The sequence below is a fragment of the Dipteris shenzhenensis genome, chromosome 1 (genome assembly GCF_047967505.1).
Source record: "Dipteris shenzhenensis isolate YYH24624 ecotype China chromosome 1, Dip_SZ_1.0, whole genome shotgun sequence".
Classification (NCBI taxonomy): Eukaryota; Viridiplantae; Streptophyta; class Polypodiopsida; order Gleicheniales; family Dipteridaceae; genus Dipteris; species Dipteris shenzhenensis.
The window spans coordinates 30828053-30972231 of NC_141596.1; the positions used below are offsets into that span (position 1 = coordinate 30828053).

General features: G+C 43.2%; 2 protein-coding genes across 2 annotated transcripts; both read left to right on the forward strand.

Annotated features, from left to right (window-relative positions):
* The first annotated feature begins 13524 nt into the window (after nt 1-13524).
* Nucleotides 13525-98083, forward strand: LOC147905688 (uncharacterized). The gene is made up of 7 exons (XM_087381229.1): nt 13525-13650; nt 35585-35710; nt 45565-45794; nt 46000-46193; nt 46771-46872; nt 48134-48185; nt 97608-98083. The coding sequence occupies exons 2-7, from the start codon at nt 35622-35624 to the stop codon at nt 97721-97723; spliced, it is 783 nt and encodes a 260-aa protein (XP_087237355.1). The 5' UTR covers nt 13525-13650; nt 35585-35621; the 3' UTR covers nt 97724-98083.
* A 42904-nt stretch (nt 98084-140987) lies between these two features.
* On the forward strand, nt 140988-142216 carry LOC147905689 (uncharacterized). The gene is made up of 3 exons (XM_087374449.1): nt 140988-141365; nt 141478-141822; nt 141954-142216. The coding sequence occupies exons 2-3, from the start codon at nt 141697-141699 to the stop codon at nt 142152-142154; spliced, it is 327 nt and encodes a 108-aa protein (XP_087230575.1). The 5' UTR covers nt 140988-141365; nt 141478-141696; the 3' UTR covers nt 142155-142216.
* The last annotated feature ends 1963 nt before the right edge of the window (nt 142217-144179 follow it).

Consider the following 144179-nt stretch of genomic DNA (forward strand, 5'->3'; position numbering starts at 1 on the left):
GGTGTAGGATTGTATTAAAGTAGCCACCCAAGGATGTGGACTACATGATGTGAAGATGTGGAGCAAGGACCACCACTAGCAGAGATGCGGATTTAACAATCCCATAAGTGTTGACTATTCTAAAGGCTCTCTCTATATAAGAAGCCTATCATGTATTGTTGATATACACATACACTCAATATTCTCTTTATAAGTCCAAGCTAATCTATCTTAGAACCTAATTGACTTGAGTAGCATGTCTTGAGCACTCTCTTCATCATGTTTCCACATAGGTTCCATCCAACATAGAGTGCCCCATAGATCTTCTTGTGGCATGCATGTTTTCTTATGGTATCAAAGCATAGGTTAATCCAAGTTTAGGTGCCTTTAAGAGTGTTTTTTATGGTTTTTGTATAGAAAAGAAAACCTTTGGCATGCTCATCATATCCAGTAAGTATTCTTTGATTGAGAAAATTTGAGAGATTTAAGTTGATAAATTTTTTAGATAGGTTTTTAGTTCTCAAGTTTATAAAAAAGTCTCTCCAAAAGTTTCTAAGAGGGACAAGACCTTAATCTACAACAACTGCAAAAGGTAACAACAAGCCATCGACATGCACATGAAGGTGATAAAGCAACTACTACAAACTTCAATGTTCAAGTCTACATGTTCAAGTCTACACTACAATAGAACGATGCAAACATGAACTCAGAGTAAGCAGATTTTGTATTCAATGTAAGGAGTATCGACATATATCGAAAAATAGACAAAAAGAGGCAACACATCTATGAGCAAGTAAAGAAGCAAGCCAACCCACAAAGAGAGGGACAAACAAAGAAAAGGCACTGCCACATAGTGAAGCAAAGGATTTGCTGACTTCAGCTAGCAAGTTGACTTCGACATCCAATAGACTCTCAAAGAAACTCCTATGCTCACATGTACTTGCGAACAAACAAGCAGCAAAAGAAAGCAACATGCAAAAAGGCAACCATGACAAACAAAAAGGCTATAGCATGCAAGCATCACAACAAAGCTTTGGCACACAACAACAAGCAAACTCAACATAAGGTAGCAGACACTACTTCAACAATGTACAACAATCATAGGTTGGAATCTCACAAGCACAAGGCAGAAACAAAACCACCAGTCAAAGCTTCACATAGATTCAACGTGCTTGACTAGAAGATGCTCATTAAAGCAACAATGAGAGCCAGCCACAAGCATTCAACCAAGCAATAATTATTGTTGATATGCTGACCTCAGTTGTCGTGTAATGTCGTCACTCCTACATGCAATATGTGAGTTCTACATGCAACTCCTACATCCAACTTCTATATGCAAGTTCTACATGTAGAGAGAGAATTTCTTAAAATTCCTACATGCAGAGAGAGAAGCTCTCCAACTTATATAAATACCCTATAATGGAATGAAGGCCACACTCTTTGAGGCATTGTGATGAGTTCTACTTTGGTATTCCAAGCAATTGTCTCCAAGTGTTCATGCTTCCTTGCACTCCATGTCCAAAATCCCTCTCCTCCAACCTTACAACCCATCCTCTCCCTCTCCTCCTCCCCCCTCCTCCTCCTCCTTCTCCCTCCTCATCCTCCCTTCTCCTCCTCCCTCCTCCTCCTCCTCCTCCCTTCTCCTCCCTCCTCCTCCTCCCTCCTCTTCCCTTCTCCTCTCTTTCCTTCCCCCCATGCTCTTACACCTTCTTTCTCTCCGACTCCTATGCTCCCCTTAAACCCTTAGTCCCTCAACCCTTGACCTCCATGATCTACAAGGGAGATGAGTTCTCCACCATGTACTTTACCTCGAACCTTGGATCCTCCTTCCAACCCTTAAACCCCTTCTGAACCTTGGAACCTCTTCTAAACTCTAGAACCTCTCTCTAAACCTTGGAGCCTCCTTCTAATCACGTGGTAAGAGGTTGGAGGTGATGAAGCCGACCGAAGAGGAGCAGCTACTACAGCAAGTGCTCAAAGGAAGGCAAATGCAATCTAGCAACGATAGGTTTGGGATGGAGCTGAAGAGGCAGGAGGAGTTACTGCAAGGCTCTAATACCAGTTGATGCTATGAGTGGAGAGTGAGAGAGAGTAGGAGACGAGAGTCAATAATGTGTGGGTGTGAAGAATGGATAATGGGCACACCACAACCCATGAGTTTTATTCATGTGTGGGTGGAACCAATTCAACGAACTGGTTTCACATGTTACATAGGGCCTTTACACCCCAACACCCCCCCTCTGCCCCCCACCCACCCCTCCCCCTCCAACCCCCCCCCCCCCCCCTCGTTCCACCCCTCTACCCCCCCCCCCCCCCCCAACCCCCCCACCACCCCCCTTTTCCCCACCTCCACCCACCCCCTCCCCTCCCCTCCCCCCCCTTCCCCCCCCCCCCTCCATCTCCACACACACACCCCTCCACCCCCACCCCCCAACCCCCCCCTCCACCCCCTTTCCCACCCTCCCTTCCCCCCCCCCCCTCGCCCCCCCTTCACCCCCCGCTCCCTCTCCACCCCGCCCTGCCCTGCTGACCCCCACCCCCTCCCCCTCCTTAACCCCCTACTCTTAGTGGCCCTAAGGCCCCTGCTCTGCAAGGGCCACCCAACAGCGCCAGTCGCCAATAAACGACAGAGGCACACCTAAGGCAACACCATCCGCTAGCAGCGGCGCATCGATGAACCTTGCCCTTTGGGCAGTGGTGATGCCCACGTAGTGCTCGCCTACCTGCCATCTCCTCCTCCTCTGCACCCCTTCCTCCACTCCACACCTACTCCACATACACCGCCCCTACTCCGCCTCCACTCCCCTCAACCCCCCTCCTCACACCCCCTAGCCTCACCCCCCCCTCTCCCACCCAGCGGCAGCAGAACCCCCCTCTCTACCTCCCAGTCGCCGCCGGCCGCCACTCCCCCTCTTTTTTTAAAAAATAAAAATAAAGGCTAACCCTAACACTAACCCAAGATCTAACCAAGGTTAGTTAGGGTTGGCTTAAATACATTTAGGGTGAGGTTAAGGTTAGGATATTTAACTGACAGCTAGCTATGTTAACTACCCTAAGATTTAAGTAACTAACGATTAGATTACCCCAGTCAGGTTAGGTTAGTTGACTTGTGGTTAATTTTAAGTTAATACTAATTGCAGTTCAGTTAGTAGACTAACTGTAGTTAGTTCAACTAACTACGATTAGTTAGCCACAATCAGTTAGGTTAGAGTAACAGAACTAATTGTGGTTGCCCACAATCACTTAGGTTAGAGTAACTGAATTGAGTGTCAGTTACTCTCCCTCGGTTAGACTTAAACTTAAAGCCCATTCACATCAAACCTTTGACGAAGAGAACCCCCCCCGCCCCCCTCAAACATTAAAAGGCCCAATCTTGATCATTTAGATGATCTGCTTTGACTAACATAGTGACTTCTTCCTTTTTGCTTTCACTTATTGTAACTACATTCTCTTTTCTCTTATCCATATTCAATAGCTCATCACGTTGCTTGGTATAGCAAAACCTTTCAATGTGCCCATCTTTACCATAGTAATGGCACTTCCTATATTTTCAAGCATCACGTCTTGTCGGTCACTGCATATACTCTTGGATCATAGACAAATACATGTTACACTTTTCCTCACCGAGTAACATCCTAACACAATCAAGAAAGTTCATCTCCTCATCAAAATGCGATATACATACTACTTCTCCATAATGATCGATAGGTAAACTTTTGAGAAGGATTGCCTTTTTATCTTCATCTTTGATCTTTGCTCCAAGCTCATTTAGTTGCCTTAGCAAGGCTTGCATCCTATTTAGAAACACTCGGAGTGCCTCGTCTTCTTGCATTTGTAAGTCAAATAGATCTTGCTTAAGATTAGCCTTGGAGTGTTTCATTCACACTCTAAACAACGTCTCTAGCATCTACCAATTCTCTGATGCTGTGACCATGTCAAGATGGTAAAAAAACTTCGGTCCTAGAACTCGTCCCATTTAGCTAATAGCCTTGTCATTCTTTGTCTCCCACGCATTCTTCTCTGCTTCTGATGCATTACCCTTCAGTTTCTTTTCAATGTTGGCTACAATTTCCCATATCCCCTTTTGCATGAATAAAGTTGCCAAGACACAAAATTTTTGCCATGGAATATCACAAGAACTCCTCCGTTCTTATCCTTCTTTGTTGTATCCATCTCTAAGACCTAAAGGGATTTAGTAGAACACAAAAACACACTTCAGCAAAGCATGTCCAATGATGTCTTTTCCTTCCTCAGACCTCTACTTCTTGATTTTTTAAGATTCTCAGAAACAACTATGATCCGGTTGTTAGCATAGCTAGACCTCCTCGACATATGATAGTATTCTTCAAGAACTTCTTAGCAACCTCACACACACCACAACTCTTAGGACCTGAACGCTACTTTGATACCATATGTTGGTTATTGCATGCTATCTAGTCTAAATTAGAAACACAAGCTACCACAGTGCAAGATAGATCTCCACATAAAAGGACAAGTGCTTCTCATAAAATGATAGACACAAACCAAAGAGACGACTTCTATTCATCAACCAAAAGACTCCTACAAACTGACTAAAATATCAAGACCCTATTGCTCACCCCTACCAGGTTTGTTGTAGCTTACAAGATCATGTAAAGAGCCACAAAGGCTTACAAGATACCCTATAAGAAGGGCAACACAGCCACAAAGGCTCAACTCAAACAACACACACACCCTAGGATGGTGACCTATGCTCACACCTAAGAGTTGTAGAAGATCGCCACATTCACTGTGGAAGCCCAAAAATTGCAAATGAAGAAGCTACAAAGCTCCAAGGAAATACTACTAGTGTAGATAAGCCTTGTTCAACACAATAGTTCTAGTGGCTCCCTTGGACATAGAGACACTAGTCAATCAAGTTGATTATGGGGTCACTAAGCTCGAGTCCACAAATATACCTCAAGATGGGGGGGCAATGACCACAAATAACTCAGATGTACCCACCAGTGATCCAAAGCAACCCAAGTCCAATAAGGGGAAGGAAGTCTAAATAATAGAGGATGAGGAAGAAGACAGAGATCAATAGCCACCTCATAAGTCCCAAGGTATGTGTCCTCCTCAACCAGCTTAGAGAGAGCCACTGCTTCCTCCCTCAAGCTTTTTTGTTTGTCATTCGGAGCAGTGTGTCTCCAAGATTTCTTGGAGCTATTTTGGCCACCAATGGGTCTCCTTGTAGCTCACCTCTATTGGTCTTCGAGTTTGCTAGTTGTTGGCCACCCAAGTTTGTGTGCAGCTTCTCCCTTAGTTTGAGTCGATGCCCACCGTTCAAGCATTGAAGTTCATTGTTGAAGGTACTCTTCATCTATATGAGTTCTTCTAAGCTCTTATTGTCTGTGTCCACTCATGAGCTCCTTTTCCAAGAGCTTCTCTCACTGGGTGCTGTTAATGCCTCCATGGCTTGCATTACTCATCTCTATAGTAGTTTGTTATAGCTCTCGCTCGATGGGGCACAGGTGGAGTCTATAACTCCTCAATGAACTCAAGGCTTCTCCTCCATTTGGGTTCATGTAGCTTGTCATGTTGCTACTCAACCAGCTCTTCTTCTCACGACTTCAGTTATTCACACAACTTCTAAGTAGCTGTGTAGGGTTCTATGCGGGTTCATGGCTCCTTTATTGCCTTCAAGCTTCATATCTGACTGCTACCTCTGAGCTCTTATCCCTAGCTCTCTTGGAGGTCTTCAAGATCTCACCTTGTGCATGAGCCTTCTTGAGCTCACCCAAGCTTCATAGCTCCTCTTGCTAGCTCTCTTTGAGCTCTTTAGAGTTCTTGTTCAAGCTCTTTACTGCAACTCACCCTTTAGAATCTTTTTAGGATCTTTTTTTGATGCAACCCATCACAAGCTCTATTTCAAGCTTTTCTTCCATGACCTCTCTCCACAAAAGACTCCTTATTTACTACAGGTCATGGCCTTCTCCTTTGAAGCTTTCCTCTCAAGCTTCTTGTTGTACCTCCTTTTCTATAGCCTTGAATTGTAGGTATCTTGGTGATTTCCTTCCAAAAACACCTTCTCAAGGCATACATAGTCCTTGAGACTTGAAATGACTAGAGAGACACTCTCACTTAATGGGACACACCCTCAACAACATGAAATGACACTTAGCAAGCCTTGCAATAAAACACCACAAGCCTTCTACACTCACAACTTCAAAACTCAAACTGACATAAGCCTTCACTTGAGAGACACACTCTCAAAGTAGTTCAAACACTAGGCATGCCTTGCATACAACCTTACACAACAACCCTCACACTAGATTTCAAAAAGTGAACCAATGGGAAAGGAGGAAACACATTACCATACACACAGTCAAATCCCCATGTAGTGTGGTTTCACCAACTTTGAGAATCTAATAGTTACTGACACATAGAGATAACTCTCACATACTAGGAAAGAACTTAAACTACTCTGATATGATGTGAAAGAGCACACAACTCTAAATTGGGACACATAATCCAACACTCTAAGCACATGGCAAAGAGAGGATGAGAGAGGTCATACACATATTTGGATATACAAAATTTGCACTCTCATATTGCCAAAAAGATGAATAGCATACAATATCTATTGAACCCTAAGTGGGTTGCCCTAAGTCCATAGGTACTATTCACACAGGGACTTAGGATCTCTTTTAGAGTCCTCTATGCTCCTATCCATATACCCATACATACAACATATCAACATGTGTAACACCATATGTACATGGATGATGACCAGCCGAATGACCCATATACTTCAGCAAAAATATCATGAGATAAGCATAAAAAATGGACTCATAAGTAACAACTTTACGTGAATGAATTCTTAACTTGTATTCTTGCACTTACTTTTGAATGAATATATTTATTATTTTGATTGTATGTGAGTGAATGCTTAACAATTTGCATCCTTACACATACTTTTGAATGAAAATATTTATCTTTTAAATTATGTGAATGAATCCTTAAAATTTGCATTCTTACACTTAATTTGAATGAATCAATTTATTCCTTCAATGTACGTGAATGAATGCTTACAATTACTTTTGAACGAATATGTTTATTCTTTCAATTCAATTGTGGAATTTGAATTAATGCTCTTAACAATATATTTTTTGTGACCGTGGTTCTAAATTAATTATTTTTTATGCAAGCTCTTGCTTATCATTCTTGAGATTATAAAGGATTTTAGCTTCTATTGTTTTGTAGCAACATTAAAAAAACATGGTGTGTAGTAAGATTTGGTCATATATGACTGAGATATAAGAAGCTTGGGCATTATTCTATCTGCAAATATTATGGACACAAATTTATTGGTGATGCTACTTGCATAAAGTAATATTTCTCAGCATTTAGCGCAAATATTAAGTTGTCTTGTCCATGCTCCCCAGCCAGCATGGCAATTTATTACAAGTCATATTCACAAAAAGAAAAAAGTGTGGAAATTTCCAGTTTATTAAGGGCTAATGGTTGTAGTAATGCAAGCAATAAGGTGAATAAAGATATAGAGTCAATAGACCCTCTTGGTGTGAGGTGCAAATAATCACATGCTAAGAATCAAGAAATACAATAAGGATTTTAGCTTCTATTGTTTTGTAGCAACATTAAAAAAACATGGTGTGTAGTAAGATTTGGTCATATATGACTGAGATATAAGAAGTTTGGGCATTATTCTATTTGCAAATATTATGGACACAAATTTATTGGTGGTGCTACTTGCATAAAGTAATATTTCTCAGCATTTAGCGTAAATGTTAAGTTGTCTTGTCCATGCTCTCCAGCCAGCATGGCAATTTATTACGAGTCATATTCACAAAAAGAAAAAGTGTGGAAAATTCTAGCTTATTAAGGGCTACTGGTTGTAGTAATGCAAGCAATAAGGTGGATGAAGATATAGAGTCAATAGACCCTCTTGGTGTGAGGTGCAAATAATCATATGCTAATAATCAAGAAATACCAATAAGTGAGCCAGTGATTTTGAATGATACACGCCATGATATCCTCATTAATATGAGGGAAAAACTTGGGCAATCATCCATGGAGGATGGTTTTCAAAAAACAAAGTGCATTAAGAGAACTTGAGATGGACTAAAGCATTTCTAAATAATGGCATACATTTCAATGTCATGAGAGATGAAAATGGACTGAAGCATTTCTGAATAATGGCATACCTTTAAATGTCATGAGAGATGAAAATGGATTGAAGCATTTGTGAATAATGGCATATCTTTCAATGTTATGAGAGATGAAATGTTCCATAATGCTTTATAGTCTTGCACTAGACTAGGTTTTGTCTTGTTGAATTATAATAAAATGCACACGGTCCATCTTGACAAGGTAAAATGGACCATTACTAAATGTCTAAAGGAAAAAGTTCTTGATTTCATTTCCACATATGGTAATACACTTGCTTTTGATGGGTGGACCAACAAGCAAGCAAGACCCTTGATAAATATTATGTGCATTAGTCCCAAGGGAATAATATTTTTAGATAGTATCAATACCTCTAAAAGAAAATAACGCTACTTAGATTCTTAAAGTACCTGTGAGAGCAATTGCTAAGATTGGTGGTGGCAAGAATATTACTACATTAGTAACAAACAATGTTACTACATTATAATAGACAATGAAATCACAAATGAGGTGATCATGGCGAAGTATCCCTTTTTGACATGGGTGCCATGTGGTGCTCATACTCTCAACTTGTTGTTGAAAGATATCAAACAATTGTGATTTGTTTAACTAGTGCTGTAAGTGGCCAATACTCTTGTTAATTTTATGAAGAGTCACCAATATCTACATGCTATATTTAAGGAACACTTAGTGACGTAGCTATGGTAGTCTTATCAAGCCACATTGGCCACATCTTTTCTTATCCTCGCTAGATTTTTGGAAGTTCATCAGCTATACAACCAAGACAATTGCTAACAAATGATGGGAGAATCGGCTTGGAAAAAATAAAGGATATACAACTATTGATAATAAATGTGCACATCTTGTATAATTTGGTTTACTTTGGAGAAATGTGGAAAGAATCAATGAAGATGTGGAGCCATTATGCTTGTGCTATGGAGGATTGATTAAGATACCTTAGTTCAGGGTAAAGTGTATTGGGAAATCCTAGTAGGAATACGATGGGTAAAAGAAACTATGCACTTTGCACCTAATGAGAATCATGCCATTGTGCAATTAGCTGAAAAAGTGACACCCCTTTACATGTAGGTGCATTTGCCTTGATCCACAATATCATATGCGTGCCTAGTTGTTGTAACATCTAGAGGTCACAAGCAACTTTTGAGAGGTTTGTAAAAACTTGCTACCAAGATACTAGGATAAACTACTAGCAATGAGTAAAGTACATGAATTTTGAAGGTTCTTTTAAAGACTTTGGCATCTTGATGCTATTAAAATAATACTACTACACCAGCTTGGTGGAAGGAATATTGTGGAGAGATGTTAGTGTTATAGAATATTGCAATGCGTGTGTTCTCAGTTGCTGCATCATCCGATGCATGCTAGTGAAATTAGAGTGCATACAAATTTATTTGTTCAAAGACAAGCGACAATTGGACCCATCAAGGGATGTTCCCTTAGTTTATTCTTTTGGAAATCTAAGGCTCTTGAAAGGGTTCAATATTGTGGGTACTAGGGTGGCAAGTTAGGCAATAATCTTAAGATGGAAAGGATTTTTATTATTACATGTTTGCAACTATGGTGGCTTTGTATGTATATGCAACTCATATTGTAGGTTTCCAATGCTACTCTAGAGACTTTAGTTTTTGTAGAATGAAGAAGATACAGGGGGTTTTGATCGACTCCTAAAGAAATTGGGTCTATATGGTATATGGATCAAGTACATCTCTCAGTTTCTTTTTTGTGATCAAAATGTTTTTTTAATTATGTCTTAAAAGACTTGAGTAGACTACTAAAGCTTTGATTACATTTGGTTCAACCATTGCTCTCTTTTTCCATCTTTAATTGTGCTCAATGTTAGAGTTATGTCTTCTTTCACTGCAAATTATATGTGATCTTTGAGAGAATGCAAAAAAAGACACATTCTCAATGCTCTTAGATTTATTTGAAATTATATAAGAGAAATTAGGGATAAACATCATGTTCTCTTTCCATATATCATATTCAAAATGATGTTCTTATAATTACGTGCAACCAAGACATGTCTAAACCACAAAAGTGAACATGTTCACAAAATTGCATTACATTCAACACATGTCTAGAGCATAAAGTGAATATGTTTACAAATATACATGACATACTCTCAAGGAGCAAAAGAAATAGGTTTTGTGCCTTCAAATCCTTGATTGATTGATCTTATATCCTAAATATCTACACTAATCAATTGGGTAAAATTGAACAAGACAAATGCCTTGTCCATGTCTATATCCCCAAACATGTTTCTATATCTTGTGATCTAGCCTCCAAAAGCTTGGTTGTGAGCTCTTACTATCAGGGTATCCTCAACTTGGGATGTGCTTCAAGCTTGCGAGACCTATACGGTGACACCTTGCTAATAAAGAGGAATGGTGGTAGTGGCTAGCACAACCAAGTCATTGTGTGCTTTTGTAGTGTTGTATGACTTTGTGCTCCATCATTCAACGCTCATCAAAGGCCTTCAATGCCGATCAATGGGACAGGGAGAGAAGAAGAGGGATGAAGCGGCGACATGGGAGGACTAAAATGGAAATAGGAGAAGAGGATGTGGGAGTGGCAACATGAGTAGAGGGAAAATAGGAAGGAGAAGGAGGAGGGAGAAAGGGAAGGGTATGAACATCAATAAGAGGTGAGTGTGGAGAAAAAAGGAGGAGGAGGAGGCATGATGGTATTGACAATAAGAGGAGAGAGTCATGGAAAATATGGGGATATATTAGAGCATGGTGGCTATACAAGAATGAGCATGTCGCATCAAAGGAATAGCCCCTCCTTTTATAACAAAGAAGAGGGGGCTCTCTCCCATAAATGCATCCTCCCACTTGCATGGTGTGGAGAGGGCATCTTCCATGTGGGTGGAAGGCTGTGCACCCTCAATTGCAATCAACAAATTGAGGGATGAATTTTTTACATACTACAAGCCCCATATCTCTAGTGCAAAATGCACTTGATTTTTCTCTCTTATTTAAATACTCACACGGGTGGGTTGGCACAAATGACTCTTGCCACCTCAACCTACTTTTTCTTTATGAAAATATTATCCCTTGGACTATTCCACATGGGTCTAGCCCACATAGATGAGAAAGTCTAAGATGCCCTGCCACCTCTACCAATTAAATACAATATGTCCCCTTGACCTTGGCCATATATCACTTGATGTTTCATGGGACCGCCTAGGTGGAGGGGTGGCACATGGAGATTCTATGCCATCTCACCATACTATTTTATTTAGCTATGTAGGAGCACACATGCATCACTACGAATAGCAAGCACACATGCATCAGCTGCGTGACAAAAATGTTGGATCTTGCTCAACTAAATACTGAAGGATTAAATTAATGGGGTACTTCTAATTCTTGTAACAATTGTGACATGATTGAATGGGTGGCCAACCATTGGCCCACTAATACTATGTTTCACCTGAGCACTTGGGAGAAACTCTGGAAATGGAACAATGGTCAACGATTTGGGAAGACAAAAGCAAAAAATATGCTCCTTTTGGTCTATGATGGTCTTGAGGATAGGATGAACATGATTTGGAACTCTAGGACTAGCCTAGATGGATGGAAAAAAAGACTCTGCATGTGTGCGGGAAGCAAAGCCTCCCCCTAAAGTCTAAATCACCCAATGGACTAACATTTAGCAATGGCATTTGTTGAGAGGAAAAAGTAGCAAAGGTGTTGACATTTTCTCATCTGTTCCATGTGTGGGAGAATGCAAGAGACCAATTTTCACTGATTTTGGCAATGCCCAAGTGTCATGAAGCTATGGTTCAACATAACTAAATGGATGAGGAAGCAAGTTTTGGAATTAGGATTACATGGGGACATTGTGTGCCAGGAGACATCAATGACATCTCTTCAACAACTACCACACCATGGCTAGCCATAAGAGTTGTCATCTCTCATGTCTGGTAGGTGAGAAACTCATGAGTGTATGGGAAACTAGATGCCCAAAGATACTTAGCACCTAGGTTATAGTTGAGCTAGCATGCAAATGGTTTCAATCTCTAATAATGATAGGAAATAAGGAGTGGCAATAGAATGCCAGATACCTTGGGAATTGCTTGCCAACATGAGCAATATAACTACTTCCAAGCCTTTGACAAAGCTGCACCTTTCTTTTGATCAAAAAATCATTTCCTCACTTTAATATAGATTTTTGTTATTGGGGGAAAAATTAAGGAAGACTCAAGAGGATGCAATGGTGGTGCCCTAGAAGGCCGTGCCTAATGGCAGTATGCCATAAGTAGGAAATCTATTAGAAATAACACTCGCTGTTCCTTATATTTTTTAGGGGAAAACGTTTTCCCCTTCTATTTCCCATGACAATGTGACATTATACCGTTTTTGCACTTAGTCATTCTCCATCATGTAGGCATCTTCATCGCGCACATATAGAGCTCTACCCGCATGCTGTGGAGTTTTAGGATGATCAATGCCGAATTAAAGATCCTAGAAAGGGATATGTAGTGGTTACCACTGGCACTTATGATAAGGGTCTTTATAAGTTCTTGCATGACAACATCATCCATTGCATGTGGAGGAACAAAATCAGCATGTGGCTGAATACAGACGTTTTCACACACTCAAGCATTCTCCAACACGAAGACAACCATGAATATTTTAGGAAAGGGGATGTGGGTGCAAAAGGAGGGAGTGTGGGAAAGGTCTTAAGGAAAGTGTCGTGGGAAGCTTGCAGGCAATCGATGGCACAACTGAGAACTTGTCAAGCTAGCCACGGCACTTTCTTGTCCATCAAGGTTAGTCGTGAGCAAATAGTCCTTTTTGATATTGATAGGGAGCCATTCTGCCAGTGTAAGAAAAGTGACAAAAAATCCTTTTCTCACGATCTAGCCGGTCATACTTGCTAGTGGCGAGGGCACCTGGGTCTTGAGGAGGGGGGGGGGGGGATTGCAAAAGGAGGGAGTGTGGGAAAGAGAGCACCAAGGTCTTGAGGTGCTAAGGGCAAGTTCAGACTGTGCGGACACACTAGCCGTATAATGACATGGTGCAGTCTATTCGATTTTGGAATTTGTTCGGGCGGAAGGAGGCGTGGTCACCCGTGGTCCCCCCTCGCCCAAGCATCGATCGTTGCAGCTGTGGCAGAACGAAATTAGAGGTGTGAACCAGCCAATGATGTGTGAGAGAGCAAGAGTCAAATGTGTGCACCCCCTCCGAACATCGGGCCAAAGGGGGAGAGGGGGTGGCAAGAGCGAGAGAGGATGACATGAGCGTTTGAGATGGTCCCAATGAAAGTAGGGATGGTTCCAATGCGACTTCAATATATATTATGATGATAGAAAAATAGAAATATATGCATTTCCATGACAATATAAAATAAGAAAGGAGAGGAAGGCAGAGGGGCGACAATGTCTCATCAAATGGTCTTCATTTAGTCTTGCCCTTCTTCATTCTCTTGTAACCAATTTCTCTCCGTTTTGTTGCTCTCCACTTTCGCCTCTGCCTCTCCGCATCTCCTTCGCCTCAGGTTTTCTTCTTTCCTATCCCTCGCATTTTGTTTCTCCATTTGTTGCTGCCTTGCACCTTCAATCAACAATGCTATTACAGACAATCGGTCTTTACCCTTCCACGATTACATTACCCAAGCTTAATGACAATGCATGTAGGGTCTTGTATCGGCAGATCAGATCGGAGTTCCGCCACCATCGCCTTCGAGCTGTATTCTTCAGGAGAGCGTGCTTCCTGTAGAATTATTAGTCGTAGGCTGTATTTTTCAGGACAGCTTGCTTCCTAGCGACCGAAAATTGGAGAATGAATTGCCTCTCCTTGCCTTGGAAGGCGAAGCTATCTCTCTGTTGCTTAACTTTGCCTCGTTAGGCGCTCGTACATTTGGGTGTTAATGGAGTGTTTCCTCTGGAACGTGACAATCAGCAAGTTTGAAGAGCGAATGTAGATTGTCCTTGAGAGAAGATCCTCTTTGCCCTCTCACTGTCCTTTGTATATTTGACCAAATACATGGTCTCCGTGTGAGGGCTTTTACTGAGAGTCTAGACCTTGTCTACGATTTGCGCGACCGAAATGTTCAAGACCGCCGTTCTGGCTCTTATGCTGGGAGTTTATGGGTATCTACGTACGCGTCATGAGATGATGCCTACTTGGATTGCTATGATCTGGATCAACGTATCGTATTCAGTTTGCCTACGAAACTTGGATTTACATGATATATAAGGAATGAGTCCGGAGTTTGGAGCTTTGCGGGATCACGTATTGATGCAGGATTCATCCTGTATTCAAGAGTTTACTATGGGGCTTCATTATTTACGACCGCTGGATCAGAAACCAAGGATCTAGAGCAGGAACCTACAAGTCCCAAGCACCTGAATGTCTACCTCAGGCACTGGCACGATTGGGGGTCTCATGAACCTTCTGTCAATTACTAGCAGTGGCACATTATCATGTACCCATGACACGAGGATCAGGGGCCCAGTAGCTGTGGCAGAATCTGAAGCCTTGTTTTCATGGAATGCCCTTAACATGTTTGCCACGACGTTAGAAGTGGTCATAGAGGTTGTTGTGAAAGATTAGGGGATATGTTACAGCCCAACGATATGTAGGTGACTTATATTTGCCACGACTTTAGACTTGGTCATAGAGGTTCTGAAAGATTAGGGGATATTGAATTGACTTCAGCCAAACGATTGATGAGGGACCTGGAGGAAGTTCATTTGAGTCCAGCGTTTTGAGCCTGTTAGGAGATCGTTAGAATCAGGTTACCTTGCATAATTGCACAGCACTGTGTGGAAGCTATGATACTACATAGGAAGGAGAGGTGTGTTGTCATGAAAGGATTTGCCGTATGATGAACTTCTTTTGTGGCTTGTTTATGCAAAGGCAAATCTCACAGAATCAATTATATTTTGTGTTTTTGCCATTGAAAGTGCCATGCTGGAATGTGGAACAAAATACAAAGCCGCTTTTGCTCTTTCATTTAGTCATGGTGTGTATTATATACTGCTTTTTGCTCTGTGTATGACTTGAGAGGTTTTAAATTTTTTTTGGACTCGAGAGGTTATGATGTCATGTTTTAGTTGTCCATTTTTTAGGATAACAATAGGTCAAGATGTGTTATAGATAGGTAGTGGGTTTGATGTGTTATTTTGAGTTCTCTAAAGATGCCATTGTGGTGGAGCCAAATAGCAACTTGCTGAACAGCTGCATTTAAAACTGCCATATAGCTAATGGCTGGAGACAGGTGATCGTGTCACAAATTTTCCAAACTTGGCTCACATGGTCTGGCATGGTGTGAAGGAAGAGAGAGAAAGAATGAAAGTCTTAGATCTAATCGAAAAGTGGGTGTTTAGATCATGGCAATATACACAATGAAGACATTTGGTGGGAACCAGATGTGTAGAGAGAGAGAGAAAGAGAGAGAGAGAGAGAGAGAGAGAGAGAGAAAAGATGTATTAACGTCTGCAGGAGGCCTCGCGGGCCTATGAGACAAAGTGCAAAACCAAAAGGTAACTCATACAAGCCACTAGGGGCTGAAGCAAAGGGCGCACTAAGGCCTTTATTGAGTGCTATAGTGCTAAGCTAGTGAGCAGAATAGTAGAGTAGCAAAATATCTCAGAAGAGTATCAGGTGCTTAGAGCTAATGCCCAGGTTCCATGTATCCAGGAAACCTGGTGGCTCTTTGATGAGATGTGAGGAGCTCTCGTATATCTGTCTGTCGATCTATTTGTGGAGGGCATGGTCTCCTTGATCTCTAGATCCGGTGGGCTACGTCAAGGGTGGCGTCTCGTCTCTGGTGGTCACCTTTGAGGAGGGACTGAAATAGGCCGAACTACGATCTCGTGTGCTCTGGTCCCTCTTTGTGTCTCACCTGGAGTGCGTGCCTCTCATCTAGCAGCATCGTGGTGGGGACTCCTACTACTAGTCCATGATGCTCTCATCTCATTAAGCTCCTCTCCCTCTCCCTCAACCTCATCGGCAGCTGACTCAGATGCATAGAAATCCGTAACAAGTGTCTATGCTTCGTCAATCTCGGTGGCCTGTGGCATCAATCCTTGCTGTTCTCGGGTCTGTCGCATCAGTATATCTCTCTGTTGTCGCATTTCAATCAGATAGAGCCCAACACAAACTTGATCAGGAAAATGCATTAGCTGCGTAAGTGGACCAAAGCCATGGGTAGACACATAGAAAGTGCTCCTTTGTCTCGATCTCCTCCATCGGGCATAGTGTGCAGATCCTCTGCTCTCTGGGTATGCAGCTCCTCTGCCTCGATCCGTAGCACAGAGAGAGAGAGAGAGAGAGAGAGAGAGAGAGAGAGAGAGATTAACGTCCTCGGAAGACCTTGCGGGTCTATGGGACAAAATACACAAACCAAAAACTACAGCATGAGTTAGAGACTGAGAGTCTGTGGGGGAGTACAACAACTCAGCCCCAGATTATTAGAATAGCATAACATAACTACATTCAGGTATTATGTAAGAGTGATCTGAATAACATGAGTTTAAGACTGAGAGTCCTTGGGTTTAGGTTTGAAATCTCTTATCAGTGCTTGCCCATCTCGGTAGACCGCCCATTTACCTTCCTTCCTTGCTTCTTTCACTTTGATGAGTTCAAAAACTGATATATAACCCGGAGACTATCAACTATCAAGGGTGACGTATCGGCTTTGACAGTCCCCTCTGAGAAGAGTTGAGATAGCCCAGACCTTCATTGTGCGTGCTCTCATCAGCCTTTGTATCGTATGTAGTCTCCGTGTCTTTGGCAGCTCCGCGTTGTCTCTTCCTGGTGACGCACTCTGCCCTCATGTCAGCTAGCTCCTCCTCTACTCCGCTATATCCTGGGGCTGACCCAAATGCGTTGAATTCTGTGACATGTCGTGCTTGGCACAGTTCCTCCTGTTGTTCGATCTAATCTAGGTAGGGTATCTTTGTGTTGCCGCATTTCAATCAGATAGAGGCCAACATAGACCTGGTCATGGAGCCGAGAGAGTGATCCAAAACCATGCCCCTCTTCAAAGAGACAATGGTATCGTCTGCGGATTTGATAAAAGATTGGGCACGTGCATAGGAAATGCTCCTTTGTCTCCATCTCCTTTAGTGTGAGTAATTTGCAGATCCATTGCTTCCTAGGTGTGTGCCTGCAGCTCTCCCTGCCTCGATCCTCAACTAATGTGACGAAACTGGCATTTGGCCACTACCCTTTGATACTCTTAGAAAGTGGTTTGAATCTCGGTTGGGAACTCCTTGTTCCCCGAGTTGGAATAGATCCAACCATACAATACTGTTGATCTCATTTTGTGGGAGCAAGGGGGCTGGGCATCCAAGCTGTACTTGGGGGGGGGAGAGAGAGAGAGAGAGAGAGAGAGAGAGAGAGAGATTCTATTAACGTCCATGGAAGACCAACAGGTCTATGGGACAGCACAAAACCAACTAATACATCAGTTTAGGGAGGGCACATGGCAGCTCCCATAGAGTGCAAAAACATCTCTATTTATTTAGAGTAGCTACATCTAATAAAGCATAAAAACATATAATCGGCCATACATCAATTTGAGACTGAGTCTTTTGGTTTGGATTTGAATTCTTTGATAATTGCCATGCCTTCACAGTATACTGCCCATTTTCCATCCTTCCTTGCAGCTTTAACCTTCGCTAATTCAGTCGCTTTATTCTTCAGTTAAGCTCGTGTGAGCTCCTCAGCTATCCATACCTTAGTTCCTTTCAGCTTATGTGATTGGCGAAGAACCTTGGTTTGTAGTTTACATGACTTGAAAGTGATGACGGCATGTCCCTTGGAGTGTTTGATATTAGTTGCTACCTCATCGTCATCATCTCCATCATCATCCTTCCATTCAATGTTGGGCATGGCTGCTTTGACCTGTGCTAAAGTTTCACTAAAAGAGTCCTCATCCTTGTACCAGTTTTCAGGAAGTCGTCCTATCCGAATCTTCAGTGAGTTTTCACATTTGGCTTCATGCTCCTTAATCTCTTCTTGAATGTTAGTTTTACTTGCCTTTGCCTTTGTCTCAGCTTCCACACTTACCTCCTTCTTGACTATTTGTACTTCAGAGTGAATGGAGTCTTTAAATGGAGATTAGTTGAGGAGTGGGTTTGGCTTCACATTTGGCTTCAGGCTCCTTAATCTCTTCTTGAATGTCAGTTTTACTTGCCTTTGCCTTTGTCTCAACTTCCACACTTACCTCCTTCTTGACTGTTTGTACTTCAAAGTGAATGAAGTCTTTAACTGTGGAGATTAGTTGAGGAGTGGGTAGGGAAGCCTTACATGCCTTCATAAATAAATACATGATTGCCTTGCTTGCCAGGTCCTTCAAAAACTGAAGTTTAGTTGTCACGGCTGCCAATTGCATCTTTAAGTCATGAATCTCTTGCTGTAAGTAAAAGATATGTCATGGTGACCAATGATAGGCCAATTTAAACCTCCTTTATAGTATGTATGTGCCTACGGGAAAGGCATCTTAGCTACAATTGTGGAGTACTGTACTCGATTGGTCGAAGTCGGTGGTGTAGAGAGGGGGGAGGATTTTGATTTCGAGGAGAGGCTAGACCTCTCCATGCTGGTCATATGTGCAGGACCCCAAGCTAACGAACGCTCGAACTGGGCCAGGGGTCTTAGCCCAATTCGAGGTTAGTTCGCTGCTAGGCTAGGCAGGAATTGAGAAGTTAGACAAGGGCAGGGAAGTAGGTAGGCGGAGAGGCTATGAAGGTTGAAAGCAGGTGAAAGCTAAGAGGAGTGGAGAGGTTAGGTGGCAAGCCGTGTGAGGGCTGAGCGGAGGGGAGAGGCTAGGCGGCTAGGTTGGGCAGAGAGAGAGAGAGAGAGAGAGAGAGAGAGAGAGAGAGAGAGAGAGAGAGAGAGATGTACTAACGTTGTAAGAGGCCTCGCGGGCCTATGAGACAAAGTACAAGCCAAAAAGTAACTCATACAAGCCATAGAGGGCTGAAGCAAAGGGTTCACTAAGACCCTTGCTGAAAGCTAAAGTGCTAAAATGCTAAACTAGTGAATCAAGTGTCCAAATACTAGAGTAGCAAAAGCAAAATAACAGAGATAGGTGCTCAGAGCTAGCACTCCTAGTACATGCTCAGGTTCTGTATATCCAGGTAACCTAGTGGCTCTCTGATGAGATGAGAGAGAGAAAGAAAGAAAGATATATTAACGTCCAGGGAGGCCTCGCGGGCCTATGGGACAAAGTACACAGAAAACCGAACTCATATAAGCCTCAGTGGGCTGAAGCAAAGGGCATGCTAGGACCCTTGTTGAGTATTAATCTATGCTAACAAAGTCATAATCATAGTATATAAATAGTCAACTGCAATTGCATGCATAGTGGGCTAGATCAATCTATCCAGTATCAGAAACAAACTGAAAAACAAGTCAGTCTCGGGGTTGGTGTAGGCCATCTTCTCCCGGTCGTATTGATGCCCTCTAGGCCCTGGTATGTGCCATGTAGCTTTAATTATTGGCACTTAGGTCACCTACTCCTTTTAGTGTCTTATGACACCTAGTACTAGTGGTACCACTAGGACACTAGGTCCTAGGGTTCTCTTTCATTTTCATTCTAGTTGATTTGACGGCTTCCACTTCTTGCTCCACTCTTTTGCATCCTTTTGCTTCCGTGAGCCTATAGTGGTATCAGAGCACTTCCTACTTGTAGATTCTTTTGCAGGCTGAAGGTGTCTCGTGTCCGTCATCTATTGGTAGGATTCATTTACAGACTCAGCTGTGCATTTAGCCATTGTTTGGCTTCGATTTTGGGAGCAGACATTGCAGTAGATCTGCAATTTTTGGTGACATTTGGGGCTTTTGCATTTGGGCTACGATTTTGCAGGTAGATTGCAGATTTGCAGACAATTTGGGGTTTTTCCTGAATTTGCCCTATTTTTGGCTCAGCTTTGCTCTACAAATTGGGGCTTTTGGGTCTATTGCAAGCAGATTGCAGGATACTTTCAAATTTGCAGTGAATTTGGCAAGAAATTGCAGGCCATTTGATCACATTTGCAAATTACAGCTTAATTTGGGGCTTTTCCAGATTTGGACAGCAAGTCCTATTTTTTTGCAGTTGCAAGCCTTGAGGCTATCTTTTGGGTCACTTTGTTAGTGCATTTTTGACTTGTCCTATTTGCAATGGCTGGCAACAATCATGATTTATTTGGCGTTCTTCGTGAAGATGATAAGTTGGATGGCACCAACTATCCGATGTGGTCTTATCTCATGAATATATTCTTGTTGCAAGACATTTTTGGAACATTGTTTCTGGGATTGATCTGAGGCCAGCCAATACTGCAGTGGCTGCCCCTAATGCTGGTGCCTTTGCAGAGGGGACTCCTCTTGATGCTTTATCCTCTAGCACCCTGTTGCTGCTCCTCCAACTCAGGAACAAACAAGATGGGATGCCAGAGATGCAAATGCACATTCCTGTATTGCTTTATCATGCAAGAGAATCATTATTCCACACATCCGGTCATGCAGGACAGCAAAGGATGCTTGGGATAAATTGGCTTCTCTTTATCAGATTCGCAATGAGTCACGTGTTGCATATTTAAGAAGGCAATTGCAGGAAGTCAGCATGAATGAAGGTGACTCTATGGATGCATACTTGACCAAGGTCAAGGACCTCATGGAACAACTTGCCATTTATTGATGAGGTGGTGACAAATTCTCAGCTTGTCAGTACCACATTGAATGGGCTGCTAGATACATATCAAGGGTTTGCTACAACCCTTCGAGTAGTGGCCATGGGTAATCCAAACCACTACTCTGATCAGCTAGTCACTTTGCTTTTGCAGGAAGAGCAAAGTCGTGCTAATAGGCAAGCTACTATTCCTGATCATGCATTTACTTCATCAGCAGAAAGGAAAAGGCAAGGCTTCCAAGCCTATGGGTAAGCCTAAATATGCGCCTAACAGTGGCATTTCCTCCAATGTATCTCAAAATACAGCAGATAAGTCAAAGAAGAAAAGATGCAACTATTGTCGCAAGCCAAGGCATGAAATTTCAGAATGTAGGAAGTGCATTGCTTCGGAGAAGAAAGCAGGATTGACAGTAAATGCCTCACATGCAATTGAATCCCATGAGCCAGCAGATGCCTCACATGCACATTGATACGCTCACTTTTCTATTTTCACTGTTCCGTCGAATTACGGGCAATACGTAGTCACAGGCGTTGGCATCATAAGTTTTCCTCCCAGCCTCTCTTGTAGATTGCATGCACACAAAAGATACGTAACTTTTATTTCCTTCATGCCTATCCACAAGCCCACAATTCCCTAGATAGTTCCCCCTTGCCACATGTCATCATTTTAGACCTTTAGCTTGGTACACCATTTACCCCTCTCTTGGGGCACAATTAAAACATTTGCCCCTTGGCATTATCACACATTTAGGTGCACCTAGGCCTTAGCACTCAGAACCACCTAGTCGATGCCAATACACCCTCACCTAGGACCTTGGCAGTTACTTCCCTTGACCATTTTATTTACGCACATAAACTATTACAAAAGTCGGTCATCTAAGAGAAAATGCCCACCGATCTTTCCGAGGTCATGCTATCTCGGCTAGAGCATAACATTCCTTCTCTCTTCAAGCATCAACGTCCTCGATGATGAAATTTGGGAACACTCTCCGTAACTGGTATACGGATTCCCAGGTAGCTTTCGATAGAGGTAGACCATGCCATGCAACCAACACCGTGGGTATCTTCCGATTGCACACTTGCATTGTTCCTCGGTCCAGGATTCTTGTTGGCTTGCGTCTTGCATTATCCTCTATCTCCTGAAACAAAACCACACCTTCGATTAGTAAGTCACCGGTATGCAAAAATTTTTTCAAACGAGAAACATGAAACACTGGGTGCACCTTACACCCCGGTGGTAATTCTAATTTATAGGCTACCTTGCCTATTCTTTTTAGAATTAACCATGGCCCACAATATCGAGGTGATAACTTAGTACACTCTCCTGCAGTCAAAGACTTAGAGTGCGAAGGAACTCTAAGAAAAACCTTTTCTCCTTCCTTAAATTCTCTAGCGGATCGGTTTTCATCCGCATACGCCTTAGCTCTATCCATTGCTTGGTGGATGTTAGCTCTCGCAAGTGCTAGCATCTCCCGCATTTGAACCACAAAGTTCGCGGCACTAGGCACTTTCTGAGGTATTCCAACTATAGTTGGATTCGCAGGCCTATAACCATAGTTCATCTCAAACGGACTGAACCCTGTAGAGGAATGTTTTCTATCATTGTAGGCAAACTCTAACAATGGCAACCACTTGTCCCATGTATGTTGCCTCAATGACATATATGCTCTAAGCATATTCTCTAAAATTTGGTTGATTCTTTCTATCTGACCATCCGTACGGATGATCCCCACTACTCATTCCCAACTCAGTCCTTAGTGTCTCAAATACCGCGGTCCAATAATGACCGGTAAATTTGACATCTCTGTCTGACACTATGGATCCGGGTAATCCATGTAGACGAAATATATGTCTAATAAACAAATCCGCCACTTGCGGGGCACTAACAGACTCTCTAGTTGGAATGAAGTGAGCCATCTTGGTAAGACGATCAACCTACAAGGATAGAATCATATCCACCTTGTGTTGTAGGCAGCCCTACAATAAAGTCCATGGAAATGCTCTCCTACTTAGTCGTATCTACAAGGGCTGTAAGAGTCCGGGTGGCTTCACCCGCTCTGCCTTACTTACCTGACATGAAAAACAACGTGTCACATATTGATGAATATGCTTTTTCATCTTTGGCCAAAAGAAATCTCGCTTCACGAGATCATATGTCTTCATGACTCCTGGATGTCCCGCACATGGGCTATCATGGCACTGTTGAATGACTTTCTGCATGAGATCATTCTGACTAGGTACTACTACCTTGCCATTTCTTTTCAGCACACCATCCCTTATGGCATATCTTGCATAAGTTTGGCCTTTTCTGGATGCCAGGTCATCCTTTTCCTCGGGTTTCAATACATGAGCCTTAGGCCAAAGGCTCTGGACTAACTCGTCCATCTTTTGAGTTTCTCTTATCTCGGCCATTAGAGCACTCTCTAACACCGTGAAACTCATGTTATGCATAATGCGTGACAACGCATCATCAACTTTATTATCCTTCCCTCTTCGGTACCGAATCGTCAAATTAAACTCCTGCATGAGTTCTGCCCACCTAGCTTGGCGGCCTCTCAAGTCAGTTTGTTTACAAAAATGTTTCAGAGTATCACGATCAACATCCACATAAAACTCTGATCCATACAAATAATGTCGCCATGTTTTCAAAGCATGGACAACAGCATACAACTCTAATTCATGAGTTGGCCAATTTCTTTGAGAGGGAGAAAGCTTCTTGCTTTCAAAGGCTACTGGCCTTCCCTCTTGGAGGAGAACTGCTCCTACCGTAATGCCACTTGCATCGGTTTCTAGGAACAACGGTTTCTGGGATCAACTATTTTTAACACCGGTCCTGTGACCACAGCTTGTTTTATGGTGTTAAAACTTTCTTGTTGATTTTGTCCCCATATAAAAGGTACTTTCTCTGAGGTCAGATCAGTCAATGGCGATACTATTTCGGAATATCCTTTGATATGCCTTCGATAAAATTGGACAAATCCCAAGAATGATCGCAAAGCGGTCAGACTTTGAGGGATTGGCCAAGTCAGTATCGTAGCCACTTTCTTTGGATCCATTTCCACCCCCTCTGGAGTAATTATGAATCCTAAATATTCAAGTCTAACCATACACAGTATAGTTTTCTTCTTATTTACATAAAGACTGGCTTTCCTCAAAGTAGTGAACACTATTCTCAAGTGTTCACGATGCTCAGTAATACTTTTACTGAATACAAGAATATTGTCAATAAAATGTACTACAAACTTTCTGATATACGGACGTAGTAAATCGTTCATAAGCATGACGAATCTAGCTGGAGCATTGGTAAGTCCAAAGGGCATTACCAAAAACTCATAATGACCAAGCCTACTTCTAAAAGCGGTTTTATGCACATCCTCGACTCTAATACGGATCTGATGGTAGCCACACTTAAGATCTATCTTACTGAAAATTACGGCCCTATGTAATGCATCTAGCAAATCATCGATCTGAGCCATCGGATACCTGTGCTTAATAGTGATATTATTCAATGCTCTGTAATCTATACAGAGACGGAAAGTATTATCTTTCTTCTTCTTTAATATCACTGGCGAAGCAAAAGGTGAAAAACTGGGTTGAATCTGCCCCAGCTTGAGGTATTCTTCCAGTTGTCTTTGCACCTCAGCTTCTTCTGTAAAGATTAATCTATAGGGAGGTCTATTTACACGTTCTGTCCCCGGGATCAGCTCAATTTTATGTTGAACATTCCGCTCTGGAGGTAACCCATAAGGTAACTCATCCCTAAAACAATCAGAGAACTTCTCCGATATCTCTTTAGCTAACTCGGCCATTTTTCCATCTTGGGTAGCCTCAGTGCTAGCCGATGCATCATCAATCGACTCTATCGATGCTATACACAGACACAGAAACTCTTTTGGAGTCTTTTGAATTTCCATGGCTGAAATCAATGGTCCTCGAGGTAAATCCTTTTCACCTCGCAAAACATATTCTACCCCGTTTATCTTGAACTGGTAAATATGCTTTTTCCAATCAATGGCTGGATTTTTTTAAAAATGCCAAGCCATGCCTAGGGCTATATCTGCGTGAGCTAGCCTGGTCAATTCAAAGTCCAGCTTCTCAACATAGTCATGAATTCGAAGTTCCAATTGGGTAACCCTCTGGTCCCATACTTCAGTTGAACTTCCGTCTGCCATCCTGACTGTATAAGCATAATCAGACGGACTAGTTTTTAACTTGAGCCTCTTAATAAGCTTCGAGTTAATTACATTGTGTGTTGACGCTGAGTCAAACAACACAATCACATCATGATTGGCTCTTCCCCCGCTTCGCCACAGTGCCCCGGGATGCCTTCGCTCGGTACTAGTCCCACTTCCTTCCACGCTTTTCCTTTCGGGGTGGTGTGCCGTAAGTGAGGCGGTGGGGCCCCACCCCACCAAGCCGAAAACGACTTGCCCTTTCATTTTAATCAACTCGGGCTCATCGAAAACCGTATATCCCGTTGCTGCGGGCTTTGAAAGGATGTTATCAGGTGCACCGCTTACTAACTTAGTAACAGACACACTTAACAATACAGGTACTAACCTTTGAGAAGGTCCCGCCAATTGCGTCTGCATATGTTCCGCATTGGGACTCTCCTACATTCCCGTGTTGCATTCAGATATTATCATATTGGCCGTGCGACGATCGTTGTTTAGTGGACAATCTTTCCATTGATGTCACTGAAGGCAGCCGAAGCACAATCCCTCTTTTCTAGCTTTTTCTTTTTGCTGAGGGGTGAACGAGGACTTTGACCAAGCCCGGGCTGCCATTGGAGTTACTTTTCTTTTCACTCCAACGGTGGTACTTGTCTTTGCTGGTCCCTCAACCGGCTTCACCTGCTTGGTTTGGCCACTTGGCTGCGAGACACTTGTCTTTGAAGTCCATTTCCTCTGAAATCCCCCTTTTCTCGGGTATTCATGCTGAGTCCCTGCCTGCACAAACCCACTATGTCTGCCTCCTGGCATCCTCGTAGTTCAGGGCTACTGCAATGGATTCATCTAATGTAGTCACTTATTCAGCCCGAACTTCCATTTTAATCTTGTCGTTCAGTCCATAGATATAGTCTTTCAAGTGAACCGACATAGGGAGAGGGTCTGTTATCTTCATAACACATTCCCTGAACTTGTCAGTGTACTCTGCCACCGACAAATTCCTTTGGCGAAGGTTTCTTTAAGCATCCCAAGCTCGGGACTCTTCGTCAGGTGGAAGAAAGTGTTTCTTAAATTCAGCTTTAAACCCTTCCCAGGTGGTAGGGGCAACTTGATCTTTCTGTTGCTTAATCCACCATCTATCCGCTGCCTCAATAAACAGGTGAGTGGTCTCGTGGATTTTCTTTAGATCAGATCTGATTTCACAAATGGCGAAGGCTTCTTCCCACTTGTGTAACCAAACCTCGATCACATCAGAACTGCGCTCGGTCATCCGGCCAGCGTACTTTTCCGGTCTATAGTTGGCAATATTAGGTACCTTGACCTTTGCACGTTCTGATGAGTGTATATTGGGATCTGGCTCTGCTGGAGCTTTGCTCTTTTCATTTCTAGATGGTCTAGCCGACAAGGCTTGTACCATCTCTCTAATTTCATTTTGATTAGCGTTCACTTGAAGCTGCTGGTTCATGATCTGCTGTAAAGCATCTTCTAATACATAAATCCTACCTACCAGAGTAGGTGTTGTATGATGGGACACTTGTTGTGTAGATCGTGCTCTAGATTCACCAGGATTTGCCCTGGAATCTTGTCCCTCTTCCTCCATTCTTTAAAAAGGGAAAATAGATTTTTTTTTTTCACTTCTAATTTCCCTCTGTTGTACAGGAATAATTCGATTGCAAACTGGAAACTAAAATTTTATACAGAAGGAAAAAATGATGCTCCCTGGAAGCTCCACGAATCCCAGATGTCCAAATTTCCTTCTTCTGCCAAAGTCTTTGCGAAAGTGAAGATCTTCATCATCATTGATGCTGACCATGACCCAAGGTCGTTTTACTCCGATTGCCTCAACTGCTTGGATAGCTGCATTTATACCTTCCCTTATTGCGCGCACTACTGACGGATCCGGAGCACAATTGATGCAATCAACGCCAACAAGCGTGTAAATCAAGGATAGGTTGCGAACGTCAGCCACCTCCTCAAAACTTGCTCCGTAGATAAGCTTTACCCACGTTCTTGCTACCAAGGAATCCTTGGGAGAAAACTTGGATAGAAGGCAGATGAGGTGGTGAAAGCTTCGCAGCGGGTGGGAATGGTGGATGGATAATTTGCTGAAATGGAATAAGTAAACGAGCGTGAGAGGCTGTCATCACCAAGAGCCCGTTAATGCTGGTTGCCGCCCATCGTCAGCCTACCCCGCTGATTTCCCAGGTCTCTTAGACGTAGTCCCTCGCAATGGAATCAGCCTGCTCTTCTATCACCTGCCTACGGGAACCTTGCCCTGCGACAGCTGTACCCGCTCTTGTAGCGAATCCATCAACGGCTCAGCCGCTCCATCAATGGAAGCCCGCACGAATAAAGCCATCTAAAACACACGTCGTTCGCCTCACACCCCCAATACGTCCTGCGCCTTCTTGATACGTAACTCATATGAGTCCCCTTGTCCAGCCTGAGGCTCTGATACCAAATGATACGCTCACTTTTCTATCCTCACTGTTCCGTCGAATTACGGGCAATACGTAGTCACAGGCGTTGGCATCTTAAGTTTTCCTCCCAGCCTCTCTTGTAGATTGCATGCACACAAAAGATACGTAACTTTTATTTCCTTCATGCCTATCCACAAGCCCACAATTCCCTAGATAGTTCCCCCCTGCCACATGTCATCATTTTAGACCTTTAGCTTAGTACACCATTTACCCCTCTCTTGGGGCACAATTAAAACATTTGCCCCTTGGCATTATTACACATTTAGGTGCACCTAGGCCTGGGCACTCAGAACCACCTAGTCGATGCCAATACACCCTCACCTAGGACCTTGGCAGTTACTTCCCTTGACCATTTTATCTACGCACATAAACTATTACAAAAGTCGGTCATCTAAGAGAAAATGCCCACCGATCTTTCCGAGGTCATGCTATCTCGGCTAGAGCATAACACACATGCTCTCGAGGATGATTGGGCATGGGCTGTCCATTGCTCTTTTGATCCCTCCAAAGTTGATGCATTCTTTTCTACTAATGATGCTCAGTCTTGGTATTTTGATAGTGGTGCTTCCAAGCACGTAATCTCTTGCAGACAGTTGTTTCATTCCTTGGCTAATGCTCCTCGAGGGGGGACTGTCACATGTGCTAATAATGCTTCCTATGCTGTAAAAGGAATGCTTGGTATATGATCTTCATGATGACGATGCCATAGTTCTCATTGGCACTTTGCAAAAGGGGCTTTATCACCTTGATCATCACTCAACTGCATTTTCTATTGAAGCATTTGCTATTTCAGGTTCACAGCTTGCTGAAACTCATCTTTGGCATGAGAGAATGGGTCATCTCAATTATAGAGCTCTTGCCAAGTTACATTCACAAGGCATGTCAAATGATGTACCTCAAACTCACACAGTTTCCAAACATGTGTGTGAGGGTAGATGCATCGGTTTCTTTTTCAAAAGGATTGTTCAAAATTCTCACAAAGGAAATTGCAGCTAGTGTACAGTGATGTCTGTGGCCCAATGAGGACAAATGCCATTGGAGGGTACAAATGTTTCATGACTCTAATTGATGACTTCACAAGATATTGCTGGGTATATGCTTTAAAAGCCAAATCTGAAGTGTTCTCATGCTTTCAGAGGTGGCTGAATATGGTTTAGAATGAATCATGATGCAAGCTTGTCACCCTCAACACAGATAGGGAGGGAGAGTATATGTCAAAGGAGTTTGATGCTTTTTTGGCTTCACGGGGCATTGTTCACTCATGCACTACTCCTTAACTCCTTAGCATAATCCTGTTCGTGAAAGAAAGAACAGGTCCACTGTGGAGATGGCCAGATGCATGCTTAAGGCCAAGTCATTGCTTAATAAATTTAGGCTTGATGCAGTGATGTGTGCCAACTATGTGGTGAATAGATCACCTACAAGGGCATTGAGGACTGTTATACGTTATGAAGCATGGAAAGGCAGGAAGCCTTCACTTTCACACATGAGAGTTTTTGGGTCTTTTGCATATGTCGATGTACCATCTCAGCTGAGACATAAGCTTGATGATAAGCCAATCTGAGACATAAGCTTGATGATAAGGCAATCAAATGCATAATTATTGGTTACAGCCAGGAGAGTAGAGGGTATTGGTTGTACCAACCAAATACTGGGAAGATTATTGTCAGTAGAGATGTAATCTTTGCTGAACATTCAGTTGACTTTGACCAGCAGTATGAGCCTCCTGCAGGCCCTCCAACAAGCAATGATCAGCCAGCACCCCATGTTGATTTGCAGGTTCCTGTTCCAGCACAAAATGATCCCAATATTCATGATGCAGTGATTGAAGAAAGAGCTGTCAGTAGACAGCAAAGGCAAGTTCGCCTCATTTTGCCTCCTTCCTTCAGTTGTTTGCACCCAACTAGAGCCTCTCCACAGCCTGCCTTCATTGTCGCCTCCATTTGGGAGTTTTTGGAGCTTTAGGTGCCCTTGACAGCCTGTTAGCTGGCTGGTGGGCACATTAAACAAGGCGTTTTTCACACGTGTGGACCCTCGAAGTCATTTCAGAGCCTTTCATCGCCGACTTTAGGGTTTTATGTGCTGTTGTTGCATAGCTGACCACTTGTGAGCATCTTTTGCAGTACTTCGAGGTCTTTGAGGCAGCTCCGAGCTATTTCCAGTGCTCCAGCATACATATACCAGCCGACTTTGACCTGTCTTTGCACTTCGGAGCTGTCCAGCTGAGCTGCCTTACATCTTTCGGTCCTGCTGCAGCATTTTGAGCAGTCTGAACGCCGACAAGTTTTTGGTTCAGTTCTGCCTTTTGGAGCATCTTCTTGCTGTGTTTTGATTAGGGTTCGTATTTGGAGCACCACCAGCCACCTATAACTGCCCTTTTGCACACCTAGAGTCTACTGAAGCAGGTTGGAGACCTAGAACAGCCATCTCAGCTTGCTGCAGATGCCTACAAGAACACCTGATTATCTCAGTTTGCATACATGGAGCCTTGTCCTCGTGGTGAAGACCAATCAGCACAAGTCACAGCTTGGGATGGGAAGAATGACAAGGCACTAGAGCTTATTGGTTTGAGATTGGTTGACAATCTACTTCATCATCTTGACCTCAATAGTTCAGCCAAGGCGACACGGGACACGCTCAAGAATCTTTTCACCACATCTACTGGACCCGAGGAGCAAGCTTTATCTACTATATTGGATGATCTATTCCTCTTAGAGGTGGTATATGATGTTTAGTGCTACTAGTCCTTTTTGTGTTGAGTCAATAAAGGTTCTCAGCCTTGAGTTGTCCCTCTAAAATGAATGTATTTGGAGTCAGTAAGGGTACTGTGCCCTGGGTTGTTCCCTAAAAATGATTGTATTGTTTTTTCCTTTGGTGTGATTGTATCGACCATCGAGTTTAGAGTAAGGGGGGGTGACGAGTGATGGTCTACACTTGCCGGTCGCAAGTTGACTGAGAAGTCACTATCACATGGGAGGTGTTGGATAGTTGGATTGCTCTTTGGCATCGGGACATCATATAGTGAGCTCGCATAGGTGTGCCAAACCCCTGGATCTGTGATGGCTTCCCCTCGGATAAGAGCCCCCATCCAATGGTAGAGTCTCCTCCTTGAAAGGATTGTATCACCTCCTCCATCTTGTCTGTGAGGAAAGCGTGCCTCTTATGATGTGTCAGTCGTGCAATCCGCTGCTCTCATGTGTCATAAGATGGCCCAAGACTGCTCACGCGTAAGGTAAGATCTCATTTGTCTGCACTGGTCATCATACCAGGATTCCGAGGCATCGTCCCCACTGAGGCATGTGCTGCAAATCGTGTCATGGGAAAATATCTAGCCGCAACGTCCTGTACGATTGAGACAAAGATATCTGAGGCATGGGTGAGGTTTGCAAGGTTTGCATCACCTCCAAGTAGATCTAGAAGCTCACGTGCTTCATGACTCACGTAGATTGGGTCAAGGGCATGGTCAAGGTGGACTTGGACACGGGTGTGGGTGTGGGTGGGGCTCTCCCTGTGGATGGCATGGTAGCTGAGATGCTAAAAGCTAGGTATGAGTTATCAGTCCGGAGCGGGGGAGGAGGCACAATGAAATCATATATTCGTGGTACAAAGGTCAAGATGCCCATTCGATAATCCAGTATATTGGTACCCCCACCATGTGGGAAGCACGTGAGCCCGCCAGATAATGGCCATCTCTAGAGACCGTTGTATATAATCAAGTTGTGGACAGCTCCCAGCTCAAGTGGATGCTGCCCATATTTTGTCATATGTGGTGCATCTGCCGAGTGTCTCACTATCCCAAGCTTTGCTGGGTCTAGCTACGGTATTGTGAGAGAGTCGTTCTCAAGATCCAACAAGCCCACTTGTCTATCTCCTGTTCGTGTATTGAAGTCACCAAGAAGGAGGATATCTCCATGTTTGGAGAACTCCATGATGTTATCATATATCGTCTCATAGGGGCTTTATCCTTTTGTGGTGACCTCATTTGCATAGGATGATATATTTGTGTGGAAGTAGCACATTGCAAGGAAGATTGGACGTGCCTCTAGTAAGTAGAATCATACCCACACATAGAAGTTCAAAGAGTCTAGCCTTGGCCCTCCAGAGACCAGAGTCATCTGGAATCTGGATTCTGATACATAGTGTCAATGATCAAACATCATGATCAAAGGTAGCAGGTAGTAGAAACTTGGAAGTAGGTACTACACCGAAACATCAAAGGCAAAACATCATAGAAGAAAAGGCTGCCACAGCCCGGAAATAAAGCTGAAAATTGAAATGCATCACGATTCACAACCGATGAGGCTCAAGCCTCAAGCTCCAGCGTGCATCCTCATCCTCATTCTCTTGCTCATCCTCATCCTCATCCTTATTTGCATTAGTGCCATCCTCCTCCTCCTTGAGACCATCCTTGAGGCCAACCACAGCCAAAGTCGGCGAACAGTGTACAGAGTCCAGATTAGCAACGTATGGATTAGAATAATGCTAAAAATGTGTTTTTCAAGGTTTTGGCCAGGCACAAAATCGATCCCCCCTCCCAAACAAAACACCCCCCCCACACACACACACAACAAAAAACCAAACCACACCCAAAAAACACACCTCACAAAACAAAACCCCGCACCCCCCCCCCCCCCCCCAAAAAAAAAAAAAAAAGAAGTACGGAAGGCCATATAGACGGAAAAAACATCCGTATGCGTATGGATGCAACTATGTACCCACATATGTTGTGCATGCTCCTCTCTCCGTACTATGGATATGAATGGCCTTAGGTGTGATCTGCAGCTTCTTGGAACTAGACTATGCGTTTGGTTACCCCAATCACACGTATGAAATTCCTCTTTCCATACCGGTATGGAAAGGGGCAAACATACTCGACTTTTTGTTGGTTAAAAAGTTGGGGTCCTAGACCTTTCAAAAATCATATTTTTGCAAAAAGCACTTGTCTTTCATGACTTTAAAGTTAATCCTAGTTTGAAGTTGAAATTTCTGTAAAACTCTGACAATTAAATTTATACATTCTTGCTTTTTGTTTTGTAAATTTAGGGTCACGTATGATTGAGCTGAACCATACTCCAATCATACTTCTGTACCGGTATGTGTTTTCCGTATGGAAATGTATCAGAAAAGCTATGGCTACAGAAGCTGAGAGACTGCCGAGGACTGCTAGAGACACTGAAGGGGCTGCTGCAGGCCCTGCAAGGGCAGCACATAGGGCAGCCAACAAGGGCAGCAGGCCCTGCAAGGGCAGCACATAAGGCAGCCAACAAGGGCTGCCAGGGCTCATTTATAGGCCTGCAGCAGGTTGGTCATACAGTCTGGGTCAGTCGGCCGTACAGACCAGGGTCTGGTCGGCTAGGGCAGGGATCTGGTCGGCGAGTTGCAGATCTGTGGGCGTCTGGCCCTATAAAGGCTCTCATTGGGGAGTCATAGTTTGGCTGCAGAGCTGGTGGAAAATATCTGATCATGTACCTCTAGCTCAAAAGTCCTAGCTTCTAGTACCATGTCAGAACACGCAGTGGAAAATTGAATCAAATTGCGCAAAAGATCACACTTGGAAATGTAGATCCTAATGGAGAACATACATGTAACATGAACCTCCATGCTGGAATAGACAGCAAGATATGGCAATCCACAAAAGACTGTCCAAGAGAGGACTCATGGCAACCGACAAAAAACTGTCCAAGAGAGGACTCAAAATGTATCTCACATAGTGCACTCACAAACCACACTACGCGGACAGCTGGGTGCTGCCCACTACTGCTGGAACTGAGGCTGCAAAGATTTTGCCCTAATCTGCTGCTTTCTCCCTCTGCTGCATGCCTCCTATGAGGTCTTTGGTGGCTATGGGAGAAGCCCAAAACTTAGTATGCCAGTTCCCTTTCTGCCTCTGTGTGTTCTGCTCACTGAATATGAGCCCTACACACAAGCTAAGGTCTACTGCTGCTACTGGTGCCTTTGTCTCATCCTGCTGGAACCTCTGTCTGCGCCTTCTATAATGCCCTGGTGCACTTCAGAAGTCTGGAACTGATGGCGGACTGCTGCACCCTTTCTTCTGCCTTCTCCTGGTCATGCTTGTGCCTGGGGATGCACTCTTGAAGTGCCTAAAACAGTCTGCAATGTTGTTCTGCAAACAGACTGGTCGACAGCCAATCAGACAGCCCACAGACTGGGCCGATGCAGTCTGTCCCTTCCTGGTCAGCAGGCCAGTCTGCAGGCCTATTTAAGGCCCTGTCTGCACGCGCTTCTCTGGGATTCTGCCCCAGCCCTGGTGCAGTCTTCAGACCCTGCGCTGTACTTACTGCAGCACCTGTCCAGTCCTGCAGTACTGCCGACTAGCTCAGCATCAGTCTGCTCCAGCCACTGTACTGCCGTGCTGTCTCTGCTGTTGTGCTGGATTCGCTGTTTGCTAAGCCTTTGTTCTCTCCCTTCATTCCCATGGTCAGCCCCCAGATCCATGGCAGTTCCCTGTGGACTGTTCAGCCTGCTGTAGAGGGTCAAACAAACCTGAGAAGGATTCTCTATGCTGCCCACATGGCAGCTTGTGTGCTGCCGATATGGCAGCCTCTTCATCCCTCCATCTTCCTCTTCCATGGGACAGGTGTCACTCCTCCATGCTCCCCTCATTTGGGGGCTTACAAACGGGGAGTTGCATACCCCCTCTCAACGAGTTGTTATGAGTCGCAGCCCACTCCTTGAAGTATGCACAACTCTGTTCTGGAAGAGAGCTGAGGAACACATCGAAGGCATCTTCTAAGTCTGGTCCAAACACCCGTAGCTCAAACATCAACTGATGGTGTGGTCCATGTCATCTGGAAACTGCTCCGTATCATCCACATCCACCCCAGTCATTGTTGGTAACTCATACATGATGTCGCCCTCCAGATGGTAGCGTCCGTCTGACAAATTTCTTCGTAAACTCTTCTTATCTCTAGATCAATGCTCCCTATGAGCAATCCTTGGGTTCGGATCCTGAGTCTGGTCCAAACACCCGTAGATCAAACATCACCATATGTCCTCTGATGGCGTGGTTTATGTCGTCCGGAAACTGCTCCGTATCATCCACACTCTACCCGAGTCATACTTGGTATTGGTAACTCATGCATGATGTCGCCCTCCGGATGGTAGTGATTGTTTGATAAATTTCTTTGTTGAAATCTACGTCCAGAAACTCTTCTTATCTCCGGATCAGTGCTTCCTATGAGCAATCATTGGATCGGAACCTGAGTCTTCCAAGGTCTCATCCATACTCTCCTTGTGCTCTCCCGTCTCCTACAAGAAGGCTTTGATAGAGTGTGCTTTGTAAATCTCCAGCATTGTGCAACTGAAACTGTTTGCGAAGGCTTCTTTTACAACCACCTTTGTCAGCTTTGTATCCTTCAAGAAGTCCACATCACCCATTTTTCAAACAGTAGACCCCAAACCATAAATGATAGACCATTATTCGGTTGTTTATTTCATAGGTATAGGGGCCTTTTGTAGGTCATCCTAGTGTTTAATTTAGAGAGGATATTTATATTGTTTGAATAAATAAATACATTTGGAGGACGAACAATATAAATGCTTTCCTTTATTCATTGGTCTTATATGCTTTCCTTGGCATTCACTATCATTTCCCATGTAGAGGTATGCAACAAACTAGAGTAACAGAAATTGATGTAAGCTTGGTGTATGACAACAACCATGTATGTTGTAATCTAAAGTCAACAAACTTGGCATGATTAAAAAAGAGTTGAACTCACCAACGCAAGCTTATTCTTGAGAATGTTCAAGTAGATCTCGAGTTTCATCATGTAAAGGATAGTAATTTGGATTGGAAATAGAGGCTTGTTAGGTACGAATGCTATTAAATAAGTTTTGGCTCAAAGTGAAGGGTGTCAAATCCAGTAGAGAAAATGATAGTGGAAAAAATGTGAACATATTCAAAAGCTAAATGTGAACATATTCAAAAGCTATCTTAAAATGTTGAATGAAAAAGTTGATTGAAGAACACAAGCTCATGAATTTAGTGCATCCCTAGAGGTTGCTTGTGCTGGATGCAGCAGTCCATAGCCACATCTTTAATAGATTGCATGTCTTGTTTGAGTCTCTTATATTTTATCAATATAATTCTTTGGTCATTCAACGAAACGCTTATATTTTAGCCTTTTTGGTGTGCAGATCCGAAGCCTACAAGAGAATTTTACGAGTTACACCTATGCCCTTTATTGAAGGTGTTGGTGATGAAATAATCATTGCAGCCCTTTTTGCTGCACCGGTTGTCATATTTTGTCACTCATCTCTTCGGTCAGTACAAACAAAACTTTTGCTTGGTTTCTTGATTTAGTAATTGTCTCGAAAATGAACATCTTTAAGCTTAAGCTGTAAGAAATTCGTAATGGGATATCACGTGGTTAGAGAGTCTAAAGACAACTATGACCTTTTGTCTTTATGTTATTGTTTCCGTCACTGAAAGCCTGCTTTGCTGCTGAAGACACTCAAGAAAACGTGACTCTCTCCCCAATCGACACTGAATACAATTACTAGATGGTGGCCAATCTGGAAATTACAGCAGAAGTAAAGAGGCAAGCTAACCCAACAGAAATCTCATCCACTGATGTGGGATAAACAACTCAAAGGTGAGCAACAAACTTCAAGCTCAAAGGCTTGGAATACTACAGTCTCTAGTGAGGGCATTGGGTTGCCCTTCAATCCTCCTATGTTGCTTTAGATGGATCCAGTGTGGACACTGGAATGAGTAAGGATGGCAAATGGACCTCCTTAGATAGGGTAGAAAGTGGTCAACCAGTATTATGTTCAATTTTAGTTTAACACACTTCGCCATGGAATTCAGAGTAAGCTCCCAGATCTGACAGGAATCCCGAAAATCAAAGATGTCTAGAGGGAGATACGGAATCGTTTTAGTTTAAAAAGGGGGTAAGGTGTGGTGTACATGGGAAAGAGGGGAAGAGTAGAGGAGATCAGGATTTCCATGTATGAAGAGCATGAAGAGAAAAGGGAGGACGTTGGCTATTCGATGTGTGGTTTTGGATGGATACTCTGTATATATGGTTTTCTTGAAATGGAATACAAATTTGAATGTTGATTGGCCCTCTCTCCTGCACCCCTGCTCGCATCTTGGTTCACTTGGTTGAAAAAAATCCTGGAGATGCCGGGTAGCAGACTGGTCACATAGAAAAGGGGCGACCTGTGAATGCCATAAATTATCTTGGTGGAGAAGTGACACACGCAAAACACGTGGCTTGCGAGGAAGTGACGTGATAGATGATAGCCATGGATTATGAAGGCATCGAGTTTGTAAAGGCAAGAAGATGATCGCCAATTGAGTGATGTGGGATGGTAATTACCAATTGATAGTGGGCTGAGGTACAAGGCTGTGGAAAGGTAAGAGGCACTGGTGATCAGAAGAAATGAAGATACAGTTGAACGTGTGAGGCGCAGAGATGGCCGATCATAATTGAGATCAAATTGTAGGCAAGGATGATAGAAAGTTAGCATTTGAAAAGCATATAAAGATAGAGGCCTCTTGCTGATGATAGGAGATGCAGACAATGCTAGAGACCAAAACAAACTGATAGGCGATGAGTGTGACCTGCACGACGAGCAGAAGACGCTGTAGGCAATGAATTTAGCTGAGTAGCAGCTTGGAATTGTGACAAAAGTCAGATAAGAATAGGTGATGGGAGGCGATATCTGCCAGTCGTACTGCAGCAAGTACAATGGCTGCCAGGTGGGCAGCAGGACCAGCAACAGGAGTAAATGCTGAATGGCTTGTGGTCTTAACACCCTCCCTCAATTTAAGCACGAGGGGAATGGATCCACGCCATTGCACCAAGCATGACATGTGTCAGCCATGCCCCGTACGGGGTAAGTCTCTGTGTCTACCGCTGCCAGATGCCACTGGGTGGGCTGGTCTCTCTGTTCATAGCGCAACCTGCTGCTGCAAATTATGCGCAAGCCTGCCCAGGGGTGGTCTGTTCCTTGTACACTATTTTTGCCAACTATCAACGCATGGTTTTGTGCCTTGTCGTCAGTCACTGCATCGTTTTGTGCCATGTGTATGGCGTGGGAGATGACACAGAATCCAGACCCTCTGCTCTGCACCACATGGAGGCGCACCATCGACCCTTTACCTATGCACGGGTTAGTATAGCCACTACGCTCTGATCTTATGTATGGCCACCAAATCGGGTGGTGCCAGGGGCAGGGCTTATAGGCCTGCAAAGAAGAGACAGACTGTTCAGCATAGACAAGCCTGTGGTTGAAAGAAGGGTGCACCTGGTGAGGTCGGCCAGATCTGGGGTCTGGTGGGCTGATGGGCACCTATATAAGGGGCCCCACTTGGGGTTCCATGCATTCCAGGAGTTCCTACCTGCAGGTCACATTTCAGGGTGAGGAGCAAAAGGATCAAGGGATCTACACCAGAAGTTCTTGCAGGGCAGGAGTCCTAGATATCGACAGCAAACCTTGGTACAGACCTACACACTTTTGGAGAGCATAAGGTAGGGCAAAGGAAGGAGTTTTGTCTGCAGAAAACATGTGAGGAGATTTTGCAGGAGCGCCCAACCTAGAGCAGCCACTGAAGTATGATGAGCAAACAGTCCCTGAATTTGGTGACTTACCTCAGCGGATGTTTGTTGACGGTGTTGGTACAGATTTTTGAGAATTTTGTACGTGGATTTACACATCTATATGTAAGACTGTGTGGCTGTACAACTGTTGTACTTTCTCTCTAGAAGCACACGGGTTGAGGTGGCATTCAAAGCTTTCATTGTGAGATCTCAAGACTTTCTTTATTCCACTGTGTAAGGGTTGACTGTAGTAAGCAATCCTTTTTGCTGCTGCTACCGATCAGGTAAGCTTTCTCTTATACAGCCCTTCTACTAGCCCCCTCTGGTGTCCCTTTGCTTCAGCGTATGTGCCCTCACCAAGGGTCTATTGCTGGCCTTTGCTGGTGGCCAGGGTGGCCCTTAGAGGCTGCCCTAAAATAACACCAAAGAGGATTTCTGTCTGCTGTCCATGCGCCTGCCATATTACTGCCCACCTGGCAGCCTCAGCCGATTCCCTTGCTGATGTAGAGCGCACCTAAAAACCACAATTTCCCATGTATTTCAATCTCGGATCTCTCATCCAACTATCCATGAAACACCCCCCCTAAAAAACACGATCCTTCCCACCAAGGATCGCCCACAGATCTCCCACGACCGAGAAGAAGTTCTATTGCGACATACTTGGACATTTTCTAACTTGCAAAAAGAAGAAGGTTGACAAAGTGAAGGAGGAGGACCAATCAGGCACGGCATCTACCAATGTGATAAGATAGGAACTTTTTCTTAGTTGCAACTCCATGTCCCATTGAGAGAGAGTTTGTAGACATAGTACCAAACACTGAATGTGATCCATAAATGGATTTCAATTGACCAAAGAGGCAGAGATGTTGATTCAATCCAAAATCCTTCTTGGGAGAAGCGATCAACAGCTCAATGATTGTCTTACGCATTTGTGCTCTTTTGAAAATGCGAAATTGTTCAAGTCCATCACCATTTTATTAGAATGTCAATTTTCCCCAAATTTTAGTTGGTATTTACATTTGTATTTGCATCAATTATGGGTCAATGAACTCAAACAAAAAAATGATTACAAGGCATAACATTTCCAAGGTACCTAACTTAGAAGGCCTGAAATTGCATTGATGAAGTTCTTGATGAAGAAGTTAAATTATATTTTTAGGTTATATTTAAGCATTGCAAATCTATCTCAACCATCCTAAGTTATTGCTGTGATACTACTTGAAGCAACTCGAAAGGTTGTAGTTCAAACTTTACCATATTGGCACGGCCTTGCAGGATCTACCCTATGACTAACATGGGATCTCGACTCCAATCTGACCAGAATCAAGTGCAGGCAATCTCAATCCTCCTGTCCACCTCTAACACACGGGCTACAGCTCGACTCATCCATAGGCCCGTATCTAACTGAGGTGTCCTTACCACCCAAGCCTGTCCCGAAGACCTTCGATACGCAATCCTATGATCCACCATGTAGATGGCCAGAGTCTCGGCCTCAGGTCCAAGTCCAACCATTAGTTGAGGAGCGCTCAACTGTACTGCCACAATAGCACTGTCCCTCCTCTATATAGAAGGAAACCTCGCTATAAGTAGCATAATGCCATGAATAGCAAGCGAGCACTATATATAAAGGAACCTCTCTATATATAGCAATATCGGCTAAAAATAGCCACTTGGCCCTTTGCTTTCCCTTGACCTATGTTACCCTGCTTCCTAACCCTAGTGTACACTATGCACATGACATACTCCCCTTCCTCTAGAACTCACTCTTGAGTTTCAAGAAAGTCCAAGAACTCTCTTTGAAGGTTAGTGAATGCCACCAACTAAACTTTGACTCTCAGATTGAGGTTAGCAACCTTTCCATGATTCTTGAATCAATTCCATTCCGCAATCTTTGATATCAAGGTTATGGAAAGCAACAACATAACTCTCAATTGAAACAAGGTTACTTGGCGATGAGTCCTGTCTCGAAACTCGGGGAAATCAAGTAACTTTTGAATCCACGGAGGTAGTTCCTTTCGCATGTCCGCACTTGGACATGTTAAAAAGTCTTTGTACCGAGGAGATAATGATTCTGTCAACCCCATCTGTTGAATCTCTTGGTATTCACGGGAAAATATCCATCAAGCTGAATACCCTTGAATTCAAAATCTTGGGTTGAAATTGTATGTAAGGGCTAATTCACCAAGCTGAATACCCTTTTAATCCATTTGAAATTCCATGACCTTTCCAAGTATCTTGCTACAAAGGAGGCGTTCTCTACAGATAATGAAAGGTGTGCCCTATCTTGAACACCATTAGAGAATAGTCAACAAAACTTGGAATACCTTAAGTTCTTGATTTGTTATGAAAGAATCTTTATGTAGCTATTGTCACAGGTAGTAGCTGATGAGCGAAATCTTGACAAAATTTTTTGTCCCATGACTCATCCTCCTGTTGCTCATACTTGAGGATAATCAATAAAATTTCCGTTGACTATATCGGATCAATGGTACAGTTGGACATCCTTGTAGTCGACTATCATAGGAATACCATCCTATGTCATCCATTCCATCCAAGATCTCTCAAGATAGGATCCACTATTGGCTATCCTATATGAAATTTGTGCACAATAAAACCGCTCCTAGCATAGGACCATCCCATACTTAGGATTCATAAACTTGGAAGACCATGTCCCATCAAGGAACTGATTGACCCGCATCATAATAGATGTGGTAACCCCTGGAGATTGTGTTTGAACTTTGGAGCTCCTTGCTTGGACCTATTATAGAGGTATGGTTGTACATGGCTTTCTTAGGGAAAATAAAATAGCAACTCCTTGTCTCTATTCACCTGTTCTCCAATTCAATACTCATTGCTTGTCCATCACCCTATTGACCCTTGGGTACGGATTCATGTTGGTTAATATTACCACATTAGAGAACCTTATATGTAACATATCTTAGTGTCCCATACCACTAAGATACACTGCATGCAAAATGGTTTGACCATCAATCGAGGAGTGCTAAATCGAATTGCCACAATAGCACTGGCCCGCCTCTATATAGAAGGAAACCTCGCTATAAATAGCATGACGCTATGAATAGCCCCCTCCATGTAAAGCGAGTACTATATATAAAACAACCTCTATATATAGCAATCTCGGCTAAAAATAGCCACTTGGTCCTTCCCTTGACCAACTCTAGGTATACGATGCACATGACACATAGCTATGGTCTGGATCGTCCTTAGGTACGATAGAATAAAGTGTAAAGCAATCAAGGTTATCCCTCCCAAAGGGGAGAGCTAGCGGACTCACCTCCCAACCACAGACTTTGTATGGCGAGTGACCTCCCAGCTTGATGTCTAAATAACAAGAGACAATAAGATCTTGTCTCATACCATAAATGCTTATCATAGGTGTTGTGAAACAATCTCACAGGGAAAAGCTCCAATAGTTCTTCGTGCATCAAGACAACGGGGGGCAGTGAAGCTCTTCATGTTCCTTGCTCTGGGTGAAGTCCATGTCTTGATGTAGAAGGGAGCTACATGTTACCCAATGCAAGGGCAGCAATTGAGGCGTCCACTATACATGTAGGGTAAGGTGTCTAGACTCCTAGGACACTGTCCTAACTAGGATAGGGTGTTGACTGTCTTGAGTAAGCAGTCTTGTTAGGGTTGTTTGGACATTGTCTATGGTAGCTTAGGTCTCAACCTGGGGCTAGTTCACCTTGGTTAGATTCTGACTTATGCCCAATGGAATATAATATTCAATAATATTCACTCTTACATTATTATCTTTCTCTTATCATTCCTCCTTCTGTTTCCTCTCCTTGAGCCAATGTTGTCCTTTCGCACAATTTAGGTCATTTGGCTTATCCTTTAGTAGTGATGATTTTGCCTTCGAAGACTACTTGATCTGTCTTTCTTTATCAGGGCTTTTACATTTAGGTTGTGACATCTCTTTTTATGTGTGAGAGCATGTTTTTATACTATGGTCTACACCCACTGTTGGGCGCTGATGACGTCAGTGGGGATGTCACAGTAGCTAGTCCCTGCTATGCGTGATGGAGTTTATGGTTTTCAATCTTATGAGTGACTATCGTGAGATTGAAACTGCACTTTGCTGTGTTTTTAGAGGATGAGTTTGGGAATGTTCCTGGATTCATCTCGGTATATGTGACATCTCATTGTGCAACTAAGAATGCTGAGTTGGAACAATCAGTGATCTTCTGGGTTTGGAAGAATGTGTTTGCTTCAGGACTTAGTATAGGACATGTTTACATGAATTGTTTATGCAATTATTTTGTTATCTGCACTACTCAAAGGCTTGCCAAGAGCTTGCTTTTTGTGTTTGAACACGCCTTTTGGGTCTTGTTTGTATGCCTTTTGTGAAATGAGATAGCTCATAGAATATATACGACTTCATAGGTATGCACACCCTAGGCAAGAGTATGGACACATATCTCTAACAATTTAAGCTTTAGGATAGCATAGTTGTACTCCACCTTGACTTTGTGAAATCGGGGTGTAATCTTACGGAGTGCCTTTTAAAGTGAATGTGGACCATGCACATTTACGTACTTGGAAAATATTTGGTTTTGTGTGTGGGTTGTCAGCAGCTCCTGACCCCATCGTCCCTGGCCCACCTATGCTGTCCACCCCCTTTCCTTACCACTTTGCAAGCACACAACCCACATCTTTGACTGGGTGTAACATGACAGTTCTCGACGATTTGCTGCAGATGTAAAGAAATCCTTACCAGTAGTATCATCTGAACTCGTAAAGAATTTATTGATGTCTGTTGCAATGGCATAAAATTATTTTGCGAATGCTTCAGCTATTGTGCATGGCAAGGTGCATGACCAAAATTAAGATGAATCAGTAGTGTTGTGTTAGATCCCTTGTAGGAACTTTTTGTGCTCACAACATGATAACTTGATAGGAGTCATTTACAACCAAGCTCAGCAGATAGAAAATAGGAGCCTCTGTTCTGGAATCCCTTGGATACATGCACCACCATCCATATGCCTGGCGGTCACTTATTAATTAGGAATGTTAGTCCAGTTAGGACACTAACGTCACTTAGGACCTAGGACATGCTGCTGTCCTAGCTGAGTACTAACCACCATGTAGGCCACTCGTGCCTACCATTAGGCCACAACTAATGACCATTGTCTTACTCGTGCCTTCTTGACCTAAGCAACCCCCCCCCCCCCCCCCTTTTCCTTCTGGGGTAATATACATGTTGAATGCTTTGTACTATTATAGGCAAACTCTAAATTGGAAGATACTCTTTCCAATATGTTTGTGATTTACTAACATAAGCACACAAGATATCTTCCAGGGTTTGAGTGACCCGTTCTATCTGACCATCTGTTTATGGATAATCATACATACTGATATTCAACTTAGTTTTCATCTTGAAAGACAACCTTCCAAAGTCAAACTTACTGTCCTAGTCACTAATAATACGGTAGGTAAACCATATAACCTGAAAACTCCTTCAACAAAAAATCTTGCTAACTCAGGGTTTTCTCATTTTTTTTGTTGGAATGATATGGGCCATTTTGGTCAATTGATCACCTATTACCCCACACAGAATCATGACTTCTATTTGTTCTTGATAAATCAATAATAAAGTCCATAGAGATGCTTTTCCATTTGCCAGATGGATTCTCGAATGGCTGTAGCAAACTCCTAAGGATGAGCCATAGCAGAGTCGACAATTTTTCAGGAAGTGTCTTCCACCAGGAAGGAAATGTGGCCTTTCTATCCAGCTAGAAATCAAAGAGCCCCTTTCCACTGAAGTCTCCCTGGCCATAGAGCAATCCTGCTCAGAACCAGATCCTTACGATTGTTAGATAAAAAGAATTCAAAGCTGCCCCTAAGACTGAAGGTCTTTTTTGAACGAAAGACTTGCTTTGGACAGATCAGCATCAGACAGGTGAGCACTTTTGAAGATGGCAGAGACCCTAATTGAATCGAGATTCATGAATGCTCCCTTACGAGAGAAGATTACCTGAGCTTTGATAGCCTCAAAGGAAGAGCTGAGAGATATCCATAGATTACTCCCTTTGGTAAAGCAGGGTTCAGGATTGCAAAAAGCAGAAAGTGTTGTATAGTTCTTGCACTTAGAGGCTTTGACAGTCCTGACAGTACTGATATTTCTTACTAATGCATTATGCCTGTGCTCAGATACTGTCTGGATTAAGGACTGCTTTAATGATCCATGGAGCAAAGAGTTTGTAAGCTCCTTCACTTTTAGGTTTTCTACAGAAGGAACACTTAACCTGAGCAAACTTCCTCCTACTGGGGTGGCCCTCCTAAAGGAAAAATCTGCAAATCTTAATGAACTTGTTCAAGCTGATGGGGGAGGGGCACCAATATGATAAGTAGGAAATAGATATAGGATAGATGTAATGATTAAGCATCAATGTCCTCCTTGCAAGGTTGGCCTATAAACCGCTCCATTTGTTTAGCTTATCATTGATTCTATCAAGGAACCAGTCCCATCTATCCTTCCTAGGCATTTCAAACCCCATGGGACTACCCAGCAACCACTAATGCAAGTCAGAACAAAGTATTTTAAAAAACAAATTGTATAGTCCAATCTCATTGAAAGTTTGCAACTATGGCAAACAAATTCTGACCAAATCAAGAACTGAGTCTCGGAAAATACCCACACATAAACATGCAAAACTGTCTGCTAATGAATCAACTGAGTACATGCGTTTATTTCACAGGCCTTTGAAAATAATATTAAAATCAGTCTAGACATACCTGGCACAATTAATTCAAGAAGCTTTGAAGTACCCACAATAGTAAGCCACTGCTTAGCCTGTAAAATAATGCAATGACTGATGGAGTAGTTGTCACATGATCACACAAGTGTGACAACTTGATTTGTGGCTTTTTCCACCACAAAAACAGCGCATCACCCGCCAGCCCAATTGAGCCGCCACCCCAAAAGTCCAATGACTAATGACCATTGTCTTACTCCAATCTTAGAAGTCAACCCCCCCACCCCCCCAACAACAACAACAGCAACATGAGCTCACACAATAATTGAAAGGCAAAGTGCTATGCTTCACTCCGTCAACAAGCAACCTACAACCAGTCCATTCACTTCACGCAACTCATCGTCATAGTACGCCACCCTTCAGACCAGGTGATATTGATATAAACAGATCATCACCCGTCAGCCCAATGGAATTGCTACTAAAGCCTAATGAATAATGACCATTGTCTTACGCCTATATTATTAACAACCGCCCCCCCCCCCCCCCCCCCCCTCTTTTCCCTTCCAAAATCATATCACCATCAATGTAACATGTTCCAACAAATAAGTTGTTCTATTTCAAATAGCTTGATAGAATCGAGAGATCTCCTTAAATAGGTGGTCACAAGCAAGTGATTGATTTTTCAGTATAGTATGCATTCAGAATTGTATGTTCACGGTTTTGGACTTGTCTTGGAATATTTTTAAATGTCAACTTGCAGGCTCTGTTGGAAGTGGAGTTTTAGGAATAAATACAATGGCATTAATCTTACTTCAGATCCTGTTGTAAATAAGAAGTGTTTCTGGTACAGATCACATTCTTTCTATTTTTTCAAACAAGGAGTTTCTATTGTCCAAAATTGGGTCAGTGGGATTTGGAATTCCATGTGGGGCAGAGGGACGGCCTCTTCAGTTGCAGTCTCTGAAGGGGGACGCGAATATCTTGCAAGCATGGTTTCACCCCCCGAGAATGATTGCTGCTCAGTTTGTCATGACGCTTTCACTCTGCCATGTCAGGCAAATTGTGCCCACTGGTTTTGTGGTAAGTCTTTCACGTCCCAATTTAAGTATGATTGATGGCTTGGGGTTATTGTTTTTTATGTTTACTGCTTGTTCCACTTTCTCAGTAGAGCAATCTTTGTGTTTCTCAATGTTTAGACACTACCAGTCCCTTGAATTGTGCAAATCAGTTTCTTTGATGTCTTTGTTATTTTCTGGGTAAGCAAGTGTAAGATTTCCTGTATCAGGGGACTGCATATTACGTGTTTGGCAACACACCTCAGCCCTCCAGCCTTGCAAATGTCCAATCTGCCGACGTCCCATCAACCTTCTGATTCCTTCAAATTTTGCACGAAGTGAAGATCCGGAAGCAGAAAGAGTACTAAGTGAAATCTCAAACTATAATCGTTTACATGGAGGGGGCTCTGTGGGCATACTGCAGGTATGGTTTTTGAGCTTCTATCATGGATTTCTTTTTCTGCAAGTATTATGCTATGCTATGCTGTGTTCAGTGATTCTATGTTTTCAGAGTTCAAATACTGGCAATTGACGATAACTTGAGTTTTTATATATAATTTCAAGGGAAAAAAAATCATTCTTGTTACTTGTATAATCCTTTATTACTCTTCAGAACGTCTTTATCCATCTTGTTTAGAACAACAATGCTTGATCCTTATGTTCCATTTCACAATGTTAGTGGTGATCCTATTGAAAGAAACCATCCATGGGACCTGAATTTGAGCGCAAGCTGGGTGTGTGGCAGACTAAATAAGGGGATATCACAATCCCCATTAGTTACTTATCTCCTGCCTTGGCCTGGGGAGTTGGGCTTTGTCCTCAGCCATTATGTGGGTGTGTTTTTTGTGAGCTGGAGAACCAGATTTACTAGCAGAAATTCTTCGGTTTAAGTCGTGTAGTGTGTATGATGTATCAATCAATGCTAATGTAGAAAAGGCACAAAAGTTCGTTTGTAATCATAGAAACTGTCTTTTTAAAAAATTGTTTTTGTAATTTTGCAGCGTGCTCGGGACACGCCTTTATTGTTGCGGCGCATGGTACAGGACTTGATGGATCCACAACGAGCTCTTCCACTTGTGCATAGAACAAGGATTGTAGTATATGTAAGCAACAACTCTATGTAGCTAATAATTGTAGAATGTTGGTTTATTATCATTTGTATATTTGAGAAATATGGTAGTGCACACCAATGCAATCTTCCCCCTCCACCTTTACTATCCAAAATCTCCTTTTGCACACACAGATAGATGATGATGATGATTACCTGAATGGTATGTATTTAAATTGCAGACCCATATACCCATGACAATCTGGTGGTTACTTGCATTCATGGGATCCCTTGCCTGATGAATGGGTATGATAGTGTTTATAGTCTAGGAAGTTAGAAAGCCCTTGTAGAATGCTTCATTGGAAAGATTGGCTAGGATTGGAGCAAGTATCCCCCACCCGTGGGTTAGGAGTTCTGCTTGGAGGCCCTCCTGATTGTCGGCTTTGCCGTTCTGTACCTTCTTGATGGCTTCTTTAGATGAGTGTGGTGGAAGTGGTGTGGCTAGGGATGTCGTCTAGGGTGGGCACAGACTGGTTTGGATCATCAAAGAGTGTGTCTATCTAAGCTTTTTAAAGACAAGTCCTTGATAGGACATGGTGACCTCCTTTTCAGCAGCTTCATCCAAAATTCTTTGGAATTACTGTTCAGAATATTAAAGAGCCTCGTTCCTGGCAGGAAAGAGACTGTCCTTTCTTTTGACGGATTAAATGTCGATACTCTTTTCCAGTGTGTTCCTGATCAGGGGTGTCCTGTTTTGTCTCATTGGGCTAGTGATTTTTAAGTGCTTTGCACTCATCATCACCAGATCATGAATGGTAGACCCCTTTGGTGTCATGCATGTATAACCACTTTGTGCTGCTCAATTGAAGAGCAACATTGAGTACTGTAGAGGCTGAACTGAGTAATTGCTTCTGATGGAGGATGTCCCTCTTGTTCCCTAAGATTCCCAATGCCTTTTTTTTGAGTTTTCACTATCTACGCAGATCTTTTCCATCCAAAGTAAAATTTCACCTTCTTTGTCATTAGTGCTGTTTGGATGCATCAATAATTGTTAGTCTTCATACACTTTCTAGCTATATTACTTATCATCGTCATCGTCTCATCATCATTACTGGTGCCTGAGGTGTGTAGCAGAGAAAGAGCGAGAGAGAAAGAGAGGTGGGGAGGCAATTAGGAATTCTAGTTTTCACAGACATTCTATACTTTGCTTTGCTAGTATCATTATGTATTGTAGGTTGATTTTCAAAAGATTTGGTGAAAAACATTTTTTGTTTATGTACATCTCTGAATTATTGTATGTGTGCTATGGTTGACAGTTGGTGTTAATGGCATTTTACGTATTCAGTCCTCTGGATATTCTTCCTGAAGGTAAAGCTTTGGAGCTTTTCTCATGGTATAAATGGTGAGCAGAGATAAGTGTTTGTGTCAGCTATACTAGAATCTTTAGTTGGAATAATGTCTGAGTTTCAGATTGGCTTCAGTAGCTAAATTGTCTTACAACCCACCTGCGCCTCCCTCTTGCTTTTCTCCCTAAAAACAAAACAATCCTGTTATTTAAAGACTCTCCTACTGTTTATTCTTTTCATCTCTCTCTCTCTCTCTCCCCCCCCAAAAAAAAAAAAAAAAAAAAATCCCACTGCTCCTCTCCACCCTGCCTGCCCCCAAGACACACATATATAGATGTGTGTGTGTGTGTACGCTCGCGCACATACACACACACACACAGACATATGTATGCATATGTTCATATGCATCTCTCTCTCTATATATATGTGTGTGTGTGTGTGTAGAGAGAGAGAGAGAGAGAGAGAGAGAGAGAGAGAGAGAGTTCACATACACACACACACACAGACATATGTATACATATGTTCATATGCATCTCTCTCTCTCTATATATATGTGTGTGTGTGTGTGTGTGTGTGTATAGAGAGAGAGAGAGAGAGAGAGAGAGAGAGAGTTTATTAAAGTCTTTGGAAGACCAATGGGTCCATGAGACTGTGAAAAACCTGATATAATGAGCTGTGGTAGTGGAGCTAGTAAACGAGCATCCACACCAATGCAGAATGCAAAAAATGCAAAATGGCAGTACTAAGTCCTAAGTACTAAGTACAACATAGTCATGTCGATAGTCGACTATATATCAATCTCAGCATCATCATCATCATCATCATCATCATCAGCATGACATCAGGATGGATGAGGCAGTGGAGGCATGAGGTTGGCAATAGAGTGCTGTCGGCCCCTCAAAGGTGCAGTCGTGGTACATCTCCTGGTCGTAGGTCTGCGTCTAACCAGGGCCATTGTGACCCTCGTCGGTCGGGCTCTAACTCTAAACAAGGAGGGGATGTCCCTAAGTATGATCTGTGTGTCAACCCTTTGTTTGAGCTGTCGGGTCACATGCTCCAGGTCACGGTCATGTCGAGGTCTCGTCTCGTGGGGGTCTATGTGATTTGGCTGAAAGAACTTCGTGATGGCGCTCTGAGAGGTATTAGTCGAGGAAGAAGTCAGCTCCAGTCTCCGTGCTCGTAGTATCCTCTTGCGGTGTCTAAGCACGTCATGAATGAAACCTGCCAAACACCGTTGGTTTGGGTATGACATGTCCAATCATAATGGTCCTGTAGTTCTCCGGGTTCATAGGATCCCCTGCCTTGTGAAAGGGTGAGATATTGTTAATGGTCTAGGTGCGTGGAAACCCCAAATAAACAGCTTCATTAAATAGCTTTGCTAAAATCGGGGCTAGGAGGTTAATCCCATATGCAATGAACTCAGTGCATAGTCCCTCATGATCCTTCGCTCGGCCATTCTGAAGTTTCATTACAGCATCCTTTACCCCCTCCCTAGTGAAGAGGGTGCAAGATGTGGGACGTGGCATATGTGAGAGGTTAGGGACTGGCTGATTTGGGATGCCATAGATTGTGCGTGCATAATCAAACTACACATGAGTGTCAGTGAGTGGTGAGGGGGACCGTCCCTCTAGAAATCTCCGCCAAAAGTCCTTAGAGTTGAACAGAATGTTTAGTAGCTCCTCCTCGTTCCGGCGAACAAAGTCAAGTTTCTTCTTGCGTACTATTCAAAGGTACTCGCGTAGCATCTATGGTTTGCTCGGAAGATTGTTTTTGGTTTCGAATATGAGCTGGCAGCGTAAAGCCTTACACTCATCATCATACCAGCTGTTACAGGGTATGGTCCCAGGGGGTGGTGGACGGGTGGTGTGGGGGAAAGCGTGAAGAGTAGCCTCGTGTAGTGAGCGGGTGACTAGGGCAACACAATCCTCTAATAGGGGTATAAAGTCACTGTATGCGAGAAGTATGTACAGACGGCCAGAGTAAGTAGGCGAGTGATCGCGATCAAAGTGTATATCATGGTAGGCGGAGTAAGAACCCAACGGGGTGGAAATTGCTGTGCGACGGGGAGTAGAAATGCTAAAGAAAAGATAGGTATGATCAGCCCCTGGAGGGAGAGGTGCTACGGTAAAGTCAGTGATGCGAGATGCGAAGGCAGGGGATCCCATGATGTAGTCCACAACACTGGAGCCTCCCCCAGGTGGAAAGCATGTGAAACCAAAAACCCGTAGCATACCTGCCTCCTTAAGGTTAATGTCTGGCAGTAGAGTGGAATCATCCTTGAAGTCGAGGAGTGGTGCCTGACGAGCACCTGTCCTCGCGTTGAAGTCTCCAACTAGGAGGACTTCTCCACGGAGAGAGAGAGAGAGAGAGAGAGAGAGAGAGAGAGAGAGAGAGAGAGAGAGTTTATTAAAGTCTTCGGAAGACTGATGGGTCTATGAGACTGTGAAAATGATCCAGCGTGGCACAGCTTAGGAGGTTGGTTCGGAACTTCCTGTGGTCCGGGGGGGATGTTCTCAGAGATACCAGAGCGAGGGTTGCCTGGCAGACAGTCATTCTTCCGCAGGCTGAGGGTGGCCTGGGGGTCATCGATCCAGAGCTTCAGAGTCAGGTCCTGCTGGGCAAGCTAGTTATCCGCGGTTTGACCCCGGGGGGCAAACGTGGAAGATGTTACTTCAGCAGGGGGTCGGTTCTTGTGTCCCGCGCCGAGGTGGAGAGTGGCTACCGTCCCTCAGGTGGATCTTCACTTCCACCCCGCTCACTCAGCCCCGCTCCCCACTCGTTCGTAGCCTCCTCATGGTTTGGAGGCGGCTCCGCCTCAGTCTCATACAGTCCCCTCCTAGCTGTCAGGAGGAGATCGATCGCCAGCCGCTTATCTGGAACGATCAGGTCAGAGATGCCGAGGGCCTTCAGCTGGGGGAGAGATCACACATCAGGTGGGACGGCTGGATGCGGGGGCCAGCTCGGTCCCTTCGAGTTTGGAGGGACACGTACAGACATTTGGAGACCGTTGATCTTGCAGACACAGCTGGAGGTGCCTGTGGAGCTCAGGCGAGACGCACGGAGATAGACGGAGCGATTCCAGCTGATTGGTTGGTTCCACCCGAGTTTCAGATCCTCATGCTTGGTGATGACCGTTGGCTGGGATAGTTCACCCCCCGTGGCATCCCACTGGTGGTTACAGGTCGGATGGACGACTCCTCTGTTTCCTTCTTCGCGGTTATGGGGGATGGCCGACTCAGGAGAGAGGATGTGCTCATCGACCCCCTACTCCCATGGCAGAGGGTTCGGGTCGTAGGCCTCGTGGGGAAGGTTTGGCGGACCGATCCTAGCATAGAGCAGGATCAGCTGCAGCTTTGGCGACTCTGGCTCTGGGAGGGGCGGGCCTTGTCAGAGCTTGATTGGGACCCAGGAGAGTGGAGATGGCCAGAGATTGTGACAGGTCAGGGGCCGACTTCTTTCTTTGCCTACAACACGACTTTAGGCAGGCGAGTTCTCGGGAGGATGCAGAGCCGCCCTCCCACCCATCGGCCCAGTTGGTATGCACAGGGTATTTCCAGGTTATTTTTGCAGGCCTTCTGGAAGGCCTTGTGGGAGAGCTGGCGGCCGCGGAAGATCTCCTACTTCCTGTGGCTTCTTGCCCACGAAGGTCTTCCAGTGGGGAGCTGGTTGCGGCAGATAGGTCAGGACGGACGTTGTCAGATTTGTCATGAGGACGAGGAGTCACCAAAACACTGCCTATGGAGTTGCACTCGCGCCCAGGAAGTGTGGAGGTGGACCTTCGGGATCCTTACTCGCGCAGCACCGGAGCTAGGTTTGATCACTGGGGGCGCGTTCTGCTGGTGCAGCACCGCACCTGGTTTTCATCACTTATTCGAGACATGTCAGCAGGACCCCACATTCCTTATCACACTGGGGACGTGGGGGCCGCTCGAGAGCATCCCGCCGCACCTGGCAGAGGCTGGCACAGGAGCTCAGGAGAGGCAGCCAGTTTGGGAGATTATTAGCAGCATCGCAGGATGGCACATTTGGACCTCGCGCTGCGCGCAGATCCTCGGTGGCACCTCCTTATCGACTGCCCATATCATGACTGACATCTGGAGTGAGATTATACACACCCTTAGAGGCCAGTGGGACCAGATACAGGGAGACTCCCGGGCCGGCCAGGAGAAGCGGAGACGTTTCCTCCGGGTTTGGGACACACAGGGCCTCTTCTTCGAGCACACTTCACAGGGCCTTTAGTGGCGCTACTCACCACCTCTTTGGCTATTCATTCACACTCGCCTGATCCCTCCGTGAGAGAGAGCTTTACTTTTTGTTACCTTTTGGGCTGCGTCCAATTTGTGAACGCAGCCCGTCAGCTGCAATGCTGACCTCTTGTATCTTGTTTTCGAAGTAATATAATTAGCAGTGTTTTTTCTGCAAAAAAAATGAGACTGTGAAAATCCTGATACAACAAGCTGTGGTAGTGGAGCTACTAAACGAGCGTCCATACCAATGCAAAATGCAAAAATGCAGAATGGCAGTACTAAGTCCTAAGTACAATATAGTCATGTCGATGGTTGACTATATATCAGTCTTAGCATCGTCATCAATATCATCATCATCATTAGCATCAGCAAGATATCGGGATGGATGAGTCAGTGGAGTCATGAAGTCGGCAATAGAGTGCTGTCGGCTACTCAGAGGTGCGGTCCTTGCATGTCTCTTGGTCGTAGCTCTGCGTCTGACCAGGGCTACTGTGACCCCCATCGGTCGGGCTCCGACTCTAAAGAAGGAGGGGATGACCCCAAGTGTGATCTGTGTGTCGACCCTCTGTCTGAGCTGTCGGGTCACAGGCTCCGGGTCACGGTCATGTCGAGGCCTCGTCTCGTGGGGGTCCATGTGATCTAGCTGAAAGAACTCCGTGATAGAGCTCTGAGACCGAGGAAGAAGTCTACTCCTGTCTCCGTGCTCGAAGTATCCTCTCACGGTGTCTAAGTGTCTCATGAATGAAACCTGCCAAACACCATTGGTCTGGGTAGGAGAGGAAACAGGCCAAAATCCCATAACTATCTCTGAAGAGGCAGTGGAAACGCCGTCGGGTCTCATAGTACACAGGACACCTGAAGATGAAATGCTCCTCTGTCTCAACCTCTTGCATGTCACACAGTATGCATATGCGCCTCTCCTTGGGTAGTCGCTCTGCTCTGGCGCTCTCGATGCGAAGTCTGTGTGAAGAGACCCGGAATTGCCCAAGAGAAATCCTCAGCGAGGGGGGTAGGTGAATCTGTGTGTATCCTGGTGGGTCAATGAAACCCTCCGTTGGGATATGTAAGAAGTGATCTCTGTAGAAGCTAAGCTTCATTGGGAGTTCACTCGGCTCCAACCAGGTCCGAAATGTGTTAGCTGTAGTAGATTCTCACGGATAACTTGGTTGACCTCGTGTGAGAAGAGGGGAGAAAACGGAGCATCGATGCTGTACTAGAAGGGAGGTAGTCTATCCATGTGGAGCCCTAATCACTCAAACCATCTCTCTGTACGTGCATACCAGCACCTGTGGTCTCCTCTTGCTGCAAGTGCCATAGAAGAGGATAGAGCTATCTATGGTAGTTTGCTACGCCCCGAGGTATAATCCCCATATTCCCTAACTCAGTACAGATATGTGATGACCTGAAATGCAGCATCTAGCTGTAAAGGGGGTGACCCAAACTCAGCTTGAATGATATGGTGAGGGACGGATGACTTACCACGAATCTTGGACATGATGCCGTGCCTTGTGGATGGGTGAGATAGTGTTAATGGTCCAAGTGTGTGGAAATCCCAAACAAACAGCTTCATTAAAAAGCTTTGCTAAGATCTGGGCTAGGAGGTTAATCCCATATGCAATGAACTTAGTGCATAGCCCCTCATGATCCTTTGCTCCAATGAAGTTTCATTATGGCATCCTTCACCCCTTCTCTAGTGAAGAGGGTGCAGGATGTGGGATGAGGCATGTGTGAGAGGTTAGGGAGTGCCTGATTTCGGATGTCATAAAGTGTGCGTGCATAATCAAACCAGATCTGAGTGTTAGTGAGTGGCCGAGGGGACTGTCCTTCTAGAAATCTCCGCTAGAAGTCTTTAGAGTTGTTACTAAACAAAATGTTCAGTAGCTTGTCCTCGTTTCGATGAACGAAGTCTAGTTTCTTCCTACGTACTAGTCTACAGTATTCACATAGCGTATCTAGTGCGCTCGGAAGACTGTTTTTGGTTTCGAACGTGAGTTGACGGCGTAAAGCCTTATACTCATCATTGTACCAACTATTATAGGATATGGTTCTAGGGGGTGGTGGGCGGGTGGTGTGGGGGAAAGCGTGAATGGCAGCCTCGTGTAGTGAGGGGGTGACAAGGGCAGCACGATCCTCTAAAAGGGGTATGAAGTCAATATAAGCGAGAAGTATGTGATGGGATATCTCAAGGTGTATGCCCCAGGCACACCTTGGTTTCTATGTGTGTGTGCTAGAGGCACAGTTAGGTGCCCATAAGCACTGTTAGGTGGTGGTAGAAGCCACATAGGATGATTGAGAGAATCTAGGAGCAGATTGAGGAGATGATTGTGGAGCTCAGAGGTCATCAGTGATGTCAGTGATCATGTAAGAGGTACCTACTTAAGGACCTTACCTTTCTTCATTCCATAAGCAAGAATTCTCAGTTTGTGTTCACTCCATGCTCTCCTTTCAGTTTACCAACATGGTATGAGAGCACTTTGATCCTCCTTGAGCCCACTTGTGCCACATCATCTTCTTCTTCTCCATCTTCTTCATCTTCATCTTCACCATTTCTTCTCTTTGTTCCCAAAATCTTGCTAAAGCTTGTTCTCCCTCAGATCTCCGACATTCTCCAAGCCCTTCCTGCTGGACATACCCCTCGTTTGGGCAAACCTCCACCTGCAAGCAATTGAAAAAAAAAAACGTCTCTGCTGGCTGCCATTCTCCAAACAGCGCATTTTTTCGTCATTCTTCTGTTGCAAAATACTCCCTGCTTGCTGCGCCATTGCTCGAGCCCTCTTAGGAGTAGATGGGCGACCTCAAGACGAACATTTTGAGTCATTTTTCAGCTCATTTGGTTCAGTAACGAAGGAGAAATCGTCAAACCTCAGGTTCAGCCTGCAGCAACTCCCCCGGGCAAAACAGCGCGCCATTTCGCCCAACCTCTGTGCTGGATCTTCTCTAGTATATGAGCTTTCTTTTGCTTCAGAAAGCCCTCTTTTCTTTGCTTTGAAGAGTGAGATACAAGCTCTCCAAGTTCAGGCCTCTGTTTTGGACAGTTTTGACAAGGTTGTGAGTGTGATGCTACATTAGATGCTACTTTAGCATTTCTGAGGTTTTAAAGTTTTGAAAAGCATCAGTACAAGTGTGGCTACAACTTTCTTTGAAGTTGCTATACTGGATTTGCATGGAAAGCTTTCATTTAGCCACCTCTGTGAAGCATGTAAGTGAAAGCATCATTGATTTGTAGTATGAAATTTGGTCACAAGTCTTTGCTACATTAAATGCTTATACTTTGAAGCTTTTCAGTTGTTTTTCTAGCCTTGTAAGAGAGAAGACACTGCCCAATTCTTGGGTTAGACCCTCTCATGGCTACCATCTTGAATATGGATAAGTTCAATGGTAAGGGCTTTAACACATGGCAGATGAAGGTTAAATTTGCATTGATGAGGGAAAACCTCTGGGGGCTTGTCAAATCGGCTTTAACTTCTTCTTCAACAGCCTCCAATGCTGGAGAATCCTCAGCTCCGACACGCCCGGCAAGAGATCCTGCTAGAGAGGAGAAAGCCTATGGCATCATTGCTCTTGCCTTAGGAGATGACTATATTCATCACATCTCTTATTTGGAGTCTCCTTCAGAAGCTTGGCAGAAGCTTGATATTATTTTTGGTGCTAGCTCTCACATCTCAAAATTGTCACTTAAGATTGCTTTCTTTGAATTGAAGATGGATAGTGGCACTCCTTTGGCTACCCATGTCAATTACATGCGGAGTCTCATGACTCAACTTGCTTCTATCAACTCTCCTATCACTACAGATGATGCAATGGTAGTGTTGCTTAAGAGTATGCCTGAAGATTATGATCATATTGTTACCAATTTGAAAAATCTCCCTAATCCTAATCTTGAAGGTCTTATCTCTGCTCTTCAAGAAGAAGAAAGGCACATGGAACTCTGGAAAGGCAATGACACAGCCTATGCCATAAAAATCCAGAAGGGCAAGTTTTCACCTTGCAATCATTGTGGGAAGACTAATCACCTCTCAAAAGACTGCTTCAAGATTAATCCATGCAAACACTGTGGCAAAAACAATCATCATGAAAAGTTTTGTAGAGCCAAAAAGGAAGCAACTTCAAAGTCAGAAAATGCCAATCTACTTTCAGTTGATGTGCCTCCATAAGATGAGGCATCCTATGAAGATTATGCTTTTTGAATCATCTCCATGTATGCTCCAGATCTCTCTTTTTTGTTGAGTCAAGGTACTCAGCCTGGATAGTCCTCCAAAATGAATGAAATAAACTATTGTGTGTTTTGTAAACACCTCTGGTCACCATATGATGTAGGCCATGTGTATGTGTTTTTGCTCCATGGTACCTCCTGCAGACATTGTGTGCATGTACATGCGGGGGAGATAACCATTGGAAGGTCCTTTGTATCCCTTTTTGTTTACTTCACTCCCTTGGGAATCCCTTGCTAGCATGAGAACCTAGCCATAGATTTATCCTTGACCACCATGAGATGGCATGAGAAACTATGAGACTAGATGTATCCTTGACATAGCCTGAGGCATTCCCTTGAGGGGGGGTATGATGGGATATCTCAAGGTGTATGCCCCAGGCACACCTTGGTTTCTATGTGTGTGTGCTAGAGGCACAGTTAGGTGCCCATAAGCACTGTTAGGTGGTGGTAGAAGCCACATAGGATGATTGAGAGAATCTAGGAGCAAATTGAGGAGATGATTGTAGAGCTCAGAGCTCATCAGTGATGTCAGTGATCATGTAAGAGGTGCCTACTTAAGGACCTCACCTTTCTTCATTCCATAAGCAAGAATTCTCAGTTTGTGTTTACTCCATGCTTTCCTTTCAGTTTACCAACAGTATGTACAGATGGCCAAAGTAAGAAGGTGAGTGATTCCGATCAAAGCATATATCATGATATGTGGAGAGAGAGAGAGATGCATATATACATGTATCCATATGCACATGTGTGTGTGCGTGCGCGCACGCGTGTGTGTATCATCGCTGCTAGACACGAGAAAGAAAGGAAGAAAGATAAATTTATGTCTTTGGGAGGCCTTGCGGGCTTATGAGACAAAGTACAATCAAGAAGGTAACTCATACAAGCCAGTGTGGGCTGAAGCAAAGGGCTTGCTAAGGCCCTTGCCAATCAAAGCTAGTGCTCTAAATACATATCTAGTGGTCCGTGGTAGCTCTTTGATGAGATGCGAAGATTTCTCGTATCTGTGTTTGTCGAGTCGTATCTTGTTGCGGTGAGGGGCGTGGTCTTTGTGATCCAGGAGTGACACCTCGGCTCGATGGTCTCCTCTGAGTAGACCAAGGATGGGCTGGACTTATATCGTGTATGCTTCGCTCAACCTCTGCACCGTGTGTGGTCTCTGTGTCTTTGGTTCCATTGCTTCTCGTTGTCTCTTTCCGTTGATCCATGCTGCCCTCATGTCGGCTATATGCTCCTCCTCTACTCCACACTATCTCGAGGTTGACTCAAATGCATAGAAGCCCCTCTTGAAAAAGAAAAGGTATAATAAAACTGGACATTGGTGGAAAACTTGTGCTCTCTCCCCTACCCCCCCCCCCCAAAAAAAAAAAAAGAGAGGAAAAGAAGCCCATGTCTTATAGACCTGGATTAGGTCCAACCGTATGATACGGTTGATCTCATCTCGTGGAATCAAGAGGGAGGGGGCATCCAAACTGTATTGAGAGGGGGGAGTCAGTCCATCTAAATACCTTGATTGGCAACCGGTAACCCCTCTAATGCCAACCTCGGTAGTCTCCAGCCATGCAAAGCTCAAACCCTGTGGTATGTCACCGTTTGAAGATAGCATCAATTTGGTGTCTGATGAGGGACTGGGGGCTTTTTTCGAAGCATCTGGGATCCCCTAATCACATGTAGTCTCTGAAATGTACTCCAATCAGTTGCCGACCCCCCTAGAAGAGGTTTGCATACATTGTCGTCCGCTTGACTAGTGTATCAAATAGCCATCCAGGAGTGAACAAGGGGTGAACAAGAGTTGAATAAGGGGTGACAGAGGGGTGAACAAGGGATGAACAAGGGTCTTGGAAGTGTGCCTGGAAGCACTGTGGCTATTGTCGGATCTAGAGCTCCCTAACCTTGTGTAAGCCGTGCCCTGGTTGCATGAATCATCATGAACACTTGGTTCGTGAAGATTGCTCCTAGATAAGTTTAGGATTGATTGCATGATCTCCACTGGTTCTCTCCCCCTTCCGTGCATTCTACTCCCTAGATAAGTGAAGCTCTTTCCCCGTTCCATGCATTCTACTCCCTTTCTCTAACATGGCCCCACCCTTTTTCTACATTGGTATCAGAGCCATGATCTTAGCTCTTGCCCTACTCTTTTCATCCCCACTCACTGGCCATAGTCGCCCTCTTTGCATCACGACAAAGTTGGCGTAGGAACTTTGCCGACGCATAACTACAACGCATTCAGCAATTGGCGCCTAACTACAACACTACAAAGCACTAAGGCAATGACCAAGACACAGATTAGAGCTTCGTTGGTCGACTTTCATTAAAACTTACGAGCTCGACATTGGATCAGACTACTTGCTTGCCGTCACCTTCATTACAGGCGTTGCCGTCGCTTGGTTCTCATCCGACTACTCAAATAGAATATCACCATCTTAAGTCAATTTGGCATGTTCCTCTTGTAGTCGTCATCAATTAGCATGCCGGTCGACCATTTGCGATTGCATAGCCGACCTGCTTGGCTTGTTACTACTCTGCGATGTATTTGCCGGCCAAATGCAACAGCTCCAAACTAGCTATTGCTCCACACAGCCGCCCCTACCCGACGACCAATGCCAATGCCACTATCTATGCCAACGGCATATGTTTGCTTGATGACGAACTTCCTCTGCAACTAGTCCCAAAGGGGGGAAGGTGCCTGATGACAAACAAAATCTGCAACCCGTTGTTACCTGATGGCCAACACGGATTGAAGAAGCAATGAGGAGTTGATATTCCTCCTGCGAACTGCCTGTAGTAGGCCGTTGTTGTGTCGTCGACGCCCAAGCCGCTTGGCCGCTCTACCCACGCCGCTGTCGTGTTGCCTTGCCTTTGGAAACTTGAGAATTAGGTTGTGTTAATTCTTAGTTTAGTTCAATTGCGAGTTAGTGGATTGGGTTAGATTTAGTTAGTTACATTTTGTTAGGCTACTTGGGTTAAGATGACTATTGTTTGGTTAAGTCAAGGTTTGGGTTAGGTTAAACTAACTAGAATGACTCAAGGGTCTAACTATCTTAGCCATCTTAGGTTAGTCTCTAGACTGTCCTCGGTGACCTAGGAACCCTCCTCTCCTCTCTTAAAAAAAAAGGGCCTTCGCAGCCATATTTTGTGAGCCTTTGTCAACTCTTACAAGGCTGTTCTCAAGCTTATTTGAGCTCCGTTTCAAAGCGCCTCCATCGACCTTTCTCTCAAACTTCGCCATCAATGTTTCCAGTGTATGTGCACACAACAACATGTGCTTATTACTCCCTATCTATTTCATTGAGTGTGCTTCCTTTCTTTGCACTGTAATTGTACTTGCTCGTGGGGCAGTTGTGTTTGCTAGAGTGGGACTTTCTTGCAAGAAGCTATTCACATTTAGACTTCTATTTTCTTGTGACAATCACCATGGCATCAAGTGTGTACCTCGTGTTGAGGAGTCATTACCTAATAGTAACGAGGTTGCTCAACATGTGCATGTGCCTTCCACAGTGGGAGTACCCACTTGGTGGTACATATGTTTTTCCTCGACCTATATCTCCTACCACCCGGTCTGCATCTCCCACATCTTTGAATTTGCATGCATAGTTCCTTGATGAATTCTCCTCCATGCTTCATGGTACATTTCTGCAGTGGGGGCAACAAATTGGGCAATAGCTAAACCAAGTTGCCACATACATGAACAAAGGCAAGCAGCCTATACCCCAACGTGGGGATCAGTAGGACAGCCAGGATGCGTTCTCTACACCACGTGGAGGTTTTATTGTAGTCGCTTTACGCACTGCAAGATTTCGGCCCCATTAGGCCATTTCAATTTGAGCAGTCTACTTCCCAATGCAGGGATTCTTATCTTGGCGTTGACTCTTGAGTACCTCTTGTTAGACATGAGACCATCCTACAGTTTGCAGCTCTCTACACCTTTGCAAATGGATCCATCTATTTTGGTCCGACCCACTGGTGTGCATTCGATGAGTGCTCCTATGAGCACTATTAGTCCCTATTAGTCCTTTTACCACACTAGCCAACATACTTGGAGTCGTTTTGGGTTCACATGGCAGTCCACAACCGTGGGAGAGAGGTCAATCCTCCTCTCAGCCTTTGGCCTGCAGTCCTTGCATCAAGATGCATTTGGTGATGAGTACTTATAGCCACACATAGCTCGTGTATTAGACGGGTAGCTATGAACAACAGCCTGGGATTGATGGTATGCTGTCCGAGGCATTGCACTCTTACCATGTTTGTATCTTTGGCCCTCCGTGAGGCGATGCTGTTCCATCATTATGTGGATCTTATGCGTGACAATGCTCGTATATTTGCGGGTGGCCAAAGTAGAAATTATGTAGTGAAAGATGTGAAGGATAAGCTCACAATGCACAAGTGTAAAGGCGACAAATGCACTCCCAATGAGCTGGAGGAATGGCTCACGAAGCTGGAGGATTACCTCTGGTTCTGTCACGGGGGCGTGAAATTCTAAGTACTTTAATGTACTACAAGACCGTGACAACTTTGGTTTTAAAAGTCCAAGCGTGGGCTTAATAATGTGTAATTAAACGCGGCATGGTGCCTAGCACATAAGCGTAATTAATCCCTAGGCCCAAAGGCATTCCAAGGAATTAAAAGAGTGGTTGTTGGGAAATGATGATGTGACATTTTTAATGGGCCCCCTAGAGGGCCATGTACCTTCAGTGGCCCCCCTAGAGTTCCAGGTGGCTCTAGTGCCTTCTACATGCTCCTTTGCCATTCTTGGACCTTCCTGGGCCTTCTAAACTTTACATGTGTGGTTTTCTCTCTCATCTTCTCCCTTTGTTGAGATTTTGGACTGGTTTTTCAGCCTCCTTCAGCTGAATTCCGTTTTTCTTCATAACTCCTCACCCGTTTGGATTTTCGACACCCGTTTGGATTTTCGACCTCTGCCTCCCCTTCGTAGTGATATGCTTTTCCCTCCGTGCGTTTGGTAGAACGGGCAGAGCTGAGCACTTCTTTTGCTGGTTGAATTTGCAAAAGTGGCTTTTTCTGGACCTTTTTTCTTCTACCGCCTCCTGGGCCTCTCCTCTTGCAAAGCTACAGCTTTCTGTTGAATTTCGAGTGGTCCGACGCGCTGGTTGATTGGTTTTTCTCAGTTTTGGAGGACTTTTTGGCGATGAAACTTCTTCAAAACCTTCTCAATGCATTCCTCTCTGAAGCACGCTTCTTTTGAGCCCAAGAACTCCCACTTCTTCGCGACAGAAGTGCTTCTTTTCGCATTTTTCAGTGGAATTCTTGCTGGTCGGCTCTTGTAAATGCTCTTTCTTCATGCCTTAGCACTCCTCTTTGGCTGAGAATGCAATTGGGCATTGGCTACTTTGTCCTCTTGGCGTTTGAGGACTTGGTTCGAGTCTTCAGGGCTTGGTGAGTTGTGATTTTGCTACTGCAATTTCTTTTTGCCATAAGCTATTGGTTGGCCTCGTGTGCCGCCTCTTTCTTGGCTCACAGGTGCCCAGGCAGTGCTACATGAGTCATTCTTTGGTTGGGTACTTTGCTGATTTTATTTGGAGCTTTGAAAAGCTTTGTGAATGCCATCTGGAAACCACTCAAAGAGAGTCAGCTGGGGTGCAGTGTGATTGCATCTGGACAGCCAATGGAATTGCACATGGAAAAGAGAATGCCTTTGGGTTGAGCCTATGGGTTAAGTGCACTTATGTGATGGTGTTCTATGCTTGAAAGCCTTGCGAAGGCTTAGTGAATTGGGACTGCGTGCTCAGTTGCAGGGAAGGTCTCCGAGATGCAACTTGTAATCATTTCACTGTGAAATATAAAGAAATACCGAAAGGGGCGCCACGGTGTTTGGGGCCAATCGGGTGCACTTGTCTATGTCTGTTGAGCAGGGGTATTCTAGCCTCCATTCCTTTTTCAGTGGTTTTGTTTGTGAACAAATGGGTAAATGCCAAATGGTGATCATGCAATGGTTAATGGTTGTGATATATGCTTTGTGAGTTGTAAATAAGTGCTGAAGTGATTAAAGGTTTAGTTCCACTGCGCTCTGAGTGATTAGAGGCCGGTTTCATTGGTTCCATTGTCGGGATACCACACTCTTTCTCAAGAGGTGGGCCTCGGTAGTTTGGTGGAAGGATATCTTTGCTGCACTTTTTGACAGGTGAATATTACAACCATAAACATGGTGAGTACCCATGAGCAAGAGAGCTCCACAACTCCTCAAAGGAGAAGGCAGGAAAGCCTTAATGATCTAGCTAGTGTACAGCTGCAGGGAGCACAACAAATGCCTTTTGAGCAGGCCACACATGAAGCTACAACTGAGCTCAACGGTGATACTAGTTCTAGTAGTGAGTCAGATGATGCTACTATGTTGAATGCACAGCTTGCAAGCGCAGTGACTGCTTTGACTCAGCTCGCTCAAAATTTGGCTCAGATTGTGCAAACAAATGCCAAGAAGAAGAAGAAATCAAGAAAGCACAAGCACGGAAAGAGTGAGTACACACATGCATCAGCTTCTCATGGCGGACTGCACACTCATGCATCAGTTTCCCATGAGGGACAGCCATCAAAAATGACTCAGAAAGTGACTTCCAAGAGAGAGGAATCGCCCAAAAGAGCACTTGAGAAAGAGGTACAAAAAGTACATCCAGTGCAACAGTATGAGCAGCCAGCACAAGGCCTTGGTTTGAGTATTTCTACTCCTCAAAATAATAATGTGCAGTCCATAAATGTGGCTCAACCACCTCAGCCATATTTGAGGCAGCAACCTGAATATTTTGGTACAGATTCTATCTTTGATGCTATGTTGATTTCACCGCCAATTGGGCATAGAAAACAAGCCTTGTATGACAATGTGGGAATGCAGCCAGGCATGCAAGCCACAGCATATGCTCCCATGCCTAATGTTCAGCCAAGCATGGCTCTCCCTAGTGAAGGGAATGCTGCAAATATACAGCCATCTTTGGGACGGCCAATATCAAATGTATATAAAGAATTTAAGGATGGTGGTTCTCATGTCAAGTTTGATACATATAATGGAGTACAGGACAGGTACAAAGCCCTCACATTCCTTCAACAGTTTGATGCTGCATTTCTTGGGGGTTTGTTTACAGAAGCATCCGAGATGAGGAAGGTTGCCACATTTTTGAAAGGCAATGCACTTAAGTGGTACACCAACCTTATGCTTCATGGAGATGCACCTACTACTTGGCTGGAATTTAAGCAAGTGTTCTCTTCTACTTGGCTTACTCCAACTTTTGAAGTTGAAGTACTTTCACACTGGCATGACTTGTCATACAAACTTTGCAAGAATCTTGATGATTACACCCAGAGGTTTTGGGATGTTTTGCTGCCATTGATCTCTTACAGGCATGTTTCTTTGAAAGAGCAAATAGAGAGGTACTGTTGTGGATTGCCTAATGAGCTACGTGATTATTGTTTCAAAACCAAGGTGGGTTCTATGACTCAATTAATTGAGAATGCAAGGACAGGATATGCATGGATGCAGGAGAAGAATTTGGGCTTTATGGACAGCAAGAAAGAAGACAACAAACGGGCTGCCAAACACCAGGATAAGGACATCAAATCTGAAAATAAAAATTATGGCAAACGACCGTTTCAAAAGGGAAGAAAAGCCCAATTCAAAGCTGGTCAAAGGCGTGGACAGCCTAATAAACAGCCCCGTACCAAGTTATCTGATGAAGAGAAAATGTCACTCATGGAGCAAAACAAATGTTTTATGTGCAAAGGAGAGGGACACCGCTCTTATGATTGCCCATTCAAGAAAAGAGACAGGTTAGATGATGATAAGAATGGTGATAAACAGGCTGATCGGAAGGGCAAAAAGCCTAAACCTTCTGCAGGACATCTTCTAGATGTGATTGGGAGTTTGCCACATGCACATGATGAAGAGGAAATGAAAAAGACTGAGATGTGCAGAGCATGGGGAAAAATCAGAAATCAGAATTGTTTGTTTTTCTTTGATTCTGGGGCAAAGGCAAATTTCATAACTCTTGATATGGCAGGAAGGGTTGGCATCGAGCCTGAGGAAATGGGGCCATCCGGCATGTGTGATATGGCCAACCCTGAACTCAACACACCTGTCACTCCTATCATTGGCAAGTTGAGGATGCATATCCAGGGATATCAGGATGCAAAGGACTTCTACATTATGCCTTTGCCAGAGTGTGATGCTTTGCTTGGGATGCCTTGGATGTACAGGGTGGGGGCTGATGTGCAGATGAGAAACAAGAAGATTTCTTTAACTCATAGAGGCAAAAATCATGTACTTGATGTAAAGTTGAAAGGGGAGTCCATCCCTGTAGTTTCATCTTCTTGTATTTCCAATGTAATAAAGCGTCATATTTCAGCATACTTGATTTTTGTCAAAGAGGACAGCCAACCAGTTCAGGAAGGCTCTACTCTTTGTGCTTTAGATAGAGAAAGGGCTGCTTTTATTTCAGATTTTCAGGATTGTTTCTCAGATGCAGTTCCTCAAGAATTACCTCCCAAGAGGCCCGAGGATCATCAAATTGATATAATTCCAAGAAGCTCACCACCTACTATACCTCCCTATCGTGTCAGTAAGGCACAACAGGAAGAGATAATGACACAAGTGAAGGAACTCTTGGAAAAGGAATTAATACAGCCAAGTAATTCTCCTTACTGTTCCCCTGTGTTGCTTGTGCAAAAGAAGGATGGCAGTTGGAGAATGTGTATTGATTATAGGGCTTTGAATAAAGTCACAATTAAGAACCGTTTTCCAATTCCACGCATTGATGATATATTGGATCGGTTGGAACGTTTCTCAATGTTCAGTCGTATTGACCTTAAACATGGATACCATCAGATAAGGATACGGCTTGAAGATGTCTACAAGACTGCCTTCCGCACTTCATTTGGCTTATATGAGTTCCTTGTGATGCCTTTTGGTTTGACTAATGCACCTGCCACTTTCAATAGAATGATGGACAGAATTTTTAGAGCACATAGAAAGTTTGTGGGCACTTTCTTTGATGACATCATTGTGTTATAAAAAAATGAGCAGGAGCACAGGAAACACCTCACTATTGTGTTTCAAGAGTTGAAAAGAGACAAGCTATTAATAAACACAAAAAAAAGTGAGTTCTTTATGCATAAGATTCATTTTCTCAGTCATATAGTGTCAAAGGATGGAGTCAAGATGGATCCTGCAAAAGTTGAGGCCATAAGGAGTTGGCCAATTTTGAAAAATCTGCATGAAGTCAGAAGCTTTCTTGGGTTGTGTTCATACTATCGGAGGTTTATAAAGTACTTTGCAGAAATTGCTTCTCCCTTGCATGCTTTACAAAAGAAAGCTGTACCGTTTCGGTGGGGACCAAAGGAAAATGCAGCTTTTGAAGAGTTGAAGCAAAAATTGTGTTCTGAACCCGTTATTATCTTGCCAGATCTTGCAAAACCCTTCGCTGTAACTTGTGATGCATGTGGGAACAGCATAGGAGGCACTTTGATGCAGGATGGCAGAGTGGTTGCATATGAGAGTAGAGTTCTCAAAGATGTTGAATTGTACTTGCAGACATACGAGAAGGAAATGTTAGCAGTGATACATGCTTTGACCACATGGAAACATTACCTTCTTGGAGCTGATTTTTATGTGCAAACTGATCATCAGTCACTTAGATATTTTCTCACGCAGAGAAAATTATCTGAAAAGCACATGAGATGGGCTAACTTCCTCTCAATGTTTCATTTTCAAATTGTACATGTGCCGGGTAACAAAAATGTCGTGGCTGATGCACTTTCCAGGAAACCACAGCCTAAAGCAGTCTCCAAGAAACCCAGTGTTTCAACAGTAAGCATTGCTTACAACAATGTGTTAGATGTGATGAAAGATCAGTATGTTAATGATGCTGATTTTTCAACTATTTATGAACAGCTTTCTGATGGTCAAAGGCATGATCACTATATGTTGAAAGCGAGTTTCATTTTGATGCATGGACGACTCTGTGTCACTGATCAGATGCGACAGAAAGTCATAATGGAAAGTCATGCTCCTCCATATGCTGGACATAGGGAAATTACAGAAACAATTACAGCAGTGGAGCAATACTTTTATTGGCCATCTTTGAGGAAAGATGTGGAAGAATATGTGAGAACATGCATGGTTTGTCAGAACGTAAAGTTTGACAGGCAGAAGGCACCTGGGTTGTTACACCCTTTGCCAATTCCGGATAGACCATGGCAAAGCATAGCTATGGATTTTGTGTTTGATCTTCCACGTACTCCTACTGGACATGATGGATTGTGGACAATAATTTGCAGGTCTAGCAAACAAGCCCACTTTGTGCCAGTAAGAAAGAAAATTACAGCAGATCAAATGGCCAAATTGTTTTTGCAGCATGTCTTCAAGGATCATGGGATGCCTGAATCCATAATCAGTGATAGAGATCCAAGGATGACCAGCCTCTTTTGGAGAGGACTGTTTGAAAATATGGGCACTACGCTGAATTTTTCGTCATCTTTTCACCCTCAGTCTGATGGACAATCGGAGCAGGAAAACTCTATCATTTTGGATATGTTTAAATGCTATTTCTCAGACCACAAAAGCAAATGGGAGCATTATTTGCCTTTGCTGGAATATGCTTACAATAATACGGTGCACACATCCACAGGTAAAGCACCTTTTGAAATAGTGGAAGGTGCCAGGAAGATACCTCCCATTTTGCATACAAAAGAGAAAATCTTCGAAGCTGATCGTTTTGTGGAAAGCCTTGAAGAGGCTTACAAGAAGATCAAATATGCCTTGCAAAGAAGTCAAGACAAGCAGAAAAGAGCAGCAGATAAGCACCGTAGGGAATTGGTATTCACAGAAGGTGATTGGGTTTTGCTGCGTTTTCAGAAGGCAAGGCTGAAAAATAAGAAAGGCAAGGAAAGGTTGTACACAAAGCTGAACATGCATTACTATGGTCCTTTCCAGGTTTCTGAAAAGATAAACGAGGTAGCTTACAGGCTGAAGTTGCCTCCGCATTGGAGGATACATAATGCCTTTCATGTGAGCTTATTAAAGCAATATCATGGAGATATTCCCGAGGATGTACCTCATGAGGTGCAGCCTGAAGTGGAAGAGCAGGATGAACTTCTGGTCCCAGAGCAGATTCTGGCACACAGAGATAGAAAGCTCAAGGGTAAAGTTATCCGTCGCTACTTGGTAAAATTTCAAAATTACCCATCACTTGATGCGAAATGGATGGAGGAAGGTGAACTGGCAGATTGACCTGGGATATTGCAGATTTACCTTGATGCTTTCCAATTAGATCCGAGTGCGGTCCAGGCTCCTATAGGTAGTTCAGCAGAGCGAGCGTCTGGAGCATTACCTGATGTTCGAGAGGGGGGTAGCACCTCCACTCCCTCAGTACAGACGGGCTCACTGTGATTTCATGAGGTCGCTTGATGACACTGTATGTTTCATCCGAGATACTGAGCTGACAGTATTTCTGCTATGAGACTTCATGATATTGATGCATCTTGACTATTGACCGCCGAGGATCACATAGATTTTAAGCAGTATATATGGATGGATGCATGCCTCTCCTAGCCATATTTTTAGTGTCTCTGTATACTATAGCTGCGGCTTTCTTGTATTCTCTTTTATGCTATATTTCATGCTTGCTCCTGTGTTTTGGGGCAGCAAACTGTGGTTTGCTGTTTTAAGAGAGGGGTATGTCACGGGGGTGTGAAATTCTAAGTACTTTAATGTACTACAAGACCGTGACAACTTTGGTTTTAAAAGTCCAAGCGTGGGCTTATCAATGTGTGTAATTAAACGCGGCATGGTGCCTAGCACATAAGCGTAATTAATCCCTAGGCCCAAAGGCATTCCAAGGAATTAAAAGAGTGGTTGTTGGGAAATGATGATGTGGCATTTTTAATGGGCCCCCTAGAGGGCCATGTACCTTCAGTGGCCCCCCTAGAGTTCCAGGTGGCTCTAGTGCCTTGTACATGCTACTTTGCCATTCCTGGACCTTCCTGGGCCTTCTAAACTTCACATGTGTGGTTTTCTCTCTCATCTTCTCCCTTTGTTGAGATTTTGGACTGGTTTTTCAGCCTCCTTCAGCTGAATTCCGTTTTTCTTCATAACTCCTCACCCGTTTGGATTCCTCGAGTCCCGTTTGGATTCCCGTTTGGCATGATGGCTTCCCCTCTGCCTCCCCTTCGTAGTGATATGCTTTTCCCTCCGTGCGTTTGGTAGAACGGGCAGAGCTGAGCACTTCTTTTGCTGGTTGAATTTGCAAAAGTGGCTTTTTCTAGACCTTTTTTCTTCTACCGCCTCCTGGGCCTCTTCTCTTGCAAAGCTACATCTTTCTGTTGAATTTTGAGTGGTCCGACGCGCTGGTTGACTGGTTTTTCTCAGTTTTGGAGGACTTTTCGGCGATGAAACTTCTCCAAAACCTTCTCAATGCATTCCTCTCTGAAGCACGCTTCTTTTGTGCCCAAGAACTCCCACTTCTTCGCGACAGAAGTGCTTCTTTTCGCATTTTTCAGTGGAATTCTTGCTGGTCGGCTCTTGTAAATGCTCTTTCTTCATGCCTTTGCACTCCTCTTTGGCTGAGAATGCAATTGGGCATTGGCTACTATGTCCTCTTGGCGATTGAGGACTTGGTTCGAGTCTTCAGGGCTTGGTGAGTTGTGATTTTGCTACTGCAATTTCTTTTTGCCATAAGCTATTGGTTGGCCTCGTGTGCCGCCTCTTTCTTGGCTCACAGGTGCCCAGGCAGTGCTACATGAGTCATTCTTTGGTTGGGTACTTTGCTGATTTTATTTTGGAGCTTTGAAAAGCTTTGTGAATGCCATCTGGAAACCACTCAAAGAGAGTCAGCTGGGGTGCAGTGTGATTGCATCTGGACAGCCAATGGAATTTCACTCGGAAAAGAGAATGCCTTTGGGTTGAGCCTATGGGTTAAGTGCACTTATGTGATGGTGTTCTATGCTTGAAAGCCTTGCGAAGGCTTAGTTCCGAAAGGGGCGCCACGGTGTTTGGGGCCAATCGGGTGCACCTGTCTATGTCTGTTGAGCAGGGGCATTCTAGCCTCCATCCTTTTTTCAGTGGTTTTGTTTGTTAACAAATGGGTAAATGCCAAATGGTGATCATGCAATGGTTAATGGTTGTGATATATGCTTTGTGAGCTGTAAATAAGTGTTGAAGTGATTAAAGGTTTAGTTCCACTACCCTCTGAGTGATTAGAGGCCGGTTTCAGGTTCTACCCAAAACAGGATGAGGAGTGCATTATATTTGGCGGGATGCATTTACAGGATTATGCTCACACTTGGGAGAAGTACACGAGGGACTCTCCAGTAAGGCCAATCACGTGGGCAGGGTTTAAAAAGTTGATGACCACTACATTTGTATCCTTGCTAGTACTAGAGCAGTACTTATAAAACTTTTATGCATTATCTTAGAGGGGCACGGTGTAGGAATATTTGCAGTGATTTTGGAGACTTTCCCTTTTTGCGCATGATATATGTGAAAAGGGAAAGTTGCTAGGTTTCATGGCTTGCATCCCTCCTTGGCCTCTGATATGAGAGCTCATGATCATCAAACCATTGAGCGACTTGCCAAGCTCATGGAGGTATTCGAGCCTAAGTATGCAAACATGAATACTACGGGCAGCACACATGGGACTGCATATGAGGCTGAAAAGAAACCCAGGATGCTTGAATGGCATGGACGGAAGGCTTGTTAGAAACATGATGTGAGGGGGGGAGAGAGATAGGCTAGGGAGTGAGTGAAGTCGGCAGATATAGGTGGCTGTAGATGCTCCAAATACAAACCCAAATCAAAACACAGCAAGAATATGCTCCGAAATGCAGAACTGAACCAGAAATTGAGCTCTTGTGGTCGTAGTAACTGCTTGAAGTGCTGCAGCAGATCCGAAATCTGCAAAGCGGCTCACTAGGGCACCCCAAAGTGCAAAGGCTGGTCACCAATGTGCAGGGCGGCTCCCTAGAACAGCTCCGAAATGTGTAGGAGGACACTAGCAGCTGTAGTAGATGTGCTGGAAGCCATGAGACTGCTCGAAAAGGCCCTCAAATGACTCGAAAGGCTGCAGAGAGTGCTGTCAGGTGGGAGAATACACAGCAGCAGCAATTGAGAGCTATTCTTGGCGTTGAAAACGCAGCAGCACACAGGATGCAGATTGTGGCGACGAAATGCTCTGAAATAGGCTTGAAGGTCCACATGTGCAGGTGCAATGATCCGACCAGCAAGGAAGGATGCTTGTGAAGGGCACCTAGAGCTCTAAAAGGTCTTGAATCAAGGCGGCTGGCTATGAGGCAACAACTGAAGCAAATAGCTGCTGCAAACGGGTGCAAGGAGGAGGTGAATAGAGGCGAAATGGAGCAGGGCTGAGGCGGCTGCAAGCTGCAGGAAGAAGGGCTGAAGCAGAATTAGGGTTAGGGCAATGGTGACGTGGCAGCTATGGAAGGTGGCTCTGATACCAAGTTAGAAACATGGTGTGAGGGGGAGAGAGAGATAGGCTAGGGAGTGAAGAAGTGATACGCAACTGTAGAATAAATGAAGGCTTTCATTCATTCATAAAGTATGACAAGACAAGTGAAGTACAAGCCTTATGTAGGCTACTCACACACACTCTAGCACCTAGTGCATATGGGATAAGTCCCATGATGACACGTGGCCCTCACACAAGACTCACTCACATAGACTAGTACTAGATCACCTAGTATTTCACACTAACACATCACATCACCACACTCTTTGACTATGATATCTACTTCCCAAGTTTCCTATAGTATTGCGCCGCATGCAAGGCCTTACAGGCACCCCGATGTGAAACCAAGATGGAAACCAAATGCATACCAGAAAAATGAGATATTAAAGAGTCATCATGGACAGCAAGAAGAGGGCAAATCAATGCTGTAAGTGTGGCAAGAAATGGACTTTGAGGCACAGAGAGCTATGCAAAACACAAAATACTGGGATAGCCAAACTTAGCATGATCATTGAGCTCTCTGATGATGAGTTGTTCTGACAGTTGAGAAACGAGAAGCACTCAAGGCATCATGTAAATGTAACCGATGTAGCCAAAAAGGTCATTATTGTGGTAGTGTCCTTAAAGGAATGGTGAGGGGATCAGTTACCAGCAGGACAGTGTTACTATCGCTATGACGCATCATCCAGCCTTGCGGTAGGATGCGTTGCCACTAGGCTTTGTAGATCCAGACGGAGGATTGCTTGCTTGTTTGTGGCAGCGGTCAGACAGGTGCAGTAGGAAGGGAGTCTTTCATCGAGGTAGGCTTTCAGGTAGGACCTCTAGCCACGAGGAGTTGTTCCAGCTGATTCAGGTGGCAGTATGCTACCAGTTTGTGTTTTGTTTGGATGTTATGACCTAGGAGATCCAGAGGGGGTCTCCTAGTGTTCTGCTACAGCTATTGTTTGAGAGCTGCTAGAGATCCGGATGGGTCAAGATATTTCCAGTATGGGAATCCAGACACGGTTGATTGATCCTTGTGAGCTGTTATATGCCCATTGCCATTGGAGCATTGCCATTGGAGCACTAAGGCTCATCGTTCTGGCTCTAGTGTACCAGTTTGGATCTGAGAGGGGGCTGTATAACTCTGAGATACACGTGCCAATGTAGGGAAGCAGACCTTGCATCGGGGGCAGTATTCGTTGGATTATTGTTCCAGTACCTTCAGTTGGAGTGATGTACCAGTACCAGCCATTGGATTGTTGTACCAGATGACCCAGTGTACCAGTACCGAACCAGAGGAGTGTATCTAGCACCTGTGGCCTGGGAGCAACAGTACCAGGGTTTCCAGTGATCGTGCTAAGGCAGTTCTTGCCAAGAGGGAGTACCTGTGCAGGTCTTTAGAGATGGAGGATCACACGACGGATTCGTCCAGTTGTTACAAGAGGCACACCCAGCTCCCCGGCATTTGTGGTAGAGAGGGAGTGCTGGAGGTCAACATCTCTTGAGTCACCGTGGAGAGTGAGTGCCTTTTCTTGTGGGTGTGCCTGGCCCCCTGTGAGGTTAGGACAGTCTAGAGAGAGGGCCTTGTTGTGGGTGTGCCCAACCCCCGTGAGGGTAGAGTAGGAGAGAGAGGGCCCCACTTGAGGCTTTGGGCCCTCTTGCTGCCATGTATCAGCCCCTTTGTGAGGCGCATTGGGTAGGTCAGGTGTAGGCCTGCGTGGCCATCTCTTTGCACCATGGTGGTTTGCCCCTATGGCTGTACAGCAGCCCTCTTGTAGGGCAGGAGGGGTTGGCCTCCTAGAGCCTGCTGGTCGGGGGCATAGGCCAGAGTGCGGCCCTCCATATGGGCCTATTGCAGCCCCCATTTATAGGCTGGAGCAGGTTGGCGCCCAGGCAAGCAGTCAGCCTGTTTGAGCAGTGAGGAAGCCTTCCTTTTGTGCAGTAGGGGCGTGCGCCAGGTGGCCTGGTGGGTCGGCCCACATGCAGGCTGGTCGGCTCCCTAGTCTGCTGACTGACCAGGGAGGGGCTTAGGCTATATATAGGTCCCCCCTCATCGATGTTTTGTCATCTCAGTCTTGTGCCTCTTGAGCAGTGTTGTGAGCTCTTGAGCAGTCTTGTATAGCAGAGGTTTTCCGCACCACCTTGGGGTTTTTTCCCGAGATCACTTGCAGTTTCTTTCATCTCTCTCTCTCTCTCTCTCTCTCTCTATCCTTTCTTGTTTGGTGTGTGTGGGGTTGACTCTCTCTCTCTCTCTCTCTCTCTCTCTCACTTCCATTCAGTTCCGTTGCACTTCTCACACAAGTGAGGAGGGGCCCTATGTATAGGAGTGTTCCTTGACTCCCAAACTGTCCACACCTCACACAATTGTCCTCACGAACACCTCTGAACAACAGCCCTAAACCTCCTCTTTGTTGTTGGCTCAACACACCTCGAGTCTCTAGCCAACCGTGGCTCTGATACCATGTGAGAAGTGTAGCGGAACTGAACGGAAGTGAGAGAGAGAGAGAGCCAACCTCACACAACCAAACAAGATGAAACCGGCCTCTAATCACTCAGAGGGGAGTGGAACTAAACCTTTAATCACTTCAGCACTTATTTACGGCTCACAAAGCATATATCACAACCATTAACCATTGCATGATCACCATTTGGCATTTACCCATTTGTTCACAAACAAAACCACTGAAAAAGAGATGGAGGCTAGAATGCCCCTGCTCAACAGACATAGACAAGTGCACCCGATTGGCCCCAAACACCGTGGCGCCCCTTTCGGTATTTCTTTATATTTCACAGTGAAATGATTACAAGTTGCATCTGGGAGACCTTCCCTGCAACTGAGCACGCAGCCCCAATTCACTAAGCCTTCGCAAGGCTTTCAAGCATAGAACACCATCACATAAGTGCACTTAACCCATAGGCTCAACCCAAAGGCATTCTCTTTTCCGAGTGCAATTCCATTGGCTGTCCAGATGCAATCACACTGCACCCCAGCTGCACTCTCTTTGAGTGGTTTCCAGATGGCATTCACAAAGCTTTTCAAAGCTCCAAAATAAAATCAGCAAAGTACCCAACCAAAGAATGACTCATGTAGCACTGCTTGGGCATCTGTGAGCCAAGAAAGAGGCGGCACATGAGGCCAACCAATAGCTTATGGCAAAAAGAAATTGCAGTAGCAAGATCACAACTCACCAAGCTCTGAAGACTCGAACCAAGTCCTCAATCGCCAAGAGGACATAGTAGCCAATGCCCAATTGCATTCTCAGCCAAAGAGGAGTGCAAAGGCATGAAGAAAGAGCATTTACAAGAGCCGACCAGCAAGAATTCCACTGAAAAATGCGAAAAGAAGCACTTCTGTCGCGAGGAAGTGGGAGTTCTTGGGCTCAAAAGAAGCGTGCTTCAGAGAGGAATGCATGGAGAAGGTTTTGGAGAAGTTTCATCGCCGAAAAGTCCTCCAAAACTGAGAAAAACCAATCAACCAGCGCGTCGAACCACTCGAAATTCAACAGAAAGCTGTAGCTTTGCAAGAGGAGAGGCCCAAGAGGCGGTAGAAGAAAAAAGATCCAGAAAAAGCCACTTTTGCAAATTCGACCAGCAAAAGAAGTGCTCAGCTCTGCCCGTTCTACCAAACGCACGGAGGGAAAAGCATATCACTATGAAGGGGAGGCAGAGGGGAAGCCATCGGGCCAAACGGGTGTCGAGGAATCCAAACGGGTGAGGAGTTGAAGAAAAACGGAATTCAGCAAAAGGAGGCTGAAAAACCAGTCCAAAATCTCAACAAAGGGAGAAGATGAGAGAGAAAACCACACATGTGAAGTTTAGAAGGCCCAGGAAGGTCCAGGAATGGCAAAGTAGCATGTACAAGGCACTAGAGCGACCTGGAACTCTAGGGGGGCCACTGAAGGTACATGGCCCTCTAGGGGGCCCATTAAAAATGCCACATCATCATTTCCCAACAACCACTCTTTTAATTCCTTGGAATGCCTTTGGGCCTAGGGATTAATTACGCTTATGTGCTAGGTACCATGCCGCGTTTAATTACACATTATTAAGCCCACGCTTGGACTTTTAAAACCAAAGTTGTCACGGTCTTGTAGTACATTAAAGTACTTAGAATTTCACGCCCCCGTGACATACCCCTCTCTTGAAACAGCAAACCACAATTTGCTGCCCCAAAACACAGGAGCGAGCATGAAATATAGCATAAAAGAGTATACAAGAAAGCCGCAGCTATTGTATACAGAGACACTGAAAATATGGGTAGGAGAGGCATGCATCCATCCATATATACTGCTCAAAATCTATGTGATCCTCGGCGATCAATAGTCAAGATGCATCAATATCATGAAGTCTCACGGCAGAAATACTGTCAGCTCAGTATCTCGGATGAAACATACAGTGTCATCAAGCGACCTCATGAAATCACAGTGAGCCCGTCTGTACTGAGGGAGTGGAGGTGCTACCCCCCTCTCGAACATCAGGTAATGCTCCAGACGCTCGCTCTGTCGAACTACCTGTAGGAGCCCGGACCGCAGTCGGCTCTAATTGGAAAGCATCAAGGTAAAGCTGCAATATCCCAGGTGAATTTGCCAGTTCACCTTCCTCCATCCATTTCGCATCAAGTGATGGGTAATTTTGAAATTTTACCAAGTAGCGACGGATAACTTTACCCTTGAGCTTTCTATCTCTGTGTGCCAGAATCTGCTCTGGGACCAGAAGTTCATCCTGTTCTTCCACTTCAGGCTGCACCTCATGAGGTACATCCTCGGGAATATCTCCATGATATTGCTTTAATAAGCTCACATGAAAGGCATTATGTATCTTCCAATGCGGAGGCAACTTCAGCCTGTAAGCTACCTCGTTTATCTTTTCAGAAACCTGGAAAGGACCATAGTAACGCATGTTCAGCTTTGTGTACAACCTTTCCTTGCCTTTCTTATTTTTCAGCCTTGCCTTCTGAAAACGCAGCAAAACCCAATCACCTTCTGTGAATACCAATTCCCTGCGGTGCTTATCTGCTGCTCTTTTCTGCTTGTCTTGACTTCTTTGCAAGGCATATTTGATCTTCTTGTAAGCCTCTTCAAGGCTTTCCACAAAACGATCAGCTTCGAAGATTTTCTCTTTTGTATTCAAAATGGGAGGTATTTTCCTGGCACCTTCCACTATTTCAAAAGGTGCTTTACCTGTGGATGTGTGCACCGTATTATGGTAAGCATATTCCAGCAAAGGCAAATAATGCTCCCATTTGCTTTTGTGGTCTGAGACATAGCATTTAAACATATCCAAGATGATAGAGTTTTCCTGCTCCGATTGTCCATCAGACTGAGGGTGAAAAGATGACGAAAAATTCAGCATAGTGCCCATATTTTCAAACAGTCCTCTCCAAAAGAGGCTGGTCATCCTTGGATCTCTATCACTGATTATGGATTCAGGCATCCCATGATACTTGAAGACATGCTGCAAAAACAATTTGGCCATTTGATCTGCTGTAATTTTCTCTCTTACTGGCACAAAGTGGGCTTGTTTGCTAAACCTGCAAATTATTGTCCACAATCCATCATGTCCAGTAGGAGTACGTGGAAGATCAAACACAAAATCCATAGCTATGCTTTGCCATGGTCTATCCGGAATTGGCAAAGGGTGTAACAACCCAGGTGCCTTCTTCCTGTCAAACTTTACTTTCTGACAAACCATGCATGTTCTCACATATTCTTCCACATCTTTCCTCAAAGATGGCCAATAAAAGTATTGCTCCACTGCTGTAATTGTTGCTGTAATTCCCCTATGTCCTGCATATGGAGGAGCATGACTTTCCATTATGACTTTCTGTCGCATTTGATCAGTGACACAGAGTCGTCCATGCATCAAAATGAAACCCTCTTTCAACATATAGTGATCATGCCTTTGACCATCAGAAAGCTGTTCATAAATAGTTGAAAAATCAGCATCATTAACATACTGATCTTTCATCACATCTAACACATTGTTGTAAGCAATGCTCACTGTTGAAACACTGGGTTTCTTGGAGACTGCTTTAGGCTGTGGTTTCCTGGAAAGTGCATCAGCCACGACATTTTTGTTACCCGGCACATGTACAATTTGAAAATGAAACATTGAGAGGAAGTTAGCCCATCTCATGTGCTTTTCAGATAATTTTCTCTGCGTGAGAAAATATCTAAGTGACTGATGATCAGTTTGCACATAAAAATCAGCTCCAAGAAGGTAATGTTTCCATGTGGTCAAAGCATGTATCACTGCTAACATTTCCTTCTCGTATGTCTGCAAGTACAATTCAGCATCTTTGAGAACTCTACTCTCATATGCAACCACTCTGCCATCCTGCATCAAAGTGCCTCCTATGCTGTTCCCACATGCATCACAAGTTACAGCGAAGGGTTTTGCAAGATCTGGCAAGATAATAACGGGTTCAGAACACAATTTTTGCTTCAGCTCTTCAAAAGCTGCATTTTCCTTTGGTCCCCACCGAAACGGTTCAGCTTTCTTTTGTAAAGCATGCAAGGGAGAAGCAATTTCTGCAAAGTACTTTATAAACCTCCGATAGTATGAACACAACCCAAGAAAGCTTCTGACTTCATGCAGATTTTTCAAAATTGGCCAACTCCTTATGGCCTCAACTTTTGCAGGATCCATCTTGACTCCATCCTTTGACACTATATGACCGAGAGAATGAATCTCATGCATAAAGAACTCACTTTTCTTGGTGTTTATTAATAGCTTGTGTCTTTTCAACTCTTGAAACACAATAGTGAGGTGTTTCTTGTGCTCCTGCTCATTTTTAGAGAACACAATGATGCCATCGAAGAAAGTGCCCACAAACTCTCTGTGTGCTCTAAAAATTCTGTCCATCATTCTATTGAAAGTGGCAGGTGCATTAGTCAAACCAAAAGGCATCACAAGGAACTCATATAAGCCAAATGAAGTGCGGAAGGCAGTCTTGTAGACATCTTCAGGCCGTATCCTTATCTGATGGTATCCACTTTTAAGGTCAATACGACTGAATATTGAGGAACCTTCCAACCGATCCAATATATCATCAATGTGTGGAATTGGAAAACGGTTCTTAATTGTGACTTTATTCAAAGCCCTATAATCAATACACATTCTCCAACTGCCATCCTTCTTTTGCACAAGCAACACAGGGGAACAGTAAGGAGAATTACTTGGCTGTATTAATTCCTTTTCCAAGAGTTCCTTCACTTGTGACATTATCTCTTCCTGTTGTGCCTTACTGACATGATAGGGAGGTATATTAGGCGGTGAGCTTCCTGGAATTATATCAAGTTTATGATCCTCGGGCCTCTTGGGAGGTAATTCTTGAGGAACTGCATCTGAGAAACAATCCTGAAAATCTGAAATAAAAGCAGCCCTTTCTCTATCTAAAGCACAAAGAGTAGAGCCTTCCTGAACTGGTTGGCTGTCCTCTTTGACAAAAATCAAGTACGCTGAAATATGACGCTTTATTACATTGGAAATACAAGAAGCTGAAACTACAGGGATGGACTCCCCTTTCAACTTTACATCAAGTACATGATTTTTGCCTCTATGAGTTAAAGAAATCTTCTTGTTTCTCATCTGCACATCTGCCCCCACCCTGTACATCCAACGCATCCCAAGCAAAGCATCACACTCTGGCAAAGGCATAATGTAGAAGTCCTTTGCATCCTGATATCCCTGGATATGCATCCTCAACTTGCCAATGATAGGAGTGAGAGGTGTGTTGAGTTCAGGGTTGGCCATATCAGACATGCCGGATGGCCCCATTTCCTCAGGCTCGATGACAAGCCTTCCTGCCATATCAGGAGTTATGAAATTTGCCTTTGCCCCAGAATCAAAGAAAAACAAACAATTCTGATTTCTGATTTTTCCCCATGCTCTGCACATCTCAGTCTTTTTCATTTCCTCTTCATCATGTGCATGTGGCAAACTCCGAATCACATCTGGAAGAAGTCCTGCAGAAGGTTTAGGCGTTTTGACCTTCCGATCAGCCTGTTTATCACCATTCTTATCATCATCTGACCTGTCTCTTTTCTTGAATGGGCAATCATAAGAGCGGTGTCCCTCTCCTTTGCATATAAAACATTTGTTTTGCTCCATGAGTGACTTTTTCTCTTCATCAGATAACTTGGAAAACCTCTGGGTGTAATCATTAAGATTCTTGCAAAGTTTGTATGACAAGTCATGCCAGTGTGAAAGTACTTCAACTTCAAAAGTTGGAGTAAGCCGAACACTTGCTTAAATTCCAGCCAAGTAGTAGGTGCATCTCCATGAAGCAGAAGGTTGGTGTACCACTTAAGTGCATTGCCTTTCAAAAATGTGGCAACCTTCCTCATCTCGGATGCTTCTGTAAACAAACCCACAAGAAATGCAGCATCAAACTGTTGAAGGAATGTGAGGGCTTTGTACCTGTCCTGTACTCCATTATATGTATCAAACTTGACATGAGAACCACCATCCTTAAATTCTTTATATACATTTGATATTGGCCGTCCCAAAGATGGCTGTATATTTGCAGCATTCCCTTCACTAGGGAGAGCCATGCTTGGCTGAACATTAGGCATGGGAGCATATGCTGTGGCTTGCATGCCTGGCTGCATTCCCACATTGTCATACATGGCTTGTTTTCTATGCCCGATTGGCGGTGAAATCAACATAGCATCAAAGATAGAATCTGTACCAAAATATTCAGGTTGCTGCCTCAAATATGGCTGAGGTGGTTGAGCCACATCTATGGACTGCACATTATTATTTTGAGGAGTAGAAATACCCAAACCAAGGCCTTGTGCTGGCTGCTTATACTGTTGCACTGGATGTACTTTTTGTACCTCTTTCTCAATTGCTCTTTTGGGTGATTCCTCTCTCTTGGAAGTCACTTTCTGAGTCATTTTTGATGGCTGTCCCTCATGGGAAACTGATGCATGAGTGTGCGGTCCGCCATGAGAAGCTGATGCATGTGTGTACTCACTCTTTCCGTGCTTGTGCTTTCTTGATTTCTTCTTCTTCTTGGCATTTGTTTGCACAATCTGAGCCAAATTTTGAGCCAGCTGAGTCAAAGCAGTCACTGCACTTGCAAGCTGTGCATTCAACATAGTAGCATCATTTGACTCACTGCTAGAACTAGTATCACCGTTGAGCTCAGTTGTAGCTTCATGTGTGGCCTGCTCAAAAGGCATTTGTTGTGCTCCCTGCAGCTGTACACTAGCTGGGTCATTAAGGCTTTCCTGCCTTCTCCTTTGAGGAGTTGTGGAGCTCTCTTGCTCATGGGTACTCACCATGTTGATGGTTGTAATATTCAGCTGTCAGAAAGTGCAGCAAAGATATCCTTCCACCAAACTATCGAGGCCCACCTCTTGAGAGAGAGTGTGTGGTATCCCGGCAATGGAACCAATGAAACCGGCCTCTAATCACTCAGAGGGCAGTGGAACTAAACCTTTAATCACTTCAGCACTTATTTACAGCTCACAAAGCATATATCACAACCATTAACCATTGCATGATCACCATTTGGCATTTACCCATTTGTTCACAAACAAAACCACTGAAAAAGAGATGGAGGCTAGAATGCCCCTGCTCAACAGACATAGACAAGTGCACCCGATTGGCCCCAAACACCGTGGCGCCCCTTTCGGTATTTTTTTATATTTCACAGTGAAATGATTACAAGTTGCATCTGGGAGACCTTCCTTGCAACTGAGCACGCAGCCCCAATTCACTAAGCCTTCGCAAGGCTTTCAAGCATAGAACACCATCAAATAAGTGCACTTAACCCGGCTCAACCCAAAGGCATTCTCTTTTCCGAGTGCAATTCCATTGGCTGTCCAGATGCAATCACACTGCACCCCAGCTGCACTCTCTTTGAGTGGTTTCTAGATGGCATTCACAAAGCTTTTCAAAGCTCCAAAATAAAATCAGCAAAGTACCCAACCAAAGAATGACTCATGTAGAACTGCTTGGGCACCTGTGAGCCAAGAAAGAGGCGGCACACGAGGCCAACCAATAGCTTATGGCAAAAAGAAATTGCAGTAGCAAGATCACAACTCACCAAGCCCTGAAGACTCGAACCAAGTCCTCAATCGCCAAGAGGACATAGTAGCCAATGCCCAATTGCATTCTCAGCCAAAGAGGAGTGCAAAGGCATGAAGAAAGAGCATTTACAAGAGCCGACCAGCAAGAATTCCACTGAAAAATGCGAAAAGAAGCACTTCTGTCGCGAGGAAGTGGGAGTTCTTGGGCTCAAAAGAAGCGTGCTTCAGAGAGGAATGCATGGAGAAGGTTTGGAGAAGTTTCATCGCCGGAAAGTCCTCCAAAACTGAGAAAAACCAATCAACCAGCGCGTCGAACCACTCGAAATTCAACAGAAAGCTGTAGCTTTGCAAGAGGAGAGGCCCAAGAGGCGGTAGAAGAGAAAAGGTCCAGAAAAAGCCACTTTTGCAAATTCGACCAGCAAAAGAAGTGCTCAACTCTGCCCGTTCTACCAAACGCACGGAGGGAAAAGCATATCACTACGAAGGGGAGGCAGAGGGGAAGCCATCGGGCCAAACGGAAGTCGAGGAATCCAAACGGGTGAGGAGTTATGAAGAAAAACGGAATTCAGCTAAAGGAGGCTGAAAAACCAGTCCAAAATCTCATTAAAGGGAGAAGATGAGAGAGAAAACCACACATGTGAAGTTTAGAAGGCCCAGGAAGGTCCAGGAATGGCAAAGTAGCATGTACAAGGCACTAGAGCCACCTGGAATTCTAGGGGGGCCACTGAAGGTACATGGCCCTCTAGGGGGCCCATTAAAAATGCCACATCATCATTTCCCGACAACCACTCTTTTAATTCCTTGGAATGCCTTTGGGCCTAGGGATTAATTTTGCTTATGTGCTAGGCATCATGCCGCGTTTAATTACACATTATTAAGCCCACGCTTGGACTTTTAAAACCAAAGTTGTCACGGTCTTGTAGTACATTAAAGTACTTAGAATTTCACACCCCCGTGACACAAGAAAGGAGAGAGAGATGAAAGAAACTGCCAGTGATTTCAGGGAAAATCCCCAAGGTGGTTGGGAAAACCTCTGTAGTTTCTCTCATCGCTCTCTCTCCTTTCTTGTTTGGTGTGTGTGAGGTTGACTCTCTCTCTCTCTCTCTCTCTCTCTCTCTCTCTCTCTCAGCTCTGCTGCACTTCTCACACAAGTGAGGAGGGGGCCTATATATAGGCGTGTTCCTTGACTCCTTGAGAAGTGGAGGGAGCATGGAGCCAAGAAGTCGTGTGGAGCCTAGGGCTGTTGTTCAGAGGCGTATTTAAAGAGGAGTGTGCAGAGGTGTGGATTGTTCGGGTGTCAAGGAAGGTGCGTTTCCTTTGAAGGGTGTTTTCAGATTCGAAAGGAGGCGTTTTTGACAGATGGGACAGCAAAGGTGTGAAGGTACCTAGGCAACTAGCCTTTGCCTTATAACTTTCTATAGATCCATCAGACTTGCATTTGACCTTATAAACCCACTTACAGCCAATGGGATTTTTATCTTCAGGCAACTCCATAGATCCCAAGTCTGATCAGCTACTATGAGGGCCTTAATTTCCTCATCCATGGCACTCATCCAATACTCGTGTAAAATCCCCTTCTCTGCCTTCTTTCCCATCCACCCTTTCTTCTCAGTTCGACTCTTTCTTCACTCCGACATGGCTACCTTGGTTGAGATGGCAGAGAACAAGGTAAAAATACCCGTATTAGCCATGTTCCCCTGGATGGTCAATTGGATGGACTCAATTACGGTGTGTGGCGGGTCATGAGGGGGGCCGTCTTGCAGTCGTATGACTTAGCAGACTTCATATTGGTAGGGGTTTCAGACCTGATCCCCTTGCAGAAAATTTGGGGATCCTACAGTAGATGGAGGCCGAGACCATGTCTCAGCTATGGGACTGTGTCCATGTGAGGGTAAGGTCATTCATTTTCCTAAATTGTACTTCTCAATTGATTAATCATATAAAGCACACAGCGGTGGCCAAAAGTATCTGGGAGCATTTTGCATCCTTGTACAATTGAACCTTAGATGAGGTTGTTGGATTCCACGATCTTCATCGATGTGGGAATTCATCAATAAGTTACAAGAGCTTCAACAAGAGATTCTCTAGGCGAGGAAGCATATATCCCCCGAGGATATGGCCATAACATTATTGTCCCACTTGTCTTCCCTGTACTTTGCATTCTATTCGTCCTTGATTATCAGTGTACGGATTAATATGTTGACCTAGGAGGAATTGGTGCCCATGGTGCTCGACCAAGAGGAGAGATTTCGGGATCCTTCCCAGCACATCGCTTGGGGGCTTTGATAGCTGAGCAGAAGGGGAGGAAGAAGATGACAACTAAGGAAAGAGAAGCCCTAAAGGCTTCACATACGTTTAACTGTTGTGGCCAGAAAGGTCATTATTGGCGAGAGTGTCCTTAGCAGAAGAGTAAGAGGACTAGTGAGTAGAAGGAAGCAGATTTTGCGGCCGGTGTCACTTCAATTGTTCCAGCCTTTCTAGTCTTCTAGTAGCACTAGGTAGGATGCGCTGCCAGTAAGCTCTTGGGTTTAAGATGGAGGATTAGTTGCTTGTTTGTGGCGACGGGACTTGCTAGACAAATGTTGTGGTGAAGGAGTCTTTGTTCGAGGAAGGATTTCAGGTAGGACCTGGAGTCACGAGGAGTCGTTCCCCTTGACTCAGGTGGCAGTATGTATATCAGTATGTATTTGTTTGGACGTCATGACCTGGCAGACCTAGAGGGGGTTTCCTTGCAGCTATTGTCTGGTGAGCTGTTGGAGATCCAGGTCGGTCAGATGATTGCCAGTGCGGGAATCCAGACACCACAGATTGATCCTTGTGAGCAGTTGGTTGCCCATTGTTTCTGGAGCATAGAGGTTCATCAATCTGGAGTCTGTGTACCGGTTTGGACCTAAGAGGGGGCTTTAGAGGGGGTTGTATAGCTCTGTGATACAGTGCCCATGCAGGGAAGCAGACCGTGCACTGGTGGCAGTATTAGTTGGATTGTTGTACCATGGGGCATCGTACCTGACCTGCTAGTTGGGTTACCAGGCCAATACTGGCGGGCGTTTGGCTGATGTGATGCGACTGCTGGTTGGACACCTAGGTTGGTGTGAAGCCCCCATATGGAAGAGGGGGCGGCCCGATTTATGGCTGTGTGACAGCCTCTCTCAGGGCAGATCAGGGCGGTCCATATAGGGCAGAAGCAGAGCCCCTAGAGGCAGTCAGCTGGCCCATCTAGGGCTTGGGGTTGGCCACCTAAAGCAGGGGGTTTGCCTGCGGTACAGACCGACTTTGGGGGGGGGGGGGGGGAGTGCCTATATATAGGCCCCCTCCTTGCTTGCTGTATCATCTCTTGTAAGACCATTCAGTGGAGGTTTTTCCCAGCAGTTCTTAGGCCATTTCTTGAGATCCCTTGCAGTCTCTCTCTCTCTCTCTCTCTCTCTCTCTCTCCACTCAGTTCAGTTTGCGTGTGGGGTGGTTTGCTCTCTCTTTTCCGTTCAGTTTTCGCTGCACTCAAAAAGTGATGGGTCTCCCACTATGATGGGTGCCTACCCTAGCACCTTCCATGGGATCATGGAGTGATAATAGACGAATACGGTACCTCTCTATAGGACACTTTCTTTCTTCGGCTACACTGTCGGAAATGCTTGTCGATGGCAGCTTCAGAGCCTGTGGTGTATAGCCACTTGGGGAGCACATTGGGAGATCTATGGGATCACCTTGCGTGTTTAGACTCGTTTCGAGATCCTATGGAAGAGACAAATCTCTAGATTTTGAACTCTCGGTCAACATTTGTAGACAAACTTCGGTGCAGATCCCAGATGCCTGGGATGCCTCACAACCTTAGCAGTCCGTTCAGCATTGCATTTGGGGTTGCAGGGAGACCCAGAGGATCTCATAGGGCTTGCTTATTTTATGGGGGCCACATGGGACCATATGATTGGTCTAGCTGATGTGGCTTTCCCTGTGTCACACAGGCAAGCACTCACCACTTCACACACTCTAGGGCAGCCAGTGAGATGCTAATATTCCATTAATGCATGTGTGTTTGATTGGGTGCACTGTGTCAGTGCCACTTATGAGGTTTGACGCTGACCCTTCTGAACGCATGTCGTTGTGTGCATCTCTCCATCTCCAAGTGAGCACTGTAGCCAATGATTGGCATTTCCATTTTTTAAGTAATTCAGATTTGCCTGTTATCACCTATTTCTACTTGTGTGGACGATGTTGTAGTCTAGCAGGCCTCCCTTATTTTCTTTAACATCCTTCCTATACATAACCTCTAGATTGTCCAAGTTGAAGATCATGTTCAAGTGATTAAACAAATCTAATATGAGGGTCATGTAGCATGAGGCACCTGAATCTCCAACCCAGCATACAAATGTAGAATGATTAGGAATTGAGATGTTTCATAACCACGTGTTGGGCTTGAAGCCCAAGTCTTTGCAACAAGATGAACATCCTCACTATCCTAAACCTCTGGTAGAAGTTTGAGGTAAATTCCTGCCATTTCTTGTGTCTCTGCATGCAAAAGTATTCTCATCCATACAATCAACTGCTAAAATGAAGTAAGTTTTTCCCACACTGCCTCTGAACCAAATCCGATTCCTCAGTTTAACATCAAATCGAGCCAGTTCATTCTGAGCCACAAGATGAACATCCTCACTATTTAAACCTCTGGTAGAAGTTTGAAGGTAAATTTCTGCCCATGCTTGTGTCTCTGCCTGCAAAAGTGTTCTCACCCATATGATCTTTTGCTGAAATGAAAGAAGTTTTCCCCACGCTGCCAGGCTACTAATTTGAACCTAAAAGATGTGGTTCAGGCCTTTGAGGGCTATCTGCACCAAGTCCGATTCCTCAGTCTTAACATCAAATTTAGCCTGTTCATTCCAGATTTAAAAAAAATGGTAGAACTATAATTCGCAATCCCATTAGTCTTTCCTTGTCCCAAAGGCAACCTGTTCTTCAAAGCAAGAATATTGCTGGATATAAGTCCTTCCAAGCAACATCAAGAGCAAATATTGCTGTATTGGTTTCAATCACACGCTCTTGCCTAAGAGGTTGACTATTGCAAGTGCCTTTTTCTCTCCTTTTACAAAACAACAATTTCATTTGCACTTGTCTTTGGCTTTATGTCCATGCCATCCACATCACAAGTCGAGTGAGGACACAATTGACATCGTGCTTCTAGATGAGATTGAACCTTCCAACTTGTAGGCATCATGGATCATTTAGTCACGTATGCAAGTCGTCTTTGATCAGCATTCCATGTTGCCAACTGAAGATGTCTAGGTGTGAAAGGCAATGAGTTACACAAACTGTGAGACTCCAGATGCAAATCGTAGTGTACGATGAAGGTGTAGGATCGTTAGATGAAAGAGCAAGTGCAAGGTGCAAAGAGTCGATAGATTCAGCCGTCACGTCAACTAGAGTGTGAAAGAAAAAAAGTACATGGTACTTGTAGCTAGACCTAGACCCTAGGACTAAGTGTCCTAGGTGTCACATAGGACTAAGTGTCCTATGTGGCCTAAAAGGCACTAAAACTATAAGTGCCTATATCTATGCCTACAAGGCACATACCATGGCCTATAGGGCATCACTAGAACCACCAGAAGATGGCCTACAAACCCCCCTCCATGGGATGGGGGAAACGTCTTAGAATACCTGGTATTTTTTTGGTCATGGTGGCACATGTTCATCCAAAAGAATATAGCCACCTATGAATGTACAAGGTATGTCAGATCATGTAACAAAGGGAACCAAGTGTAAAGCCTGGCGGAAGACTTCGAACTTGGGACGAGGAAGTGCCTTTGTAAACAGATCTGCTATGTTGTCCTCTGTGGGAAGATAGGACAACTCTATGTCTCCTGTTGACAACCGCTTCCGAATATAATGATAGTGAACTTCAATATGCTTGGTACGCGCATGAAACACTGGGTTACGTGCAATGGCCAAAGCACTCTGGCTGTCAGTGTAGACCATAGTGGAGGATGTCTGGCGAATACCAAGATCTGTAAGTAACTGTTGAAGCCAGACACACTCTACTGTAGCGGTGAACGTTGCCCTGTACTCAGCTTCACAGCTAGATGTGGCAACTGTTGGTTGCTTCTTGCTAAGCCAAGCGATACATGAATTGCCAAGCAAAAAACAGTTGCCGGTATGTGACACTCTGGTGTCTGAACAACCTGCCCAGTCACTATCCGTGTAAGCATGCATGGTAAGTGAGCCCTGATCACCATAGAAGAGGGCTAAATTCTGAGTGCCTTTGAGATATCTGAAAACTCTCTTCACTGCCTGCCAATGTTGTGAACTGGGCATGTGCATGAATCTGTTGAGCTGAGATACTGCATACTGTAAGTCAGGTCTGGTGTGACATAAATAAATAAGGCATCCAACAGCTTGCTGATAGAGAGTGATATCACATGGTGGGCTCCCATCATGAGCTGAGAATTTGAAGCCAGGGTCCACTGGAGTAGAGATTGGCTTGCAATCCTCGAACTGAAAACGAAAGGAGCTGTCCAATATACTTGGACTGTGACATCATGATACCCCCCTCAACATGAGCAAATTGAATGCCCAAATAATAGTGGAGCTATCCCATGTCCGACATTTCAAAAATCTGCTGCAAATCAGTCTTGACAGCTGCAATATGCTGAGTATCTGGGCCCGTGATGAGCATATCATCCACATATAAAATCAGCACTAAAAAATCAGATCCACTCCCACGGACATAAAGAGTGGGTTCTGTGGGGCTATTCTGAAAACCAAGGGATAGTAAGTGTGCATGAATTTTGGCATAACATGCCCTGGGTGCCTGCTTCAAACCATAAAGGGCCGGCATACCTTGTTTTTAGAATTAACAACCTCAAAGCCAGGAGGTTGTGTGACATAGACTTCTTCCTGCAGATCCCCATGAAGAAAAGCAGTCTCGATGTCAAGTTGGTGCACTTGCCAATGATGATGGGCTGCAATGGCAATGACACATCTAATGGTAGTAATCCTGGATGTGGGAGCAAATGTCTCCTCAAAGTCAATGCCTTGTTGTTGGGCATACCCTTTTGCAACAAGACGGGCTTTGCGTCGATCTATATTGCCATCAGATTTCCTTTTTAATTTGTAGACCCACTGGGTACCAATGGCATGCTTGCTGGGAGGAAGATCTACTAATTCCCATGTGTCATTTTTGGCAATGGATTGTAACTCAGCTCTCATTGCATCCATCCACTCTTTGTTGTCAAAAGCATCTTTATGGCACAGAGGCTCTTCATTGCAAGCTGTAGCAAGGAGTGCAAACTCAAGAAAGTGACCATGCATCTGTCTATTCCCTGACCTTGTCCGGGCAGCAAAAGGCTGATCTTGTTTGCTGTCCTTCAATGTATCAAGAAGCCATCGGGGAACTTGTCTTTGCTGTCTATTGACAGCTCTTTTTTCAATCACTGCATCATGAATAGTGGGATCATTTTGTGCTGGAAGAGAAACCTGCAAATCAGCATGACTGGCTGATCATTGCTTGTTGAAGGGCCTGCAGGAGGCTCATGTTGCTGGTCAAAGTCCTCTCTGAGGATGGCAGAGGTAACCAAGATTTAGAAGCATCAAACATGTCAACTTCTGGCTTAGCTTTGCAGTCCACAAGAGGAGAAGCCGAATGTTCAGCAAAGATGACATCTCTACTGACAATAATCTTCCTCAGTATTTGGTTGGTATAACCGATATCCTCTGCTCTCCTGGCTGTAACCAATAAATATGCATTTGATTGCCTTGTCATCAAGCTTATGTCTCAGCTAAGATGTTACATGAACATATGCAAGAGACCCAAAACCTCTCATGTGTGAAAGTGAAGGCTTCTTGCCTTTCCATGCTTCATAAGGTGTAATAGTCTTCAATGCCCTTGTAGGTGATCTATTCACCACATAGTTGGCACACATCACTGCATCAAGCCAAAATTTATTGGGCAAAGACTTGGTCTTAAGCATGCATCTGGCCATCTCCATAGTAGACCTGTTTTTCCTTTCGGGAAGAGGATTATGCTGAGGAGTGTAAGGAGTAGTGCATGAGTGAACAATGCCCCGCGAAGACAAAAATGCATCAAACTCCTTTGACATATACTCTACCCCCCTATCTGTGTTGAGGGTGACAAGCTTGCATCCTGATTCATTCTCAACCATATTCCGCCACCTCTGAAAGCATGAGAACACTTCAGATTTGGCTTTTAAAGGATATACCCAGCAATATCTTGTGAAATCATCAATGAGAGTCATGAAATATTTGTTACCGCCCAATGGCATTTGTCCTCATTGGGCCAGAGACATCACTGTGCACTAGCTGCAATTTCCTTTGTGAGAGTTTTGGACAATTCTTTTGAAAAGGAAAAAGATGCATCTTACCCAAAAGACAACCCTCACACACATGTTTGGAAACTGCGTGAGTTTGAGATACATCATTTGCCATCTACTGTGAACATAGCTTTGCAAGAGCTCTATAATTAAGATGACCCATTCTCTCATGCCAAAGATGAGTTTCAACAAGCTGTGAATCTGAAATAGCAAATGCTTCAATAGAAAGTGCAGTTGAGTGATGATCAAGGTGATAAAGCCCCTTTTGCAAAGTACCAGTGAGAACTATGGCATTGTCATCACGAAGATCATAAACTCGGCATCTGTAGCCATCAAAAATCACTCTGAAACCTGAAGTGGCAATTGCTGAAATTGAAATCAAGTTGACTTCAATTCCAGGCACAAAAATAACATTTGTCAAAGTGATAGGATGACTTGAAATGGATGTGAGCTGCACATCTCCAATTCCTTTTACAGCATATGAAGCATTGTTAGCACATGTGACAGTCCCCCCTCAAGGTGCATCAGCTAAAGAATGAAACAACTGTTTGCAAGATGTGACGTGCGTGGAAGCACCACTATCAAAATACCAAGACTGAGCATCATTAGCAGTAAAGAGTGCATCAGCTTTGGAGGGATCAAATGAGCAATGGACAACCCATGCCCAATCATCTTGGAGAGCATGTGCATGTGAAGCATCTGCTGGCTCATGGGATTCAATAGCATGTGAGGCATTAACTGTCAATCTTGCTTTCATTTTCTCCGAAGCAATGCACTTCCTGCATTCTGAAATGTCATGTCCAGGCTTGCGACAATAGTTGCATCTTTTCTTCTTTGACTTATCTGCTGTATTTCTAGATGCATGGGAGGAATTGTAGCTGCTATGCGCAGATTTAGGCTTGCCCATAGGCTTGGAAGCCTTGCCTCTTCCTGTCTGCTGTGAAGCAAATGCATGATCAGGAATAATGGCTTGTCTATTAGCTCGACTTTGCTCTTCCTGCAAAAGCAAAGTAACTAGCTGATCAAAAGAGTAGTGATTTGGATTACCCATGGCCATTAACTGAAGAGTTGTAGCAAACCCTTGATATGTATCTGGCAATCCATTCAATGTGGTACTGACAAGCTACCAATTCTTTTAATGACCTTGAATGGGCCACAGTATCTGGGGGATAATTTCGGAACCAAACCAGTACTTAGGCTCTTGGATTCGTTAGGAATTCGCAAATATACCATCGTTCCTTCAGAGAACTCTCGAGGTGAACGATGTCTATTAGTATAAAATCTGTCCCGATCTTGGGCACTTCTAATAGACTCCTTGGCAAACTGCAACATTTCTTGCATATCTAGCAAGAAGTTCTTAGTAGCATCATTTTGAATTCCTTTTAACCCAACCATAACTGGTGACTTAGGTTGAAACCCGTACATAAGCATAAAAGGACTGTAACTCGTACTAGAATGCTTTGCACTGTTATAAGCAAATTCAATCATAGGTAGATAATCTTCCCATGAAGACTGTCTCTTAGATACATATGCCCGAAGCATGTCTTCAACCAACTGGTTGACCTTCTCTGTACTGTCATCAGTTGTGCATGATCCGAGGAACTCATACTTAGAGTAGTTTCTAACTTCTCAAATACAAGTGTCCAAAAGGTACTTGTAAACTGTGAGTCCCTGTCACTGACTATGTCAGATGGCAAACCATACAGCTTAAACAAGTGGTCCACAAACTCGTGAGCCAGCTGAACAGCTGAAATAGTTGTTCTAGTAGGTAAGAACCTAGCCATTTTTGTCGCGCGTTCGAGGCAAACCAGTAATAAAATCCATGGAAATACTTTCCCATTTATTACCTGGAATCTGTAATGGCTGTAATAAACCCGCGCTTCTAAGGCGTTCTGCCTTAGTAACCTGACAAACTCGGCAACCTACTACATAGTTTTCAATAAATGCACGCATCTTAGGCCAATAAAAGGTATGCTTCACAAGAGACAGAGTCCTATGTATACCCGGATGTCCAGCACTAGGAGCATCATGACACTCCCAGAGAATCTTGGATTTAAGGTCCGGAACATCTGGCACACAAATCTTTTCATTCCGGAACAGCAAGCCGTTCCTAATCATCCACTGACCTCCCGCCGCCTGTACCGTAGGTGGCACAATCCCTGAGTCCTGGTCAACCATGGAGCTCCCATCCTGGACTCTTTGCCAATAAGAACTGAAATGACTATCAGTTGCGTATAGCCCTCTCAAGGATTGAAATAGGTTTGAGGATATTTCCGTAAATGACAGAGCATTTACAAACTTAACTCGACTTAAGGCATCCGCCACACTATTTAACGAACCCTCACGATAACGTATTTCAAAATCAAAATCTTGCATTAATTCTGCCCATCTAGCTTTCCTTCCCCTCAATTCTGATCCATCACACACATACTTAATTGACTGATGATCAGTCAATACAAGGAACTTTGGACCATACAAGTAGTGTCTCCAAACCTTAAGAGCATACACTACAGCATAAAGTTCCTTCTCGAGTGTGGGCCAACGATATTGAGTGTTGTCTAGCTTCTTACTCTCGAAAGCTACAGGTCTGCCCTCTTGGAATAGAGCTGCCCCAATCGCATAATCACTCGCATCGGCCTCTAAAACATAAGGCCGGGTAGGATCGGGTAATGCAAGAACGGGTGCTTCCTTGATAGAAAATTTCAAGGTTTCAAAAGCCTTGTTCATTGCATCATTCCAAGGGATGGGCTGAGTAGATCTGCGTCCACGACCTTTCAATATGTTTGTCAGGGGTGCCGTGATATGTGAATAATCACGCACAGACTTCCGAAGAAATACCGTAAATCCTAGGAAAGAACGAAGTTGTTTCACAGTCTGAGGGATAGGCCATTCTAAAACCTTCTGGATACGATCCGGATCAATGCTATACCTTCAGAAGAAATCTTGTGTCCTAAGTAAATGATCTCCTTAATAAAGAAGTCACATTTACTCATCTTGGCATAGAGCTTATGCTGTCTTAGGACAACTAAGACAACCCGGAGGTGTCCTATGTGATCCTTAAGCGTTCGACTATATACCAAGATGTCATCTAAGAACACAACAAATTTGCCCAGAAAATCCCTGAACAAATCGTTCATCATCTGCTGAAAAGTAGCAGGAGCATTGGTCAAACCAAAAGGTAATACGAGGAACTCGTAATGACCATACCTAGTTCGGAATGCGGTCCTATCTATGTGTTTAGCATAGATACGGATTTGATGATAACCCGTACGCAAATCAATCTTAGTGAAATACTTCGCTCCGGCCAAATGGTCTATCAAATCATCGGAACGAGGGAGAGGGTATCGATTCTTAATTGTCACTTTATTTAATCGTTTATAATCTATACACATTCTCCAGGAAGAATCTTTCTTCTTTCTTAGGAGGAGAGGTGCACCCCATGGTGATTTACTTGGGCGGATATAGCCCATATTGAGGTAATCCTGTAGCTGGGTAGCTAACTCATCCTCCTCTACCTGGCTCATCCTATAAGGTGGTACACTGATAGGTTGAGCCCCTGGGACTAAGTCTATGCGATGATCTACTGCCCGTTCTGGAGGTAAACCTTCCGGCAGTTGAGCGGGGAATACATTCTTAAAACTATCTAACAACATTCTCAATTCACGGTGTTCAAACACACTTAAATCATTCTTGTTAATGACTAAAACAACAAATGAAGAAAGCGGAATCAAAACACACTGATAGACATCATAATGAGAATTGTTTAATATATTCCGAAGCTGCATCGCAGATACAATAGGCCCTTGAGAAGAGGAAAATTTATCACACTGAATACAAAATTGGGTGTCCTTATCTACAAAAGAAAGCGTATGCTCCGTCCATCCAATCTGAATATTGTGGGTTTTAAACCACTCTATTCCGATCAACAAGTCTACATGCTCCAGATGCATAACATAACATGTAAGAGCCCCTGTGTAGGCTTGAATCCGGATAGGAAGCGCTTCAATCTTGCGATCCCAAAACTGTTTCCCAGCTGAAAGCTGCACCTCATAGGTGTGATCGCTAGGTATCGTGGACAGTCCCATCTTCTGCACAAATTTGTAATTAACAAAGTTGTGAGAGCTGCCCGGATCAAAGAGAATGTGAACCTGTTGGTCCCTAACTTCTCCATAAACTCGGAAAAGATCATGGGAACCAAACAACGAAGTATTGAAAGTGCAATTACAAGAAAGTGGGCAGGTAATGACATTTACTGAAATACCTGTCATCGAAACTTGGTTCGCTCCCTTGGCTCTGGTTCCTGGACCGCCTGGAGCTTCGGTCCGAGCGCTAACTTTTGATTCTTGCGCTTTGGACATTCATTCTTGGTGTGGCCCCGCTCCTCGCAGTAGAAGCAACGTCCTTCTTTCTTAAACTTCAATGTGCGAAGGAAACGGGCTCGACCATTCTTTGCCTGAGTCAAGTGTTTCTTGGAGGCGTTGTCCGTAGACTTCGTCTCCCCGGTACCAGTCGTAGGCTGAAAGAACTTTCATTTGTTCTTTCCACTTGTGTCGGAAACTGTAGTTGCCTTTGCACCGGCCATGGTATCATCATAAATACGCGCGTAATTCATGGCCTCTTGCAACGTTGTACATTTGTTGTTCTTGATTTGCAACTTGTATGAATCTGGCAAACCATCCACAAAGAAACCTAACAAGGTCACTGGATCCATCTTTGTGGTCTTGGTCTGCAGATCTCGAAACCTTTGAAGATAAACTTCAAATGACAAGTTCTGCTTAGACATATCGAGGGCTTAAGCTTGCCAACGATATCATAGTCGTCCTCCTTCTTCAGGAACTCCTTCCTGAAGACCCCTTCGAAATCTAACCATGTAACCGGCTTAGGTTGGAGTTCCTTCCACCATAGCAAAGCCTTTCCTGACATGAAACCGGCTGCAAGCTGGATTTTCTTCTCATCTGGGTACGGGTGGAACTGGAAGTGTACCTGCCACTTGTGCAACCAAGTGTCAACAACCTCCTTAGTTCGAGACTTTTGATCTCCTGGAAAAGGGTCTGGAGTTATGTTCGGGCCTAGCACTGAAGCCATGGCATCCACATGTGTGAGTGCCTGCACAGTGCTAGCCAGAAGAGTGAGAGTCGCTTGAATCCCTTGGAGTTGCTGTGTCAACCCCATTTGATTCGCATTAACCTGCTCGAATTTTCCATCCAGAGCAGTGGTGAATTCACTGAAGGCCTTCTTCGTAATCAGATCGTCATAAAGACCCTGGTCTTCCTCAGCAGGGTAATCTAAATCCTGATCTCCCATGGTAAACTTGGGATTTGCAGAATCAGACATATCTGAAATCTGATTTGAAAAGAATATAAAACTGAGAGAAATAATTGGGGGAATCGAAGCTGGAAGGAGAGTGAGGCAGAGAAAAAACCGTCCCAAGAGAAGCTGACGGAAGGAGATGCTGGAAACTGGCGAACCGGAAGCCCACGAATCCCGAAATCTCGCTGAACCCCGTGCCGGATGCAACATACGGAATCCTGCAGCGTACGGACTGCTGATGTGGCTGTATGGCTGCTGATGCAGTCCGTACGTTGGCTGACGTAAGCCGTACGGCTGCTGATGCAGTCCGAACAACAGCGGACGGAGGCCGTACAGCAGCTGACGTGGCTGTATGGCGACTGGCGCAGATTGCTGGCGATGCAGGTACGGCTGACGCAGGGCTGGCGCAGATGTACGGCAGGCTGACGCAGGGCTGGCGCAGGCAGGCTGACGCAGGCGCCGTACGGATGGCTGGCGCAGGGCTGGCACGCTACTCGATGGCGCAGCTAGGCTCTTTGCAAGGCTATGGGTGGGCTGGTACCCTGCCCCATCTATATAGGGAGCAGGGCAGCCTAATTAGGAAGCCCTGCTTCCAAAAAAGGCCGACCCTCCCAGCGTTGGAGGGGGTGCTTTTTTCGAAAAAAGCATCCCTCAACGCAGGCTGGCCGCACCCTGTTCCTGCGCATCTCGCCTCTCCCTGCCCTGGCCGGATTTCCGTACAGCCTTGGCGTCCCATCTCCGCCTCCCTTGCAGCCCTTGTCAGGTCCTTCGCCTCTCTACTTTCTCTGTTCTACGTTTCCTTGTCTTTCCTTCTTCTCTGCTCTCTCTCCTGCTTCCTACAGCCTTCTCTCTCAGCCCCCTTCAGGAATTTCAAAACTCTCCCTCCTTTCTTCTACCTTTTCCCTACATCCTGACCACCCCTGCTAACCCAGGAACCCAGCAGAAATCGCAGCAACAAATTTCGAATTTTAGGGCATACCTGGAGGAAAAATTCGTCAAAAATTCTCGCATCAGAAGTTCCTACCTCAGGAGTTGGCTCTGATACCAACTGACACGTCCTAGCACTCCTGAAACCTCCGATCTGCAAACAAACCACACACAACGTGAGAAACTGAGCAGGCTGCTCACCACCCAACCATGACATCTACGGGATGTGATCCCGAATCAGGAGATGTCCCCTCCGAGCCATGAGCTGAGCTACTGGCACGAACTCCCAATCAGATCCAAACCAGCCTGGTGTCCCATACCACCAGGTGGCACTGTGAAGCCCTGGATCTGCCACTGGGCCTTGGGCTACGCTAAGATGCAGGCGCGCGTCCGCGACTCAATCCAGGAACAGACCTGGCACCTGGGAACGAAACTTGCTCCCAACTGCACACTGAGAACTGAACCCCCTGGGCCCTTTTTATAGACTCGGGCCCCGAGCGCCAAAAATAGCGAAGACCTATAAATAGTTCGTACCCTTGCCACTCAACCCGAGAATCAAGCCTGCCTAGCTCTAAGCCTCCCCAGGCTAACCTGAGCTAGCTCTGTGTACCTAGTACACATCAGATACCAATCCGTGCACATGACAGAGGTGGAGGATTGTAGGATGAACATTATGTGCAGCAGACATGGATGAAAATGGGTTTGTCCAAAGATGAGATTTTGGTCAAGAAGGTAGATTGGGACAGCATGTACACACCAACAGGGGGAAAGAGCAAACAAAAAGCAGAAACAAATTAATCTAGTCTGAACAGTGCACGTGCTGCAAGGAGTTATCTAGATTCACTAGAGCTAAAAAATGAATAGAGTAAGAACATGGCTACTCATTCGTTTGAGTAATTAAAAAGCGTCCTAAAAATTGAACGTTTCCCTAGACTTCTAATGCTCATAATCATTTCTGGAATATGAAATTTCCCCCTAAACTTTGACCTCACTATGTGAATGTCATAAGACCTAGTCAAAGATCAGGGTATCTCCCTAACAACTATGAAAACTCGAGGTCAAATTTTCCATAAATGTGACATTGCTGGAATCTACATGGGCTTCCTATGAAGGTGTGAGGTATACAGAAGGATATATGGATGGATGCTGAAGTGGCATAGATGAGCAGAGCCACCAGAACAACTTTTATGATTTGCTCATATAAAAGTGCGAAAATTCGATGGAGTGTGGTAGTTTGTATCTTAGAAATATGAGATCCATGGCGTGTGCCAGCTCTGTTTTCTTGTCACTCTGGTGGTTCCCTATTGCAGATGTTTGTCACGAAGAATGAAGAGCTAATCACTGTGGGCAAAAATGGCGAAAACCACCCAAAATGTATCATAATAGTAGAATTCTTGTCAAATCAAGTCATACAAATATGTACATAGCATAAAAATAAAATGTGATGTGCTCCTTTATTGCGAGCGTCATTGATTGATTCTCTCGACTTCATTTTTTAGCTGTTATTATTTTGTTCTTCTTACATTCGTTGCCATGCTCCCCCGCCCCTCCGCCTCCCCCTCCCCGCCCGCAACACATGTAAGCACAGATGCACACATATGTGCATATGCCAGTGCGTGTGCATGGACACAAGCATAAGCTTGTTCACACACACTAGCACATGCATGCAGCTATGTGACATTTTTTTCTGCGTCATTCTTATTTCTGGCAGAAAAGTTTTCAATGCTGTTATTTTGCTCCAAATTTCTTGTATCATTGAGTGAGATGAAGCAGGCAAACCTTTGAGACAAGCAAGGGGGAGAGGATTGCATGCTTTGATATAGATGTGCTTTTGCGCTTATTCTGTTGGCACAATTATCTTGATGGGCTTGTGGCTTATTCCTTTGTACACAATGCGGCAAAGGTTTTGGTCTATTATGGAAATCACCTACTTGCAATGTTTGTCTTGCAGGTATTCTTGGGCTTGTTGGCTTTATGGATGACTTCTTAGTGATGGTCCTCGTTCTCTTCCATTTGGCTGCTATGTATCGCACTGCCCTTGTCTATCAGTATGGTTCACGTGGCTAGGGGAGGTTTTGGGCTAAGAGGAAAAATATGATGTTTGCTACATCTTATGAGATCATAATCTACAATTTATTTCGTTTCGTCATCCTTGTTTGTGTATATTTTTGTGAAAATTGTGAATATTAAACCTCATGTACATTGTTTCCCCTTTCCTGGCTCGGGTGCATTCCGAGCTGTGTGCGCTATGGTGTTTGGAATAGAAGGGAGATTGAGCTATATTACAAAGTGAATTTTGGCTGTTATGTATCGCACTACCGTCGTATAGCAGTATTGTTCACGTGGCTATGGGAGTTTTTGGGCTAAGAGGAAAATGAAAATCTTTGCTACATATTATGAGATCTTAATCTACAATTTATTTCATTTCGTCATGCTTGTTTGTGTATATTTTTGACCATTGTGAATATTAAACCTCATGTACATTGTTTTCCCTTTCCTAGCTCGGGTGCATTCCTAACTGTGTGAGCTAGGTATATTACAAAGTGAAATTTATGCTCTTTTAGCAGTGATTGTGGTGCTTTGTATGAATAATGATTTCTTTAAAACTTGGTGAGGCATGCCCTTGTATGAACTCTTACCATTTCAGGTGGAGTTTTTCTTGGCAGTTTTTAATGTATGTGTGCTCTTTTTAGTGGGATGTTATCTCAACATTTATATAGCAAAGTGAAACACAAAATTTCTTATCAGTTTATATGGGAGACACTATATGTTGCAGGGACACCTTGCATCTCTCTTTCTATTTGCCATCTAATTTCAGATGGTTTCATAAGTATGCTAGTACAAGCTAAGGTAGGTTCTTGTCTAATTGTGTTTTCAGATATTAGTCTCAAGCACCTCACCAAAATAATTTCTTGGTCAATGGATGTGCGTTGAATGTGATCCCCCAAACACTTGGCTTATTAGTCTTTCACACACAAAAACAACCTTCCATTGTCTCAAGGCTCTTGCTAATGTTGATCCCATATCCTATCCTTTGCTTCTTAGTTCTTGAGCACAAAGACAATCTTTCACCCTCTGCGTCCGTACCTTGCATTAAAGGATCCTTCAATTAGTCTATATGACAGATAAAGTTGTGCTCTGGATTGGCAATGCCTTGAATTCTTGTTCCTCTCTTGTTGAATATAACAAAAAGGTGGTAGGATTTCAACTATTTATTTATTAAAAATTGTGGCTTTTCATGGCCTCTTTGCAGGTATAATTTCCAAATTGTTGCAAGTTTAGGTATGGTCTTTCTTTTTTATGGTGCTTTTTTGCACTTATGAATGCCTGTTGGCTTGATGGAGTTAGCTCTTGTTCTCTTCTTCCTTACTTCACAATTAGGGGATATTCCATAGACCACATATTATGACGATGAGAGTGTGGAATATTAGCAATAATTTGCTGCATGCTCAAAGATGTGGTGTGCAAGATGTACATTCCAAGCTCATGCATTAAATGAGATGATTTTCTTGCACTATACTAGTAATTTTGTGAGCACACCTAAGGAAGAAGAATGCACACATTGACATAGTCTAGAATCCATCCAAAATGAAAGATGATCAAGGTTAGATCTAGTCTTGATATGAGATGGAAGAAAAGGCAAAAAATGCTCTTGCATGCTTTTGTTGTAATGATTGTTAATGCATAACTTCTCAAACATGAAGTGATAACATATAGATTTGATTGCATGGATCCTTCAATGGTAATTGCAATCGTGTAGTAGTTGGATTAAAAACCAATGGCACTATGTAATAAATTTGATTTTTGCATACTTGTTCGTGTAAATAGAAAAGAGAATCAAAGGGTTATGGGTTATAGCTACTCAATAGATAGGGATGGTCAAAAGCATAGGATGCTCAACAATATATGGAAAAAGGTGCAAGTCGGAGAGCAATGAGTAGGAAGAAAATTTCAATGCAATGTCTTTCATGCTACCAAGCCCATTTATTCAAAGGCATCTAGCTCGAGGATGTTAGCTGGTGAGGGAAGGGAGGGAAGGGGAAATAAGGGATGGAATGGAGGGAAAATGAGATGGGAGAGGGAAAATGGGAATTGGATATGTAGAGGTTGCAAGAAATGGGAGTGGGGAGGGAAAGGGAAGGGAGGGGATGGTGGAAGAAGACGAGGGAAAATTAAAAATTGAAAAGGGATCAGAGGCTCTCCCATATCCTCTCTCATCTCAAGTCTTAGAAATGGGATGAGAGAGGAGATGAGAGGGTATAACTTCACAATAAAAGCTGAGGTTAGTAAGGAATGCACGTCCCCACTGTTGTGGATGACACTTTCTACAATAGGTGTGTTCCCTTGGAGTTTGACTCCATAATAATGTAGAGATTGCCATAGAAGGCCCATCCTACGCTAATATGATCCATAGCACATAAACTAAATGTGCCACCAATGTTCTAGCCATTTTGTTAGACTGTCCCTATAAGGGGCAGGTTATAGCATCGATTGAAATCGGATTAGCAGCCACCTGGCATCCATGCAACAGGTTTGGATGGTTGCCAACTGGCCACGTGGCTGATATGGTTCCCTTCCCCAACTCCTTCCTCCCTTCTTGGGTCCCCTTGTCATTTAAGGACCTCACCAGTTTCAGAACGACTCGTCTCTTGACGCCATATCGTTCTGTACCGAAAGCTTGATGAGCCATCATGGATCTCATAAGACCGAATGCCAGCAAATGGGTCCCTGAGACACAGAAGGCCGTGGAGGTGATCTTCCCCGTTTGGGAGGAGCAGCTGAAGAGAAAGGGGAAGGCCGAAGTGAACGCCCAATCTGTGCATGGTGCTTTGAACGTGCTGCTGAAAACCATTGTTGGACGCGATCCTATTGCCCCGGGAGAGGCTAGCCTCAAGACTCCAGGTCCTTTCTTGTTTCAGGCATGGCTAGATCCCCAGCTAGCGCCGTCGCCAGCGCGGGACTCCCCCATGTGCTGGAAGAGCTCCTCATACACACCTTCCCCATCCCTTTCTTTTTGGTCTCCATCTTCTACAAAAGAATCGTCAAGTTCTTCGGGGGGTTGAATCTATTTCTCCCGATGCTAGTGGGCTACGTTGGGAGGGCGGGGCACAAGCTACACGCGGAGCTAGCGAGCAAGGTGAGGGAGGCAGTGAAAGCAGAAGGGGGGAAGCTGAATGCGGAGGCGGTAAGGCGGATGGAGCCGGTGAAGTCGACGGTGTACGAGGCGTTCAGGATGGCACCGTCGGTGCCATTCAATACAGGAAGGTGCCAGCCGTTAGCGGAGAGAGAGCCGAAGGTGTTCGAGGAGCCGGATAGCTTCATCGCAAAGAGGTTCATGGGGGAGGAAGGGAAGAAGCTCGTGCGAGCTGAGCTAGTCCTCTCGCACAAACTCATTCCAGCATTCATTGAACTGCAGCATCATGACAGCCAGCTCTTTCTCCATGAAGAGTGTAGACTCCGTGTTTTTGCTGCTCGCTTTCTGGTCTTTTCACCATGGCATGATGCATCGCGTCAAATTTGTTCATGGATGATGGAATCGCTGACCCAACTTGGTTACCCGAGCCAGCTCAGACCTCCTTTGTCGACAAATTCTCATAGATTTCCTCCCACAACACATTATAGAACATATTCAATGGGGCAGTTCTTTCGGGCACCCAAATCGTGCCCCCTTGTTGTCTACCCATCAATCACTTATCCCTGCGAGTGGGCAGACCTATGTATGTTGTTTGTGGAACCAACTCCACCGGATGATTGAGGAGAGGCAAGAGGAGCTTGTCTGATAGTGGTTGGGATCTGGTCAGGGTTGATGTCAAAGAAGAAAGTCAATAATAGATTGCTACTGGTACTCAGCTTATCGAGGTCCATCCTTGCTCCTCTATAGTCTTGGTGATGTAGCCCATTGTCTGACAAGTGCTATCGTCACTCTAGAGGTTTGTATCCCCACGTTGAAGATAAAGGATATGTGTATGTGGTCATCATGTGAGTGTCAACAAGAGGTCAAGTCGTGGTGTTTGCACCTGGTTCCCATGTTGTCCTTGGCTCGAGTCATTGAAGAAATAATGCTTTGGATGGGCTTAGATGGTCCCACATGTGCTCTCTTCTATGCTCATATAAGTTGTCTCTGTGTCTCTAGGCCTCAAGAAGGAACATGATTAGGGTGTGCTAGGAACACTCTGAGTGGGCCAAACTTGCTAAAAGACAATGGTGTTGTCCACGGATCTCATACCATACAGGGTATCTGAGTGCAAAGTGATCCTTTGTCGGTCTGTTGCATATCACATAAAGTGCAAATCTCTCACGTGAGATGCCCTCTGCTCACTCTATCTCAACCCGTAGCCCTTGTGAAGAATTTCGAAATTGATTAATCGAGATCCTAAGTGCATGTGGAAGATGTGTGTAACCGGTGGTTTGGGGAACTCCTCCTCTAAGACCTACAAGTATAGAAGATGAGTTTAAGCAAAAGCTTAGCAGGTGCTAACCAGGTCTTGTATATGTGAAGTTGCAAGAGTTACTCTTTGATGGCCTGGTTCACCTCTTGATAGGCGAGGGGAATGGATGAAGCCTCAAGGCTATATTGAGACAATCGCAATTTGTCCATTTGCATGTTCGAGGATATGATCTTCTCTCATCCCCCTCCTCCAATGTCGTGGAGCCATGGCAGTCTGCCTTGTTCGGATGTCCTGGTACTGAAGTCCTTGACCCTATGGAAATAAGTGACCTCGTAGAAGGTTGCATCAAGCTATAGAGGGGTAGCCGTGAACTCTCCTAGTATGATGTGATGTGAGACTAATGGATTGTTGCAGATCATTTGAGCATGAGAAGTCTCTCTAGTAGTCTCCTAGAAGGGATTAGTGTACTTCCCTACTGGGCAGACTAATGAGTCAAAGAGGAGAGACTTGGTTCTGGGATTCTGAAAGTGAGTGGAAGCAGTGAAGCTCAAGTCTGGCTACTGCAGCATATCCCTTGCTCAAACATGCTTGCATAGCTTGTTGCATCGTGAAAATACGATCTAAAAACAGAACCCCCAAGTATGCATATGATGCAACGGTCTCTATTGAAACCCATTAAAGGTAAACTACTCTCTGTGTGCAACCACTCAAGATGTGTTGAAGATCACGACATTGGTTTCACCCAAGTCGACCTTCAAATCAGTTCCAATTGTGGTCATAAACTCCTCTGTCCATCTTGCCAAAGTCCTGACTATGCCTGATACCTACTCATATAATCTTTGAAGTGCTCGGGTAATGTCTTGACTCTACTCTAGATCAAGTAGTTTGAAAAGTCAGGCTCATGGTACAATATCAAAGGCTTTGTGGATTTCAAGTTGGGATCATGGTACAATATCAAAGGCTTTGTGAAAATCTGCAAAGCAACAATTAACTCTTTGCTTCAACGCCCAGGCCTCCCTAGTGACAGCTCTCAATGTAAAGATGTGGTCTAGTGTAGCGTGATTTGCTTGAAAGCTTGCTTGCCCCATCGCTTTGAATCCCTCACACTTTGCCTCTCAGGTAACAAGAGTGTTCAAGTGTTGTTGCATAAATCTTGGACATAACATATCAAGTCATGATTGTTATGTAGTTTTTCAAACTCTTAGGGTCCTTGCCTTGTATATATATATATATAGAGAGAGAGAGAGAGAGAGAGAGAGAGAGAGAGAGAGAGAGAGAGAGAGAGAGAGAGTTCTAATTGATAATGTCTATTTTCATCTCTGAAATGCTTAAACAGTGGTATGAGAGCATTTGGGTTCTGATTGAAGGTTGAGAGTTGTCGTGAGGTCTTGAATGTCAAAGAGATTTGTAGAAAAAAACACATCGAGCTCTTGTGAAGAATGATGGAAACCTCATCAAAGGTTAATTAAATTTTAGTGGTCGAGTCGTCCTTGTCCAAGTTCAATGGAAGAAATTTTCCATCTTGGCAATTGCTGGTCCGGCTATTTCTCATGGAAAAGGTTTTATGGGGACTCGTGTTAGGGTATGAGAAGAAGCTTGCAAACAATCAAGGGTCCAAAATAATTCAAGTGCGGGAGCTTAAAAATGAAAAGTATAAAGGTATGCTTGGCCATGCTCTCAAGTACACAACCGCACAAAATTGGAACATATGGAGACACTTTTTGGATAAAAAGTGAAGAATTCCAAGATAGTAATAAAGCAAGAATTGTTTGGATTACATATGGGAGATAATGAATCATTGGGCACACATCGAAACTGCATGGAATAAGTTGTGGGATCAAATGTTGATGATGACGATGAAAAAGCTATGAGCCCTCGCTAGCGACTACTTTGCTCAGGGTAATTTCTGACAACCTTGACTTCCATGATATCGGTCTATGCTGCTCAATGAGGAGTGCAAGGTGAAAGCCTTGATGTCAGGGGGTTGAGAGCTTGCCTATACAATTATTAGTAGCCCCATGACTAGATCCTCCCATAACATGTTTTTTATTTTACTAAATAGAAAGGGAAAAACTTTGAAAAAGAAATGTATTCCCTACCAAATTATAAATGGAAAAATTGAATGTTGATTTGCGTATTAAATGCACATTGAAATCTAGAATTATGACGGCATTTAAGATAAACACATTTTATATATATTGCACACTAGTAGTGATATTTTTGAATTTTAAGAAACACAAACATTACTACATAAAAATGGCCATTACATAGAAGATCTTAGTTTCATTTCTTTATAGTTTTATTTGTGATTCTTGATGGAGAGTACATCGATAGCATGTAGCTCTACTATGGCTTACATGTGCATTACTTAATAGATTCGCATGCTGTTGGATGATTTTAATTCTGAACTCAATGTTTTATGTTTTAGCCTTGTACCTTGAATCAAGTGTCCTATAAAATTTTTTGGTTATGGTGTACATAAACGCTAATTTAGAATATAATCTCATTTTTTAAAATGTGACTTAAAAAAAAAAGTAAGAAAATTCTAGAGATGAGACACGACACAAGGTCCATCAAACCTGATCCATGACATAACATGACATAAGGCCCGTCATACCTAATCCTCCTGGTAAATATAAGGAGTATGGCTTTTATTATTCGTGATGGAAATAAATTAGCAACTTTCAAAAATGGAATCCCAAAGAATACATGAATAGAACTTGTGAGTTCTCTCTTTCATAACATGAAAATAGTAATCACTGTGACCTTTAAGATATTATGATCTGTACTACGATCACATCAATGTTGGTGGTGTTGTCCTTTGATAGTGCATTCATCGGGGTCATTTCTTTCGTTTCCTGCTCATGTTAAGAACATGCACCCAAAAAGAGATTCAATTGACGAATAGAAAGAGTTTCCCTTTTACAAAAACCCAAAAATAATAAAATTTGAAAAATTAACAAAGTGAGAAAAGTTTGAAAGCTATAAAATAAAAAAGTTAAAAGAAAAAAAAGAAAATCCATATATGATGTATGGGGAGAGGTGGCACACTTCCTCTTTGATTATTATAAATGAGAGAGTGTACCTCTCTCTCATCAGCTTTTGTTTTTATCTATTTCTAGCTTTGCTTTATGCTCTATTCTCTATTTTGCTCAGTTATCTATTTTACATTAGTTAGTTTAGATCTTGAAAGTTTAGTATCTGTAAAGGTTTGCTCGTATGAACCTTTTCTTGATTGTGTTTGAAAGAATACCTACAGAGCAAGAGAAACACAGTTTTAGTGAATGAACTCAAATATTATTGACAAGGGCAAAAACTAGTTTGACATTATCATAAATTATTTATTAAATATTATGTAATTATTATTTGTTTTTTAAATGTGTGAAGAGGTGGAAAGAATGGTGAAGATGATGTTACATGAAGAAGAAGAAAATGTTATGTGACTCCAAACTTTTATTCCACTGACTATGAATGAGTGATTTGTGACTTGCTCAGACTCTTCAATGCTAGGTTCCACCCGCAGTTGGAGAGAAAACTACCCAATCCCATACAAGACAACACTCGCAGTTGAGGTTACCCTGGAATGATCAATCCCTTGCCTTTTGTGTCCTACACAGAATCTGACGACAATATATCTACAAAGTTTGGGATCCTAGTATTGGGATAGAATAATCTAAAGGAAAAGGCTATTGCTAGTGTGATCCCGTGTAGAGGGAAGAAGAGGCCAACAACATGGACTTCTAGTGGTTTTCTCGTTTTAAGGTGTCCTCATTTTTTTCTTTTCTCGTGAGGCATCGAATAAGTCCTCTTAATATAAATTCACAAAGGCTTGGTCACACTCTTCATGTTGTTTAAACTTGCTTAACATTGATTGGAGATGGAATTGCGATGGATCTTCAACATGGCAAAATGAAGGAAAGCCAACAAAAATCATGGGAGGAACTCTGGGAATTATGTGAACGGTTCTTTTATTGCATGTCATGAAGCTATAAGAGGAGTTGTAGGAAACACAAGCTGAGCATACAAGTAACAAAATTTTTGGATTGAGATAAAAAAAATTGGAGACCGCCTTCTAATTGATATGAAAAGGACCCATTGGGAATGAACATTGGTACATGGATTGTGTTCAAAAGAACATAGTTGGTATCCTCTTGAGACCGTGTGAAGAGGTAACAAACAACCAAGAAAACAATATTTCTATTTTGGATATTGGAAAGAAGAATGATTTTGTTTAGAAATTGATCAACTTCACTAGGTTGATGTATGTAGTTGGACTTCCTAATCCCTACAATTGAGCCATGTTCTAGTTTACCTTTGTAAAGTGTACCGAAACCCACTGTTGAATTCCAACTCATTTGAAAAGTTCAATATATCCTTTTCCAATTATATCTTTGAGGAAAGTTTCGATGTTACGATCCCTTGTTTAGAGACCTCTTGCAAACTGGGACCGTCGTTCTACTTAGAAGGGGAACGAGAAAAAATTCCCTCTTATGATAGAGTGTGAGGGGTTTATGCTTCAATTCCTTTGAATTTCAATGATGTGTGGAGTCTTCTTATGTGTAAGACTCTGAAATAGGGATATATCCCCATCTCAAGTCTTTCCCAAGAACTTGTAAGTATGCCTTTTCTTTAGCTCACCCCTCTCGGCTACATGCCATCCAACCGTGATGCCAAATGTCAAGATCATTGTGACTTGTCACTCTTTATTACGGTAGGCAACCTAGAGGGAAGTTTTCCTTTTCTTAGCTCTCATGTAAGCACATGTCATAATCTCTTGACGTTGATCTTCTTGAAGATCTAATGGTAGGAATCATCTTGATTTTTGGCTTTATGTTAAATTTGGTATATGTTGTAAAGCTAATTGTTAGGCTCCACATCATTTGCTTTCGAAGCATGGATGTTTTTATCGAAGCTATACTTTTATATTAATATAAAATCTTGGTGAAAGTTTATCAGGATTTTTTTTTAGTTTCACTATATTGACAAAACATAGTAAGATTTTATATATTTTCTTTTAAATTTCTAAGTAAAATATGTAAATCTTGGCGAAACTTTTAAAATTTTTATGTAAAAGTTTCAAATCTCGGTGAATTTTTCAAAATTTTATTTTTATTAGTCCACATATAAACTTTCACTGCCTAGATAAAAGTTTCACTTCTTAACGAAACTAACATAAAAAAATCATCCATGTTTCGAAGTGAGTGCAAATACTCAATTGCATATTCTTCTTCCTTTTTCACCTTTTTCTTTGACAATTGTCACCCATCTTCTTCTTCCTTTTCGCTTCCTCATCTCCTTCTATGCCTTCCTATCTTTGTTGGCGCATTTCGGCGATAACAATGTTGGAGGAGAGATCTACCGGACAATGAGTGAAGAAACCTGGCTTAAGCACATAGATACCATTATAAAGAATTTTGATTCTATTGGGCCGCTCCAAAATCAGATGCTGGAAGAGAGAGTGCCAAATTTCCCGTATGCAGCGGCCAGAAATAGAATCTCAATAGAATAAGAGCTGAATTCGTTAAAGAATTGAAGATAGGACACTCCCGATTGTAGATGCACGATAGAAGAGCAACACGACGTAGTGCTCATTGATTGGCATAGCGGCAAGGTTGCTTACACCGTTGTCTCCCACACTTTTGGAATGGATGTCTATGGTGTATTTGACTGCGAATGCTCGTCAAAGCGTCATGCAGAGGTACCACGATGCTCGCGGCAAGCTCGTGCTAGTGGCACTAATGGCATGGACTTTCACCGGTGCATTTGTATTCTCTTGGAAGAGCAACAAAACAGATTTTCTCTACGCTGGGATACACGAAGGCTTCCTTCTACGCTCAAACCTCCACACTCAGGCTTCCTCTACGCTGAGCCATTTATGCTCTATCTTCTTGTCTAAGCTGATGCCGTTGAGCATCTATCTTCTTGTCTAAGCTGATGCTTTTTGGAGTCCTTAGCCGTTGAGAATCTTATTATCGAAAGTGCAGCATTGGCCAACAACAAGAATGCTAAACGAAGCTGTGGATTTCTTTTTTTGAAAAAGCGTTTGGCCAAGCCACGGTGCTTGTCACAACACCAAAATCATACAAACTCCAATATGTCGCAAAGGATTCACTTCTCTTGTAGAGAAACCTTTGCAAGCTCTGATGCAAGTGCCTTTAGAGACAGGAGGTCACACGCGAGAATCCTGCTCTCACAAAAGAATGGCCTTGTCAATATATATTAAGATATTATAAGATACATGCATGCCTCGGAACACAATTTCTCTGGATACCCGCCCAGTTTTGGTTCGTTTCTACACTGTTAAATATTGTGCCAGAAAGAAGAATTCCAAGGCTCGTAAAGGTCGTTGGTGTGATGGCGTCCTTGTTAGGAAAATATATTTGCAAAGGAGACTTCCGTGGCGCCAGGATAGGTCGAGTCCAACAAAGAAGCACATGGATTGGCGACAACCAGCTGCCCTGATTATCACAATCTGCAAGGTGGCTTGTGCGTGAAACAAATTGGTGGGCCGAAAGAGTCACATTCAATTTTGAAGTGGTTTTTTGGCCAAACCGATATCCCAAGTGTGATCTTGGGATATCAAAGGTCATAACAATGGTGAGCTACTTGAAGTTGAGGGCTATGGATCCTACCGCGTAGACTCCGCGTAGAATGGCATCTAGCTTGCTGACCTCAAGACTATTCAATGTATGTTTAATGTGGAACATGGAGTAGATACAAGCCATCCTTGTCCACTGTGCATGCAAATGAGAGTACATGCAAAGGGTGGTAAAAAGAATCAAAAGCAATGGGCCTCTGAACTTGCAAAGATAGATCAAACTAAGGCACCAGATAGGGATGCTCCAGGGAAAGATCCATCATGGAGCCCAATTCTTGAAATTCCTCTTGAGCGAGTACACATTTGTGCACTTCATGCTATTATCACAGCATTGATGAAACACTATGCATCATCTTCTTCGAATCTTTCTTTTGTAGTAAAGGTACCAAGCTATCAAGAGCTAACCACACTCGCACCTTTTCTAGTCTTTTTTGTCCCTTCCCCCCTCGTTCACAATAGGCATTGTGTAACTTTCTCTATACATCAAACTCATTAGCACATTTGAGCTTGTCATTCTTCTTCTTTGAAGAAAAAAATTTCAAAGCCTTGACACCACCAAAGCTTGGTTACAAGGAACATTGCTTGTTTTTCCAGATCTTTTCTCATCTTTTGTAATCTTTACTTGCCCAAAGTGTAGTCCCATATCTAAAAGAACCTTTTCGATTCTTGCAATCATCCTCTCACTCTCTCGTTGGGGCTTCAAGTTATATTCATCAATGATGTACAAAATGCACACAATGAGTACACATTTGTGCACTTCTTGAAATTCCTCTTAAGGGTTTTTATTAAAACACGTATTTTTAAAAATTAGGATTTTGGGCCCTATATAAAATAACGTGCCCTCATTTTCATTTCATTATTTAAAGAGCTCTCCACTCCCACACCACCTCCCACTTGCCCCTAATATTTCCACCCTATCTCTCACACCCTCACCCTTTCTCTCGCACACTCTCTCCATCCCCCTTGGCCAGGCCCAAGATCAAGGCACCACGGAGACTGGCACAGCCAGAACCACCTCCAGACTTAGAGACAGAGAGTGAGAGCCTCCCCCCCTCTCCCCCCGATGATCCCCATCGAAGGGAGAAACTGCCAATCCAGAAGCCAGACAGGGAGCAAGAGGGACAGAGGAAGGCACAAGAGGAGGGACAGAGGAAGGCACAAGAAGATACTTTGATAGAGACGGATGACTTAGAGAGCATAGAGGACGATGCTTCTATAATTCCATGTCATGTATGGTGCATGAGCATATAAAATGTGTTGCCAAAAAGAAAAACAAATCGGTAAATATAGGACCATTCAATATGCACATCTCAATGTCCAAGTTAGAGATTACCATGTACTGTGTGAAATGATTATTTCCCCAACCTATCTCCATATTCCGACTAAAGTCATTCATAGCATTGATGAAACACTATGCATCATCTTCTTCGAATCTTTCTTTTGTAGTAAAGGTACCAAGCTATCAAGAGCTAACCACACTCGCGCCTTTTCTAGTCTTTTTTGTCCCTTCCCCTCTCGTTCACAACAGGCATTGTGTAACTTTCTCCATACATCAAACTCATTAGCACATTTGAGCTTGTCATTCTTCTTCTTTGCAGAAAGGAATTTCAAAGCCTTGACACCACCAAAGCTTGGTTACAAGGAACATTGCTTGTTTTTCCAGATCTTTTCTCATCTTTTGTAATCTTTACTTGCCCAAAGTGTAGTCCCATATCTAAAAGAACCTTTTCGATTCTTGCAATCATCCTCTCACTCTCTCGTTGGGGCTTCAAGTTATATTCATCAATGATGTACAAATACACACAATGAGTACAATTTGTGCACTTCTTGAAATTCCTCTTAAGGGTTTTTATTAAAACATGTATTTTTAAAAATTAGGGTTTTGGGCCCTATATAAAATAATGTGCCCTCATTTTCATTTCATTATTTAAAGAGCTCTCCACTCCCACACCACCTCCCACTTGCCCCTAACATTTCCACCCTATCTCTCACACCCTCACCCTTTCTCTCGCACACTCTCTCCATCCCCCATGGCCAGGCCCAAGATCAAGGCACCACGGAGACTAGCACAGCCAGAACCACCTCCAGACTTAGAGACAGAGAGTGAGAGCCTCCCCCCCTCTCCCCCCGATGATCCCCATCGAAGGGAGAAACTGCCAATCCAAAAGCCAGACAGGGAGCAAGAGGGACAGAGGAAGGCACAAGAGGAGGGACAGAGGAAGGCACAAGAAGATACTTTGATAGAGATGGATGACTTAGAGAGCATAGAGGACGAGTGTGAGGAAGAGGAACAAAGGATAGAGTAGAGGAACAAGGCAAGAATAGACAATTAGGGTCCACGCCAACGGGGGAAGGGTGCCCGAGCTCCAAGTGCAGGTCAAAGAGGCCCTCAACATCCAGGAAGAGGCCCTCCACATCAAGGGCAAAGAGGCCTTCATCTAATGAGGCGGTACAGATTCAAGCCAAGGGTAGTGGCACTTTAGGAGATCATAAAGTTTCAGAAGTCCATTGTTTTTGCTCATCCCGATGGCCAGCTTCGCAAGGGTGGATGCGAGGTCATGTAGGACCTCAACCTTAGCCCAACGTCTTGATTTTATAGGCGCAGAGTTGTGGAGGCATCCTGGTGTATTTCTAGAGATGCCTTGCTTGCCCTGCAGCATGTAGGTGAGGCCTACCTAGTAGACCTCATGGATGACACCCAGCTGGTTGCCATCCATAGGAAAAGTGTTGCGGTGATCGCCATAGACATGCAATTTTGTATGTCCTAGGAAGCCCAAGGGCACTTAGGGATTTTATATGCTCCACCTTGTACTCTACCTACAGGCATCTACCTTGTACTCTGCTACGGGCATCTACCTTGTACTCTGCCTATAAGCATCAATATAATAAAATGTCTTTTTTAGAATTATCTTTGTATGTGCAATCTCAAATTTATTTTCAGTGTATTTCCAATCTATTAATTTACTTACATGCACTCTCAATTTACTTACGAAAGACTTTTTGATGACGTATACAACATCAAAATGAAATAATAATTATCAAATCACAATAGAACATGCAAAAGGAAATAATACTCAATTTTACTTAACATAGAAAAGGAAAGATCTGTAATGCCAGCTAGCCTGCAATAGCTATAATACTATGTAGCGGACCATATCATGTGTCCGAGAACAAAAACAAAGCTACACTATGCCTAATCAGAACAACACAATCGGTAGTAGGACGGATGGGCCTCATCTTCACCATCTGACTGAGGACCCTGAACTTCATGATGTTCATCTTTCCATCTGGCGATAATTGTCTATGGAACACCAAAATGTGTTGAGCCACTCTGTTGATGTAGTGGCTGATCGATGCCATCCCCCACCATAAGACTCTCTCGTTCCACCCTTGCATCTAGTATACTCATCAACCCATAAGATATCCTGCAACCAACATATTACATAAAAACCCAAAGATTATATAAATTAATAAAATATTATTTTTCAAGAATTACTAAGAATAAGGGTTTTCATAGACAAAAAATCATATCTTTAAAAAATTTGATTTGGGAGGCCACTGGGACCCTAGCAACCATGCCCATCAATTTTATGCCAAAAAAACCCATGCCAGCCCAAAATCTGACATCATGCCTGCAGTAGTAATCATCCATGTAAGCCTGGTGGTGGTAACTGGAAGTTGAGTAATGACAAGCCACTACGGTGTGGCTGGTAATTAATTACTAGCCCGATGGGTCTTAGCTATTGCCACCACAGATGTGGCTGGGAATCTTAGACGCCGCCACCTCTAATCATTCATTATCATGCAAGTCAATACTACTGCCTTGAATTATTCAAAATTCGGGCCAACCATCGCAATGGCTCTAACCTTGAGGGTAGTCGGGCTACAACCACTGCGGTGCTCTCACCTTGATAGTGTAGTTAGGCTACAAACCGCTATTCCATTCTCTTAATCGTTTCCTCTTCTATCCCTCTTGAATGTTTTGTTCTACCTTGCAATCTCAAGCCTCCACTATTCCATTTCCTTCACTGCTTCATCTTCTATCCCTCTTGACCATTTCTTTCTCCCTTGCAATCAAACTGCAAACTCAAGCCTCAACTATTCGATTTCCTTCACTGTTTCATCTTCTATCCCTCTCAACCATTTCTATCTCCCTTGCACTCTTCTTGGGAGCTCCTCACACAATATTTCCTCCCCCTCTGTAGCACAATGCAAGAGCCCCTCCTCCCTTGGTCTTGAAATCGTGACATATGGGAACTCTGCTTCATCTTCTATCTCTTTTGACCATTTCTTTCTCCCTTGCAATCGGACTGCAAACTCAAGCCTCAATTATTCCATTTCATTCACTGTTTCATCTTCTATCCCTCTCGACTATTTCTATCTCCCTTGCACTCTTCCTACAGCTTCTATCCCATATCTCAAAGGTAGCCAACCACCAAATCTCCTGTTCTAATTACACACTGAACTGTCTTGCGTTATCAAGCTCAACTTCAAGGTCCAGTATTCTATTCATCATTGTCAAACTAACTCTTTCTAATTTTTTACTTTTGACCATCTCACTTTCATCAAGCTTTAGTACAATCTTCAGAGTACCATTCCATTCCTCCATAGGCATATCATAAAACTTCACCATGGCTTTCAAATCTCTTCGAACATCCTTCACAAAGTTATTGTTGAATGTCAATTCCAATTCTTTAGTCTCTCTAGCCTTTGTTTTCAAAGTTAGTGTACTACATACATGCTGAGGCTCACCGACTAAATCAAGTATGCCCAAATTGAGTGCATACCTGGCCTTATCAACATCAGTTGGTTTAGGAAGCGGGGCTTTAACTTTTGCTCCCAGAGAAAGACATGCTATTTTTAAGCTCTTAAATATGAGCCGATATGCCCTTGTACTTATCCCTGTAGTATTACAAACTCCCTGTGTACTAGTTGCATTGGAATGCTCCACAACTTTATTCATTGACTCGGATGTTATCTCTGATTTTAGACTTTTAAATTTTGGATGGTGTATAATAGACTCCAAAATTTTTTTTGTGAACACTTCACCCATAGCACCATAGTGTTCATCATGGATAGACATATACAAGCTCTCACTCGATGCTTCCAGTGACCACTTTTCCTGGATATTTCATCCATTGGATGCAATTTGCTCTTACGTAGTCTTGGACCCATTGGAGTATCCTTCATTAGTGCTCTCTCCCAATTGAGCATCTAATGTTTAAACCTTTACCTATAATTCTAGATTTTTCTTCTCTATGCCATTATATGCAGACATTTGAACACTTGTAGCTTGCATAGATGATACCAAATGCTGATTCCAAGCCTCCAACATTGCGATCCTTTTGTCTCTTTCATGAAGCAAAGATTAATATTGGTTGTGAAGGCTACTTGCTCCATGACCAATCAACCTTCAACAATATCCTAACAAACCATTCTCACCCTTACATAGGAACTTTATTAAGCTAGTCAATCCATAGAATTGAGGAGTCTGAAAAGTTTGTGGATCTACTAGATATATTTTCCCTTCTAACCACAAATCCATATGTGCTTTTCCTTGATTTTGAAGAGCTACTAAATCAATTTCCCTTGCTAAGGAGGATTCATTCCTTTTTAAAAATGGTGCATTCTCTGCATTTATTTGAAAATGGATATCCACCTTTTTTTAATTCCGAGCAGCTTGCATGATTTCATGCACTTTCCACCTAATATAATATAACATTGACATCAACAAATAATATAAAAACATGACATGTTTCAAAAAAAGTGTCAAACCAAGCAAAAATGAAAACCCCAATTGCATGCAAAATCTAACGATTGAAATCTACAAATTCAAAAAAACATAAACTTATCATTAAACACTGTTAAACTATGTGAATCAACAATACCTCACAGGGATCTTTGAAGAAAAAATGTGATCAAAATTGTCCTCCTCAATGGTCCCTCTTGTAATCCAGGATGTTGAAATTAATGGATTTTTCTCCAATACTAATTATATGCTTCAAAAAATCTCCAAATCTATTTCAAACCATCTTCTATAAAAAACCTCTATAGCAAGAGTGTATCTTTTAAAACCAAAAAAACTTTCTTCCTCTTTAAATCATGTATTAAAAGAAAATAAACTACAAATTAACTGCTTCTTCAAAGTTGCATCATAAAATCTCATTATTTTCATTGTCTTGCATTGTTCTAAAGGTTTTCTCACCTGAATCTCCATGCAAGTTGCTCTGATAGACCCTGATTTGAGTTGAAAACTAAAAACATTCTAAAACTACATGAATGAACAGTACCTGATTCTTAGAGCAAGGTCCTTTGAAAGAAAAATGTGATCAAAATTGTCCCTCCCATGTTGGGATATCTCAAGGTGTATGCCTCAGGCACACCTTATGTTTCTATGTGTGAGTGCTAGAGGCACAGTTAGGTGCCCACAAGCACAGTTAGGTGGTGGAAAAGCCACATAGGATGATTTAGTGAATCTAGGAGCAGATTAAGGAGATGATTGTGGAGCTTTGAGGTCATCAGTGATGTCAGTGAGCATGTATGAGGTGCCTACTAAGGACCTCACTCTTCTTCATTCTACAACCAAGTAATGCAAGTATTCTGAGTTTGTGTCCACTCTTTGCTTTCCTTTCAGCTTTCCAACATGGTATCAGAGCCATTTGATCCCCCTTGAGCCCATCTTCTTCTTCTTCTTCTTCTTCACCATCTCTCCCTCTTCTCCCAAAAATTTGCTTGAGCTTGTTCTCCTTCAATCCTCAACCATTTCCCACGCCCTTTCTGCTGGAGATCCCTCTTGTTGGGGCGAATTTCGGGCTGGAATGAATTAATGAAATATGCGCGCTGCTCGTCGCCATTGCACGAAAATCATCGATCCTTCTTCCTGCAAGTTCTCTGCACCTGCTCTGTCTTTGTCTAATTCCTTTTAGGGCAAGCTTCTCCATCCTAGAGCTACCTTGTGCTGAAATCTGAGCAGCAATGGCTGCATATTGAAGGAGAAAACAGAGAAAAACCAGTCGACTTTGTTCAAGAAGGTGAAGGCGACCTGACGCATATTTTCGCCTCTTCTTCCCAGAGGATCTACTATGGTATACCAGCTTTCTTTTGCCTCAGAAAGCCCCCTTTCTTTTGCTTTGAAGAGTGTGATATGAGCCCTCCAAGTTCAGCTCTCTAGTTTTGACAGTTTTGACATACTTTTGAAAATGATGCTACATAAAATGCTACTCTAGCATTTCTGATCTTTTGAAGTTTTCAATAACTTCACTACAAGTGTTGCTTCAGTTTTGTTTTGACTTGCTAGACCTAGTTGTGATTGGAAAGTGTTTATTTCATTCACTTCTATGAAGCATGCAAAAAGTAGCATCATTGTTTGAAAACTAGTCACTACTATTTACTACATCAAGTGCATATACTTTGGAAGTATTTCAGTTCTTTTTGCCTTGTAAGAGAGAAGACACTACCCAATACCTAGGTTAGAGCCTCTCATGGCTTGTTTATGCAAAATATGTGAAAAGCCAAAACATAAAGCAATGTCTTGTTATGCTACAAAGGATGAAAATGCCAACCTGACTTCCTTGTTGAAGATTGCCAAAACAATGGTTGCCAAAAAGGAAGCAACTACAGAGATCTACCCTCTCATGGCACTTTTATTTGACTCCAAGTACAAGAAAAAGATGAAGGTCAGATACCTAAGATATGCTTCTCTACACAACTATGGAGATGACAAGATAATTGTTCTCTTGAAGGATATGACTTTCAGATCCACTTGTTCTATCATAGTACCATCTTATAAGGCACTAGACACTGCCCATGTGGTAAGACCTTGCCTTGACATGGATATTTTGCCTCCACAAGATGAGGCATCCCATGAAGATTATGCATTTTAAATCATCTCTATGTATGCTCCAGATCTCTCTTTTTATGTCAAGGTACTCAGCCTGGATAGTCCTCCAAAATGAATGAAAATAAACTATTGTGTGTTGTGTGTTTTGTAAACACCTCTGGTCACCTTATGATGTAGGCCATGTGTATGTTTGTTCCATGGTACCTCCTACAGACATTGTGTGCATGTACATGTAGGGGAGATAACCATTGGAATGTCTGTTTGTATCCCTTTCCGTTTACCTTACACCCAAGGGAACCCTTGCTAGCATGAGAACCTAGCCATAGATTTATCCTTGACCACCATGAGATGGCATGAGAAACTATGAGACTAGATGTATCCTTGACATAGCCTGAGGCATTTCCTTGAGGGGGGGTTTGTTGGGATATCTCAAGGTGTATGCCTTAGGCACACCTTATGTTTCTATGTGTGAGTGCTAGAGGCACAGTTAGGTGCCCACAAGCACAGTTAGGTGGTGGAAAAGCCACATAGTATGATTGAGTGAATCTAGGAGCAGATTGAGGAGATGATTGTGGAGCTTTGAGGTCATCAGTGATGTCAGTGAGCATGTATGAGGTGCCTACTTAAGGACCTCACTCTTCTTCATTCTACAACCAAGTAATGCAAGTATTCTGAGTTTGTGTCCACTCTTTGCTTTCCTTTCAGCTTTCCAACATCCCAGTGGTCCCAAATGTGTCCCAGGATTGATGAAGTTGATGGTTCTTGCTTACAAATTATATGCTCCCAAACATCTCGAAATCTATTTCAAGCAATATTTTGTAGAAAACCATTGATAGTAAGAGTGAAAAAGACTCATTTCTCATGGAATTTCTTACAAAACAAACAAATTTTTCAATGTTTTCAAACCATGAAATAAAACAAAACAACACAACTACACAAAATAAACTACAAACTAACTATCCCTTCAAAGTTACATCATTAACAAACAAATCTCGTCATAATTACTGTGTTGTTTTGTTCCAAAGATTATCTCACCTGAACCTCCATAGAAGCTGTCTGGATGGACCCCAAACCCTCACAAATGGTTCAAAATCATGCACCCTTGAGATGGCAGCAGGGAAAGTAACTAGTATTGAGAGATTGGCAAAAGAAAATTTGGTTCTCATGCATCAGCAACTGCAATGCCTGAAAGTCAATCTTATTTGATCCTTTCTCAAAGAATCTCATCCAATAGCTCCTTCTAAGCTCCAAACACCTTACATCATTCATGGCTCGCTTAGAACATTGATTGCCTTGTCTTCTTATATGAAATGATTTCATATCGTGGGAGAATCTCATATGAGATAGGAAGTGCCGCGATTTGAAGGAGAAGCACCCAAAATAGAGAAAGAAGAAGGTAGGTTGAATCTCATTCAAAAACCTTGAACGTTTTGAAAGAATGAGAGTGAAATGGGAGGGAAATGTAGGTAGAGAAGAGAAGTGACGAGATTTTGGCATGAGAGTCCATCCCATGAGAGGGAGAATAGAGAAAGAAGCCTCCTGCTCAAGAGCCAATAGGAAATTGGAAAAGAGGATTGGAGCAAAGAAAAATTCGAAATGGTGCTCAAAAATGAGGGGGAAGCAAGAGGAATGAGAGAGAATGAAAGGGTGTCGTAGTTGGATGGGAGGATTTGGTTTCACGTCAAAGTTTGGTTGAGAAACTAGGTTTCTCAGTTTGGTTACAATTTAAAAATGTGAGGGGAGAGTTGAGGCTCAGTTGAGGTAGCAAGTGGGAGCTCCACCTCATTGTTTGGGCCATTGAATAAAGAAATAGAGAAGTCATGCCACTTCCAATATTCTATTGCCCTCCATCAGCCAATATTGTATTGTGCTTTATTCACCTTATTCTTCCATGTCATCAGCCCAAGGGCTTCCTTACAGGGCCCTTTTTGAGTCCAAATTTTTTGTAATGATTCTCCGTTTACTAAACATTTCAACTATATGAGTGCCCATGTGATGTTGATCGAGAGGCAAAGATTTCTCACAAAATCTCCCCCCCCTCCTCACACACACACACACATTCTCTCTCTCTCTCTCTCTCTCTCTCTCTCTCTCTCTCTCTCTCTCTGTGTCTCAGTGGGCCATTGCCTTCTCCTCTTGGCCTAGGCTATAAAATGGAAATCAATTTCATTCAAAATGTCCATTAAGCGTAACACAAATGTGATTGCACGTGTTGTGATAGATTGCTTGGTCATTATATTTATGAAACCCGACCACCATCACTTAAGTGAGCAGACTTCATGGTTTTTAGAGGCATTGGCCAATTGATCAGAGGGTAGATTGCACATCATTTGATTTTACACACACATGCCACCATTGTAAAGCCTATTGGCTATTTTCGAGCACTATGCACTTCATTTAAGCCTTGTAAAGCCTCTTGTCTATTATCAGCATCATTTTCCACAAGCTTTGTAATAGATTGGATTATATATTGCAGTTCTATCTTTACCAACAGTTCAGATTGCACTTGATACTCTTCCAAGGCTCAATGTTGCCTTAGTTGGAGCCTTGGTGCCTCCATGATGGGCATCACAGCTCTGTCTACTAACTCAAATCATTAGTCATGCCTTCTAATAGAACACCATTGTAACACATAAAATTAAGCATACTAATCAAACCATCCTAAATGACATGCCAAAATCCCTTATAAAATTCAACAATGAGCCCATCTTGTTTTAGAACGTTCTCACAAGTCCTCTCCCATTCACTATCAACCATAGGAGAAGAATTGTCGAGGATGCAATCGCAAAATCAATCCAACCATGATGTCTAGGCAATATTGTGAGAATATTCTTGAAATATGGAATAAAATGATATATGGTTGTAAGCTCTCTACAAGTTGTGAAGGTGATAGCTCATGCAATCTTATCTTAATCTTGCTAAATATTGCTATCAAAATTTAATGGCCCTTTAATGGGCCGCCACTTTTGAAATCCCCTCCTAATCCTCTTCCATCTTCCTCGTCATCTCCTTCTCCCCCATCCTCCATGATCCCCTCTTGCTAAATCAACACCCTCTCCACTTCTTCCTCTTCAAACCCTGATGTGGATCTACCAAAGGCTTCCCCTTCCCTAGATTCCTTGAGCATGCAACGCTTTACCTTCCTCGATTAAGGCTTCCCTGGATTCCTTTTGATCTCTTGCAGGTTGTAGATTACTGCCCAACTCTCTAGGACTGCTATTGGACCTGTTGTAATCTTGGTTGCTTTGGGCTACAGCACTGTGATCGTTGCATGCATGAGACATTGGTCTGGTGTAGTCGTTGCCATTGGTTGTCAAAGGTCTCCATCTCCAGGATCGCATTCAGGTTCTTGTTGATTTTGCAATTGGCCCTGTGGCTCACCGGGATGGAAGGGAGTGCTAATTGTAAGGCAAAAAGAAAGAATTCTTTTTCTTTACCATTCTAGGATCGTCACACATTTCAATGTCTGGCTTTGTTTCGTCAAATTCTGCTCCTGTTTGGGGTCGGATTCTACCCTCATCTTGATCTTCCATTTTCGGTGAGAAAGACCTTAGTGCATTAGCAATTCTGTTATAGCTCCTTGCTGCTTGCTTGATGAGGCCTTTGCTTTAAGTTGGCTGACATTGAGTAGTTGTGGCGATGGTCTCAGCGACCACTCTGAATGTATTGAACAACACCACCTCAACACTGTGTGTCAAATACTGAGAACCAAATGAGGAGATCGGGGGCACGTGCAGGGAGCTTCTAGCTCTACAATGGCTGGAATCACTGTGGAGAGTGGGAACCATGCCTATGTGGGAAGGAGCAACCATGTGGGCGATTCAAGGAGGGTGCGCTTGACAGGCCTGCAACACAGGGCCTCCAAGCAGGGTGACACAGTTCGAGATCACAGTCGCAGGCTCTGGCATGTGCCCTTCTTTTTGTCTTTGCCCTTCAGTGAGGGGATGGAGATCTATGTCTACTGCAGCATCGTTGGCTGCTTTACTATTTGCCTGGTCCTTTCTTTTTGCCAGCTCTTGCTGGGTCTTTCCCGTAGGAGAATTAGCATTTGTAGGCTATAGGTTGCCTTTGTTTTGCAGGTCTATGTTTGCTCCATATTGACTTTGCCCTTTGATTTTGGGTTGGCAAAGCCACATAGCCTACTGCAAAGGTCTGCTTCAAAGGTGACTAAAGGTAGAGGCCTTTGCTGATTTCACTTGAGCGAGTGTGCATTGATCAAGAGAGATTTGCAATGAGTGCAAAGGATTCAAGGTTGACGGAAACTTTAGGGAAGCTACACAAGTATCCATGGCACCTCATTTGGTGTGTCAAAAGGTTGACATCAGTCAGCTTGCCAGGCTATTCAAAAGCAAGCTTCCACGTAGCTTCAATGGGCTGGTTACTACCCTAATGGCTAGAGTAAAGTTGAAACCTCTCACCTTTAAGGAGGTTTGTCCTCTGTTGCTCCAGGAGGAAGCTAGGTTGAAGTTGCAGGGTAAGATGGCAACAACAAAGCATTTACTGCTTTTACAAATGCAAACCCAGTAAGGCTTAAGTATTTTTTTAGGTGATGGCAAGTCTTCAAACAATGAGAGTAAGAGGAGGAAATTTGTACTATTGTGATCATCCTCAACATCTTGTGTGAGATTGTAGGAAGAAAGAAGGTAGATCAGAAAAAGGAGGCAAAGCCCAAGAAGAAAGAGTCAGTGTCAGTTTCAGCAGAGGAGAATTGTTCCAGGCAGGACAAAGTCAGCCAAAGAGCCCACTTACGGGCTTTTTTGCCTACTCTTGCATAAATATATATGTTTTTGAATCCTACTAACGGGAAGATGCTTTAATATTTGCCTGGTCCTTTCTTTTTGCCAGGTCTTGCTGGGTCTTTCCCGTAGGATCATCTGCATTTGTAGGCTGCAGGTCGCCTTTGTTTTGCAGGTCTATGTTTGCTGCATATTGACTTTGCCCTTTGATTTTGGGCTAGCGCAAGACTATGTTCTCTGCTCGATCGTCTTCCTCAATTAGGAGAATTAGGAGACCTGTGGGTCGCAGAAGTCCATGGCTAGTTTGGGTCCATGCCTAGCTTGATACCATGTAGAAATCTGAGTCCTGCGCATAGACATAGAATTGATTGTATTGAATCTTTGGAATGTGTCGATTACATAGGTGTTGATACGACGGTTACAAGAGTTGCGACCTCTTGGATCTTCCGTGTGTGCATGAGACCTTAATGGTCTTAGTTCCAATAGAAATGCTCTTGATATCCTAGACTAATGAACATAAGTGATGACATCGCGGCCCATAAGCTCGTTTGAAATGTGCTTACAGGGCATATTCATTCTCGATAATGGATTCTTTCATCCACCTCATGATACTCCGAAACCCTTTTAAAGATACCCACTTTCATTCATGGCTTTTCACATGTATGCAAATCAGTTTCATGGGATCCTCATCACTCCGTGGACGTTGGTTCAATTTTGTTCAGTCACTGGTTGACTATAAGATTATGTTGGATGTTTAAAATGCATGAAAGAAGGGAAAGAGATAGGAGCAATGGAAAGGGGATAGAAAGGATAAATAGGGGAAAGGCATAAGTAGGATAAGAGACCTCTTCCTCTTGTAACAAAATGCGGACCCCCTCTCTCAGAGTCCATGACTGGGCTGCTCTCAGTGCATCCTATTTGTGGAGTGATCTGACATTGTTGTCACTGCCAAAAGACCTATGGCTCCCCCTCTGTGCATCGCTCAGCCCCCCACAAAATCTGTCAAATCTCTTGAGTAAACCATGAATATGATGCTAACCGAAGCAGTAGCAAAGACTACTGGGGAGCGTGGACATCTACACCTCCCTCTAGGGGTCATGGCCACTGGTTGCAAAATGAACTGCTCCCAAGTACTTCGTTCGGTAGACGGCATCGCTAAGGAGGAGGCTTCACCCTACCTCTTCTCAAACTCTAGATTGTTGAAGTCTCCTCCAACAATCCAAGAGTCTACAGCTAGGGGGCTCTCTATAATCTAACCCTAGAAAGAGGGGCGATGCTTGCCATCGACAACCAAGATCTCTATCATGGAGTCTCCCGTTTGTAGGCAAATCCAAACCACAACCCCTACTAGGAGCTTACTCAACCTCTATGTAGGAAATGAGTAGTAGCATGCACAACTTACTCAACCTCTACTGTTTCTATTGCAATCTAGAGCTCCAAAATGTGATATCGTAAATGCCCATTCAGCATCAAGAATAGTGTAATCAAAACATGAGCGATTCCCAACGCACAATTCCACTCATGTAATGGTTGGTTGCTTCAAGATGTAGCTACAAAATTATAGATAGTGCAATTGATTATGATAAAGAGAGGATGGCTACAAGATCATCTTGCTCAAGGCTCATTGACAATTGTTTAGGGGTATACCATGCAATTTTGAAGGCCAAGAAAGCGTACGTAAAATTGACCATCCCATTGCATATGTAGACTTTTCCCCCGATGGAAATAGCATAGCTCCATGCATTTTTGTCTTTCAGCGACAAGTGAGCATTAGGCTCCAACATGCACAAAAACTTGAAGAGTTTCATGGAATGCTCTCCTGTATCTCTCTATGAAGGCCAAGTCTTTAAATCTCTTTGACAGATCTTTTGGAAGCCATGGGGACAGACAAGCAATATAATCTAGCAAATAAATTAGATATTTTGGGGTTGACAAGTGGAATAATTTATGATTAGAAATATTTTAATCTCAGTAACCATCTTCACATGCTAGGTCAATTGTGCATGGATCCTTCTTTACAAGTGTCACAATGCTTGTCAAAATCTATAATAAAAAGCAAAGCTTCATAAGAAATGCTTACAATCCATTTAATAGTATGACCTTTTCATTCTAGACTGTCATTTTGAGGTTACCATTGCGAGGCATGTTATTACAGTTGCCTGTTGCGCCAGTTATGCTAGTTTTTTGGAAGCTGTCTAAATAGAATTCTAGCATGTTTTCAAAATCCTAGTAAAAGTATCCTTTTATCTTCATGGAAGTTTTACTCTTTTTTTTGCAGGGCACCCATTGGACAGGGTTATGGTCTCACTGAAACTTGTGCTGGAGCAACCTTTTCAGAATGGGATGTTATTTCTATTGGTCGGGTTGGCCCACTAGTCCCGCATTGCTACAGTAAGGTATGGTGATGGGAAATCAATGAGTGTTCCCCTTTGGGACATATTAATTACATGGAACATTTTTGGTCTTGGGGTTCATTGGGGATGGGATACATGTTGATGTCCAAGGACATTACAAATACTGATAGAGCTTCTGGTAATGTTGAAAAGATTATGTTGGATGTTTAAAATGCTGGAATTATTCAGAATATCTTTGTCTAACATTTAATAGTTACTTGTTCAGCTCATTAGACCCATAGATCCATCATGGAACATCTGGAATTGTTAGTAAGCCCCTCATTTGTACATCCTGTATTTGAAACCTTGTATGGTCAGTGTTTGTAAATATATCCCAATTTTATCATCTATACGGCAACTAAGTTGTGGATTTGATAAGAATTTGCAGATCAGTATTCTAAGAAAAAGTCTTCCACAGAGGAGGGGTCTTTGTTTTGCTGTGTTCCTCTCTAGCTCCTCTCTTAACTGAATATAGACATCCTCTCAAAGGGTGCTAAAAAAATCCTACTCAAATTGACCAACCTCTCCCCATCTCTATGTTGAGGGTTCACAAGCTGCAACGCAAAGTGCTACACGGGAAGATCTCACATTTCTGAGCATCACACTGTGTGATGCAATGATTATTAGTGGGTGATGAGTGAGAATGAGCACCTACAAGCTGAAGTCAGTCATCTAAATGCCATTCTCCAACAAGCCGTCCAAAGGCAAGACCTCAAAAATGCCTACGAGGAGCAATGCCGCATCACCGTTGCATATTCTTAGCAAGCGCAAGATGCACAAGCTACTCTCTAACACATTGAAGATGGCAGCCATGTTCACAACTTGGATCCATATTTTGTGGGCTTGGCAGCCAGAAAACCATCCATCCTTCCATTGCGTATCACTTTTGTGGATGCAGATGGGCCTTTATGTCCAATATGCCAAGATCATTTTGATATGACAACTAGATATTATGCCCTAGGGGGAAGTCCCAAGAAAGAGGGAAGTCTCGTAGCAAATCCAGGGCACAGAACATTGAGTGTTACCATTGTGGCAAGAAGGGCCATATGAAAAAGGATTGCTACAAGCTAAAAAGAGAGCAAAAGGATAAGAAAAAGAATGCAAATTGGGGTGCAAATCAAAAGGAAGAGAGTCCAAGGGAGGACAAAGGAAAAGTGAAGATCGAGGAGATCAATACAGTCACACATCATAGTGACAATGACGTTCTCTTCATGTCTAGTTTATCTGCAGAGTTGCTTACCACTTCAGATGATGCATACCTAGGATTGGATTTTGGATTCTGGTGCTTCATTCCATGTTACTCCCCATAGGGAATGGTTCTCCACTTATGACAGTGGAAAGACAGGTTGTGTGCATCTTGGAAATGACTATGCATGTGACATAGTGGGAGTAGGTGACATAAAATTTTCTTTTGCAAATGGGTTTGCATTTATTTTGAAAAATGTGAGACATGTGCCTAAGTTGACCAAGAGTCTTATTTCAGTGGGTTAGCTAGATGATGCTGGTTTTCACACCACTTTTGGCTTTCAGAGTTGGAAAATTCAGAAGGGCTCTATGCTTTTGGCCAGGGGTGCCAAGTGTGGGACTTTGTATCCCTTACAAGTTTCAAGACTCCCTCCACCGTAAGCACCGCTTGGTTTGGCTGAATTCTCCGTTTACTAAATAATTCAGCTAGATGAGTGCCCATGTGATGTTGATCGAGGGGCAAAGATTTCTCACAAAATCTCCCCCGCCCACACACATTCTCTCTCTCTCTCTCTCTCTCTCTCTCTCAGTGGGCCATTGCCTTCTCCTCTTGACCTTGGTTGTAAAATGGAAATCTATCTTATTCAAAACGTCCATTAAGTGAAACACAAATGGCATACAAAGATGGAAAGTGGGCCATTAACATTTTCAGATAGCAAGTGATTGAACAATGTGTCGTGATAGATTGCTTGGTCATTATAGTTGGGAAGCACTTGGAGCTTCCTTTTGTAGATATCTATGTTGTGATAGTATTCTAACATATTGCAACTTACAACATCAATAAGTGCTTTCTGCGTGCCATTTAGAACTGCTAGGTTTTGTTTTTTGTTAAACTATTCATGAAATGCGAGTCCATCTCTCTTCTACTTCTGGTGGTTTTTTGATCGCAGACATTGTGATCGCAGGTTAGAGCAGCTTTTGCCTTCGAGAATTTACTACCCAAACTCTACTCACAAACTGCAGGTCTCGCCCCCTTGCTCTTGTGATAGTATTCAAACATACATCCATTCATTCCTCGAATTGGAGCAACAAAGTTCACAAAAATTAGTTCTAAAATAAGGGAGTACAAGCCATAGCTCTACACGTCGATTAGTAAAATATAACCACCGATTTCACTTCATTCCAAGTGCTAGGTTGAGGCTGTCGCAATGGATCAGGAGGTGTTTCCAAAGAAGAAAGTGTGTGTGAAAAATGTTGTATGAATCAACTGCAATACTAGTCCAAAATCTCTTCATTCAAGCTACAACTGCTTGTGAAGTCTAAACATTTTCATTTTAGTCTCTCCCCAACGAGCATCTAAATCTAAATAGCAGTTTGATGGTGAAAAGTACAGTGCACCAATGCATATTTTCCATAGTTTCCATGCACACCAAATATTTATGCATATAACCATGGTGGCTGCCCCTTGGCCTCCTTTGCCCCACTCTCTCCCAGTCCTCCTAGCAATGCCTTGTGCCTCCCCTTGCCTCGTGGAAATAGTAGCCCTCCTGGCAAGCATTTGCTCTCTGCTGCACACCGACCTCTGCTCATCCATTGCTTCAACTTGCCTAGCCATGTGGTTGCCCTGCTATCCGCCAAAATTCCTAGCTATGGTGAAAGGGAGGTGGCTCAATGGGTTTCTTTGTGCCCCCCTCAACCCTATGTACATTAGGTTAGCTACTTCTTGTTAAATTATGCTAGGTTTCATTATTACTGTACATTGTGTTAATTGGAATAGCTTATGTTAGCTTCTGTTAAGTAGAAGTGCCAATACCTTAATGCCAATTTATGAAATTTAATGTGGATTGGTTTTATGCATGTGAATTTTCTACTTAGAAAATGAAAAATATAGGTGCTCGAATCACTCTCATATCATCTAGATTACAAGAGTTACAAATTCTCAACAAAACGCTCACAAAATGGTGCTTATTATGTCTGAGATACACTATGCAAAATAGTGCAAAACTACAATTAGGCCCATTAAACAGATTTCTATAGCTTTGCAATCCGGAAACAAGATTTCTCTTCATGCCATGTTATGAATTGTAGTCATCTATACGTTCTATAAGTTGTACCGTGAGATGCTCTTGGAAAGATATTAGTCACCAAAAAATGTAGCCTTAATGTCATACCACACTCTTATACACTCCACCTATGTCAAGAAGATGTAGAATTCTTCACAATTGTTTAGACCAAAAGTAATGGAAAATAAGTTGCCCAAGAAGAATGCAACTCAGAAAACAATCGAGTAGCCACATCTTCCTGTCTTCTATGTCCCTTCATCACAAAATCAACATCTAATACCTCTCTAATACATGACAATAATATAAATTATATCTCAATTATATATGCACATAGCTTATTGCATCACTGCATGTATGACTATAATATAACTGCATTTAGGACCTATGCTCCAATGCCATGCTAACACCTATGTGTAACCACATCCATGACAACTCGGGGAGATTTTAGCATTGTCCTTCTAATAACTAATCCACCACTAGATGCCACAATCAACAAGATGCCATTTCTAGGCATTTTTAGGCATTGTGTAGCATATGCCGCAAATAACAAGATGACATTTCTAGGCATTGTGTAGCATATATAATACCTCAAGAAAAGATATGGTCTAAGAAGCTAGAAAGGGTCTTCTTTAATCTTTGAAGATACCATTTATAAGAGCCTTCTTTAGCTCTCAATGTAGTAGACACAAGGGCTTATGTTCTCCTAACCTAGAAATAGTTTTATTCTTTCATTTACTTTAAATTGATCATGTTTACCATATTCTAGTTCAAACTGTAACTGGTAGTGATGCTCATGGTACTTGCTAATCTACAACTCTAGGAAAAAGTGCGTGAAAAACCCTCAAACATAATGGGATTCTCACTCAATGACAATTTTCCTTTTGCTTTGATCCCTTGTTGCTATATGGGTACTATATTTTCCCAAGTGGGAGAATCCTTTTGAATAGGGCTATCTAAAAATAAATACCTTACTTCTTTACTCTCACAGGTTTTATCCGATGGATTTAATTATAGAAGTGTTTCTCCCCTATCTATCCATTTTCAAATAATAGATCAATTGTTTGAGAGCCTGAAGGATCTTTACAAAGGCAGTGCTAAATAGACTGAGTAGAACCAAAGAAAATCAAGTATAAGAGGCATCAACTTCAAAAATACTCCTCCACCATTGATTCAGTGCAATCCCTCTGTGGATAGAAAGAAAAAGAAAGAGAGTGACGAGATAAAAAAACTTCAAAAAATGAATTCAAAATTAATGGTGTTCATCAAGATTAGAGATCAATGTATGCAAGAAAGCATAGCATCCTAATCTCATCCTAATGAAAAGGCCAAAAAAGAGCAATAAAGAGAGAAAATCATAGCATCATAATCTCATCCTAATGCAAAGGCCAAAAAGAGCAATAAAGAGAGAAAAGGTTTTTAGAATTCTCTAGAATTCAAGAAAGCATAGTATCCTAATCTCATCCTAATGCAAAGGCCAAAAAGAGCAATAAAGAGAGAAAAGGTTTTTAGAATTCTCTAGAATTCAAGAAAATGCAAGAGGAGTGCTTACTCATTTCAAAAGGAAAATGCCAGTAATAGCATTTCAAAATGTCCCATGACATAAGCCACTCTATGCAAATATCCATGTCACATGTTGCAAGCTTCTGGACAAATTTTAATATAAAACGCCCTTTTGTATATTAACCTTTGGGTATTAAATTACTTCCTTATGTATATATAAATCTGTAAGTAATTGAATTAATAAAAACCCATCTGTTGAACTCACGTGATAGGGTTACATATGATGAGTGACCCCCCCGAGTTTGCAATGCAGATGCACTAATTGATGCACTCGTATTTTCACTATTCTAATAGTGCCTATAGACGTGCCCACTATTTTGCGTGTCTATAGTTGCTTTGTCTTGTTGTGGCATGCATGCCTATTGAAAAAGTATATCTATTGAAATCAAAATATCTTGGAAGGACAAAGGTAATCCACTTCTAAAGATATCTTTGGTTAGTATGACAAGTGTCTTCCCTTGCTTCAAAAGATTCCCAACAAACCTTTGACCTATGATGGTTTGTACCATAGGAAATTTTTTATTTGTTTTTTATTTGGTAAACGTCACTATATAGCGACGATTAATAGAACAAAAAAAAAAGGGTTAGTGGGGCTAAACAGGGCTTGCTATGGCCCTATTTAGCCCCACTAATCCTTTTTTTGGGTAATTACAAAACAAAGTTTTTTTATAACAAAATTTCCCTTGCGAAAAGGGTGATACAAAATCGCTCAAATGAAATGATCGAGCAACAAAAGCATATACATGTCGGACATATATAACATTGTTTGTAACAAAATTACCCTTTTGAAAGGGCGATACAAAATTGCTCAAACGAGCGGATATACAAAATGGCATACAGGGCGAAGAAAATGCTACTACCACTACTACTACTACTACTACTCATCCGAATCCAAATCGTCCTCATCTTGTTGGCCTGTTCCTTAGTCCTCGTCAGCTGCGTCTTCTCCCGCATCCTCGTCACGTGCGTTTGATCCCTGGCCCTATTGATTGCTCGCCTCTGATGATGGGACACTTGAGCTTTGACCCTCAGAGTGAACCATATAAATCAAAAATTAGATTGGAACTTAAAGAATAAAACAATTTAAAAAGTGAGATTACAAGTAGGAGTAAACTTATATCGTGCGAGCAGCCACCTCAGCCCAATCGACTGTCGCTCCCATTGCCTCTTGCTCAATAAACCACAGCTTTGTTCCTATCCGAAATGCATGTCGCGTCTTTGCATTTGTAGGAAGATGACCCATCACAGCTTGCTATGGATCCAATTTACGAGAGTTAGAGTTAGCTAAAGTGCATGTAATATGTAGTAAAACAAATAGAACAATACATTAAATGAGAAGAAGTAGACTTACCACGGTTGCCTCGAACGCCAACCGTCTGCCTGCACCAAAGTGTGAAGTACCTACGACATCCAGCCGTCTCTTTGCAGCCCTCCTCTGACCCTCAAACAATTCGAGATGGTCCCTATTTTGCTTCTTGAAGAACTTCCAATCAGCTTTGTCTGCCCAGCTGGGTTTAGCCAACCCCTTTGTGATGGAAGTATGCAAGGTTGATCTACGATCCTTCAAGACCAAACCCATGTGCTCTCGCATATAATCCTCGTTAAACTCCCACTTTGGTGGGTTAGGGTATTTTTGTTTTAACTCATCGATGACCGCCTGCTTCTTTTGGCCATCTTGATACCGCCAATCGGTAGTAATGCTGCTCTTAAAGTGATGGCTCATCAACCTCCTCATGGTGGCAATCACTGCTTTGCCCTTTCTATCTTCTATTATCTCTCCGGCAGCTGTGATTTGATAGGAGAGATCCCCTCATGAGTAAGGAAGACTGACAGTAGCAGAGTTAGAAGGAGTGGAAGCTGCGCGAGCGCTTCCGGAGTGAGGAGTAGCAGTGGGAGTAGGAGAGGGAAAGGGACCTGACTGATACTGTGTCTCCGGACCAAGTGGAAACCTGTAGGAACGTGAGTGTGTTGACTCGTCTACATCTCCCGAGTCAGCACAACATAAGCTACCCTTCCTACTCTTCCTTCCCTTACGAGAGGCATGCACAGGTGATGACCCCTTGGTCAAAGGGGCACGAGGGGATGGCTGGGCAGTACGTCCACCCATCGATGTAGGGAAGGGAATTGCTGAGGTCCTCTGAGATAGTAGAGAGAAGCATCTCGCTGCCTCCTCATCACTCATCTATGCTACAAATTCATCGAGACTCCCGATAAAGCCATGCACGGCTAGCAAAGGAGTTTCCTGAGGGGTAGTCGTAGTGCTACATGGAAGAGGAGTTAGACCAGGGGTAGTCGTAGTGCTAGGTCCGAGAGGAGTCAGACCAGGGGTAGTCCTCAGGGTAGTCACTTGAGAAGAATCAAAGTCCTCTGGAGCATAAAGATCATGAGCTCTTCTCCTGCGAGGCTGTCCGTACTCATCGGATGAGCGACGTGATCCCATGTCTAACATAGACACAAACACAAAAACAAAAAACAAAAAAACAAACATAAGCATAGGCATAGGCATAGGCATAGCCAACGAGGGAAAGAAGAGGAAGAAGAGGAAGTGAAAGAGGAAGAAGAGGAAGAGGAATCTGAAGAGGGAGAGAAGAGGGAAAAGAGAAGGGGGAGGAGAAGAGGAAGAAGAGGGAAAGGAAAGAGGGAAAGAAGAGGAGAGAAGAGGGAAAGGAAGAGGAAGAAGAGAAAGAAGAGGGAGAGAAGAGGAAGAAGAGAGAAAGAAGAGAGAAAGAAGAGGGGAAGGAGAGGGAAAGGAGAGGGGAAGAGAGCAAAAGAGAGAAGAGCATAAGAGAAGAGGAATCTCTTATGCTCATGCATAAGCATAAGCATTCTTATGTTTATGCATGAGCATAAGAGAAGGGGGAAAGAGAGAAGAGGAAGAGAAGAAGAGGAAGAGAGAAGGGGGAAATAGAGAAGAGCATAAGAGAAGAGGAATCTCTTATGCTCATGCATAAGCATAAGCATTCTTATGCTCATGCTTATGTTTATGCATGAGCATAAGAGAAGGGGGAAAGAGAGAAGAAGAGGAAGAGAAGAAGAGGAAGAGAAGAGGAATCTGAAGAAGAGGGAAGAGAAGAGGGAAATGAGAGAAGAGCATAAGAGAAGAGGAATCTCTTATGCTCATGCATAAGCATAAGCATTCTTATGCTCATGCTTATGTTTATGCATGAGCATAAAAGAAGGGGGAAAGAGAGAAGAGGAAGAGAATAAGAAAAAGAGAGCATAAGAGCAGAGGGAAATGAGAGAAGAGCATAAGAGGAAGAGAAGGGGGAAAAAAGAGCATAAGAGAAGAGCATAAGAGAAGAGGGAAATGAGAGAAGAGCATAAGAGAAGGGGGAAATAGAGAATAAGAGGGAAAGGAAAGAGGGAAAGGAAAGAGAGAAGGGGGAAAGAGAGAATAAGAGAAGGGGGAAAAAAGAGAGCATATGTCTACAAGTTCGCTTATGCTCATGCATAAGCATAAGCATGAGCATATGTCTCATTTTCTTATGCTCATGCTTATGCTTAAGCATAAGCATAAGCATAAGCTCATGCTTATGCTTATGCATGAGCATAAGAGAAGGGGGAAATAGAGAATAAGAGCGAAAGGAAAGGGGAAAGGAAAGCGAGAAGGGGGAAAGAGAGAATAAGAGAAGGGAGGAAAAAGAGACATATGCTCATGCTTATGCATGAGCATATGTCTACTTCTCTTATGCTCATGCACAAGCATAAGCATGAGCATATGTCTCATTTTCTTATGCTCATGCTTATGCTTAAGCATAAGCATAAGCATAAGCATAAGCTCATGCTTATGCTTATGCATGAACATAAGAGAAGGGGGAAATAGAGAATAAGAGGGAAAGGAAAGGGGAAAGGAAAGCGAGAAGGGGGAAAGAGAGAATAAGAGAAGGGAGGAAAAAGAGACATATGCTCATGCTTATGCATGAGCATATGTCTACTTCTCTTATGCTCATGCACAAGCATAAGCATGAGCAAATGTCTCATTTTCTTATGCTGATGCTTATGCTTAAGCATAAGCATAAGCATAAGCTCATGCTTATGCTTATGCATGAGCATAAGAGAAGGGGGAAATAGAGAACAAGAGGGAAAGGAAAGGGGAAAGGAAAGCGAGAAGGGGGAAAGAGAGAATAAGAGAAGGGGGAAAAAAGAGACATATGCTTATGCATGAACATAAGAGAAGGAGGAAATAGAGAATAAGAGGGAAAGGAAAGAGGGAAAGGAAAGAGGGGGAAAGGAAAGAGAGAAGGGGGAAAGAGAGAATAAGAGAAGGGGGAAAAAGAAGACATAAGGAAAGAGGGAAAAAGAGGAAAAGAAAGAGAGAAGAAGAGGAAAAGGAAAGAGAGAAAAAGAGGAGGAAATAGATTGAAGGAGGGAAGAAAGAAAGAGTTTGAGGGGAAGAGAGGGTTCCTACACCCATCAGTGCAGCTAGCGCTTAAGGCGCTAGCTGCAAGCCGATGCAAATAACAAAAATAATAAATGGAAAAAGAGGAAGCACTTACCTGAAATAGTACGTCCCGCTTGGTGTTGTGGACTGGCCCTACAAAAGAGAGGAAACAACCAATTTTTTCAAATAAGATGTTAGAGGAAGGAGGAGATTACAAAAGTAACTTCTTGAAAGGAGGAGATTAAGGAGACAAGGAAAGGAGGAGATTGAGGAGACAAGGAGAAAGAGAAGGAAGAGAAATACAAAAAAAAGAGGTGAGTCTTCTTTCTTTCTTGAAATCTCGTTTTTTGTTTCAATCCTTTGAAAACAAGCATGAAAACTAGTTTACAGGTTTAGCAATACAAGGAGAAGCACTCACAAAACTAAAGCTAACAGACAAACAACCTACATTGTTGAAACAAACTCACCTCTTGAAGAACTTCCTTTCAAGAAACCAAAGAGGGAAAAGGGTAGAGAGGGAGTACAAGAGCTAGGAGAAGGGTGAGGAGTGGAGAATAGAGTGGGAGGTTGTCGGAAATAGGTGGGAGATCGTCAAAAATAGGTGGGAGGAGAGATTGGCTTGCTTACTTAAGAGATTAGAGAAGAGGATAAAGAAAGCACCACGCGACAAGAGTCTCGGGTTTTAACCCACAGCGTCGCTATATAGCGACACTTATCCGTCGCCATATAGCGACGTTTTTAATTAAAAACGTCACTATATAGCGATGGAATAGAGCAAAAAGTCGCTATATAGCGACACTTACAGTCACTTTTTTGTTGTAGCATGAAAAAAAGCTCATAGATGCTATTTTATAACTGTTAATATCTCTTCTTCATACTTATGTTGTGATTTTATAAGTGTAGATGGAAGGGACGAGTGGAAGCTCGTCCGATGATGCGCCCAACGCCCGAGAGCACGAAGTGGCTTACGGAGAGGTTATACTATCATTGCACTCATTGCAAGCGAGAAGTACTATCATGCGCCACTTGCGGATGTATGGGGAGGAGCCGGAACCAGTACCCACTGTTGGTGTTGCACGTGTTGATGGACCATCGGTAAGTCAAAGCTATTTAAGTTCGTAGTCTTATTGTATAATAGGAAATACAAGATCTTATATTTACACGAAATCTTAAAACAGGATGAGGAGGCTGACGAGGGTACGCATATACCTTCTCACTTTCAGCAAGACTATAGTCTCCCGGATGATGACGAGGGTATGGTCGACATGATGGATTCCATTTTTAGGGGCACTACATCCCATGTACATGTGATGTCAGAGTCTGAGGTCAAAATGCAAGAGTTGCAATCAACACAATTGTATGAGGGTGCTACGATGTCTAAACTACATGCTTGTCTCTCAATCTTGAATCTACAAGTAAAGTATGGGTGGTCGGATACAAGTGTCTCGGCCTTAATGAGGTTAGCTCTTGCATTAATTTGACTCATTATTTGGATATTGTTTGTTTTGAGAATCATCATTTGGATAGTGTATACCGAATCATCATTGTTCGAAGCCTATGTATGTTTTAAATTGTAACAGGTTGCTCCAGAAGATGTTGCCTGCACCAAATACCATGCCCACATCAAGAGATGAAGTGAAAAAGATGCTAACAATGGTGGGTATGGATTATGATACCATCCATGCTTGCTGTAATGATTGTATTCTCTTTCGTCGTGAGCATGGAGATTTGGCTAGTTGTCCAAAGTGTGGGGAACAACGATATAGAGATGACTCGCTGAGCGGATATTAGTAAAGGTCTTGAGACACTTTCCCATCATTGCAAGAATACAACACATGTTCCGATGCAAATCCATAGCAGAGTTGATGACATCGCATGCATTTCATCGGTCCACTGATGACACATTGAGGATTCCCGTAGATTATGCAGCTTGGAAGCACATAGATAGCCCACATCAAGAGATGAAGCAAAAAAGATGCTAACAACGGTGGGTATGGATTATGATACCATCCATGCTTGCCGTAATGATTGTATTCTCTTTCGTCGTGAGCGTGGAGATTTGGCTAGTTGTCCAAAGTGTGGGGAACAACGATATAGAGATGACTTGCAGGGTGAGCGGATACCAGTAAAGGTCTTGAGACACTTTCCCATCATTGCAAGAATACAACACATGCTTCGATGCAAATCCATAGCGGAGTTGATGACATGGCTTGCATCTCATCGGTCCACTGATGACACATTGAGGATTCCTGCAGATTGTGCAGCTTGGAAGCACATAGATAATCAGTGGCCGGACTTTGTGAGGGAGCCACGCAACTTACATCTTGGGCTAGACATGGACGGCGTGAATCCTTTTGGGTTACGCTCGACATCTTGGTCGACATGGCCCATAGTCATGGTGAATTACAATATCCCACCATGGCTAACAATAAAAAAGGGACACCTCATGCTTGCACTACTTGTGCTAGGAAAGTACAAGACAAAAAACATGGACGTGTACATGGCACCTTTGATAGAGGAGTTACAGATATTATGGAGAGGAGTGCAGACCTTTGATATTTCCAGAGCTCCTAGACATACCAATGATATTTTGGTTAACGGTATCTTGATGTGGACCATGCATGACTACCCAGGATATGGAGAGTGTGCAGGTATGTGGTTGTGTCTTTACATGTACAATGAGAGATTATGCTTTTTTGACTCTCTTTTGCACGCATGTCTTGTACTAACACATTCATGCACGCGTGCAAGACTTGTTACAAGTGGGTACCATGCTTGTCCTGTTTGTGAACCGGCTCTGAAATTGCTTGCACGACGCTACTCCAAACATATGAGGAAAAATGTTTATGAAGGTCATGCTCGATACCTTCCGCTCGACCATCTCGCATGTGAAGGTCAGCTTGATCCACCACCATCATATTTGAAGGCAAGTGACTGGATTCAAGCTTGGAGGGTGAATGGAGAGGAACCTCCTCCTAGTATGAAGAGGCTATCGATCTTTCACGAGATTCCTTATTGGGGTCAGTTACAAATCAATCATCTCTTGGATCCCATGCATATCTTCAAGAATGTGGGGGCTACTATTTGGGCACACTTGGTTGGTTCCAAGGACTCGAGAGGAGTGCAACAAGACTTGCGTGTTATGAATAGGATGTCTCATTTGTGGCCCCAAGTGCATGCTTCGGGAAAAGTTATCCTCTCGAAAGCAACGTGGATCCTCTCTACGAGGGAGAAGGCAGTGGTCAAGGCAGACATTGCCTCTTTTCAAACACCGACAGGGTACATGCATTGCTTGAAAGGAGAATTTTCAAAGGACAATAAGCTTAGTGGGCTCAAGTCCCATGATTGGCACAAGGTCTTATAGGTATTCTAAGTAGAATTAGTGTACTGATAATCGTGATGCGTTAGCGTAATTATCATTATGTTATATTGTTGACATGACTTCATTGTTGCTTTGATAGTTCATCCTCCCAATTACAATAAAAGGGTGCTTACAAGAAGATGTTAGAAATGCTATATTCAAGATCTGTGGTATTGTGAGGTATGCTTACTATCAAATCGCATTGAATGTATTTTCTTCAATTTAAGCTAATTAATTTGTAGACTAATTATGAAAATATCTTACATGGACATGTGAAATAGGTGGATATCTCAAAAAGAGATCTCCATATCAAGCATCGAGAAGGCTAGGGTGGAATCCATCGAAGCCGTATGCTTGCTTGAGAAGCACTTTCCCTCGAGCATTATGATAACTCAAGTCCACTTACTTGTGCACATAGTTGATGAGGTGGCTATAGCAGGTACCGTTCATAGTCGATGGATGTTTTTTCTCGAGGGTTTATGAAAACTTTAAAGGGATTTGTAAGACAAAGAGCAAGACCGGAAGCAAGCATGGCAGAGGGATGGCTTGTGCAAGAGTCATTAGTATATATCACAGAGTTTCTTGCATCCACCGATCCTGATATGCCGCAAGCTTGGAATAACAAGGATGATGATCGCATGGTTGGTGAGGTTCCCCAAGGAAAAGGGATTGAAAGAAAGATGAGCGAAGAGCAAATGGAGAAATTCAATAAGTTTTGTATCCTCAATAGCCCTGAGATGCAGTACTGCCAGAAGAACCTATTTCTAAAAATGCGATAGCCACACAAGAACTTGTTGAGATGGCCAGGTGCATGTTGAAAGGCAAACGTTTGCCTAAGAATTTGTGGTTAGATGCAGTCATTGTCCTAATTACATCTTTAATAGATGTCCCACAAAGGCATTGCAGACTATCACACCTTATGAGGCTTGGATAGGTCGTAAGCCTCACATTTCTCACATGAGGACTTTTGGATGGTTAGCTTATGCTCATGTGCCTTCACAGACATGCACTAAGTTGGATGATAAAGATATCAAGTGCATTTTTATTGGGTATAGCTCAAGTGGATTGAGAGATATGAAGTGGCCAATGCAGAAGGAATAAATGCAAGGACGAGATTCAGAGTAATGTATAGGTGATCACAACCATATCCATGGGATCTGGCTCTTCTCCCTACTCACATGTCACTTGATTGGCTACAACTGGCTCTACATAAAGCCGAACATGATGGAGAGACAATAAACGAGCACGAGTGAGAGTTATCATCTGGATGTATGGTGCATGTAAGTTTCTTACCTCTTAACGTAATTAAGTAATTATTTGTGGCAATATATGCTATAAAATAGATGCATCTTCATTGTTTTAATGATGCTCTTTTACAGGACAAAAAGTACAGTGCATTATGGTCATATGGATGACATTTTCACGTGGAACGCATCGATTCAAAGAGAGTCATGTATGATTGTGGAGTCATGGCTAACTTCACACAAGATAGCCGAGCAAGTGCTTCAGATACCAATCTTCTCTCCTCACAGTTGGATTATTGTGGAACCATACGTGACATTTATGAAGTTGATTTCAGACGATTTAGTATTTTCATTCTTGATGTAAAATGGTTTAGAACTATTTACAACGGTCCCCATGCGACAGTGAGAAAAGATAGTAGCGGTCTCTTTGCAATAGACTCCACCAAACATTGGACCGATGAAAGTGATACTTTTGTTCTTCCCGAGCACTGTGAGCAGGTGCATACTAATGATTTAATTAATCGAAGCTTTCGTTTTTAAAGTCCATTGATACATGTACTTGAGCATAATTTCATATATATAATTGACGACATTTGGCACCCATCTTCAATATAGGCGGTTTTTCATCCGGATCGTTCTGATCCAAGATGGTGGTACATAATCCAAGTTGCACCACGAAGTAAGCAAATTTTTGAAGATCGAGATGTGGATATGGAGATGCCACTACCAATGCCGGATCCAATTGATGAATCTAGCGAAGAAGATGTAGATCACCATATGAGCCAAGAGGAAGATGCGCATAGTGACATCGCACAGGAGGAAGATGGAGATCACGATATTGAGGAAGAAGACAATGATCATCAAGAATCACCACACTTTATTGAAGAAGATGATCAAATACTTTTAGGTGAATGTACGATGCTAGAGTATGATGATGATATAGGAGATCAACTCGGTATAGAGTTGGAGATAGACTTGTTTGGCGCCTAAAACTTGGCTCAAGATGAAACAGTTGATGTAAATGCTCTTAATTGATTTTTCTCATCTCAAACTTGGACATGAATATATGAGCTTGAAAGGCTTGATGTACATGCTCTCATTTTTTTATTCTCTATGAGATCAAACATGTATGAAAATATAAAAAAATTTATCATTGGAAAAAACTAACTTTTAAGGCCTATATTAAAAAAAAAACCTCTCCAGAAAACATCGCTATAAATTAGTATATCAGTATCGCTATATAGCAACACTTAAAAGTCGCTATATAGCGACCTTTATAATAGTCGCTATATAGTGACTTTTAGCAAGAGTCGCTATATAGTGATGCTTTATAAAACCCGCTTTTTATACCGATGATTAATGCTAAGCGGGCGCTAAACATCGGTACGTAAACGTCGCAATAGGATCCATGTGTAGTAGTGACGTCCCACTATAAGGACTTAGAAAATGGACGAGTTTCAAATATATGCTTAGCCTCTAAATGAAACGAATTCCGATGTGACAAGGGTTACCCATTTTAAACACATTTCTCATTAGTGTGACAAGGATCTCCCCTTGCTTTGTAAAATTCCCTAAGGTCCTAACAAATCTTTGACCTATGATGGATTTGTTCTTTTTACTTCTACTTATTAACCAATGTCCAATTATAAGGATTTGAATGCAACGGTGGTCTATACATATGGATGTAGAGTGAGGCTTATGTGAATGGGGCTTATTTGGCAACTAATAGATTATGGCACCAATTGAGGCAATTGTTTTTTATTGTATGGAGCTAGCTAATTCACTAGTTATATTTCTTTGACCGGGTTGCATATTCACATGGATAGTTAGACTAAATAAGATTTGTTCCGTGGACCTACTTCCACAGTACATCTTGACACTCAAAAAAAAAAAAGGTGTTACAAAATAGCTCTTTTACCAAGTCTTGCAGTGTGTGCAAATGCCACTGGTCGATGCTATTAGCAATAGCTGGAGTTTTTAGGAATTAATGATGAGAAGGACATGGATTAGGAAACGATGGGCATCCAAATGCTAGCATGGGGTAGGCTTGGATCTTCTTGTGTACTAATGCCTACACAAGAAGGGCAAGGTTATGGGTAGGTGAGGAGACCGCTTGGTGACCGAGCATTGTTTTACAGACTTCCCATTGTGCAGCCTTGGAATTGCTATCACTCAAGATGGGTAGTGTGCACACAAGAACTATTGATGTTTGCTATATGTACACATGTATGCTATAAATGCTTGAGCGCCGAAAATACAAGGTATGGCACCGACCACAAATTCGTTGCAGGAAGGGCATGGAATGCGTCACTTGTGACTGTAAGTGCTCTAAGGCTTCAGGCATCTTATAGAACGTCATCCTGCATCGCCTCGCTCGACGATCTTCTGCTGCTTGTCTCACTTCCATGCCCGCTTTGCTTGCCCCCCCAGGATGTGCACACTTTCCGAGCAAAAACCTACGAGCAGAAAAGTCCGAGTGATAATTTTTGACACCAACCATGCTTGTATATTTCTCAAAGGAATATATAATTATTTCTTAATTTCTCATTTATGGAACCATATACTTATTTATTTTTCATTATAACCCTCATTTTAGAGAACATCATCTACATATGAACAAATAGTGAACACTTTAGAAACTCTTATAAATACCTCCCTACCATACTCTCTTTTGAGGATTATGGTAATTAAATCAATTTAAAAGAGTTTCCCTAATCTTTAGCAATCCCATATTTGAAGCTCTCATATAACAATGTATACCATATTCCTTGGATGAGTAGGAAAAAGATATTGGAAACCTCATACTTGCGGCCATTATAATCGATCATAAATTAATCTCTTATACATTATCAAATATGGGAAGGCAAGGAACGAATTTTCAAAATATTCCCAATTCTCCAAACCTAAGTGCTTTTAAGGAAATGTGGTCTCTATTGAACTCCTTCCTACCATAATATGAATTAGGGAGAAGTTGTAACTCTCATATACATCTTGAAATTTTTACTTTTTATCTTTTATAACTATCAAAAGTATAATTTTAAGCCTACCATTGCATAGATCATGAAATTTTGAACATTTTTCCTTTTAATAGCTCCTCAATCTGAGATAAGGAGCAAAAGTTATGACCCCTTCTACGTGGGCTCTCCAAGGGTATTCCGCCGGCGGAATAGGGTTGGGGGGCAAGTTCTTCAAACCATATTCCTCTAGAAAAATACACTTAGAGGGTCTATTAAAAAAGTATTATATTATTTTCTTAGGTCATCCTGAGGAACTATAAAGAGGATATTTGCTCAAAATTTCATGATCCAACCAATGGTGAAAGGAAAAGAAAGGATTTTTGAAAGTGATAAAATAAGTCACCACTTGGACATTATATATGTATATTATATAAAGGTACATTTATATCTATATCTATTTATTAGTATTTCATATTTACTTACATATTCCTTGAAATAATTTGGATTTTTTTGCTCCCAAAAAATGACTTGAGCCTATATATTTTGACCCCTCCTACCTTTTGTCCGCTCGTCACTCGGGGGTTTTTGCTCGGTAAATGGAAACCCCCCCCCACATATCGCCCATGTTCAGCTTCAGCCCACTTCCTCTCCTTCCACCCTACCCCCCTTTAGTCCTTCCCCTTCCCCTCATGCCGTCTTTCAAGCTTCCTCGCCCTCAGACTTCGATCCCAGCGGCCCTCTCCTTCCACAATTTAGTGCAGCCGGCTCCGTCCCCCACCTTGGGCTCAGTTCTTTGCATCCTACCCATCGGTAAATTTTAAAAGGCGGTAGGCTGCACGGGAACGGACAACCTGTGATCCCCGCTGCTCCATTGACCAAGGGAAAGGACTCTTGAGCTCTCATAGGCCGGAGCGTGTAGTCAAGGAAAGATTGCAACGCAAAACAATGAGCAGATGGTTCTCGAGGTTGCAGCTACTGCTGCCGCCACAAGAATTATGCAAGGTATGAAGGTCTTCCATGTTCTGATAAGCTTGCAGTCCAAGATTATATCGATAAGCCGAGGTTCACATAGACTTATAACTTTTCGTTTTATGTGATGGCAAAATTTTTACAGGTGCAGCCTGTTAGACGCCACAATTACTTACATACGGTCCTTACAGAAATCCGCTGCAAAAATTTTCGAGACGATTAATGCCATGAAAGCTTCAAGAAAACGCCAGGAACTTGTCACGATATCCGATCCTGGCAGCTCCACAACTAACACTGTTGCGCAGCAGCAAATTCCAGTTGTTGAAGTAAATTCCGATTTGACAGACGTTTTTGTAAATGCCGTATGCAACAACAGAGATCCCTTGCAATTTTCATGCTTGCTATCGGTGGTGCAAACTCAAGAACTCGAAGTCCTGAATGCACGCGTTCACAAAATAAGGAAACAGTCATATACACCATCCATGTGAAGGTAATTATTTGTTGCTATCATCCAACACGATGCTCGTGCTCGTTCGGATCAAAAGCAGATTAGCATAGCAGTTTACAATATTTCGACCTAGCTGTGGGATACTATCATCGATGGTTGTGGGTTGGGTGCAGATCCCAGAGACGGTTAAGCTGCGCGAGCAACTCCTCAAGGATCAGCTCTACGATCTAATAGGTCCAAGCCCTCGGGATTTGAGAGGTGGGTTGGGAAAGAAAGGCTCCAGTGCCAATACTCCAAGCCAGTTTCTGTGGCAGCGGACAATGAAAATGACAGACAGCCTGGGCACATGTATGACGCAGGTTGAAATCCGGTAAGCTTCGATGTTATCAGAATCAAGGGCACATGGTTGCTTGAAGGTGTCGAACCTTATCGGAGTTATGGGCACATGCTCAGGCTGAAGTCTGAGGTGTGTTTTTATTGGCTATCTAACTCTCGCTAGACCTTGCCTGCCTATGTAGTCTGATTGTGCCCGTCAGGCATCGGATTGCCTTCCGTCAGGCATCCAGCTACATTAGCTTCTTGAACCTTGCAAAACAAGGTACATGTGCCCAGGCTGAGAGGCTGAGGCGACTGAGACACTCAGCTACAATATTCCACGAATAAAGTCTCGACAACAGCAACAGTCTCTCCGTTGGTCCGTGCTTGAAAAGACAACGTCGATTGCTAATCTCTAAAGCCTTGGACATGGAGCTAGTTGTACAATGGATTATATTAAGTGTTTTGACCCCTTGAGGTTCTTTGTCAACTAAGAGTGGAAACCAGTGCCATCTTCTTTCCCAACCAATCAAAACAAAGAGACTCCTAATTCACTGAGTACATGTGCTAGATTTCACACTAAATTTTTTGAAATCTTAACCCGTATTTTAAAGACAGGTAGAAATTTGAGCTAATTTCTCTAAATTTCAACTGGTGTAAAATACACTAAAGGGTGGAGAGTTGTTTTCTAGCACTGCTAGAAAGCAGCTCTCAAGAGTAAAGATATTAATGCATGATACCTTATGGCTATAACTACACTAATACTCTATGTCTTCACCATTGTTTTAAAAAAACATTGTAAAAAAAATACAAAACGCCCTAATATTGATAAGAAATCTAAATATTGATATTCTAAAATTAGAATTCAAAAACCCTTTGTGTGAATGCATCATATACTGCCACATGTCATAGTGAAGCAAGTGCATCATATACTGCCCTCGGGGGGTTCACTACTATGAAACCTTATATATCACGTGTATTTTAGGGGTATTTTAGAAAACCCTTAACTAAAATTTTCCCCCTAATAGAAACCTCCCTCTTTACTTATAAAATAAATGGGTTTCTTCTGAAGTTGAATTAAAAACTCCCTTTTGTTATTGTAATTCTATTCAATTTTCCCAAAGAGTTGAATTAAAATACCCCTCCTTTTGAATGCACGTGGTACACTAAAATTTTATAAGGTGAACACCCCGAGATACTGCCACATGGAAGGATCAACATTGAAAACCCATTTAAAATGCAAAATCATCATACTAAAGTAAGGTAGGATCATGCAACCATTGATTTGATAGGACCCCTAGTTGTGCATATTTGGGTCAACTACATTTGGTTAGGGACTCTACTGCTCAACCTCACTTGAAAATTCAATATACTGTTGTTTTCACATTGATGTTGTCATCCTCATTAGCCATAGCAATCCCTCAGCAATCCTTTCTCTATTCTTGCTTATTGCAATCCTCATATTTTTTTTCGCCCTTTCTAAGTTACCTATCTCTGTTGTGCCAATCTACTCCTTTTCCTACCCAACCTTTTCACTAGTCCTCCCTTATGCTTGCGGAATCTTGTGTCCCATTCAAATATTACCAAATGATAGATGTCACGTTCTTGAAGATATGCATGGGATCAAGCAAGTGATTGATCTTGATGTGGGACCAATATGGTAAACGATAAAAGATGGAGTATCTAAACAAAAGCTGGTGTTAGCGGGCAATCTTTATTTCCATTCAATATAGCACATAATAGTTTACAAACCCTTACCAGCTCATGCCATTGGCTTGGCTTCGTGGCTCTCCTGTATATACAGTCCTCTTATTTTTTGTACTTGAAGCCACATGACGTGGCTTGGCTTCATGCTATATGTACATACAAGCACTTTTTGGGCTATGAATTAATATACACTCCTTTTATTTTTTTGGCTTTCAATTTCCTTGTGCAACGTTTTATCAATGAATGCCTTGTGAACTAAACGTTTTGGAGTTGTAATGTTTTATTCGAAATTGTAATCGTCGGCTATAGACATGCTTGGAATCGTGCTAATTAAAATGCGGTTGGTTGTAAGAATTGAATTGCACAATGTGGAAATG

What these genes read in the sequence shown, in the direction of transcription:
- LOC147905689 (XM_087374449.1), top strand. Translation starts at nt 141,697, where the DNA reads ATGCAACAACAGAGATCCCTTGCAATTTTCATGCTTGCTATCGGTGGT. An exon ending in TATACACCATCCATGTGAAG is followed by an intron (nt 141,823 to 141,953) that starts GTAATTATTTGT and finishes GGTTGGGTGCAG; the next exon opens with ATCCCAGAGACGGTTAAGCT.
- LOC147905688 (XM_087381229.1), top strand. Translation starts at nt 35,622, where the DNA reads ATGCCCTTTATTGAAGGTGTTGGTGATGAAATAATCATTGCAGCCCTT. An exon ending in TTGTGCCCACTGGTTTTGTG is followed by an intron (nt 45,795 to 45,999) that starts GTAAGTCTTTCA and finishes TTCCTGTATCAG; the next exon opens with GGGACTGCATATTACGTGTT. An exon ending in TCTGGATATTCTTCCTGAAG is followed by an intron (nt 48,186 to 97,607) that starts GTAAAGCTTTGG and finishes TTTGTCTTGCAG; the next exon opens with GTATTCTTGGGCTTGTTGGC.